The 136,452-nt window shown below is 42.9% G+C and overlaps 11 protein-coding genes and 1 long non-coding RNA gene across 22 annotated transcripts in view; all 12 read left to right on the top strand.

The window, feature by feature from the left end:
• LOC114061553 (solute carrier family 2, facilitated glucose transporter member 11-like) overlaps positions 1-7,021 on the top strand; it is an 8,529-nt gene extending 1,508 nt beyond the window's left edge. Inside the window, exons 4-12 of the mRNA XM_027892137.1 lie at positions 431-555; positions 1,445-1,574; positions 2,516-2,664; positions 3,362-3,549; positions 3,855-3,965; positions 4,265-4,366; positions 4,722-4,797; positions 5,132-5,259; positions 5,392-7,021. Coding sequence (XP_027747938.1) covers positions 431-555; positions 1,445-1,574; positions 2,516-2,664; positions 3,362-3,549; positions 3,855-3,965; positions 4,265-4,366; positions 4,722-4,797; positions 5,132-5,259; positions 5,392-5,598 — 1,216 coding nt within the window. The 3' untranslated portion in view covers positions 5,599-7,021. The remainder of the gene's footprint in view (positions 1-430; positions 556-1,444; positions 1,575-2,515; positions 2,665-3,361; positions 3,550-3,854; positions 3,966-4,264; positions 4,367-4,721; positions 4,798-5,131; positions 5,260-5,391) is intronic.
• A 1,334-nt stretch (positions 7,022-8,355) lies between these two features.
• Positions 8,356-16,589, top strand: LOC114061551 (solute carrier family 2, facilitated glucose transporter member 11-like). Its single transcript, XM_027892129.1, has 12 exons — positions 8,356-8,488; positions 9,522-9,620; positions 10,193-10,353; positions 11,073-11,197; positions 11,552-11,681; positions 12,268-12,416; positions 12,793-12,980; positions 13,513-13,623; positions 13,863-13,964; positions 14,290-14,365; positions 15,033-15,160; positions 15,505-16,589. The coding sequence occupies exons 1-12, from the start codon at positions 8,465-8,467 to the stop codon at positions 15,709-15,711; spliced, it is 1,500 nt and encodes a 499-aa protein (XP_027747930.1). The 5' UTR covers positions 8,356-8,464; the 3' UTR covers positions 15,712-16,589.
• Positions 16,590-16,683: 94 nt separating this feature from the next.
• Positions 16,684-19,024, top strand: LOC114061554. Its single transcript, XR_003572146.1, has 4 exons — positions 16,684-16,819; positions 16,877-17,474; positions 18,315-18,391; positions 18,724-19,024. It is a non-coding gene; the product is annotated as an uncharacterized LOC114061554 (long non-coding RNA).
• A 3,315-nt stretch (positions 19,025-22,339) lies between these two features.
• On the top strand, positions 22,340-32,652 carry LOC114061550 (solute carrier family 2, facilitated glucose transporter member 11-like). The gene is made up of 12 exons (XM_027892128.1): positions 22,340-22,571; positions 23,167-23,265; positions 24,137-24,297; positions 24,901-25,025; positions 26,447-26,576; positions 26,713-26,861; positions 27,471-27,658; positions 28,729-28,839; positions 28,915-29,016; positions 30,033-30,108; positions 31,017-31,144; positions 31,360-32,652. Exons 1-12 carry the CDS (start codon positions 22,548-22,550, stop codon positions 31,564-31,566), a joined length of 1,500 nt encoding a protein of 499 aa, XP_027747929.1. The 5' UTR covers positions 22,340-22,547; the 3' UTR covers positions 31,567-32,652.
• Positions 32,653-34,892: 2,240 nt separating this feature from the next.
• On the top strand, positions 34,893-43,503 carry LOC114061549 (solute carrier family 2, facilitated glucose transporter member 11-like). Of its 2 annotated transcripts, XM_027892126.1 has the most exons (12): positions 34,893-35,391; positions 36,950-37,048; positions 37,482-37,642; positions 39,108-39,232; positions 39,483-39,612; positions 40,172-40,320; positions 40,877-41,064; positions 41,212-41,322; positions 41,831-41,932; positions 42,097-42,172; positions 42,753-42,880; positions 43,205-43,503. In XM_027892126.1, exons 1-12 carry the CDS (start codon positions 35,368-35,370, stop codon positions 43,409-43,411), a joined length of 1,500 nt encoding a protein of 499 aa, XP_027747927.1. In that variant the 5' UTR covers positions 34,893-35,367; the 3' UTR covers positions 43,412-43,503. The 2 variants fall into 2 exon arrangements, with proteins under 2 accessions (XP_027747927.1, XP_027747926.1); XM_027892125.1 differs by lacking the exon at positions 34,893-35,391 and having other exon boundaries at positions 36,923-37,048.
• Positions 43,504-46,120: 2,617 nt separating this feature from the next.
• On the top strand, positions 46,121-49,104 carry LOC114061538 (macrophage migration inhibitory factor-like). Its single transcript, XM_027892103.1, has 3 exons — positions 46,121-46,228; positions 48,116-48,288; positions 48,927-49,104. The coding sequence occupies exons 1-3, from the start codon at positions 46,121-46,123 to the stop codon at positions 48,991-48,993; spliced, it is 348 nt and encodes a 115-aa protein (XP_027747904.1). The 3' UTR covers positions 48,994-49,104.
• A 3,104-nt stretch (positions 49,105-52,208) lies between these two features.
• Positions 52,209-54,542, top strand: LOC114061539 (macrophage migration inhibitory factor). Its single transcript, XM_027892104.1, has 3 exons — positions 52,209-52,427; positions 53,339-53,511; positions 54,281-54,542. The coding sequence occupies exons 1-3, from the start codon at positions 52,320-52,322 to the stop codon at positions 54,345-54,347; spliced, it is 348 nt and encodes a 115-aa protein (XP_027747905.1). The 5' UTR covers positions 52,209-52,319; the 3' UTR covers positions 54,348-54,542.
• Positions 54,543-55,751: 1,209 nt separating this feature from the next.
• On the top strand, positions 55,752-64,118 carry DDX51 (DEAD-box helicase 51). Its single transcript, XM_027892099.1, has 16 exons — positions 55,752-55,847; positions 56,016-56,401; positions 56,775-57,019; positions 57,125-57,275; positions 57,836-57,981; positions 58,313-58,384; positions 58,564-58,670; positions 59,216-59,324; positions 59,704-59,849; positions 60,500-60,698; positions 61,321-61,436; positions 61,524-61,640; positions 62,421-62,522; positions 62,789-62,852; positions 63,067-63,201; positions 63,899-64,118. Exons 1-16 carry the CDS (start codon positions 55,825-55,827, stop codon positions 63,923-63,925), a joined length of 2,145 nt encoding a protein of 714 aa, XP_027747900.1. The 5' UTR covers positions 55,752-55,824; the 3' UTR covers positions 63,926-64,118.
• A 1,296-nt stretch (positions 64,119-65,414) lies between these two features.
• Positions 65,415-72,856, top strand: LOC114061509 (glutathione S-transferase theta-1-like). 3 transcript variants are annotated; one of them, XR_003572142.1, is made up of 7 exons: positions 65,415-65,575; positions 68,293-68,380; positions 69,068-69,218; positions 69,776-69,952; positions 70,496-70,687; positions 70,939-71,057; positions 71,161-71,294. XR_003572142.1 is itself a non-coding variant. In XM_027892047.1 (6 exons), exons 1-6 carry the CDS (start codon positions 65,464-65,466, stop codon positions 72,772-72,774), a joined length of 747 nt encoding a protein of 248 aa, XP_027747848.1. In that variant the 5' UTR covers positions 65,415-65,463; the 3' UTR covers positions 72,775-72,856. The 3 variants fall into 3 exon arrangements, 2 of the variants coding, with proteins under 2 accessions (XP_027747848.1, XP_027747847.1); XM_027892047.1 differs by lacking the exons at positions 70,939-71,057; positions 71,161-71,294 and adding an exon at positions 72,748-72,856; XM_027892046.1 differs by lacking the exon at positions 71,161-71,294 and having other exon boundaries at positions 70,939-71,075.
• Positions 72,752-83,630, top strand: LOC114061508 (glutathione S-transferase theta-1). Of its 3 annotated transcripts, XM_027892043.1 has the most exons (6): positions 75,700-75,840; positions 75,930-75,986; positions 78,907-78,994; positions 80,102-80,252; positions 82,431-82,607; positions 83,413-83,630. In XM_027892043.1, the coding sequence occupies exons 1-6, from the start codon at positions 75,729-75,731 to the stop codon at positions 83,611-83,613; spliced, it is 786 nt and encodes a 261-aa protein (XP_027747844.1). In that variant the 5' UTR covers positions 75,700-75,728; the 3' UTR covers positions 83,614-83,630. The 3 variants fall into 3 exon arrangements, with proteins under 3 accessions (XP_027747843.1, XP_027747844.1, XP_027747846.1); XM_027892042.1 differs by lacking the exons at positions 75,700-75,840; positions 75,930-75,986 and adding an exon at positions 72,752-72,964; XM_027892045.1 differs by lacking the exon at positions 75,930-75,986 and having other exon boundaries at positions 75,703-75,840.
• A 3,379-nt stretch (positions 83,631-87,009) lies between these two features.
• Positions 87,010-89,629, top strand: LOC114061510 (D-dopachrome decarboxylase). Its single transcript, XM_027892048.1, has 3 exons — positions 87,010-87,170; positions 87,265-87,440; positions 88,246-89,629. The coding sequence occupies exons 1-3, from the start codon at positions 87,063-87,065 to the stop codon at positions 88,316-88,318; spliced, it is 357 nt and encodes a 118-aa protein (XP_027747849.1). The 5' UTR covers positions 87,010-87,062; the 3' UTR covers positions 88,319-89,629.
• A 2,681-nt stretch (positions 89,630-92,310) lies between these two features.
• CABIN1 (calcineurin binding protein 1) overlaps positions 92,311-136,452 on the top strand; it is a 109,815-nt gene continuing 65,673 nt past the window's right edge. Inside the window, exons 1-28 of one of the 6 annotated variants that reach the window (XM_027892032.1) lie at positions 92,311-92,326; positions 95,041-95,105; positions 95,533-95,625; positions 95,910-96,023; positions 96,194-96,328; positions 96,591-96,771; positions 97,688-97,817; positions 98,604-98,753; positions 99,767-100,059; positions 101,073-101,241; positions 101,672-101,808; positions 102,195-102,412; positions 103,735-103,813; positions 104,048-104,235; positions 105,515-105,664; positions 106,988-107,182; positions 108,303-108,539; positions 109,596-109,749; positions 109,988-110,103; positions 114,367-114,528; positions 115,955-116,161; positions 116,534-116,679; positions 118,213-118,474; positions 120,100-120,360; positions 120,975-121,126; positions 121,845-122,023; positions 132,142-132,324; positions 134,386-134,723. In XM_027892032.1, coding sequence (XP_027747833.1) covers positions 95,103-95,105; positions 95,533-95,625; positions 95,910-96,023; positions 96,194-96,328; positions 96,591-96,771; positions 97,688-97,817; positions 98,604-98,753; positions 99,767-100,059; positions 101,073-101,241; positions 101,672-101,808; positions 102,195-102,412; positions 103,735-103,813; positions 104,048-104,235; positions 105,515-105,664; positions 106,988-107,182; positions 108,303-108,539; positions 109,596-109,749; positions 109,988-110,103; positions 114,367-114,528; positions 115,955-116,161; positions 116,534-116,679; positions 118,213-118,474; positions 120,100-120,360; positions 120,975-121,126; positions 121,845-122,023; positions 132,142-132,324; positions 134,386-134,723 — 4,632 coding nt within the window. In that variant the 5' untranslated portion in view covers positions 92,311-92,326; positions 95,041-95,102. Of the gene's footprint in view, positions 92,327-95,009; positions 95,106-95,532; positions 95,626-95,909; positions 96,024-96,193; positions 96,329-96,590; positions 96,772-97,687; positions 97,818-98,603; positions 98,754-99,766; positions 100,060-100,412; positions 100,552-101,072; positions 101,242-101,671; positions 101,809-102,194; positions 102,413-103,734; positions 103,814-104,047; positions 104,236-105,514; positions 105,665-106,987; positions 107,183-108,302; positions 108,540-109,595; positions 109,750-109,987; positions 110,104-114,366; positions 114,529-115,954; positions 116,162-116,533; positions 116,680-118,212; positions 118,475-120,099; positions 120,361-120,974; positions 121,127-121,844; positions 122,024-132,141; positions 132,325-134,385; positions 134,724-136,452 lie in introns of those variants that run through there. The other 5 variants (XM_027892036.1, XM_027892034.1, XM_027892035.1 and 2 more) reach the window with 5 other exon arrangements.

Genomic DNA, 136,452 nt, shown 5'->3' with positions numbered 1-136,452 from the left:
GGAGAAACACCGCTTGTAAAGTGGCACTGTGAGCAGCCCAGAGCTGCTTCCAATGAAGAGTCAGTGTAACATCTGCCAACGATCACAAAGAAAATCATACCCTCTTCCTTACAAAGTCCAAAGTGAATCCAGTCCAAGGAAATCACACAAAGAGGGAATGTATTTTACAATGAATTTCACAGACAATCACTCACAAAGCTTGTTCTTCAGTGTTAATATTGGCTCCACTAGAGGTGTCAAAAGCTTGAACTAACTTATCAGTCTGTGACAATTTTCCCTTTCCCATTCCCATTTCCCATTTACTTCACTGCAGCTGATCTCAGAGGCTGGCACAGAGTCTAGAAGCATGGTACAATTCGTGTCACTTCTGTCAGGCTGTGAATGACACATGGACAATATTTATGCTCGCGTTAATTTAAGTGAATTCCAGGAAAAAGGCCATGCTGTTTGCCAACATCCCTGCTCTGCTGAGCGCAGCTCTGATGGGACTCAGCCGGTTGTGTGGGTCTTTTGAGATGATCATCGCTGGAAGGTTGTCTTCTGGAGTGTGTGGAGGTAAATTAGCATTCCTACCTATGGTATTAAATAGCTGGAAGAGCAGTGAATCAGGGTCACAAGGATTTATCAGTACACAGACCACAGATTTTTACTAAACCCTACAGAGGACATGATTGCTGAATGTATTTTTAATTAAATAAGAAACCACAAACATAATTAAATTAGTATTGCCTGACATCTCCATTTCTCTTTCTTCTGTCTTTACATCCAATCCACACAGAAAGTGCTACCTTTTGAAAAAGCCAAAACATGCAATGTTTCAGGTGAACGTATTCACTTAGTAGAGAGATGACCTCTGTTGTTCCCATTACTTCTCACTGTGGCTGATGCTGCCCTACACACTACAGACAAGGGAATGATTTCCAAACTGGGAAATTCTAATTTCCAAATGGTTACATTCTCCCAGTGTTTTTGATCCCTGAGAAGTTGCACAAAGATAACATTAACCAGCAAAAAAAAAAAAAAAAAAAATTGAGAGAGGAGAAATATTAATTAATTTATTCACTGAAATGCAAATTGAATGTATAGAATTAGTTAACTACTTGGTTTCAAGCAAAGGCACATATCATCCTGAATAGACACTGAAATATATCATCTGAAACTAAAGGGAGTAACTACAGTCCTGTATATGCGGCTGTAGGAAATAATATAAGAGAAGGGCAGCCTACCAGCCTTCCCAGGAGCAGGCACTTGCCTAGTGAAAGATTGAGCAAAGCCCCAAGGCCACAGTACGGGGCACATGCTTCACATCAGGCAGACACGTACTCAGTACAGCTAAAAAGGTATCTCAAAGCCAACCCCTACAGGCTTTGTCCATAATGGACCCCTCCAAAACACCACATCCTTGGTGGTTTGCATTGCCCTAAACACTTCTTTGTCACTGCAGGTTTAGCTCTGAATATCCATATCATGTATGCTGGGGAATGTGCCCCTCGGAAGCTCCGTGGGCTGATCGCCATAACAGCTTCTACTGCCATTGCCTTTGGGAAATTTGTAGGATTTGTTCTGGGTCTCAGGTAAGAGGGTCTGAAACAGACCCAACTTATTCTGTACTTAAAATATATGCATATATCAATGCAACTGTGGATAGGCAACCTAGCAACTGTTTTCAGATGTTTCCAGGGTAGTCAGACTGAAGTAGCCCAAATTCCTGATTTTAGTGAATGGGAAACAGAAATCATACAAAATATTTAATCCTGAAGAATAAAGTTTCTTCCTAGCAGAGACAGATCAAAATATAGGTAATAAAAACCTTTAACAGATTTCAGTGGGTGTGAAAGAAATCAATCTTTTCATGAGCTGACCTTTACTTTCTATTTTTTTCAGAAGGAGTGGGGAATACCAGATCAATCCAAACACACTTGAAAATGCACACAAACTGGCATACCCACTCATCACACACACACACAAAACCAGACCCCTATGGTGGATTCATCCCCCCAGCACAGCCTCTTCCTGCCTGTCCTGTGCCAAAGGTGCTCTGTCCCATTTCCAGGGCACATGTCGCTCTGGCCACAGAGTTCTGAAAGCTGCAGGAAACCCAGCAGTTGTTATTTGGGGCAGTCAGTACCAGGCTGACAACCCGTAGGTCTTTCCCTGATTGTAACGTGGGCCTCTTTGGATCAGAAGCAGAGGGATCAGCCCCTGCAAGTTCTTCCTTCAACACTTGTGCTGGGACACTGTTGGGCCCTCAGCAGCTGCAGGTGGCCTTGCTGCACTCGCCCCTGAGCAACAGGAGTCAACACTGGGTAACTCATGGGCTGTAGGACATGGGCCTCTGCTCTGCCCTTCCACCCTCTGTTGAGATTTTCATTTTTCTGGGCTGAGAAGTGCTGGAGACCCTTGGGAGGAGTTGCTGTGATGCATACAGCAGGGCTGAGGGATAACCCTGTGTCTGTGTGTGCTCACACGGCCAGCACACGATTCCTCAGCCTCTCTCACTCTGGTTTTGTTTCAGAGAAGTTCTGGGCAAAGAGGCTCTCTGGCCTCTCCTCATGGCAGCCAGTGCAGTTCCCGCCCTCATTCAGCTTCTCACCCTCCCCTTCTTCCCAGACTCTCCCCGCTACCTCCTCATCGACAAAAAGGACAAGGAGGGTTGCATCAAAGGTAAGGAAATGGGCCACAGAGCACTCATTTCGGAAAAAAGTGGAAAACACAATAAAGCCCCATAAGAAAAAACCTTCAGCTTTAATGAAGATTAGCCTCTTCTGTTTGGATATTAGTGCTCTCTTGGCACCACTGTTTCCCTTACTCTCTGCCAGAGTCCTCTGAGGGATGTGATCAGACAGGGCTTGTATTTCCAACAATACAGATTCTGCCCTGAGCAGTCACAGCGTGGACACAGTACCTTCTTGCTCTGTGTAAGAAAGGAAGACTCTGTATTGCCATGCCATATCCATAAGCATTCCAGTTTTTCAGTAACCCTAATAGGAACTACTGACAGAAACAGAGAAACAACCATTCTGGGGTTTTAACTATCAAAAGAGAGAACTCTTAGGGTGTAGCAGCACCTCTAGTAGGAGGGTATTTGGGGAAGGATTGGTAAGAATTTAGGTATGGTTTACACAGAAAGGCTATAGGCAGCTATTGGCCAAAGGTGAGGTCATGATTGAGATGCGTGGGTAAAAATAGATAGCAATGATCTAGATCTGTGTCTAATCTGAACCCAGATCTCTAGGAATTTCACACAAGAAAAGAGCCTGAATTTCAGATAAGACACTCTGCAAAGCAGGAAATAATCCTCAGAATTCATGTCTGTGCTGGTGGGCTTGGACCAGGAGTCACCTCCCTCTTCTCCTTCCAGCTGTGAAGCAGCTCTGGGGAGACGGAGACCACATGGCCGAAATAGATGACATGATGTCAGAGCAAGAGACCATCCGTGGGGAGAAGGCCAAGGGTGTTTGTGACCTGCTCCGTGACAAAGCCGTGCGCTGGCAGCTCATCACTCTGTTCCTTGTGATCTCGTGCACGCAGCTCAACGGGGCCAACGTGGTACGTGTCTGCTCTGCTCTGCTCTCTGCTCTGCTCACAGGCTCTTGCAAAAGTGAGCTCTGCAATGGGTTGTGAAATGCTGACTGAAACAGTGGCTGTAAGGAGGGATCTGATGTTACTGTTCATTACAATCTTTTCCCATGGAAGTTTGGCACCTGAGATAAGTAGATAACTGTGTTTTAACAAGTGTCATCTGAAGGCATCTCTATGGATTACCCTGTTATGATAAGAGAATGCAACTTACTTCCTGTCCAAAACCCCCAGACATCAGTGTAAACACAAGCAAAAATTTCTATTCTTTCCAGGTTTACTTTTATGCATACAGTATCTTTACAAAAGCTGGAATCCTCCCTTCTCAAACCCACTATGTCTCACTGGGGCTTGGGATCACCGAGATCCTCTCCACAGTTCTGTGTGTAAGTGGCTTCTCTGTTGAATTCTGTTCTGCTGTTATGCATGGTTCATTTTAATCTTTAGAAATACTGTAAGCAGAGCTTCAGGAATAAAATTTTTGCAACAAATCAACTGCAAAACCAATCACAAAAAATCATCTCCACACACCCTGCAAACATGGGCATTTATATTCAATTTCTGCAAAGAGAAGAGAGTGCCTCTCTCAAAATCACAACCCAGGGATGGCAGCTACTGGAGCAGCTCACCAGTGCCTGCCTTAGGCCTGTCCTTTGGAGCTGGCAGCATGTCCTCCTGGTTGCAGGGCATCCTCATTGAGCGTGCAGGGAGGAAGACACTGCTGTGCAAAAACTCTGCTGTGATGGCCTTGGCTTTAGGGCTCCTCACAGTCACGCTCTTCCTACAGGTAAGACCCCACTGATGCATTAAAACTGTGTCCTGTCTTCATGTTTTATTGTATGGCAGATATCGTTACTATTTCCCTTCCCCCAAACCACTTTTTAGTCCAAGTAGAAGCATTTTTGGGGCTAACCATCATATTAACAGAGGTCTGTTCCCAGCTATGTGCATACAGGTTAAAGACAATAGACTTATACAACCAAGATCTCTGCCAAGACTATCTCCTCATAAAATTTCTGGAAGTAAAGTAAATAAATTTATATTTAACACTGCTGTACCTAGCAGTGATTAATATTTCTAATGGAGCTAGATACACAAAATCTTAATTTGTGATTTTGTTTGCTTTTCATTTCCTATCACAGGATTCCTTTTTCTGGGTGCCATACTGCTCTGTTGCACTCGTCTTTATTTTCATCATGAGCTTTGGTGCTGGGCCAGGTTGGTATTTTCTACTGGAATGGTTTCAGGGCCTCATTCCTTCCTCACTGCAGCCTTTAGGAGAGGTACCAGGCATAGCTGTTCCACAGTTAGCATGAACCCCATTCCTACTCCCGATTCACTGTAGCTGCAGATGTTTCCCTCCATACTACAGTAGGAGGTAAAACTTCTTCCTATTGCATTCCTACATCCTTCCTCCTGAAGAGCCAGGCAGCACCTCAAACGCTTCCAGGTCAGTTAAAGCCATGAACCTATGCAGAAATATGAAGTGTGAAGTACAGAAACATCTTGCACCATTTCTAAGTTTCCCTCTTTTCTTCAACATTTTTTTCAGCTGGCGTGATATGTCCCTTGATCACGGAAATTTTTATTCAGTCATACCGACCAGCTGCTTATGTCTTTAATGGTATTATAAACTGGATCCAACTCTTCATCCTTGGACTTGTCTTCCCTTTCATTGTGGTAAGCAAAGTAGGGTGTTTTTGTCCCTGACCAAGTTTTATAGTAAATACAAAACCAGAAACTCTATATCATAAGAGAAAGAAATCATGATCATTTTTTATGAACACAGTTTGCCTCTTTCTTTTCCTGTAGGAAGGCCTTGGTAATTTCTGTTTCATCATTTTCCTGACATACTGCCTGTCCTTGGCTATCTTTGTCCACCTGGTGCTGCCAGAAACCAAAGGAAAGACCATGCTGCAGGTCATGGAGGAGTTCAACCGCCTGAACTACCGTGGAAAGAAGAGACAGACAGCCCTTCAGCAGAGTAACCGCTCAGTGATGACTGTTACTCGACTTTAACAACAAACCCTCCACTTCATGTTTTGCTCCTTTGTTATTGTAGTGTCCAGAAGCCTCATTAAGCAAGAGAGAATCCACTGCTCCACAAACATCACAAGTGTGTATTTTAAAAATAATCAGCAGCAGTGCAGGGTGCAGGATGAACTTGGTGGTTCTCTCCAACTCCTGAAACATGAGCTGAATTAATTCCTCTCCAGAAAAAAAATTGAACACAGCATATAAAGAAATTTTGTCAGTCCCTCCAAGTTAGCAGTTTGTAAACTGAAAACACAGGATACGCTATTTTTCTTGGCAAAAACCAGGACTCCACAGCCGGAGAACATGAGTCTGGAGGGTCCAGAGGTACAGCAGGTTTGCAAAAGTGAGAGCAAAAGAAGACAGAGCTTTGGTGTTGAAATTATCTGCTGTTAACAAGTCAGTGTTGTTGAGCTTTCCCAGAGAAGAAGCTTCAGTCCGGAGGAAAAGAACTGTTTAGCTCTTTAATCCAGTGGAAGAAGAGCACCTTGCCTATCAGTAGACAGAAACAATATGCAATGTTTCCACCTCTTCAGCTGGAAAAAAAACCCCAGGGATATGTCAGCACTGAAAGAAGCACAAGTGAAGAATGCAGAGCTGCAGGGAATCATGAGTGGGCAAAACCACAGTGAGCAGGTTCTTCTTCAATAGCAATGATTGTGCAGCGTATCTGCAGCCTGGAGAACACTGGGTTTCAATGGGATTGAGCTCCTGAGAGTAACTGGTACCAATGAGACAAAAGAAATCAGTACCTCTCCTGGGGAACCCAATCGGTGTGTCTGAGTGTTTGCTTCTCTCTCCAGGTCTCTGAATACTCCACATTTTTGTTATAAAACATGGTTAAAAGGGCTTCACTTTTTGTAGTCATTGCTATATGACATGACACATTTTTGCTCTTCTTCATGCTTTGCAGTTTACTGATAAGGAAACAAAAACCAGTGATGAGGAAAACACATCCTGATGATCATGCCTGGATTTGGTTTTCACTGCACAAAGAGCCAGGGACAGAGGAGAGCCCATTTTCTGGGACTGTGTTATTGGAGTCAAGGAACACAGTGTCTGTCTTGTTCTGGAAATGAGATCTTGGTTACTGACTGCTGCAGGTACTACACAATAAAATTTGCAAAAGGACTTGACTATTGAGCATCAGTTTCTTTCACAACCCTAAGGCTTCTGCTATTTTATCTTCACACCATCCTCTAACAGTATTTGTAGCAGTGCCAAAAGCTAATACCAGGAGCAGAGGACTTCCCCAGTACAGCTATCCTTCCTATGACAATCATCATAGTACCAAGAAAGCTAGATAAAGTCTATAGTTTCATATAGTTTCGAGGCTTTAGGTTATGGATTGCACAGGACCACAGTAAGAACCAACACACATTCCTTCTTCTGGTCAAAAATACAAGGGGGGAGGGGAAAGAAGAGAAGAAACATTTAAAATATTTTGAAAAGAATTAGGTAAGACCTTGATTATTTTAAAAGTCTTTATTTGGCCTGGTCTTTCTCAACCTTACTGGTTCCCAGGGAAGAAGTTTTTACTGTCTTACGAGCCATTAGAAACTCGTTTCCTTCTACTTGTCTTTCCACAGGGTGATCTTGTCCAGTGTGCCTTTCTTCCTCCCTTCTACTAGTAAATACTGTCCACAAGAGGGAAAGTGTGGTAAATCATTAACACTGCCATAAACTAGCATGGATTGGGAATAAAGGTTAAAGAAGGTCTTGTGAATGTGCCATGTAGGGTCCAGGATCACACAAGTGCTACACAGGGCATCTTGGAGACAAAATTCCCTCCAAGTCAAGGGTCTTGGGTGAACTCCAGACTGGGTCTGGAACACATTTCTTGTAATGTTCAAATCCTAGGTGAAAAGATTTGTCCTGTCCTCTTCTTCAGGAATATAAATAAGAATGATGCTAAGCATTTAAGGCTTTCTTTTTCCACAGTACAGAACTGAACAAAAGTGTGAGGCCAGACAAAAATGGGAGAGCAGTGTGAGTACTCTAGGAGAGAACAGACAGCAGGAGGAAGAGGAAAAGGGCTCTGCAGGGACTGTTTGATCAACCAGATCTTAAAATCCTGCCACAGTGTTTAAAAAGGGGTTTACTCTGAGTCTGGCAGAAAACCTTTGGGATGGAAAAATAAAAATAAAAACAGACTTCAAGGGGCAGCACAGCATGAAGAGGTCTGGAAAATGAGATATGGCATCGTACTCTGGCCCCAAGTGGGTCAATTCCACTGCTACAGAGAGGCAAGAGCGAGATTTTGGAGTGGTTCTGTGAGGAGTGTGACCCTCTGGGTATTAGCAAGGACCCAATATACCAATATTCCAATACTTCATTTCCTGCAACTGGGAAATTGTTCAGATCACTTCAAGCAGTTGAAAAATCGTGTAGAAGGCAAGAAGAGGCATTACAGCTCAGCTACAATTCTAAGGGTGTTATCTTCATGGTTAGAGTGGAGAGGAGGAAGAATTCCCTGCCTAAGATGCTTTTCAGAGAGGTGGAGAGGGACTCTGCTACCCTGAAGGGAGGATGGTAGCACTGTCTGATTCCTCCCACAACAGAAACATGCCAGTGTTTCAACAGTGTGAGTAAGGGGCAGCACTCCCAACTCAAGGACAAACATTTACCAGTGTTGTAATCAGCTTGTCATATCTGGGTCTTAGAATAATTAAACCAGCAAGAAGAGGCCCTGACCAGTGTCAGAGGAGGACACAATTTGCTAAAAGCCACATAGTTAGAATTTAACTTCTGTGCTATGATCCCAAACTCTTAAAGTTTCAGTGTGGAAACCATCTCTCTCATCTGACAGACTTGACAGGAGCTCTCAGAGAGGGCAGGGTTTCAAGGGGAAATGTCTGGATTCCTTTCAGACCTGGTGAGTATCCAACTTCTTGTATTCTAGCCCTAGTCATCAACAGCAGCATGGTCTTAAAGATTACAGCAAAGGGAATCAAACAGTCCTTGTAATAAAATGAACAACAGAGCATGTATTTGGTTCAGCAAGACGGCTTCTGGCATCTCCAGAAAATACATTAGAACTACTAAAGAGGGAGAGGTCTAAAGGAGGACTTGGGAAACCAGGAAAGGATAGGCATTTTGAGGAAGATAAAGAATATAGTAGCAGTGAAAAAGACAGAGAAAAAAACCTCCCACTCCACTCTACTGCCCTGCACTCTCAAGGGTATTTGAGGATACTTGTCTGTTTGAAGTGTGACCTGACTAAATAGCTGAAAACATATGTGCTTGTGAGGGGTGCTCTAAAATCCAGTGTACGTCATGGAAACACAGCATTTCAAATAGGAGTCAGTCAGGTAAGGACTCTAAAAATGGCATTCCCTGTGGGGATAATAAAGGTGAAATTAAAAAAAAAAAAAAAAAAAAAAAAAAAAAAAAAAAAAAAAAAAAAAAAAAAAAAAAAAAAAAAAAAAAAAAAAAAAAAAAAAAAAAACCAACAAAAATACAAACAAACAAAAAAGAACGTTTTAAGAGGACAGACTTGACTAATCTCTGGAAAGTGGTGAACGATGTCTTTGAAGAGGTAAAGTTGAAAGTAAAAAAGGGATTCAAGAAAGTTGTAGCACCTTTTTGGCCCAAGAGTAAACACAAACTACCTGAAAAAGGTTTTTATGAATTTTTTTTTCCCCCATGGTTATCAGAACTAACAGAATTAGAGACTGCATCTTTTCAGGTTCCTAATGACTAGGACAAGAACATAATGGAATGGGCAGATTTACATTTTAAAAATTTCTCATTAATTTTATTTGATTACTGAAAAATTAAAAATGGGTATTTGCATTTTAAAGGTTCCTTAATAATAGAAATGTGGAGATATAGGACCCCATAAATTATCTGGTCTGAAAGCCACGGTGGCATCAGGAACTTAGGATGTGTTTCACTGTCTTTGGCAGGTCCAATACCGGAAGCTGTTGCTAATGACTGTGGTGCTGGGAATTGGTGGAACTCACCTCTCTGGTTTTCAGATGTCTGTGATCAATTATACTTCTCCGGTAAGCAAAACCTTCATAAAATCACACCTGTAAGTGTTCCTCGTGGGACCAGGCCTTATGCTTTAAAAATGCTCTGCAAAACTCTTAGGTGTTGCTATGCCAGTTTATTCCCAGCTCTTTCCATGATTGCTAGAGGCTTGTGCTCCAAAAACAACTCCACAAAGAATTGTGCGGAAACAACATATTGAAATACCTTCCTTAAAGTTTATGTCATGGAGATAAAAGATTAAGAACTAGCTGATGGAGACTCAACCTTCAGTTCAGCCCCTTTCTCTTTATATCTGCTACCTACAACAAGAACATTTACATTTCGCTATAATGAAAAAAAGGCCCCTATATTTAGTGTAGGAGAGCAAGGATTCAACACACTGAGATTATAGTTAATTTTTGAAAGGTTCTATTACACTGTTGGGCTGTATGAGAGGAAATATCAATCCCAATTTTCAAACAGGTGTCCTTCAGCCATGCTTTCTGTAGTGACTATTCATTTAACTTTTTCAAAGCTGTAAACATCATGAAGAACTATTGTGATCAGTGCCTCAGTGAAATGAAAATCTCTTTTTCTGTCCCAGTACATTCAGAAGTTTATCAATGAAACGTGGCTGGAGCGATACGGTTCTGTGCTGCACCAGGAGACCCTCACCTTGCTGTGGTCCGTCATTGTGTCCCTGTACTGCGTGGGTGGGATGATGGGGTGTCTGTGCAGTGGCTACCTGACTGCAAAATTTGGAAAGTAAGTATATCTCCCAGCAGCTCCCTACTCAGGGCTGCAGCAGGGGGAGGAATTAATTAGTCACCCAATAGAAGGGATATCAGAATCTCACTGCCCCCTGCTGTCGCAGAATTTGCTCAGCACATAAAACTACACGTGGGTACATGGGAGAGACTATTTCTGATTCCCTTGTGACAGCTTTTGTTGCCATACAATACCTGTATATTTGCTGGCATTTCAGTAAAAAATAAATCTCTGAAGTTTCTAGGTTGGGCAGTAATGCCTAGGAAGCCCAACAACGCTGCAGCAGTGCAGAAGGAGTTGCATATTCTATAGGGAAAAGCTTTTTAAAACTTATTTATTTAACTGATCACAGGGTTTAAAAAAAAAAAAAAGTGCAGGTTCATTCCTCTGTAAGAATAATCAGAGTTTCAGCAAAGATAAGTGGAAGTCCCTCAGGCCACATTTAGAAGTGAAAAAGACTGTTCCTTATCAGTATTTATCCTGCAGGAATTTCCTTCATCTGGTTTGTTCACACAGTGTTAGCATGGGTAAGAGGAATGTAGCTTCTCCCTGGGGAGACATTACACCTTTTCAGAATCAGGTTTGGTTGCCCTGTAAGGAATGGATTTAAACACGACCATAGGCTGTGTCTGTAAATCCGAGGGAGGACAGGCACACATCAGTCAGGATAAGAAAGTAAAACCTGTCTCATACCCAGGTGTTGTTTGCTGTTGCAGGAAGAAAAGTCTGTTGCTCAACGATGTGATCCTAATAATAGCCACGCTGCACACGGGCCTCAGCAGGACAGCCAAGTCCTTTGAGATGATCCTGGTTGGGCGCTTCCTTGAGGGCATCGGTGCCGGTAGGACTCCCCACTACTCCTTGTCAATGTGACTTCTTTGGGGTGGATACAGAAATCTCCCCACTGGGAGTGCCCAGGCATGCCCAGTATCCCAGTGGAACAAGGAACAGACTGGGAAAAGGTAAGATGAGCTGTCCTTTGCCTTCAAGAGGTCTGGTAGAGAGAGAAAGCTGATGGATTAGCTAAACATCTTGCTTAGAGTCAAAGGTACATTTTCAGCCAATTATTGTAGAGGATTTATGGGAAACAGCTCAGAAGAGAGAGGACAGAGCAACCTCTATCTGAAATGGAAGTGAAAAGGGACCTTCTCTCTTTCTTTCTACACTTTTAGCACTCTCCTCTTTCTCCCTTTAGGAATACATCTAAATACCCATGTTCAGTATGCTGGAGAGATCTCACCCAAGAAGCTGCGTGGATTTATAAATGTGACCTCCTCGGTGTTTTTTGCACTGGGAAAAACTGTAGCAAGAATTCTTGGATTACGGTACTTGTGCTACTCCTTCTCATCCAATTTTCTACCTTTTTTTTTTTATTGATGGCAGGGAAGTGTTGTTCTACAAGTCCTAGAAAGAGACATGCACTAAGGGTAGGGTTTTACTTTGCTTAAGTACCGGTCACTAAGGTTTCTGTGTCAGTCACTGGGGAGAAAAATGCCCTTCTCTTGAGAAAGGATCCATCTCTGGAGGTGCAGTCTCTCTGCTGAAGTTCATAAGAAAAGATTGTATGTAAATACTCTTAGAAAATTTCTGAGATCCGAAATATCTGCTATTTTCTTGATAACCTCATGCAGACTTACAGTATTGGTTCAGGGGACTGTTGTGGTAATACTGAAACTCCATTGATTTCTAGAAATTATTCAGATTATAATGAAAAATCTCAGTCTTGCAGAATAAATAAAGTAGTAGTCTATATTCCTTTCCCTAACATAAGTATCTTCTATTTCAATTTAATTTTTCAAGGACTGTATGTATTCTGTATCTCTTTAGTTAGTCTAGGACTTAGAAAATATCAAATTAGCCATAAACTATAATTTTACTGGACTATAAATAGACCCTAACATGCTTTCATAGAGATCTTTTAGGAACTGAAGACACATGGAATGTGCTATTGTCCTTCTCTGGGTTGGTGGCATTGATTCAACTGCTCTTTTTACCATTCTTTCCTGAGTCCCCTCCCTATCTCTTGCTGCAGAAAGGAGACAAAGCAGGATGCTTGAAAGGTAAAATAAAACTTTAGATCCTTAGTTTGTTAAACCATAACTCTTGGGAAAGTGAAGCTAACAGAGGGAATCGGCTTTTCTATTAGCCAGCTACAGATTTCTTGATAATTACATGATTAAAGTTCTCCAGATGACGCAGAGTCATCAGAAATATTTAAGATCTACCCCTAAATACTAAAAAAAGCTGAAAACCATTTTCCAGGAAAGTCTCATCATATTCCAGCAAGGAATGTTCCTTCCAGTCCTTTGCTCAGTAACTGATGAATCAAAGCATGGACTGAATTGCAAATGTTTAGTGTCAATAAAAGTTAAAAAGCACAGAACTCTGAGTGGATCAGGTGATGGAGGAGTACACTTCATTCTGTCTCTTCTGTAGCCATGAAGCAACTCTGGGGAGAAGGGAGCTATCACACAGAATTTGAGGACTTGATGAAGGAAAAGGCTATAACAAAAGGCACCAAAATCATGAATGTGCTAGAGGTGCTGAGAGAACCATCCGTGTACCCGCAGCTGATTACCATGCTCCTCCTTCTACTGAGTCTACAGCTCTGTGGCCTGAGTGCAGTTGAGTATGCCCCATTTTCATCTTTAAATCTGCTGCTAAGTAACCAAAGTGCCACGGTGCAACTTGTCCCTTTCCTCTGGGTCTACATCATTCCTCCTCACGCAGAGCCCACTGCCTGAGATCTGTGGTATCATCACCAGTATTCTTCATAGCATTAAGGAAACTTCTCAGCTGGGAACACAAGAGATCCAACTCAGCCTAAGTTCCTGCAAGGACACTGTTGCCTTCACTCTCCCTGTCTTGTCCCTTTCCTTCTCCTTTTTGCCAAAAAACCCACCTTTTCCCCATGTCTTACAGGCAATATGCTCCTTTCAACTACTTTTTTTCTTTTTTTCTTTTTTTTTCCTGGACTTTCAAATGCCTTTTCTTTATCTCCATAAACCTTTTCATTTTTCACATTTCGAGCAGGGATGTCAGCTCCACTAAACCCCAAAACCCTACTGCTCTAGTTCTAGTTCTAAGCGATGCTGGATAGGCACATATCATACCTACTAACTATGCTTAACTTTTAATATTTTTCCTATTTCCCAGATCACCTTTTACACCTCAGAGATTTTTCAGACTGCCAACCTGCAGGAAAGCATAATCCCATATGTATCTCTAGGAGTTTCGATCTCTGAACTCATCTCTGTCATATTCTGTGTAAGTGAGAGCTTTCTGAAGCTTTAAGAATTAGAGTACATGTGAGTTGAGTCTATTCTTCCTTAAAACAAATTCATTTTCTCCTTAAGAACCAAAGTATTTTCTGTACTGCTGCATAAATCTGTACAGCGGATGTTACCTCCCGCTCCAAATTTCGTCCCAGCTTTTATGTCTTTCTTCATTTTTCCTAATTTCTTATAAGAATCCCTTTCAAAATGCACTTTTTTTCTACTCCTCAGAGCTCCATAATAGACCGGTTTGGACGCCGAATGCTCCTGTGTGGTGGTTATTTGCTGATGGCACTGATACTGGTGTTGCTTGAAACAAGCCTCCTGCTGAGTGTAAGCAAACATCTCTCTAGGAGTGGACCTGCATCTGAATTCTTTGTGCAGGACAGGAGATAGTCAGCCTGAGCTTTCATGTCCTAAACAGCAGGTCAGGATGTCTTCTGAACACAAGCTCACCTCTGTAGGTGTGACACTGCAGGCTGCTTTTGGCCTTCCACTGTGATCAGTACAGAAAGATGAGCAGTTCTAGGGAGCATCTGTTACAGAGCTCATTGTTATGGGCTTTTTCATAAAATATTGCTGCTCCTATGCCTGGACCAGCTGTGCTACAGCTATAAAATTAATTCTCATTCTCTTCCCTCCTTTTGCCTTTGTCCAGGATCAGTTCCTCTGGATGCGTTACTGCAGTGTTGTTCTCATCTTTTTATTCATCATTGCTTATGGAATAGGACCAGGTGAGTACAGCAATAAAAGCAATAGGAAAACTTGGACCAGGTGGATAAATACAGGCCATGGATGTATAGAAGTAGAACTAGAGGGTGTGAATATATCTTTGAAAATGAACAGCTTAGTTTGGACTGAGATTGAGGGAGTCCCAATTTTTGATGAATTAATTACCCAAGAAGCAATTTCTTTAAGTTATTTTAAATCATTCACACCCCGGTGAATCAGGAGCCTGTTTTCTTTCACTGAATTACAGATTCAAGCCAAATAAATTCTTATTAATCAATTCACTGACTTGTTTTGGAGGGTATGAATGCCATTCAGTGCACACAGGCTCAGCTGTCTTTGCTTAAGGGCAGAGGAAGGCTCTTCTAAAATGCCAGTGTTTTCTCAGCTTACCTGTAAAATACATTGGTGACACCAGACCCAAACTTACTTTCAGAATCTCACTCACCTAAGACCAATATTTACTCCAGAAGTTCCCTGACTAAACAATACTTGTAGTTACCACACTCTCCAAATTCAAAGGGCAGCCTCTACTATTTTAAGAGTTGTATAAGAGGACCGTGAACGTCTGAAAAATATAACAGAATTCCCACAGTAGCAGAACTCAGGTGTCATCTATGGGAACTGGACAACTACAACAAGTGTTGCTTTTTTATGTTGTTTTTCCCTCAGCTGGAGCCGCCTCATCTGTTAATAATGAAATCTTCACCCTCTCAACAAGAGCCTCCGCTTTTGTCATTGGTGGAATGGTCATCTGGCTGGGCCTCACTTTCACTGGAATGATTTTCCCCTTTGCTGTAGTATGTAATTTGATTCAAACCTTCTCTTTGACTCTATCAGTTTTTAAGTGATCAATTTTTTCTAGACTGGTCTGGACAGGGAGTAGGATGAAGGGACTTGTAGATGATTAAAACCGGGAATCCCCTATTGCAGTTGGCATATGGAGGCCATTTATGCAAAACACTTCCCAATACCTCAGAAAATCATATGGTGCCTCAAGAACAGATTGAAAAGATAAATAAATACCACTGCTGTAAAATCATCTTAATCCTCATTTCACAGGAACAAATCAACTACTTTCAAGAATCTATAGAGGCAAATATTGCCAGGAAAATCACTCATCTTATTCCATTTTTATCTCTAGATGCTTCTTGGTCCTTTTTGCTTCCTCATCTTCATCGCTGTCCTGATCATTTCAGCGGTTCTTATCTACATATTCCTCCCAGAAACAAAGGGAAAGTCAATCTCTGAAATCACAGAAGAATTCAAAACACGCCAGTTTAAGAAGAAACGTCATCAGGCTGTGGAGGTGAATGCTACTGAAGAAAAGTCATTCTGCACCAAGCTCTGATAAGCTACCATCAGTAACTTCCACTGACAAAAAGTCTTGTCTCAAAATCGAACTGAAAACTGAACATTAAGATGGACTTTTCTCAATGAAATGCAACCCAAAAAGCAATCCAGAGATAACTTGTCATGAATCAAAGTAGTCCTGGTTTATATTCATCTTTGCTTTTCATGGTGAGAGTCAATGGCTCATTCCTAGAGCGACTGCAACAGGAAAACAATCGCAATGACAGACATTTCTAAGAACTGCCGCATGGAGAACACTTTCAGGCATAACAACACAACAGTTGTATTTCAAATCTTTCTGCATTGCTGTCATTTTCAAGCAGCAAGACTTATCTTTATGTTTGTTACTTTATAAGAAAATTCTGCTCAAGATTAAGAGCAGGATGAAGAAAGGATTAAACACAGACATAGTTCTTGCAAACAATGTTCATGTCATCTCATGTCACTATGATATCACACTGTTAAGGACCTAGTATTGATTGTGAACACTGCACATGAACAAATACCAAGTAGGACAAAGGGAGCTTGTATTTCCTTGAGCTGACATCAAGTAACTGTATGTCCTGATTGTCTCTATAATGACTGTCAGGGATCAGCCTCAAACCCTGGGCAATTGGTGCAGAAAACTCTCACTTGCCTTCTCTGGAGCAAACTGGCTGCACTCTCTGTGCATATCAGTGGCAACAAAATCAGGAGGAAGTTTTTGTAATGTATTCTGGTGCCTCATGGATGGCACAAGCGTTAATAAACATACAGGCAGTGCTGAGAGAGCTGGAGGACCAGAGTCCTGGAAAGAGGGAGTAAGAGCCTTTGAGAGAGTACTGAGAAAGTAGAGACTTTGAAAAATCAGCCCATTTTATACATGATTAACTGATTTAAAAAAAAAAAAAAAAAAAAAAAAAAAAAAAAAAAAAAAAAAAAAAAAAAAAAAAAAAAAAAAAAAAAAAAAAACCAGCAAAAAACCAAACAAAACAGAAGCTGTGCTGGCCAATATCTGCTGTGTACTGGCTTAGGACACATTGTACTTTGCTGCTGCACATCAGCTCACAATCCTACACTTCACTGCAGTTCTGCACAGCACCCCTGCCCTGAGCTATTCAAGTGCTGTTAATCCAGCTGACCACTGCATCATCCAGTCACTTCCCCCTGCCAAACTTACAGAGGATAATCAATCATTTTTCTTCTTTCTGTCACAATCACAAATGGTATTCTAAGCCTCTTGCTCAGCAGGACCGTAAGTCCTTTTGCTTTGCAGTTTAACCATTCATATTGGTTATCTCTATGCTGGAGCACTAAATTAATGCTAAATTTTAGGGATTTTTCTATTTGAAAATTTCAAATAAGGCACTTGCTACTTCTAAAGGAATAACCATAGGAGAAGCTCTGATATTAGAGGGCTGGTGTGTGTTCCAGCAACTGAAACATGGGTTAGATTTTATATTCAATCTGGTATCACTTCCTCTATCAAAATAGGGAGGACTCATGCTACAAAATGTTCCCATTCAGAGGGCCCTCTCCTGTTGAGGCATTGAAATATTTAATCCATCCATTCTAAGTGCTGTCCAGTTGCTAAAAAAAAAACATAAATCAACAGAAATCATACGAAGTAAACATTAACCTCATCCTCAGAGTCAGGTGGTTACTTAAGCAGAAGGTGCAGAAGAGGCATGAGGGAAAACACTTCCACAGTCTGACAGAGTTCTGTCTACCTGGGATCAGCCACCCTTCCAATATGAGGTGGACAAGCTCTTTCTAGAAGTGGTGAGTACCGGAGCTGGCAGCACCAGCTGTCAGAATTAGGCTTTCAGAAGAACTGTGAGGTTGTCTGTTGCAATCATCATTCCTAAAGAAAATACGATACGTATTTACCAAACTATTTTCAAAATAATAGGGTGGGCAGGGGATAATCCTTCTAATTTTGTTGCTTCAAAAATTAGAGGTAACATTTAAAATAAAAAAGAAAGTCAAAAGGCACAGAATTAACTTTCTAGACTAAATCATCATGGATACTTCGAAGTAAGTTCCAGATGGGTAGAAAAACAGATGAAAAGAAAAAGTTTAAAATTCCTCTAGTTCTTAAATGGTGAGGTATTTCTGTGCCATTTTCACCTCTTGTTTCCATGTCCAGATGTGATCCTAGTAAGCTCTCCGAGCTGGTAGCCTGATAGAGATCTGAAACGGTGCATTTGAAAATGAAGCTTTTGTGGACTGGTTAGTTACTTAATATGAAGAAGAGTAGCAAAACTGAAAATCCAGAACCTTTGTCTGGCTGAACTTTTTGTGCAATGAAACTTTGCAGGTTCTGCTGAGATTATTTAAGCATCCTCAAACAAGCTGATATTTTAGAAATGCAGGGACTATGACATCACCAGCTTCTTTTGTGGTGAGCTTGTACAATTCCTTGCAGGGTCAATACCAGTGGTTGGTTGTAATGCTCTACGTATTGGGAAGTGATGGATCCCTCACTTTCAAATCTTTATGAACAACAATTCAACTATGGTAAGAAGGGCATCTTCAGATGTCACTGATAGTGGGGGCAAAACATAAAGGATTCTTCCCAAAACAAATTGCAAATTGTTTCCCCTCTCTTTTCATTCCCAGCCCTTTCCACCCACCCTGCTTTGCAGAAGAAAAGAATAAGAGCTTGGAAGTACCTGCCTTTGAGTGGGCATGCCCAGGTAACAAACACATCAGTCTCTCCACTTAATGCAGGTTAACATGGGCAGTCAACATTTTCAAAAGATATCAGGTAAGATAATGTTAAATGGGATAATTTGTGTACCAAACCACCTAACTGAAACAGCAGACAGCCTACTGGGAGCTATCTTATCTCGTCAGAAAACTGCATAAAATTTCTTTCCAACAAATCTGTCCAGACACAGCAAGTTCTTGTAATTCTACATGCGAAAACACACATGAACTGAAATACAAAGCCCTTTAATGAATCAGTGTTCTACATTATTGGTGCAAAGAGCTGTCAGTCATTACATATCATATTTTCTCTGCTCAGGTTCTAGAAAGGTACTTCCAAGGTGCTGCAGCAAGAGCCATGTGATGAGACAGGGAACGAGAGAGGTCAGAGGCTACGCTGATGTTTTTACAACCATACAGTGTTAGTTAAGGTTTATACACCAACAACTGTGAGACAGGATCTTATGTCTGCAAGACTGTGAACACAGGATATAAATGTATGTCTGTTGTGTTCTCATACCATGGCTGGTAATGTCATGAAACCTTAGGGGAATAACTAATTAATAATCTGAAAGATCTGCATGTACAAATATTATGCTGCATGAATAGTACAGTGGTATCAAACCTTCCTCTTTGTTCTGTGCAACTGTGAAGGGACTGTGTGGGGAGGAAAAGCACCAAGCAGAAATGGACCATCTGCTAAAACAAAAAGCAGCGATGGAGGAAAACAGCAAAATCCCGAGTGTGCTGGAAGTCATGGAAGACCAAACTCTGCACCAGAACCTGCACATTTTGGTTACTGTGATCATAACTGCGATTCTCTGGCATTAATGCAGTTGGTTATCTGCCCATCTCCACACAAAACAACTCTTAGGTCTGCATAAGAAAATTCTTCAGTTTAAGCTTGCAGACACTGTAGAACATTGTATCTGGATGGGAGTCATGAGATTTACTTCTGACCATCAACTGGCTGCTGATTTGGTTTTGGATATTTTCACCCATCCGCCTGCCAGTCTCTTTTGGAAAACTGGCATTCAACATCTACTGACCTAACAGATCGTCACTGACCGAGCAAAGTGCTGCATAAATGCATCATGTCATTTAAGAAGAAAAGCTCTGGATTATGGGCATTTATTTTGCAATTAGGCTGGGGACAGACTGGCTTGCATATGTTAACCTGCCCACAACAGTTCCTGTGTCCTCACACCGCATTGATTCCAACAAGGTGCTGCCTGCATCCAGGATGAAATCTTATGCTTCTTTTTGCCACCATGCTCTCCTCCTCCACTCCTTCTGTGGCAGTGCAGCTTGCAGCTTCCCTAGCAATGTTGTAAAGGGGAATTACTAACACCTGAGTGTCCTGTTCGAAAATGTGGGCAGCATGAGGCCAAACGGAACATTTATCTTCCCCGCTGTTCTTCCCAGCTTGTACAGGTTTCACAAACAGGTGTAACTGCAGGTGCTAGCACTTCTGAACTGTGCTGAACAGATATTAAAACCATGGAGTCACTAACTCAACAGATGGATGGAAAAATAGACATTAGGATCAGTGTTCACTGTTGGCACTGCACCAGATCAAGAGTGTGTTCTGCTGTGGTAACTTCCACTTTCACTTCTCAGTTCCTTCTCTCTGATTTGACTCTCCTTTTTCTCTTTTTCATAGCTTCTTTTCAAGATTCCCAACCTCTCCAAACACAGAGAAGAGAGAATTTTATCTTGTAAACTTGGTCCGTGTCACTCTGTCTTTACTGGTCCTTTTGGAGGAATTGACCTCAGCAGCAGCACAGCTGGAACACAGCAGAGGGACTGTTCATCCCTGTCACACAGCACCATGTCTGGTTTAAAACAGGAGCCTTGGATCCCTCTGTCCCTCTCTATGAAGCCCAACTGTGCTGACTCTGATAGAGCTCCACTGTCTCCTGCAAGAAGTCAACACCTTGCTGGGCACCTCCTCTACTTCCTGGCGTAATGAACTTTTCCATCTCAAGCATTTATCCTCCCAAACTGCACTAATCCAACGTGCCAGACCTCAGGAGGCCTGTTCTCCAGATTCTCACTATTGCTGCATCTCTTGCAGTTACTGATAAACCAGACAGTATATGATTAACCTGCCAATATTAATGTTTGTGAGTTGTTTTAATCCCATGCCAAGGCCTCTCTTTCATACTTCTGTAAGCAACATCTCAAATTATTTTGACTACTCACCCTGCCTATTTTGCCTTCAGGAAATAAGGAAATTTTAACTATTTTATTCCTGTTGTTGTTTCACACCTAAAGACTGGCGTGTTTCGTGTCACAGCAACCAAACAAACTGGGTTCAGACAGCTACAAAGAAAAACTTTGCCATCATTGTCATAACTTTGTCATCATGTTCTAAGTTTTACAAAAAGAGAAGCAAAAGAATAAAATAAAAATATTTTTCTCTTATTTATTTCCAGGAAAACCTTATCTCTTTCTGCTTCCTTATCTTTGCTGGGATCCTCATGAGCTCGACATTGGCTTGACAAAAAAACAAGTGGTAAACACTTGAAATTAAATTCTCCTAGAATTGCTAATGGGGTGAAACGGTCACATACAGCTTAGAATCACCAGAAATCCCTCAGAATGTAAGAAAAATTTCGCTGTGAGATAGTAGAATTTGCTGCTGTTTGAGATCCTAAGTAATTATTTTCAAGGAGTGTAAGAGTGCTTATGGTATAGCCACCCTACACCTTGATAAAATTTGAGAAAAAACGTGTAATAGAAAGGAAACATGAACATTTTGAAACAATAAATAGTCCATAGCTATGCAACTAGTTACAATGCTGGTGTTCAAGAGAAAATACTTACAGAAAATGCCAAATCATTCTAAATGCCATTGCAAGCCAGGATAAACAGCATTTGCTATGCAGTTATATAGGCAATAGTTGGAATTGCACAAGTAACCAAGGTTTTATTATTAACGTGCATTTTTTTTCTCATTTCTTTAGACTCACAGTATTTGCAGTGAACCCCTCTGTAAATAATTGCATTCTGTGTTTTTTGAACTGAAAGTACAATCCCAAGGGTGAGCTTGAGCATTTACTGAGGGCTTCAGTATGGCCCCTTTGCCCCACTTGCCCCCACGCCTTGGAGGCAGGGGACAGTCCCCTGACCTGAGTGGGAGTGAGCAGAAGACTTTGAAGGCAGGAACAGCACAGGGCACCAACCACACAAGAAAGCCCCAGACAGACCAAGCTCTCTCTTCCAAGTGCTGGCTCGCGCGGAGGCCACACAGAACTACAGTTTGGGCTTCACCTCACAAGAGAGGAGCCTCTGGGAACCAAAGATGACTTTTTCATGCCTGCAGCACTGATTTTGGAGCTGTTCTGTGACAAACCTGAGGGAGTCAGATCCTAGTTATCCCCTCATAACTCATTAGGGAATATTTACCTCCTTTGATTACTCTCATGAGAAAGTGGGTCTTGGTTACTGGCTCCTTCAAGCAGAGCCTTCAGGACCAGATGCTCCATCCTGAAAGTCTCTCCCAGGGCACACCATCTCTTACTGCTTTTTCAGCACACCTGGCTGACAAACATCCCCATAAACAACAAATCCTCAGTACAGTCTAACTGATACCTAAGGCCAGAACAGCAGAATTAGGCTTTGAAACTTGTTTATTTTTCTTTTAATTACAGTATTTACTATACCAATGAATCTGAAACAGAACACCACATACTCTACTTGTTTATAAATAACAGTACCTAAACCTTGTACCAGCTGCCTTTGCTTTCTGCAGATTATGGCAGACATACCCTCTGGTCTGTACCACAGGAGTAAAGTATTTTACTGTTTCTGGAAACTGTTTGGATTTTTTGCCCAAATTCTTTTCCTTTCTTTTTCCAAAGCCCTCACTCTAGTCCCCAGATGCAAACTTCCTCTGCTTTGAAACTTTCCCCCTGGAGACTGCACTAGATGCAATTATTTCCTGAAATATTTAATCTGGCAGTGTTAACTTTGGCCAGTCGAAGTAAATATGAGTGAGTGAAGACGAAATAGTAAAAATTTAACTCTGATCCCCAAAGCCAAATGCCCACTGCCATTCCAGCAGGCAGGAGACGCAGACACAGAAGCCTGTGATGACAAAGACACATCACACGTTGGACAACCAGCCCCCAGCCAGAGATGACCGGCTTCCTATCAGACCTGGTAAGTCTTCTGTGGGGAATTTGCATCTGGGGCCTTTTTGTGTGCTACTGCTGTTTCAAAGAACACCAAGTCAATATGTCAGTAAAAACAATGAGACTCCTACTTGCTAAAAGCGTCTTCGAAGTGGCCCTGCCCACCATTTTTAGGTATTACAGATGTTTGCACTTCATATGCTCTGTCATCCATCTTTGCCAATATGTTATCGTTTCTTAAATGTTTCCAGTTACTTGAAAATATTTGCTTACCTTCAAACATAATTTGCTTTGCTTATCTGCTGAAAAAAAGAGCTTAGTGAAATATATCACTAATTATTTAGTGCAAGAAGTGGAAGACAGAGGTTTTGAAAGGCAGGGAACAGGACTGGATGTAGGCAGCTGTGACACCTTGACAAGGATGTTTTTGGGAGCTGTATTTCCTTCAGCTGGATGTAGGGAAATCGCAGGAGGATGTATTCCCCACACCGGGGCAAGCAGAGAGAACATTCCTATCTGCAAATCCCTTGAACAAATGAGATGCTGCTGGAGAATGAAAGACACGTTGCAAGAAGAGCCTGATGTGGCTACAAGTCTAAGAAGATTTTGTTCTGTGCCTGCAGGTACAGTACCAGGGGCTCTTTCGAATGATTGCTGTCCTGGGGATCGGTGGAACATTCCAAATTGGCTTTCAGATTTCTTCCCTCACCTACATGTCTCAGGTAGGCGAAGATGCACATGGCACACTGGTTAATGAGGGCGCTGAGTCTACACTGCTGCTTGGGGATGTTCCCCTCTGGCAGTCAGAAAGGGCTTAATCACAGTATTCTCCTCTCATTTCCTAATTGCTGCGTTACGCTATCATGAAAAGCAGAACATGTCAAAGTGTTGAAAACAGAAAAAAAGAGAGATCTGCAAGTTGTTATTTATAGAACTGTTCCTCAGAAGATGTACACTGATGAGGGTGACATCTGTCTCCCCTAAAAACCTTCAGCTCATTCACCTGCATCAGTGGCTTCAGTTGATATTTTTATAGTTACCCATCCTCACAGACAAACAGTAAGTCAGCTGAGCCAGGCTCTAGGAGAGTGTCTGCTTTTCTTCACTGATCATGTGCAAAACTTCCATGAAAGATACTGAGGTCTAGGTGGAAGGCACCATTATTTTGTAATGATCACCTTATGGGAGAAGTGTTATTTTCTGGCTTTAGGGTGCTAAATTCTGAGTGAAAATGTACTTAGGAACTGCACTGAGGATGGGCTGTGTAACCTGGTATTCTTGGCAGGTATGTGAGGGAAAACCCATAACTCATTTGCAGAACTTTGCAGGGGTGTTTACACTATTCTTTAGTATCAGTCCATGCCTCAGTTCCTCCGATTTCAAGGATAAAAACCCCAAAGATTGAACTCCCTTTAATGAAAAAACATACATAGCATACTCTATTACACTATGTCTGTTAGCTTAAATACACACTCCTAAAGTCTGTATGAAATAGTAACTTCAGCTGAAGCAGCAAAATTATGTTGTAAGCATAATAAAATGCATGCATTGCTGTCACAGGTATTGTTAATGAAAATTCTTTTTCTGTTTCAGCATGTAAAGGCTTTCATTAATGAGACTTGGCTGGAGAGATATGGCTACCCCATCCAACAGGACAACCTCCTGTTCCTGTGGTCTATCACCGTGTCCATCTTTGGCATAGGAGGTCTCTTGGGTTCTTCAGGAAGCAGATACCTCACTGTCAAATATGGCAAGTATGTATGTTCAAAGATAATTTATCAAGTGAATCTTAGCTCAAGGAAATTACGGTTGAGGTTTTAAATGTGAGACAGAGTTTTAGGCTTACTCATGGCTGTAACACAGCCAGGTTAGCTGTGGGGTCAGCTGGTTGTCGTGATTCCTGCCCTTGTCCTGTGGCATGGACTAATCAGCTGTGCTGCCAGCCTGTCACACCAGGCACAGATTGGGTTAGTCTCAGCAAAGAGGAAAGGCAGCCTGGCTGAAGGCAGAATGGCTTCTTGAAAGTGCTACTCAAAATAGAGAAGCACTGAGGTCCTTCTGGGTGCTACAACAACGTGTTCCACAGAGGATATTCAAGTGCCGAAAAGTTTTAAGACTTTCCTCTGCTACACGACCCAGAAGTGTTCCCAAACTCCCAGGTCTAACCACGTGCCGAAGTACACCATGAGTCCAGAGTATCCACTGCCAACAGCATGGAAAGGCTAACTTTATCCTGGACCACATATGTGTCATTTCACAAAACTAGCAAGACAATTCCAACCAAGAATTCCCACGTGTCAGGAGCTTAAGGGCCGTTTGCCTTCTGATTTACAAAAAATCTTTTCACTTCCTTGCAGAAAGAAATGTCTCTTGTGCAACAACCTGCTCATGATAGTGGCAGCATCTATCATGGGCTTCAGTAAAACAGCCCAGTCCTTTGAGATGATTCTAATTGGGCGCTTCATGTGTGGAATAAGTGCAGGTGAGTGATTTCTCCCACGGGCCAGCAGGTTCTTGCAAGATTTTACATCTTTATTCAAAGTAAATAATAACCCTCCACTAAGGAAATAAAATATTATAGTCAGTGACCTTTTGTCAGAAGATTTTCTACAAGACCCAGCAATAAAGAGCAAAATTATCACTAATTTCTCCTGTATCAAATGAAATTCAGCTTTGCCAAGTGTATAAATATTCAGAGCTGTCAGGAGTGTTTTGATACGATATGAAAAAAGGTTTTTCCTAAAGGAAAAATATGTATAATACTATCTTAATTTTGGTTGGCAGTACTGAAAATTATATGGTTTAAAGCTAGTATTTTGATAAAGGGGAGTCTTCCAAGCCATAAGTTCTTTGGCTTAGTACAAAGATCCAGTAATAATCAAGCAAAAGCACTCCTAGCAAGCAGACCACCTCCTGTGCTGGCATCAGAATTCCTTGTATTTTTCCCCTGCACAAAACTTGCTTTTCCATTGTTTGGATATCCACAGAGATGCCTATTTTAACTTATTAAAGAGTTAACTTAGAAGTTAATGCTTATTTTTCAAATACCTAGATTTTGTACATTGCTTCTCTGACATACAGTTGTGTAAAATAACTGCAGTTGTACTTTAATAACTACTCACTCACAGAGGTCCTGCTCTGGGCTAGAACGTGCATTGTGCCTCATGCAAAGACCTCATTTTTCCTAAAGAGACTGCAATTAAAAGAGATTGTTTTCCCATCACAGAAAACCAAGAGAAGAACACGTTGCTTTCAAAACAGACAAAGGAGCTGTGACCACCATATCAGGAAAAAGCTCTTGTTCCCAGATTAATATGCAGCATGTCTGAGTTATTAAGTACTTCACATACAGCTGGGAACATCAACTCTGCCTGAGATCATAAAAATTATTGCTGACAACAGGAAAGAAATACTTTTGCCTCACTCTAAATCATGTACAAATCAACACTATAGGAATGTATGTGTTAATCTGTCATGGATCTACCATTCAGCTCTTCAATAACATTATGTCAGAAAAGGTTGAGATTATGTGGATTAACTACAAGCATTTTAAATATTACTACAAGGTGTTTAGTTATTCAGCACTTGCATACTCTGTGTCCTTTAAAATATGCTAAGGCTCACAGGAGATTTAGTGATGAAGCTACACTCACACTTTAAAGGGAAAACTGTACAATTGTTAAGATCAGGAAACTGCACTACTCAAAGAAGCTCAAATGGTTTGGTAGAAAGAGCTAGAAAATCTAGTAATGAAAAATCTCATATGTGGGTTGAGGTATGAGAAACAACTCGGTGCTTGAGGCAGCTATATTCTGTAATGTTGAATTATTTACATCCAGTTTTGTTTCCAATGGTTATGAATATCTTCTTACTTCTTTCCCATAATTCTCTCCTTACCTCAAGGCCTTTGTGTTCCTCTACATCATCAGTATGTTGGAGAAATTCCCCCTAAGAAGCTACGCGGATTTGCAAACTCTACTTCCTCTTTCTTTTGGTCATTGGGAAAAGCCGTAGGGCAAATTTCAGGACAAAGGTATAATGTGATTGATTACCCACACAATCCATTTCTGGATCCCTTTTGCTCGTTCCTCTGCTTTTCCATCCATTCCTTTCTCTCCTCAAAACCAATGCAATGAACTCTTATTCCATACATGTTTTATCCCTGCCAGGGAGCTGCTGGGCAGCCAGTCCCTGTGGCCCATGCTGATGGCTTCCTGTGGAATTCCAGCACTGGTCCAGCTGGTCACTCTTCCCTTCTTCCCTGAGTCCCCACCATATCTCCTCATGCACAAAGGAGACCAGGAAGGCTGCAGAAAAGGTAACTGAGGGCTCCAGGTTCCTGTTCCTCTTGATTTACAATTGGCTTATGATTCTTGCTTTCCCCATATGGAAAAAAACAATCAGGACAAAGTTTCTCCCTGTGCATTTCCAACATGGCTCTGTGAATACCTATATTTTTGTTGTAGTCTCCATATAGAACACAAAACTATTTCTCTCTCCAGTTCTGCATTACAAAACCTTTCCCATTCAGCTGACATCACCTGCACTGTCAGTCCTATGATTACCAATAAATGATAAATGAAAATGGTTGTTTGCACTGCAGAGCTCTGCAGGGCACCCCTCAGCTCTGGTTGTTGGCTGTGTACCCTGCTCACACCCCAAGAGAAGGAGGAAGGGACAAAAGTGGCCCCATGGGCAGGGAGGGATTCACTGTGCACCCCTCTAAGGCCCCTCTGTCACAACAGATCCCTCTGTGCAGGAGGGGACCAGGGCTCTGGAAGACCCTGTAGGACATCTCTGCCTCAGCACAGCCCCAGCCCGCACACACAGGGCTGCCAGACACTTCAATCACCTACTCAACAAACTTCTTAGGGAACAAACAGAGACGAATTAACATGGTAGGTCTCGCTCTCCTTCTCCTCCACAGCCATAAGGCAGCTTTGGGGTGAAGGCCATCACCAAGCAGAGATTGATGACATCATGAAAGAGAAGGCAACAATGAAAAACACCAAGATCTTGAGTGTCCTGGAACTAGTGAAAGAACCAGCTTTCCGTTGGCAGCTGTACATGATAGTTATTCTGACCGCCACAATTCAGCTATGTGGCATCAATGCAGTTGAGTGTATTTCTCCCTTAAATTCTCAAAATACTTATTGACAATCTTAAGGGAGACATCATGGTTCACAGGAGCTCCCTCCATTTTCCTAGGCTTCTCAGGCCACACCTTGCTGTCTGCCAGCCCTTCTACAGGGCAGCATCAGCCTGCAAAGCTTGGCTGGGCTCTCCGTGTGACATCCCTCTGCCCAGCTCTGGTCCCTGCTGGAGCTGCCTCCCTCTGCAGTCAGGCTCATTGAACAGCCACCTCTGGGAGCTGCTACCAGGCTCCAGAACCCACTTCTACAAACGAGCCCATCCTCTACTGGCAAAATCTGCAGTGTAGTTTTTATGTGACTGCTGGGCTGCAGCTGCAGCTGTTTGCCCCTGGCTCTTGGCACCTGGAGATGTTGGGATGGCACTCTGCTCACTCTGCCCTCAAAGTTAACAACAAACACGCTCACTGTTCTGCAGCTCCTGCACTTCTCCTGCTCTTCCTCACAGCAGTGCTTTTCTGGGATCCTCTTGAAGCCACAGCTTTGCAGTTGTCTGCATAACCCTTCTACCTCTAACATCACGCTGCAGCAACATCTGTAAAGGAAATACACAGTTGAGTCCAACACAGCTTAAGCTGGAATCTTTATCATCTCAGCATGTCTCCAAACACTCACAAAGATATTTGAAAATACGTTTGTTTTGCCCCATCATGACTCTGTAACCCATGCTCTTCTTTCTTGAGAACACCCTTCAATAATATTTCTGGGTGGGCTCTGAAGACACCATATACCTGGCTGCTTCTGAAATCACCTAAATCAGAATTCTGCAAACCTAATTACATTGTAGCAGCTGGAGGTCCGATTATCCCAGCGTTCTATCTTTTATGAAATAATTAATGAATTAATTAAACGTTACAATACTTTTGCCTGCTGATAAAGTGAACAGTACCGAAGAGAGGGAAGAATTCTAGATCAATCCAAAGCTGAGCTGCATGCTCCCTGATTAACAGCTCTTCTCTAGGGCAGTAGCACACAGGTACAGGTAAGAAATCAATTCTTTTCTTCTCTTACTGTTTTATGGGTTTTTTTTTCCAGATTTATTTTTATACTTCTGAAGTCCTCCAGGCAGCTGGCTTTGATGAAAGGATGGTCTCCTATATGACGCTCTCTATTGGACTCTCTGAACTCGTAGCTGCTGTAGTCTGTGTAAGTCACATTACCAGGGGAGTGGGTCACAACGTGCTCTCTGGCCCTGATACCAGTGTGATTTCTGCCCTTCAGAGCTCCATCATCGAGCGACTGGGCAGGAAAACGCTCCTAAGAGGAGGATATTGGATCATGGGTTCCCTGCTTGCTTGTATCACTGTGACTCTCTCCCTGCAGGTAAGGAAGTCCTTCTCACAGCAGATTTCTCTGCCTGTTCTATTTCTAACTTCTGCTCATGGGCAGGACCACGCTAATGAGAAAGGAAAGTGAGGCTTAGATCAAGCTTGTCTATACACAGGATTAAACTCCCTCTGAGCCAGTACTCTCTTGTACTCCTGTCTTCCTTTCAATGTGATCCCATGACCTTAGCAAGGAGCACATAAAACACTGGCACACTGGCACTGGCTGCTCGTTTCATCGGATTCCAAGCACCAAACACTGGTCAGCACAGATCAAAAGACAGTCCAAGGAAAACGAACCTTTCTATTCTAACAAGTGACAACAGAACCCCAGACTTCTTGCATCAGTTAATCTGAAATCTAACTTTGCTGCAGAAGGTGCTGGGAAGGCACTATCTGTTCACAGACAGACCAGTTCACCTCTGTAACAGTGACATGTCTGTGTCATTGCTGTGGCTTCTTCAGAAGCAAATCACCTGGGTTACCAGTGCTCATCCGGAGCTACTCTACAGACACACTGTAAAATTAGCCTTGAAGCAAGGTGGCAGCAGACTTCCATTTTTGTTTTATTCATGAAGTGTCTCAAACACAGCAGAGAGAAATCTTTTTTCCTAAAGCATCGAGTCTCATTTCTTCTTGACTAAGATCAAGGAAAGCTCCTTTTCAGTACCAGTTATTGAATCTATTTCTTTATAAAAGCGAAGAAAAATATGATTTGGCCTTCCCATATCTCTAAGGATTGGAGGAAGCACAATTAGGTCAAGCAGAAAGGAGGACAGGATGCAATAGTACTAGTTGGACTTCCTCTAACAGAAACCTTCCAAGCAAACCTGCTTCCCTGCTCACCTAACAAACACCTCACTGCTCCATCACCAGGAAAAGCACTCACATCTCTCTGTCAGTTCCCACACACTGAATATTTCCTTCTTGAGGTGACAGTCTTGGAAAAGGAACATTTCTCTCCTACAGTTATTAACAGTTTTCACCCAGAAGTTTGTTATTTTTTTCCCCCAGGACTGGTATTTCTGGATGCCATACTGCAGCCTTTGCCTCATTATCCTGTTTGTAGTTGTTTTTGCAGTTGGGCCAGGTAAGTACTCAGTCAAAGGAAATAAAGAGATCAGGTCATGTGAGCTTATTAATATGGATAGGAAAATACTGCATTATACTGCATAAGTAAATTCATTTGACATAATCTTGTACTTATTTAAATATAGTGGGGCCAATCATTGGCCATAAACTTCAATGCCATCAGGTTTGGGTTTTGCTATCAAGAGGAAAGGAACACACTGGAAAAATACAGCAAAAATTGAGCAAAAACAGATGGGTAAAAGATTTCAAAAAAAAAATACTAGGGAAAAAAAAGGAAAAACGAAAGCAAGAGTTCTTTTAAATTCAGTGTTGTATAATGTTACATCTTATCCCACATAGACAGCAGTGCAGAAGACCTACTTTGGACTAATTCTTTTCCTAGCAATTATCGCCTGCTACTTTTTTAATTTTATATTTTAAAGGCTATTTAGTTTTAAAATATTTGCCTTCCCATATGTCAGAGTTGAATTATTTTCCTAACTCAAAACTGTGACTTCAAAACATAACCAAAATACCCAGGAAGTGAATCTGAGAAGATCACTCATTGGTGATCCAGCAGAATCATGCTGGGAATTCTCATGAGCAATAATAATTGTCATTCCATCCTGACACAACTTCTTTCAGGAGAAAATTTCAGGCTTTCTCAAGTGCAAACTACTTAATTCTTGGATTTCCCCAAAAATCTATTTGAATATTTTACCACTTTAATAAACTGATGTCTCTCTAGTGGCTTATAAGATGCCACCAACATTTCCATTTGTAAAAAAGAGCTACACACTCCAGTGTTCTGAATGCCAGTCCATGACAGCAGCATCTATTTGCTGACTGTGTAACAGTAACACTCTATCCAAATCTTGACACCAAACACGTCCACAAGTAATAATTCTGATTCCTCTTTCCCTTCAGGTGGTGCCACCATTTCCACCAGGGTTGAAATCTTCAAGCTGTCCTGCAGACCACCTGCCTTTGTGATCAGCTCCGTTCTCAACTGGCTGGGCATGTTTGTGATCGGGACAACCTTCCCATTCATCGTGGTGAGTGGCGCTGCCAGGGAGGCTCCCAAGGGCACCAAGCTCCAGTGGGCCATTTGCCCAAGATACTGAAATATTTGTCAAAGGTCAAAATGAAAAGATTTCCTTATCAAAATCAAAGTACTTTGGGACCCAAATACAAAAACTGTGCCAAGAAAGTGACTAAAGGAAAGATGTGCTCATCTTGCTCACTTTCTCCCTTTGCTCTTTCCCCGCAGGAAGGACTCAAGCACTTCTGCTTCCTCATCTCTATGGGGGTAGTTTTCACTTCAGGGATCATTGTCCACCTGTTCCTTCCAGAAACAAAAGGGAAGTCAATCATAGAAATCACAGAAGAATTCAATAAGCTAAACTTTAAAAATAAGCATGTTCCAACAGCTCCAAATCACGTCACAGAGGATTACACCTTCTGCACCAGACTTTGAGTGGACATAGGGGGGAATCAGGCTTTCTTAAAAAGAAAGGGAAAAAAAGACATTTGTCATTTTCTGACTAGCAAGTCAATCCAAATGGACTGTCAGCTTTCCTATCGGTCATTTACAAGGTTCCCATTTTGCCAAACCAGCTCCTTTCTCAAACACTCCACTCTGGGCAGCTCTGAAAAGGGATGAGGGCTGATACTACAGTGTAGACTCATGTGAATCATGAGCATTTTGGCTTAATTTGCTGATGTGCAAATCTTAACAGAGCAACTAATACACACTGAAACTACATGTAGAATTTATAAACACTCTGCTGACCACAGAGAAAGGAAAGACCTGTAATTCCCTCTCTCTCTATGATTTCTGAATATGTTTTTACAGCCCTGAAATGGGAACAGTGAAGTTCTTGGCTTGCTGTCTCTGGCTAGGGTTCAATCCATAACAGATTAAAGAAAAAATTTAGTGGAATAGGAGATAAATTCTTTGTTTCTCTAGACTGAACTGAATAACCAAACCTTGCCAGGTTCCCATGCACAGTGCCACATTGCCCTTGTGTAGTATCTAGTTTGACAGACTTCAACCATTCAGCAGCAGGAGAACTAAAGGATTGATGGGTGGAATCCAGGCACCATAAACCCAAGCACCTACGGTCATTTTAGATACTCTATGCTATCCTGTCCACTGCTTTTGTCATCTCCAGTCCGTAGCTCCTCTTCCAGGAGCAGAGTTCCCACACATCCCTCGTGGGCTGTGAATCCCACAGCAACTGAGCTGCTACTTTCCTTGTGTAACTTTTGGCCACCTGGACCAAATTTAGCCCAGAAGAACCAACTCAGCATGGAACTGATTTCCCCAGAAAACCTTTTTTGAAATATGCAGATTCATGGGATTTTTATTTTCCTTTGAAAATGTCTAATATTCTGCATATTTCTGTCTCTGAATGAGAGGCTCACACAGTCCTAGTAGCAAAGCAATACTACAAGGTAGAACATGAACAAAACTAAGGCTTACAGTGGAGCAGGCACACTGTATAATCTGAAGTTCAAACTCTAGACTTGCACAGTAAAATAACTGGGTTTACCTCTGCTCCTGCTTTGATTGTCATATTTCCTTCAACTCAAATAGGGTTATTCAATATGAGAATTCAATTTTTCACCTTAACTGCTGCTTATTTTTAATTGCAAATGTTAAACATAATAAAAATGGCAGATTGCCTTGTAATAAAACCTCTGGCCTCTACTAATATTTTTTTCTCCACACCGTGATCTCCTTTAGGAACAGCTGGCTAGCAAAAGATGTTGGCATGCATGCTATTCCATGACTGGGGTTTTTCATTATTCCTGTCTTTGTTATTGAGGGACACTTAAGACTACTGACTAAAATATAACTACATAACTATATCTATATATCTACAAAACATGAAGTGTCCTTAGAGTCAGAAAACTCAGTGATTTTGTAGTGTTCCATATACACATAATATGATTAAAAACTCCCAGTCTTTTGGAGACAGCTACCAATACAGGAGGGAAATCTCAGCTTTTTGCAAAGCAGATTCTCTTTTTCCAATCAGTCACTCCGGAAACATCCTTCATTCCATTCCAGCAATCCCTGAAGTCTTTGGAAACGAGAGCAGAGTGGCACTGTGGTGAGCCACTTCTCTGATCCCAGTTATTCATTAGGTGTTATTGGGAAAGCCTTCCCCATAAGATCCTCAGCAGGAAGCGAGTGGGTGCCCTGTGGAACATTAATGTGACAACGAAGCGGAACAGCTCTTTGGAGCACAGGTCAACCTTTGCCTGTGCTCAGCAGAGCATGAGCTGTATTGTGGGGACACTCTGGTCAAGGGATGAAACAGCAAAAAGATCTGGTTCAAATATACATGCGAGGTGACAGGGACAAAGAGGATAGTCATCCAGAAGTTTCAGGAACATGCACTACATTTTCTTCCAGACACACCTGCTGATGGGTAAGATATGTCTCAAATACCAACTGAGGAACATATAAACACTTAAAAACTGGATCAGTGAACTGCTGTCAGCTGGACACAAAAAATAGGGATCTGGTCTTGCTGGCCTGGGTTAAAGAAGGCTTAGCACAGCTTTGCATTTATGTGTCTGTGAAATTGCAAGATCAATGACTAAATGACTAAATGACCTGACGATGTGATATTTACTGTCCTGAGCGCAAATGTCACTAAAAGATATCTATAAGATACCTGCTAATTACTTTGTTAGCACTAATAAACAGACTGCACATCTACTAAAGGGGGCCTCAGTGTAAGCAATAACAGCACAGAAGCGGTACATTCACTAATCACCATAAATGCAAAAGACATTACACGTCATGGGAGTCATGAGAGGAAGACTCCTAACCTACTCAAAGTAGGAATCCCAAATTAATGTCCAAGAGCAAAGACTGTAAATTTACAATATGTGTAAATACATACAGAAGAGGGTGAGGTAGAACATAAGAAAATATGTGCAATAGACTGCATTTGAGAAGGAATGCCCCATGACAAAAGCTACATGTTATTGCCTGCTTGTGGCTTCCCCCAATGTCATCTGAGCAAGACAGATACCAGCAGCCAACATGGCATTCCTTCCCTCTGTCAGATGCACACCATGTTGTTTCAACTTTGTATAACTTTACGGAAAAGGAAATTAATTCTTAGCATCAAAGGGACAGTCTTGTTTGTGCTCTAACAAGAGATTATCTGCTGGAGAACCTAAACTGGAAACAAATCCCCCCATGAAGTCTCAGCACACATCAACAGCAAAGTCAAGACCATGATGAGGATGCACAGTAATGGGAGAAAAGGTTGGGTGGTGCCACACGTTACATTTCAGACATTAGCTGGAGAATCTCTAAATATGCTTTGCATGTGATGTATTTTCTAGTAAATATGACTGTTTGCATCCAATAAGCCCTTTATGATTTCTTCTTCCTCTTCTTTACTGAAGTGTAAATGGAAAGTGATAACTAAGTCATTTACCAACTTAATACATACAACCCCCTCTTAACTGTGAAATAAAGGAAGTTAAAGCTTAAGAACTTTCCCTCAGAAAAACAGAGACATCAATCCAGCTGCGGAGGTTACAAAACAGTCCCCAAACAACCTTTTTTTCCTCACAGCCACAGAAATAAGTATACTGACTAATGGAAATGCCAGACAAAAATGTGCAGAATGAATTTTTTTCTCTACTAGCAAAGGAAAACCAGCTACTATTAAATACTGAGCTCGCCAAGCCTGGTGTGCTACTGTAGAATCACAAAGCTTGCACCACATTTGAAAACCATTGTGCAGTTCAGCTCCTTTCAGTAATGATTAAGTTACAATGTACTCCAGTTACTGTCACATGAAGAGGATAGATCTTTCCTACTGTATGTCAAAGTCCTATAGTTCATTGTCCAAGCCCCACCTAAGATTCCCAACAGATAATTTTACCACTACGTTTCTCATTTTATACTGAAAACTGAGCAAAGTTATGATTATGGGAATCCTGTTTACAACTGTTTTCTCAGTTCTCTGTCTCCTCATCACAAGACTGTGCTCATGAAGTGAACAGGTTCCCTGCAAGGGAGACCATCTCGGTTACTTGGACATAACCATTGGTTGAAATATTTAATCCAACAATCCTAAACTTTGTACGACCACTGAAACAGGTACAATTAACTCAAAAGCCTCTGAAGTAAAGTTTAACTTCGATGACATGGGACCAGTTCCCTGACACTGCTGTTGTATAATGTGAGCTCTTGGTTCCTTCGGCAGGTACCTGCCAGTGAGCAACAGGCTCTTCCATCGAGATGGCTGCCTTCTTCTCCAACCTGGTGAGTATCCGGCCACTTCTTCTCAGGGCTATGGCTTAGAAAAGACAAAGCTAACAAAATACTTGAGATTCAGATTCTTTAAAGATTTTAAGTCCCTTTGGTACAGAGATCGTCTTTCCTTTCTGTGTTTAAACATCACCAAGAACAATGGGGCCATGAAGATCGTGCTGCATGGTCTTTTCTATGAAACTAGATGAAACGAAATGAAATTAAATTAAATTAAAAGAAAAACTAACAATAGTTCTGAAATTCCACCACTGACAATGCTACTTTACTTTTGTCTTCTGAATTACTGAAACAATACTAATTATTAACCACTCTGATTACTTCCCAATATAATGAATATTTTAACCTTACTGCAAAAGGCTAAGAAACCATGACATAACATTTAAAATTAATTACTGTCTTCATTTCATCAAGAGACAATCAATATAATCCATTGAGAGTTTCCATAGTCTTACACAGGGAAGAAGTGATATGTATTGGTTGCTCTGTTTCTCTTATTTAAAAAAAAAAAAAAAGAGTGAGAGGGTGAGTTTTTAATTTGTTTGAATGGTCTTGCCAATTAGCAAATCCATTGAATTTGAGAGAAGATTTTTAAGGAAATTTAGAGTCTTCTTTCTGGTCCATAGCTTCCTGGTTCTTGTCATGTGATAACTTGGGAAATCCAGGTGTGGACTAATTAAATAACAAGCTGTTGAAAGATGGACCTAAAGTCTAAGTAGTTACATGTTATGTTTTCTCCTTATTTACAGTTGGAATTATTTAGCTCATCAAAAAGTATATTTCAGTCCCTAGTCCTTGAGCAAGGAAGTTCTAGACAGACAGTATCTCCCCAGCCTGGAAGATGCCAAGCCCTTCAATATGCAAGCACATTATTTCATGGCTAAATAAATAGAAAAAACAAAATATTGAGAAAGGAGAAATTAAATCCCAAATCAAATTCAGGAAGATTTTTATTTTAATGCAATTACAGGGGCTATCCCTGTAATTATAACTATATTTATATTGTGTTGTATTTATATTATATACTTATAGTCCACGCCTTCCTGAAAAAGCTGAATGTCAAAAGGATCTTTCCTTAATTGTGCTTAAAGATATGATGCAGTCAGAAATGAAAGCAGAGAGTATAATAAAATACTGATTTTTAATGCTGTATTTCTGAGACACAGCATTTTGGTTTGGTGTACATCAGTTATTGTTGACTACAGACAAGGAAACTGAGTCCCTCTTCCCTGCACCCAGGACTGATTCCTTTATCCAACCAGCCTGTCAGATATTGCAGGCATAGAGTGCAAGCTGCACTCTTGGGAACATCTTTTTTAACTCCTTTTCCTTCTTGCAAGCAGAGCAATGGATTATCACCCTCACAGTGGTGTGTAGTTTGCTATGGCACTGTGGATGATGAGTGTTTCAGCAGTATATTAGAGAGATTTTGAAAAATGTTTATATTCAAGAGGATTTGAAGCAGACAAAGAGAAAGGGCCAGTGTGGCTTTGGGCCTGCACAGATCCAGACTAATGAGAAGCTGATGGAATGTTTTATGTTTGCTTTGCAGGTTCAGTTCCGGGGACTATATCAGATGATCTTAGTGCTGGGAATTGGTGGTAGTTTCCCATATGGATTCCACATTTCTGTCATCAACTATCCTTCTGTGGTAAGGAGCCATCTCCCTGAGGCTGGTAACACAAATGGAGAGCCTGAGCTCTCTGTTCTCCCATAAATCTCAGATTTACTGAGCATTCACAGTCTCTGCCTTTTCTTTGGCTAACAGTAACATCACATGTGTAGAGAACTTTTTCTTCTTTAAAGAACAGGACAGCATTTTCTGTTTTAAGTAAGTTTTACCACATAGCATACAAGTCCCCATAGGAAAGCAAAAAACGGGCTCTTAGCATGCTTGCCAGGAAGCTTCCTGAGTGATATGAACTTGTAGATTTTTCAGTGTGATCTCAGTGAACTTGTTTTACTAAGAAAGACTCAAACTAAACCTAATATTAGAACCACAGGCTCAATCTGGAGTACAACAGCCAAATAATATAAAGGGATCTTATACCCCTTATCCAGTCAAATCTCATTCTATTTTTCAGCACATCAGGAAGTTTATTAATGAAACATGGATAGAGCGACACGGGTCCCCCCTCCACCCCGAGACAATCATGCTGCTCTGGTCCTTCATCGTGTCTGTTTATGGGATAGGAGGGCTCCTGGGGTGCCTCTTCTGCACCTACGTGACTACAAAATATAGAAAGTAAGTGCTTCTTGTAGCAGGTCCACAGTCACAAAGTGCAGGGAAATACCAAGGGGAACAAATGAAGCTCTTCTTTTTGGTTGAAGCAGTGTAGTTGAAGGCTGCAGTCATCATCACACCACCGGATCAGTGTCTCTGGGAATAGTGGTATAGGGTCACATTCTCTTCAATGTCCCCTATGGCTCTCATAAAGGTCTCCCAGGCTTTACAAACCCCAATAAAAGCGCTCTGTGTCTTGTGCTGTAACACATTATATGACTTACTCAAACATCTGGAAGATATTCTTGAGTGACAAAGAAGAATCAGATATCTATTTAAATACACTCATTTTGGGATACAGACGTCATATTAAATATTAAGATCCAGCCTAATGAAAATATGAACAAAAGAGAAAAAATAAATTGCCTGTAACTACACTGCAAAGATACAACCAGCACCAAAACAAACGTTCAAGAGACATCTCTGTTCTTGGGAATCCATTTTACTGAAAGTCAGTTCCCAAGCTACCTTTCCCACTGGATGGAGGAAGGATTCCTCACCAGTTTGGTCCATTCTCAGTGCCTTGTGTGTAACACCACTGATTTCATTTGCAGAGAAATTGGCAAACATATCCCCTTGGTGTGACCACTTAAAGATCTGCTCCACAACGCACTGACCCAGAGGCCCCTCACATGGGTCTCATCAAACCACCTTAACCTGCCTGCAATTGTGTTCTTTCCTATCAGGTAAGTGCCCCCAAGAAATTTCTTGTGGGACACTGCCTCCTCCCACACACAGAGGGTCTCCCAAGACTGGAAACAAGATCATGCACTTCTCCCATGGGTTATTTAACACATGGAAACCTAATTGCTGAATCCCAGACTAAACACAAGGGTGTCTGTGAATCCTTAGTGTGTGCAAGAGGACTCTTGTCTAACAAGCATCACAGCAAAACATCTGAGTGCAAAAGCCTTTGAAACTTTGATTTGAGCCTGAGACATCAGGGCTGTGAACACAGCAGGCCACAACTCATACAGAGGGACTTTTGAAATGATATATGCCTCTAAAAACTCTTTCTGCCATCTCAGATCACCCCCATTTAACCAAGAGTGTCTTTAACATGAGCCATCCTAGAATGGGACCTGTGGACTCAGACTGTTTCTGGGAGACAACCTGACATTGTAAGAGGAGTTCTAGCCATTTAAAAATCTTAGTGATAAAACAGGCCAGTTCTCTGATGTCTTTCCCCATTTGTACTGTGGAAATGCTGACGAAGGGTTCCAACTGTTTAAATACTGAGCTAAAAATACTGAGTAATCCTAAAATTTTAAAGAATCATTTCAGCCATTCCTCAAAACAGTAGGAATGGCTGTACCATGCTTACTGTCAAAGCAAGAGTAGTCAAAACAGTACAAAAAGTTCACATTTTGCACTAAATTCTTGAGGGCTTTTGGGACTTCTTTGTTTGTTTGTTTGTTTTCTTTAGAAAAAAGTGCCAAATATTCACCAACTTGATCATGCTGGCAGCTGCACTTTTCATGGCCTTCAGTAAAACAGCCAAATCCTTTGAGATGATTCTGGTCGGCCGCCTTCTCTACGGCATTGGCTCAGGTATGTGCTCGTGCCAGCGGGGACTGCGGGAGTCCCTGTTGTTCTGGGGTTGCCTCTACAGCCATTTATGGAGAATGATTTTTAAAACAAATATACTGGGCACTTAATAAAAGTGAAAGCCATCACCCCTTTAGCAAGAAATTGTAATCTAAATATCAGAGCGAATGGAAACAACGTAAGAGAGGATGGAGTCAGAAAGTTAAGCTTTTCTAAATATTTTAACAGTCATTTATCCCCCTCTGTGTTCAAGGTTTTTCTATGAATATACATCCTCAGTATGTAGGAGAGATTTCACCCAAGAAGCTGCGTGGATTTGCCAACTCCACTGTTGCTGTTTTTCTGACCCTGGGAAAACTCACAGGACAGGTTATTGGACTACGGTAAATTCTGCAATCTTTCTGTCGGGTTATGCTAAAAGTACAAATCCTATAACCTTACCCTTCCACCTAGGTAGCGACTGAGAAACACTCCTACCCTCCCTAGGAGGATCCTCACATCCACATCCACCTTAGTTTTAAGGCAGACATTTGATTTGGAATATAGAACGCAGAAAATTAATTACTAATAATCTGATTTCTTCGTATTTCCACACCTTTCCTACTGGGGGACTCCCCCTTCAAAATTTACCATACTTACATAAAAAGTCTTAGTTTTGGTCCTGTGGCAAAAAGTGGTCAAATGAGTCTCATCAGCTCTTTAGACATTATACTGGGTCCCAATGATATTTAGAAAGTTTTTCAAAATACCAAATAATTCCTTTAAAATAAAATTATGAGGAATAAAAATAGCAAAATTTGTGAAATTTGCTACATGTTGAATTCAGGGTTTTGCTCCACTGCACCCTTGAATAGGATCTGAGCAATCTTCATCACTCGGAAAAACTTCCTGAACATTCATTCCACTATTTCAGCATAATTTTGTTTCACATACACTTTCCAGGGAGATTTTAGGAAGCGAAGCTTTGTGGCCATGGTTGTTAGCATCTAGTGGACTTTCAGCATTGGTTCAACTGGTTACCCTCCCATTTTTCCCTGATTCACCATCCTACCTCCTGATACAGAAGGGTAATGAGGAAGCCTGCAGGAAAGGTAGAGTGTCTGCTTTCCTCACCTACTTCACTTCCTTTGCTGTGTCAGGGTGACAGCCCGTGCAGGAGACAAGCAGGGCAGAGCTGTACAGCACAGTGCAGTGCCACGGAGCAGAGGCAGCTTCAAACACAGCAGCTGAGATCCCAATGACAATATGGCTGTACTCACACGGGCTTTACTCAGTCTCATTTAATTGGTTAAGACAAGAAACACAGTTATATATCAGCATGTCCAACATTTCCCACTTCGGTGGGCAACACTTCGCTTCTTTAAAGGAAATGGTTTAGGCAGCTCTTTTTTCAAATGCAATAAAATATACTTAAATGTTGAGTTTCTTTACAATTAGGTCAACTCCACATTAGAAAGCTATACTATACTGACAACCCGTGAGTCAAAATCCTTCCGAGTGCCCACTGCCCCAGCCCCAACCACACGGCAGAAGCAGCACCAGCACCACCATCTCACCAGTGGATGAGCAGACTAAAGGGTTTAATGTAACCACTGCTGATCGAGCTGTACAGGTAGAACAATCCACCTCCCTCTTTCTCTCCAACAGCCATCAGGAAGCTGTGGGGGGAAGGAGACCATCAAGCAGAAATTGATGACATTATGAAGGAGAAGGGTGCAATGGCAAGCACGAAAACCTTGCGTGTCCTCGAAGTGATCAAAGAGCGCTCTCTGCGCTGGCAGCTTTACTTTATGATGACTGTTATGACCACCCTGCAGCTCTGTGGAATCAACGCAGTTGAGTGCCCTCTTTATCCCCAGCACAAGGGACAACATTAGGCAGCTTTACAAACCCCTCTATGTCAGTGTTAGTATACCAGCTTAGAATTGCACCTCAGCTGCAACACCTTTTTCACCGGTGCATTTCCTCTCTGCATTTTTCAGATATACTTCTACTCTTTTGAAGTATTCCACACAGCCAAGTTCGAAGAATACCTGATCCCATACGTGTCCCTGGGAATTGGGTTGTGTGAATGCTTATCCTCTATACTGTGTGTAAGTCTTTTCAGACTTGAGTTTGAAGGGAAAATTTAATGTGGTCAACAACTGTACTTTTCCTTTCTTATGACTGGGCTCGGGGGAGATTTGCATAACCTAAGACACATCTTCCTGCTTCTGCAAAACCACATGCAGGATGAAAGGCAGTTCTTGTCCCAGATTACTTGCATGAGTGTTTGCCCTTAGACTAATTTTTATCCTGTAAAATAATTTTCTGATGTTCTGGATTAGATATGGGTATGTATGTGCACACAATTTGACAAATGACAGCAAGCAAGAAAGGGAACTGTCTGAAAACAGCCCAAGGTTGACTAATAAACACAGCTTAGTTAATTATAAATTAACTTGAAGAAGTTAATCAAATTCATTAGGAATTAAGAGACTCTGAAATTACATTGATTTATGGATATTATTCAGATAAGTCTTCTGCAAAGAATACATGGAAAGGGGAGGAATTATTTAATTTGAGAACTGGGATTTATGACCCATGTTTTCTGCTTTTCAGAGCACCCTCATAGACCGGTTTGGGAGGAAGGTGCTGCTTTGGGGAGGATACACACTGATGTGTTCAGTGCTAGCACTGCTTACCATGACCCTGTCCCTGCAGGTAAGGAGGCAGCAACCTTCTGGCCCCTGACTCAGCTCCAGCCCACTTTTCTGATCTTAACTCACAGGATATGTGCAAAAACCTGAGCCAGCAGCAGAAAATACAGAGCTCTGCTATTCTGTCGTGTGTCTAACCATTTGATATCACTGGTTTCTCACCCTTAGCATCGCTTTTTCTGGATGCATTACTTCAGTGTTATCCTGATCTTCCTATTCGTTGTCTTCTATGGAAGTGGACCATGTGAGTACAAGTACAAGTGGGAGACAGGAAAAGGATACAGACACCTTGGATTTTATTGCTGATCACAGGTTCTAAATAATTTAAAACACAGTATCATCTCCAGAGGGTTTGAGACAGAAATTTCAGAATGATTTTTAAAATACTCAGCTAAAAACAGGAATCTAGGCATTTTGATGTATGTTATAGTAGTCATCTTGCCTACAGGTTACAGTAATCATCTTCATAAACTTAGCAAGTTAAGCTGATGCCTACCAAAATGCTTCAGGTGGAACTGACCCCAGGAGCCAAAAGGGGAGCAGGTTTTATAAATCACTGCACCACCAGTGGCTACCAGTGCAATGTGGAACTGCGCAGACCCACTGGCACTAGAAAAACAATTCCAGTACATATGAGAGAAACCTAAATTAACAGTTGCAGTCCCTGTCTGGAATCAAAGTCTTTCACCCTCATAGCAGTGGCCACCTACCAACAGGCCACTTATTCTGCCTGTCTGTCATCTTCTGCCACTGCCATTGTGAGGAACCGCAGCAGGAGCAAGGAAACAAATATTCCTGGGTTGTGTTTGGCTTTTCTTTTTCAGCTGGAGCCACTATAGCTGTCATGGTTGAAATCTTCAGCCAGTCATACAGACCATCAGCCTTTCTGATTGTTGGCTGTATCAACTGGATGGGACTGTTCATACTTGGGATGATTTTTCCACTGCTTGTTGTAAGTGACTCTAAGTGAATCCCTCCTTCCAGGAGAATCCATTTCTGAATGCTGACAGGGAACAAACTAACAGCAAAAAATTGCAATGGCATGCAAAGCTTAGAGCTCTGTCCAAATACCAACCCTGCAAGCCTGTCAGAGAAGCAGCAACAGGACTCAGGTCGAACATGGCCAGCGGAAACTCCTGGTTTGATACCTGTCCTGGATTGTGTACTGAGCACACTTTTGAATTTTAACTTCAAAGACACAGGCTTGCATTAAAGGGCAGGGAAATAGAAATGAGATTCTTATTTTCCTTACAGTGTCTCTCATTTCTGCTTGCAGGATAACCTTGGACCCTTCTGCTTCCTCATCTTTCTGGCAATTCTTGCTTTATCAGCAATTTTCATCTACCTGTATCTTCCTGAGACCAAGGGAAAGTCAATCATGGAAATAAAAGCAGAGTTCAACAAACTAAACTTCGGGAAAAAAGAAACCTCCTTCACTGAAAATAACTTTCCTAAGGAACAGTTGGCTTGCACGAAGCTCTGAGCGTTCAGAGGAGAAATTTGCATCTCTTAAAAAAGACAGGAAACAATGTTGCAATAGAACTAAAAAGGAAACATTAAAACCAGACTGCAAGATCTTCTGTCTCATTTATTTTTTCTTTTCCCTTTTCCTTTTCTTTCCTTTTTTTTTTTTTTTCTTTTAATATAGCTATGAAACTCATTACGGTAGAGTTCTATTTCTGGATGATATCTAAACATTTTCCTGGGAAATTTCACCACTCAGTTTCAAGATATAAAGCTGGGGGGGTTTTCACATTAAAAACCATTTTATTCCTGCTAGAAGGACATACACACAGGCTCTGCTCAAAGTCCTGGACCCACAGCCTCAGATGGTGCCCCCTGTTCCCGTAGTCCTGTCCAATGCCACTGGTACCTGAGCAGCCTGTTATTGGCCTTTCCTAAAGGAAACCTCACTAGCACTAAGTACCTCATAACCAGGAACCTGCTGGAAAACAGCTCAGAGAAGAGTAGCAGAAATATGAAAGACCAAGTAAAATAATTTAAAGGATAAACCAAGAGAAAGAAGGATAAAGAAGGCTAAATGACCACCAGTCATGAGGCTGGGGAAACACAGAAGTCTGAGATACTTGGCTAGCAGATAGACAGAGGAAAAGCTAGATATGGTGTTTCGAGTTACCTGAGCAGATCTGGACTAAAAACTTAGCACAGCAAATGAGGAAAAAAGGTTCCAGCAGGACAACAGAAACAAATATTGAAAGTGAAATTGTACTGTGCAACAAATCTTCTGGGGATGTAATGGAAAGCTCCATGGAGAACATCCCACTAACTCCAGGCAGGGAGAAGGACCTGCCACACCGACATATTATTGTACACAAAAGAAGCAAAATGGCTGCTATAAAGTAAAGGACAGTCCCAAGAGCATCTGTGGTGTCTAAGGAACTGGTTTCCAACCTGGTACATCAGCTTCTGGGAATTACATCAGATGTTTTCAGAGAAGAAAGAGTTTGTTTTGGAAATGTTTTTCTTGTTATGTAAGCAAGCTGCAAATAACGAGTGATTATTGTACCCAGCAGTAAAAAATAGGCTGTGAATTTCATTGGAAATAGCCTAAGTTTTTCCAGGTGACCACTAACAAGTATATTTGTGACAAGATTCGTGACTAAATGCTTTGGGTCATGCCACCTGCTTTCCACTAACCACTGAAGAAAAAAAATCAGTATTACAAACTACAGCTCCTTTCCTTACAGATGAAGGTGTCATTTGAGTTTGTTTTTAATGTGCTGACTTAGGAAATGTGCTTTGAAAAGGCCCTTTGTATAAACAGATTTTATTTCTGATGTTTTTCAGAGTTTTCATTATTTTCAGAATGCTTTGCATACAGGAGACACAGTCTGCTAACATGGGCTGTAGATGAACACTGACATATAGTGATTCATCTCCTGACTTTTTATTTACTGACTTTTTACAGCAAGGGAGCTACAGTGAAGAAACTGACTTAAAACCAACATATACCACACAATCACAGAATCACAGAATCACAGAATCCCAGAATCCCAGAATCCCAGAATCCCAGAATCCCAGAATCACAGAATCCCAGAATGGCTTGGGTTGGAAGGGACTTTAAAGATCATCCAGTTCCAACTCCTCAGCCACAGGCTGGGATGTCACCCACTACATTGGGTTGCTCAGGGCCCAGTCCTGACCTTGAACAAAATCAACTTAAGCATGTTCTTACAGAGCTTTCACCACTTTAAAAGCACTGGCTTAAATTACACCATTACAGTACAAATGTTCAGTCCAAGCTACGGAAAGCTCTTCCTCTTTTCCACAGTCTGGGGAATCAAGTGAGTAGAAAAGCCCTTACCTCAGAAACTACTGGGCATAAAGACACTCATCGCCTTTAACATGGGGAGATTAACAAACCACTTATTTTACTCCCATCAGCATTTTCAACCTGCTCTTCCCACACATCTCACTGCTAACACCCCCTACCCAGTGCCATATGACCTTTCTAAATCACTTCTCTCATGTAAGGCTCAGCTAGGCAGCAGTGAGAACTGATCCCAGCTCTGCCACATACTCACTCTGGATAAAAGCCTCTCGTGTCAGAATGCCTGTGGATTTCCTATCTCTCGAGAGTTATGACTGCTATGGGACTATTTGCACAACAAAGGAGCAAGTTGAAAACAAGCCTTCTCCAAGCATGTAGAAACCAGTGCTCACCACAGTGGAAAATCAAGACCCTGCTTTTAAGGCATCTTTGTCATGACTTAGTCATGGTTCAGGAAAGGTCTGCACAACATGTGCTACTGGGGTTTTTCTGTTATGGTCTATTCCACAGAAACAGTTCCAGACCTCACAACTGAGTCATCCATCTCATTTTTTTAAAAATAATTGTGACTTGCATAAAGAGGTACATTATAACTCTCTGTAACACTTGCTTTTTCACTGGTTTCAAGGTCAGGCTGTATCCAAATATGAAGTGTCATCTTGGACGCTTTGGTTTCCACAGTGCAAAAGCCAGGTTGCCTCCCAGGGCTGTGTGTGTGAGCAGCCTGCAGATGGCACATGCAGCCTCTCACGAGGCACTCCCACCCCTCCGGGTGCACCTGTGGAAAGTGTCACTGACTATTTAAAGGCTCCCGAGGTGCTCACTGGCACAGTGGGGGGAGCCAGCTCGCAGGTGAGTTAGAAACAAAGCTGTGAAAGAAAACCTGCTTGTGATCCAAAGATGCCTAAATTCATTGTTAACACAAATATAAGCAAGGATAAGATTCCAGAATCTTTTACAGAGGAGCTCACGCAACAGTTGTCAAAAGCATTGGACAAACCAGCACAGGTAAGTCCAGATGCTCGAATGTTTTCCTTCTTTGGCCAGTTGTGCCTATGCAATGAGCCATTTCTCAGTGACTGCCTTGATAAACTAATACACCTAATGACTCACCAGTATTTGCAGTCCTCTCTCTGTGAAAATATCAAATACTTGTTTGCTGTAACTTGAGGTCTCAAATCACTGAAGTATCTAAACACACCTTGTGTGGGATGATATTTCATATAGGTCTCTGTGCAGGTGAAGCCACAGGATGTGTGTGGGTGTGTGTGCACAGGTATCTCTGTGAATACCTCTCAAGAATCTGGCTGATTGAAAGTGAAAGTCACCCTCAACTTTCTCACTGAGACCTGCTGAATACGTGCTTATTGTCTGCCACCAACTTGCCTGTAGCCTAGTGGTTACAGCTGAATTAAAACATCAGTCATTCGGCTTGCTTGGACATCTAGCAAAAAAACTAGTATTCTTACGTAAAACTGATGTGTTCTACCCATCTTTAAAAAAGCCAAGGTTTTTTATCAGTCTAGCAAACAAGCATTAGCTGATGGGGGTGTGTCAGCTGGTGCTCCTTGCATAACAGCTCCTGAATATAAAGCTAGAGGCCAGGGCTGGGATGCAGCTGGAACAGGTTTGTGCAGCTGTGTGGAAGGGATATGTAATGGGACTTAGAAATATAGAGGGAATAACAAAGAGATTTTTCTGAAGAGAACATACAAGCTTTTCGTGACAAAGGAGGCAATAGAAAAGGGAGAGTCTCTTAGTTATAACACAGAAAGAAGGAAAGGATTAGGCTGGGCTGGAATGCAGAGCTTTCCTCTCACAGGAAACTGTAACTGATTTTTAATCAAATAGGGTTTTTTCCTACTGGATGAACTGTCTCAAATATTTCAAACTGCTCCAAGAAGAAAATAATGCCAATTAATGTTTTACTTTGATTTATTTTTTTTCTAAATAATAATAACCTGCTTCCAGGGTAGATGTTGAAGACCTACATGTACCTACATTTGGCATAAAGTTGAGACCGCACAGTGTCCAGCCAGGGCAGAACAGGGCCAAGCAAGTGGTACCTCAGCATGATCTCCTTGGCTTATCCTGTACTGCTGTGGTCTGCTGCACCTTGCACCCAAACAAGCTGTAAATCATGGCCAAGACTAATTACCCAGACAACTCCTGGTACTCAGGCTGGCTTGTTTTACCAAGAGGGTTAATTGCTGCTGAGTTCCAACGATGCGCTGCTAATAAACGTGGGTAAGAACAGAACAGAAGCTAGATGGATGCCAAAGGAACTGATCCCCAGATTCCCCAGTGTGTGGATCTGACACTGTGTATTAGCAGCAGGGAAAATCGCAGGCTGGTCATTAATATTAACATAGATACTTTCTTCTATTTTTCCTGATATCAAGAACAAAAGTAGGATTAGGCTGTATTTTGTTTAATGAGGGGGATGTTGATTTAGACCTCTGCTGTGTCAGTTCACATTTACCTCAGCAGGGAAGACTGCAGCAGGAGGCAGTGAGGTGCAAAATCTCTCAGGAACGCAGTGCGGCAGCAATGCAATTGCACCCCCCCCCCCGAATCTCTGACCTTCCCACACGGGTAGGGAGGGCCCAGTGGCTCAGAAGAGGTTCTGGAGATACTGCAGGTCACTGAGCTCCTGGAACACCTGGACTAGGAACCAAAACTCCCAAGCCCAGATAATATGCTGTCTTTGTACCAGCCCTTGACACAGTAGTGACTGTCTTGGCGTAGAATGTAAATCTAGACAGTAAGATGTCAACACATCAAAAGCATGCACCTATTTTCACTGCAGTTCAGGTACATAAATACCTTCCTGGATTTTCAAAAATTTTCTTATTATGGCAAAGGAAAATAATATTCCTTTTCTTCTTCCAACAGTATCTAGCAATACAGATCGCTCCCGATCAGTCGATGTCCTTCGGTGGCTCCACAGACCCTTGTGCTATGTGCTTTCTCTACAGTGTTGGCAAGGTAGGGGAGCAGGAGAACAAGGGCTACTCCAAATTGCTTTGTGATCTGCTGAACAAAGAGCTGAAAATACCATCTGACAGGTGAGCCCACACAGCAACTCCTCTGACATGACTTTCCCCAGATTGTTAAAACTATTCATCCCAAACTTTTCTTCTGGTGTTCTTTGTTAATGTGCTATTTGAAGAGGCTAAATGCCAAGTCAATTGGAACGACTCTCCAACTAAAAAGAAGAAAGGAGCAATTCCACGAGCCGCAATGTTGATGTCCAGAAAATGTAAAATTTCTTAGTTAAAATTATGTGTGTTCAGGCACTGCGTGTACCCACAGATCTCATGTGCAAAAGCCCAGGTACACACACAATAACTTTGTTATTATAATGATAACTTGAGGGACATGTACCAACACTTCCCTGCTGCCTTTGGGGTACATGTGGAGGTCAACTGCAAGAGCTTCCACTTGTATAAAAGCCTTTCTAGTGCTTTTCCTCAAGGTATGCTCCAGAAATGACTGTGAATAAAACACAGTATCCTGAGAGCTCCTTAAAACAAGAAGTAGAAAACCACTAAGAACTCCAGAATGCACAGAAAGCATTAAAAGGGAGGGAGGGAGTGCAAGGCCTGAGAAGTGTAAAGCCCTGTGGGACAGTCTGCAGCATGGCTGTGTGTCCTGTTGCAGCACTCTGCTCTCAGCAGCTAATGGTATTTGTCTTCCCTTTCAGAATCTATGTCAGCTTCTTCAACATCAGTGCTGGTAACGTGGGCTGGAACAACACCACCTTTGCTTGAGGTGCCCTTGAGCGGTAAAAGTTTATTCCTGACCTCTTACCCTGGTTTAAGTACTGCAGTGCATCATGTTACCGCTACCTGACAAATGCAAAAGGCAATGGTACCATAGTTGCTGCTACCCACTGCTGTTTAACATCTTGTCTGCCACTTAAATAAAAGTAAAAATCCAGCAGAAACCTTATGACTGAGACCATCTTGTTACTCTGGAAAGACCTGTGATTGAGACGGAAGGTGCCTTCTCAAAATACTACTAACAGAAGCTTTTCTTTTAAAAGCAGTTTGGTCATGGATGATGATGAACACTCCATTTGGATACCTCTTTGCTCTGTTCATGCTCATAAGCCTGGCCAAATTTAAATCTTGATCTGATTTCAAGACACATTTAAGTCAATAGGTGTGGCTATAAATGTGGCATATGGACCTTCCTTCCAAAGGAGGAAAGAAATTATTGCCTCTTACTTAAAAGGGATGGATTGCAGTCTGGGTCCTCCATCTAACACTACATGGACATCTAGCTGATTAGCAGAAAAACTTGTGCTGTGAGTCTCCCAGGGCTCAGCATAGGCAGTAGGAGTGAGTGGAAAAAACCACTGTTCGCTGTTCTGCCCTCCCCTTTTCATCCACTGAACAATCTGTAGTGACAGCAAAGATTAGAGCATGGCTCAGAATGAGGCAGAGGCACAGCAAGCCATTCCCAGTGGCTGAAGTGGTGAATTAATTATGAAAGGAAGATTTGCATATAAATATTTATTATTCAAGCCCTTGGTCAGATAAGATCATTTGCTTCCAAAGTAAAATAAAAGACTGAGTAGAGATAAATTTCCTGAAAATCTGCAGTTAGGTGTATTGTGACTTTTTTCTGGAAGAGCAAGCTCTATCACACCCCTGTTCTGAGCTCTATTGTGAACACCCCATTTTGTCCCTATCACAGCTTTGCTTTGCAGACACAGGCTTTAAATACAAGCCTGCATCTCAACCTGCAAAAATGCTTTGTTGGGATAACAAATGAAAGCTGCTTTGGTGAATCAAAGCAGCACAGCCAGTAAAACAATGTGCTACTTGGCATCTAAATACAGTGTATCTTTTTAAATACTGTTCATGCCACTTTAAGCCATATGGAGCTGCCTGTTGAGGAAAGAAGACATGACATGAGGTATGTATTCTTTGGGCAGAATGGCCCCTAAACACGGCAGGACCTTCCACAGGGAGGCAGTTTCCTTCTCCAGAAATCAATCTGCCTTCTTCATAGAGCCACTCGCTCAAAGAATGCTGCCTCTGCTGCTGTTGGAGCCAAGGCACCAGCATTCTCTGAGGTTCTCCTGGCTCCTCCTCCCTGGTCCGGTTGCCCTGTGCTCAGGTTTTGGCTGTGGTGCAGTTGGGTGTGTACAACTGCAACCCGTGGATGCCCCCGCAGTCAGTCTCCAGGAGAGGCTTCAGCCTGCCCCACATATCTCCTGAGGCCTTTCTGTGGTGGATGCTTTCAGAGTTATACTCAGAGCATCCAGACCCTGGAATGTGTGTTCCTAAGGCACTTCATGGCACAAGTACAAATGAGACCACCTTTGCTTGCTAACAGTCCTTATACTCTCCAATAGGGAATGTAGAAGCCGCCTTTGCCTCTGTCTCTGGCACATCATCAGAATGCTCTGGCGTATTTCTATATAACATTTTATCTTTCAATTTGTTGCTCTTAGACACATTTCTTTGCTGTTCTTATTTTAATCATGGGCAATTGTTTTTAAAAACGAGTGCTGGGCATCCAGAAATTGCATTATGAAGGTAGGAATGCCAAGCAATCACTTGAGGGACCAGTACACTGGCATTTGGTAAACTGCTAACAATGCATCTCTAGAAGCTATGCAAATGTATGCACTGCTTCTTCCTTGGTCAGGGAGGCAAAGGAGAACAACATTGCAGATGTCTCTCCATTATGTGGCAGCATGGCCAGGGTTGCCACTCAGCCTGGCAGGCCACAGAGCAAGCACATCATATGGTGACGTTGCTCTCAAGTTTTTCTCCCTGCACGGATGGAATTCCCACCCCACCTCCATGCAACAAATCTGGGAGGCAGGAGGATGGGAGGAATAAGTGTGCAGTGGCAGGGAGCTGAGGTGAGGATATCCAAGGAAGAAAACTTAGTTCTTAATCGCTGTTTTTAATCACTGTTAATCGCTACAAAAAGAAGTGCTCCGGTTCTCAACATTACAGTCTGTGTCACTCCTAAGTATTCCTATGAACATCATCCCTTATTCCTCATTCAGGGCTATGTGTGCTCACGGGTTGACATGTACATATGGTCAAGCTCTGTAGCAGCAGCAGTGGCTGGGACTTTGTTAAAACAATCAGCACGTGCTTGATCCCTGTGTGCAAAATGTCTGGGTGGAGAGGCCCTGGGCCTGATCCTCTTTAGCCTTCCTGTGAGTCATTTGGCCCAGCAGAGCAGCGCTGCCGCCGTCGGGGCAGGGAAGAGGCAGCGCGGGGAGCTGTGCCCTGGCAGCCTACGTGCACCGCATCACACAGCCCAGCATACGGCTCGGCTCTGCTGCCCCTCACCTCCGAACAGACACGCACCGCTTCATTCCTAAGCAAACGAAAAAATCACCCCTGCCTTTTTCCAGAAGAAAAAAGTACGTGAAAAGGAGGGTGCTGAGGAGTAATAGATAACTTTTGACTGAAAAACGTTATAGAGAAAAATTAATATCCCAGCAAGGCAAACGTTTCTGCTTACATCGAGTTAAAGCTATGCACACATTTAAAGCAAAAATTGTACAAATGTGCCTTTACTTTGAAAAAATAAAGATACCTTCCGAAGGAAGGACTAATATCCCTTTTTTTTGCAACTGCCAGGCTAGGGCCTACATCCCTCGTCGGCCCTAATCCTGCAGAAGGCAGTGGGCGTACTACAGCGGTGGTACCACATGTGTGCTGATACCAGGTTATGTATGAGCTGCCCAGCGCGCCTGGACTCCGTTCCAGGAAGGAGCCTGCGACAAACCTTCCAATAATATCCAGTGCTAGCAACAAATCAAACGAATAACTGCGGAGCGGGGGGAGAGCTGTAGCGGGGAGGCTGCCGCGGGATGGCTCGGCACGTCGCACTCCGCAGCGAGTGCGGCCGGGCGGGGAGGCGGGATGTGTGCGTGCCCCCCCGCGCCCCGCTCCCTCCCTCCCTTCCCCTCCCCTCCCCGCCCCGCCGGGCGGGGCTGCTCTTCCTCCGGCGCGGCCCCGCGCACTAAAAGCAGCGCCGCGACCGCCTCCTCGCTCCAGTGCGCTGCTCCCGCCGCTCCGCTCTCGCCGTCGGCCCCGTCGCCCCCGCTGCCGCCACCATGCCCATGTTCGCTATCTACACCAATGTCTGCAAGGACGCCGTGCCCGACAGCCTGTTGGGCGACCTCACCCAGCAGCTGGCCAAGGCCACCGGCAAGCCCGCGCAGGTGAGGGCGGGCGGCGGGGCCGCCCAGGCCGGGAGCGGGGCGAGCACGTGCGCGCCGGGGGGGCGGCGGGCCCGGCGTGGGGATGCGCCGGCGGGGCGGCCGCGGGGCAGCGCCCGCTCTCTGGGCCCCCGGGGCGGGAGGGCCGCGGCTGCCGCCCCGCTGCTGCGGGGGAAGGGGCTTGTGCCCGTGCCCTCCCCCTTCCTCGCTGCTCCGTGGAAGGGGCTTGTGCCCGCTCCATCCCGCCGTGCCGGGCCTCCCGCAGCCCGGCCCCTGCCCGTGCGGAGGCCGCCAGCCCGGGGCGGCAGCGCGGCCTGCAGGAGCTCGGCGCTCACGTAGCCGGGGATGTGCTGCGCCTGTGCCGGCCGTCGGGATTTGAGCGGTGGAGCTGCGCGGCGGCACGGAGCCGCCCGGGCAGGGGCTCATACAGATACCGAGCGCTCCTGCGGGCTGTGCCTCCCTCCGGGCAGCTCCCGGCGGCCCCGCCATCCGACACGGCCCCCTGGGGCCGGGCCGGCGGAGCCCGATAAGGCCGATTCGCTGCCAGGCTCTGGGGCAGGCCCGGTGGCTCAGACCGTGATTTGGGGATGTGAGCTCTGGCACGCACAGGTTTGGGGCCTTTATCTCCCCGTGCCGCGATGCTGTGGCGGGCAGGAGTGCCCATGATGCCGGCGGCTTTTCTCACACAGCCTCGTGCCTAAAGCTGCGAGCCGGGCTGAGGGTTCCCGCAGCCCCCACGGCCGTACCCCCCTGAGCTGCTGATGCCTCCCCTGGGTCTGGGAAGGGCGCAGAGGGCAGCGCTGATGAGCAGCCTGACACCAATACAACTGCACTGTTTAAAGTTGGTCCCTAAAGCAAGTTTGTGTCAGGGGAGGGCGGGTCAGACGGGCTGTAACTGTGTTTTCCTCCCGCAGTACATAGCTGTGCACATCATACCTGATCAGATGATGTCCTTCGGGGGCTCCACCGATCCTTGCGCGCTCTGCAGCCTCTACAGCATCGGCAAAATAGGAGGGCAGCAGAACAAGACTTACACCAAGATGCTGTGTGATCTCATCTCAAAGCACTTGCATGTATCTGCAGACAGGTAAGGCTGGGACGTGGGTTAACCTTATATATCTGGCTTCCTGAAACTGATTTCAAAAGTTGGTTTAAAAATACAAAAAGCCAGAAATAAGTCCATGTGCTTGGGAAAACATGAAGTGATCGCTTGCATCATTTTCTTGTCCAATTAAGGGTTTGATGCTTCCGTCTTTCCCAGGAGAGTTCTCTGTTCAATGGCTTCCTCCTCTCAGGGCAGGGAAAAACACCACAGCACTGACAAGTTGCACAGTGTCTTTTGCCTCTGAGGTGTGATGCCTTGTCCTCTGTGAAGGGAGGCTGAAAGCACATGGGAGGAGCAGTAACAGGCTGGAGCTGAAAGACAAAGTAGAGGCCAGCAGGCTGTGAGCAGCTCCTTCACAGGCTGGGGAGCCTTAGGAAAGTGTCTGTGAAGGATGGGGAGAACCTGCTGCTGTGGGAGCTGAAAGGGAGACATGCAAAGCCAGCCCTGAGGGCCTGCCTGGCTCTCCTGGGCTGCCTGTCTGTCTGACACATGTGAGGAACTGCAGTGCTTGGAAACAAAAGGGTTTGATCTCTGGAAGTTCTTGACAGGTTGCTAACCAAGAGCTGTCTGGTGTCTGGGCAGCCCCTGACTGCAAGAAGAGTTTGCATTTTAGAAAAGGAAAAAAAGTACAATTCCAGGGGCTCTGAGAAATATTGACTGTTTGGAGGTTCCACCAGACAAGTTTGATAGATTTGAGTAAAAAAATGAGTTAATAAGATCATTGTTGTGTCCTCTCGTGCCTCTTCTGCAGGGTCTACATCAACTACTTCGACATGAATGCTGCCAACGTGGGCTGGAACGGCTCCACCTTTGCGTAGAGCTCTCCTGTCTGCCTGAAGAGGCTGGACCTCCCCTCACCCTGCCCCGTAGCAGAGACCACGGCACAAATGGCCCCGTGTTGCATTTTGTGCACTCTCACAGATTGATGGCTCCCTTCTAGTGTGTTTAAATATTGCTGCTTCAACATTCCTCTGTTTTCTCTGTGTAGAAAACAAATAAAGATTTAGAAGTAAGCCATGTGCGGTGTAGGCTTTGGCAAGTTGGGGATGGAGTTGGGCAATTGCTAACATGTCTGTGCCACTGATCCTAAAGCAAACAAGAGGAATGCTTTGGCTTTGCCTGTTTTTCTCAGGCACAGTATTTCACAGTACAGTGGTGGTGCCTGTGGCTGTTTCCTGACAGCACTCCAGGGTGATTTTTGCCTTGCCTTGTCCCAGCAGCTATAGGTGCCTTTGGGGCTCCTTGTCACTCTGAGGTTTGGTTTTGGCCTGTGTCTGCCATTGCCACAGTGGAAGCAGTCCTTGGGCCAGCCCTGTGCCTGCTCCTTCAGGGCAGCTTTCTTCTGGGAACATGCCAGCTCCGTGGGGCCGAACAAGCAAGGAGGGAGTGCATTTGCTCACTGAGGTGGAATGGTGTCATCCACATTGCTTACACTGCCTGCTGCAGGCAGTGGGAGAGGTCCTTGGTGCTGTGGGATTTGTGCTGGAGCCTGCAGTGCTGTGGGAAGCTTTGGTGTTCTGTGCCAGTGTGTCCTGCACTGATGCTGTGCCAGCCTGTCCCACACGGGTTTTGTGCTCCCTCCTACCCTGTCCCACACGGATTTTGTGCACCCTCCTACTCTGTCCCACACAGATTTTGTGCTCCCTCCTACCCTGTCCCACACAGCTCTCTGAGCATCCCACACGGATGCTGAGCTCTTCCAGCCTGTCCCACAGGGTTGTTCTGCTCTCTCCCGACATGTCCCACACGGATGCTGTGCTGAGTGTCCCGCAGGGATGCCGTGCTCTCTGAGTGTCCCACACGGATGCTGTGCTCTCTGAGTGTCCCACACGGATGCTGTGCTCTCCCGGCCCGTCCCACAGGGATGCTGTGCTCTCCCAGCCCGTCCCACAGGGATGCTGTGCTCTCCCAGCCTGTCCCGCACGAATGCTCTGCTCTCCCGGCCTGTCCCGCACGAATGCTGTGCTCTCTGAGTGTCCCACACGGATGCTGTGCTCTCCCGGCCTGTCCCACACGGATGCTGTGCTCTCCCAGCCCGTCCCACAGGGATGCTGTGCTCTCCCAGCCTGTCCCGCACGAATGCTGTGCTCTCTGAGTGTCCCACACGGATGCCGTGCTGTCTCCCAGCCCGTCCCGCCCCGACGCTCCCTGTGAGGGCGTTCCCTCCCCTCAGGGTCACCTCAGGGCACCGCCCCCTCCCCAGCAGGGGGCGCCTCCCCTCGCCTTCTGGAGCCTTCCGCCGGGGCCTCGTTGTGGTGACGTCATCTCAGTGCGCGGGGGCGGCGTGGCGCGGTCATGGCGCTGTTCTGCATCAACAGGTATGGCCGGCCCAGCCCCTGTCCCGATCCCTGTCCCTGTCCCCATCCCTATCCCGGCCCCTGTCCCGATCCCTGTCCCTGTCTCGCCTCCTTCCCCTGCCCCAGGCGCTGCCTCGACCCCGGCTGCGGGCGGCTGTGCCTGAGGGGGCTGTGTCTGTGCCGTTTCAGGTACGGCGGGGAGGAGGAGGAGGAGCAGCAGGAGGAGGGCGCTGAGGCGGAGGAGCGGGCGCGGGTCCTGCTGGAGCGGCTGCGGCAGCAAGCGAGGGCCCGGCAGCTGAAGAAGCAGCGGGAGGCGCAGCCCCAGGGAGGGGAGGAAGGCCCGGGGGGTGCAGGGCAGAGCCCCGGCGGTGAGCCCGGGGAAGGAAAAGGGAAGAGGAAGAGGGAGGGTGAAGAGCAGCCCGGTGCGCAAGGGCAGAAGAAGCTAAAGGCAAAGCAGCCCCGCAGCCCTGCTGAAGGAAGAGCGGGTACTGAGCAGGCAGCAGATGGCAGTAGCCCCGCGAAGAAGAAAGAAAAAAGAAGAAAGTCGAAAGTGCAGCGGGAGAGGACTGAAGCAGGTAACAGGCAGTAGGATTTCAGTTCATTGTGGTCGACAGTTCTCCACAGAAAAGTGGACACAAGTTGCTCTTGAGTACCTTGCCCAGTTTACCTGATTTTGTTTTCCTTTACTTAACAAAGTAGTTTTTTTTTTTTTTAGTGGAAAGCCCCATATTGCAGACTTTAAACATTAATTTAGCATAAGGAGAAGAGGGAAGTATGTCACCTCAGTCTTGTTGCCTCCATACCAACAAGGAAATGTTTGACTTTTGCACTTGGATTTAGGAAAATAGAGGAGCTTGCAAGTTGTTGCTGATTGTAAAATGTTGCCTCCATGCTTTTTTGTAACACATTCTGAACTGTGGCTTTGCATTCCTGGTATCCACATTCCAGATTCTGAAGAAGACATTGAACAACAGGAAAATAGGAGCAGTGTCAAAAGTAAGCCTTCTAAAAGGAAGAAGACGGATGAGGAAACAGAAGGAGATGAAACAGAGAAGAAAGAGAAGAGTGAAAGAACTAAAGAAAATCAAAGCACAAAGGAGGAACTGCCCTTAGCAGCCTCTGGGGAAGAGGCAAATTATCCACCCTCCAGTTTGACAATTCTCGGAGACTACGACAGAAGGCCGGTGCAGAAGGTACATTGAGCTTGACTGGACTGTGGTGATGGTCAGGAGGGAACATGCATTTTACAGGTTTGTTTTATGTATGGCATTGCCATATTCTCCTTTCTGTCACCTCAGGTTCAGCCTTTCTTGCCACAGTGGCTTGCTCAACCCAAACGAGTGCAGAAACGTATCAAAGACAATCTGTGTCCAATCGGAGATGTCCCAGGAATCCATCCCCGCCTGCTGAAAAAGCTGCAAATGAATGGGATAGAGTCCTTTTTCCCAGGTACCTTGACAGTGCTTATGTTTGTTTCTGAACTGATTTGCAGAATTCCTGGACTCTGGTGCTGAGTATTTTGTGTCGTCAGTGATGTAAAACATAGGACAGAGCCAAGTTTGATGCATGCAAGAGATTGCATCTGCTTTAACCCTTCATTTTCATTTACTAGGCTGAGTAAAAGTCTGTCATCTACTCATAAACACAGCTTAAAGTAATGGCTCACAGCTGCCCACAGAGGGAAGTCTTACTTGTGTCCTCACATTTTCCCTCCTTATGCCAAGCATTTTCTGTTATTTTACTGGTTTTGCAAACAAGTACAATAACTGCCAACTCTTAAATAAGTAGAAAGCACAGCTGGAAACGAGGATAAGGGTAGGAGGGTGACTTTCAGTCAACTGCTTGGTCCAGCTGAGCCTGGAGGCTTAGGCTGTGTCAGAGGCCCATAATGGTTTTGTTGGGAAGCCAGCATGTGTTTCCTCACTTAAAGAATGCTTTCCTGTAACATTTTAAGGGTATAAGTGAGTTCATTAACGGTGTATTTTGTGTTTGTCTCTGGTTTTGCTCAGTTCAAGCAGAGGTGATTCCTGCCATTCTCCAGAGTGCCTCCAATGGGTACCTGGTGGGGCGAGGGGGATACCGCCCCAAGGACATCTGTGTCTCGGCCCCCACGGGCAGCGGGAAAACCCTGGCGTTCGTCATACCCATTGTCCAGGTGAGTTCACCCCAGGGAAGCATCTGCAGGGAAAATGCTGGGCTTGCTTTTGTTCAAGCGAAACTGCAGCTCAGAAGTATGTTAAAAAGCCAAGGAATTTGTGGACATAAGACAGTAGGATTTTTAGCTAAGAGCTGTCCGAGGAAGCCACATGTCAGCATTCCACTCCTTTCCTCAGACAGCAGGTACAGCTTGAGGAGGTGGAGGGAGAAAAAGGGAAACATAGAACTCTGAGGATGTGTCAAGCCCATATTTTCTAACTAGGTTAAGTACAAGAACCCCATTCTCTCCCTGCTGCTTTCAGGCACCCATTTGGCCTTTATTTTGGCAGGTTCTGTTAGATCGAGTGGTTTGCCACGTGCGGGCTCTGGTTGTTCTGCCCACCAAAGAACTGGCACAACAGGTATGTGGCTCTTTACTGTCTCTCTGAGCAGAACTGGGCCGAGGGACAGGCTGATGCAGCCAGTTCTTTGGCTGTTCTTTGAAGCCTGTGGAAGAGCCATCAGTGGGTTGATGTTACTCTAGTGGAAAGTATTGCTGTAAGTGTTTCTGTGGCAGCTGACAAAGCTCATCTCTTTGCAGGTGAGTAAAGTGTTCAACGTTTACACTGATGGGACGGGTCTGAAGGTCGTTTTGATTACTGGCCAGAGATCTTTTGCAAAGGAGCAGGAGATGCTTGTTCAGAAAAAGTAGGTTAAAAGGTATTTGGATAAGGTTTATAGAGACTGTAAACTAATTAATCTCATGGAGCAGGGGTCAAAACACAGGCTGTTGCAGCACACCATCGTGCTGTCGTGGTTTTGGATAGTGGGTTTATATACTGGACACTGGTGGTTCTGTTGTTGTCATAGAGCCTGCTACTACCCCTTTTTTGTGATTGTAATGTTTTACTAGTTTTTTGGGGTTCTTTACCAGCTCAGTAAAATGCAGATGTTTACCTTATGCCCACAGGTACAAGTGACTGTGTGGGATTTTACTGCAATTAAGCTTTTTTAAAGAGCAATGGAAAATGACACTTCCTGTTTAAAATGAGGCAGTATAGTGCAGACTGGGGTCTGGTGTCCAGCACTGCCTCCACGTGCTCTCCAAACTCAAGTGCATATTTGAATGTTATTGTTTATCAGTTATTGTTTATTGAGTGGTAGGAAAACCGTAAGGTCTGCTGATCCAGGATCTCTGCTGCGTGCTTTATGGTGAAGAGAGAGACTTACTCATGGGCTGCTTGTCCTTTCAGAGTGACAGGCTACTGCAGCCTGGCTGACATTGTTGTGGCCACGCCAGGGCGGCTCACAGATCACATCAGGCAGACCCCGGGCTTCAGCCTGACGCAGCTTCGCTTCCTGGTGAGTTGGCTCCACGGGTCTCCCAGTTGAGGGCATTGCCTGTGACAGCTGTAATGCCTGCTTTTTTCTTGCATGGAACATAACTACATCTCTGTTGGAACTGTTGTGTGGGCCTGTCTACGCTCCAGATTCCGAAGGCAGCAGTCACAAGATGAGATGTTTTGTTCCAACTCGTGACACCCAAGCATCCACCCACTTCCCCTTCTCTCTTGGCCTTTTGCAAACTCGGAGTAAGGATGGGCAAAGAAAGCAGTTCTGTTGACTAGAAGCATCCCTTATCTTACATTCTGGCTCACTTGTTACAGATTAAAAAAAAAAAAAGGAAAATAAAAAGCTGCCAGTATTTAAGAAGGGGTGTTTTTCATCCCTGTGAATTCAGATCATAGATGAAGCGGATCGTATGATTGATGACATGCACCAGGACTGTCTGAACCAAATTGTGAAAGCTGCATTCCAAGTAGAAGATGACTCTGGCTCCAACATGCTTTTTCAGAGGACTAAACCAGGGCCTATAACAGCAGCCAGGTGAGTTGCAGAATGCATTTCTTTGAGCTGATAGCATGGACACCGGCACTGGGTGTCACTGTCCTGCTCCACAGTACCTCCCACAGGGACTCTCAAAGAGAAATGTCTACCAAAGTAAGTCAGTGAACAGCTGATGCTAGAGAATGCCCTTTAGACTAAGTATTGTATTCTCCAAGCTTTCCTTATTTAGACTAAAGGAGCATCAAAAGGATGCACAAATATTGCAAATCTGTGATTCATTTGTACAGTAACTGTAGTAATGCCCTCCACCAGAGCTGAGTAATGGATTTGAAGGAAAACTCTTGCAATCAACTATCTGCAGCTGCTGTTTTACTACAGCAGTGGTAGAGATGTGTCAGAAACTGAGATCAGTGGCCAAGGAAGGACATGACTAGAATGAGCACACGGGTAACCAGGGTGCAGGGATGTGTGCAGGAGTAACAGATTCCTGCAGATTGAGGGCACTGATCAGTTCTGTCTGTGAACTCCACCATAAAACAAGGGTGGAAAAGAGCCTATAGGAAAGGCCCAGGGCAAGAAAAGATCAGCAGAGTTAATTGCTTCCCTTTATATCATCATCTGAAGGCACTTGTGGTGGAGCTCCTTTGCTCCATCCTCAAAGCCCGGTTTTCATGTGCTGTTTCTTTCAGCTCCTGCTCTCCTCAGATACCCTTACAGAAACTGCTGTTTTCAGCCACGCTGACCCAGGACCCAGAGAAACTGCAGCAGCTGGACTTATTCCAGCCTCGACTCTTCACATCTGTCTATTCCGAGAAAAAAACACTGGAAGATGGAACAGAAACTGAACAAGATGCTCATAATAAATACACACTCCCTGAAGGGCTGTCGGTAGGGTGTTCATTCTCTTGAATAAGTTACTCTTGAAGATTTATTTAGTTCTGGAGTATCTGGTTATGGTTTTAATGTAAAATGTCTGTGTTTCCTTGCATTACAGAGGTGCTGGGCAAAAGTGGCTTTGGGAGTATTTACAACCCAGAGAGCTCTATCTTTGTTTGTTTTCTCATTACTTAATGTTCATTTGTTTAAGACTGGATTTTTTTTTTTTAATTAATCTCTCTTCATGTGGAATTAAATTTTACCAGCGACAAGGAGTTGAAATGTGAAATAATAATAACATAGTAGCACTTATCAATTGTCCATATTTATAATGTGCATTTCAAGGCATGCAGATACAGTCAACCTGTAGACAGGAAGGCAGTGCATGTTGTTACTTGCTGTGGAGAAGTAAGAACAACTCAGGTCTCCTGTCTGCACTTGTTTTGTATCCGGCCAGCCTGTAACTGTGACTTTTTCTAAAGGGGGGTGGCACTGTGGGGTCTGTTTTTGCTGCTGTTAGTCAGTTTTAAAACATCCTAGCCTGTGTAAGTCATGGACAGGTAGTGGGTTTCAAGGAAAATAGTCTTGGCAAGAAGTAATTTTTCTCTCTGAACTTCTTCCCTGTGGGCTGCAGCAATGTTACGTGCCTTGTGATCTGAATTCCAAGCCTTTGCTCCTCTTGTATTTCATGCTGACAATGAAATTCACCCGCGTGTTGTGCTTCACCAACTCCAGGGAAGCTTCTCACAGGTGAGCAGATAATGAGATCACTAACGTAGGTATCTATCAAGTGTTGTTACAGAGGGAAGTGACTGTTTCTATCCCCTTTCCCTGCAGGTTGTTCCTGCTGGTTCAAGCCTTTGGTGGAGTCACAGTGGCTGAGTTTTCTTCTCGGTTGCCTCCAAGTGAGAGACAGAGAACCATAAAGGAGTTTGAACAAGGAAAAATACAACTGTGAGCATCTTAAATGACTTTTCTGCATGTCTTCCAACATAAGCTGTTTCCAGTGAGAAAAACTAGGCAGAACCAAGCACACAGCTACACAGGGTCCTCTAAAAGAGTGTGCAGGAGTCTGTGGCAGAATGGGTGTGAGACTTGGACTTGTGACTTTGAATTGTTTATCCTGCATGTAATGTGGCCTGTTCTAATCTAACTGCAATCTGAATGTCTGTGTGTTATTTCATGGCAAGCAGTAAATGCAGCTGTGTGTTCAGAGTTGCCCAAAACACACAGGTTTGCAAATCTGATGTTTAATGTGTGTGCTGGGCATCTGGTCTTGTAGGAAGGAGATGGATGTTGGTGCTTGAACTATGCACGGTGTTAGTGCTTCCTACCGAAACAATCCCTGCTCAGACAGGCATGCAGCTTTACTTCCATCCGTGTGTTTGATTTACATTGTGGTTTTGGTAGCTGTATGAGATTGTATCTGTGGAATGTCTCTGAGAAGAAGGTAAATACTGATTTTTCTGGATTTCCTTTTTATCCAAATCTCGACTGCTGAAATTTCTCACCTTGCTCTCTGCACTCAGTACCTTTATGGAATGTTCAGATACCTGAGAGGTTTGTGCTGGGAGCTGTCTGGCTTAGTGTTCCATGCTTGGAGAACCTGGAAACAGAGACAGAGGCTGGCTGTCCAGTTTGAACAGAGATCAGCAAGAATTGTGCTGTGTTTCACTTGTGTGTGTGGTGCCAGAGATGTTGCCTGAAAATAACTGTACATACATTTACAACCAGGTTGATCAGCACAGATGCCACTGCACGAGGGATTGACGTTAAAGGAGTGAATTATGTAATAAACTACGATGCGCCACAGTTCATCAGGACGTACATTCACCGGTAAGGCAGCCAGGCACAACAAGGACATGTCCTGAGCTTGGTTTGCTTTGAAATGTTTAGCAAAGGTGACATGCATTTTAAAGGACTTTTAGTTTTTTCTTTTTACTTTAATATGCAAATAACTTTTGAATAAAAAATAAACCCATAGCATTACTTGGAATCAGACTTGCTTAAATGTGAAGAGTTTCAGAATCGGACTCTTGGAGCTGATAATGGCAGTGACCATGGGGCTCAAACTGACTTGAAGCTACTTTTTCTGTTTCCAGGGTTGGAAGAACAGCTCGTGCAGGAAAAGCAGGTGTTGCCTTCAGCTTGGTCCTTAGAATTCAGGTATGTTTTTGGTGTGGGGTTCTTTTGATAAGGATGCATGCAGGGGCAAAAAGAAGATAAAGTTCATACTATTTCCCACCTTTTCCAGTCAGCTGAGCTTTGTGCACAGAAACTTCAAGTATTTCCTGACTAGGCAACACATTCCAAAATGTGCTCGTTTTCTAGCTGATAGGCAGTGGGGTGTCTCATCTCCCGTGTCTGTGTTGTGATGCAGGAACGCCGGTTTCTGCGGATGCTGAGGGATGCCGGCATCCGAGACATAACGAAACACCCCGTGAAGGGCAGATCGTTAAAGCCTTTGGTGCAGCAATATGAGGGAGCTCTGTGTAAACTTGAGAAGACAGTCAAGGTAATTGAGGCGGGCAATAAAATAAACCAAACTACAACTTGTGCAGTTTACTGCAATTCATGTTTAGCATAAGTATTAGTGTCTAGGATCCTTTCCTTTAACTAAAAGAATTCCATCTCAGTGTGAAGGCAGCATTTGTGCGTGCATCATTATGGAATGCTCAGAAAGGGTGGGGAGGGGAGGAAGAAGTTTTCTGTTAAAGGTGGGCAGCATCCCTGGAGGGATTAAAAAGACATGGAGTCTTAGGGACGTGGTTTAGTGGTGGGTTTGGCAGTGCTGGGTTAATGGTTGGACTCAATTGTCTTTAGGGTCTTTTCCAACCAAAACAATTCTATGATTTGTGGTGGGTTTTTTTCTACTCTGCCTTTCTCTTTACCTCTGGAGCTGGGATTTTGGTAGCTACCCAGTGTACTCTAAATAAAAAGCAGAGATTCTACCTTTTGTCATTACAGAGTTTAGGACTGTAATGTACAGCTGTGCTTACTAGAGTTGGGTATCCCAAACCAGGAAAGCGTTATCTGCAGGCTCTTCTTTATACACCGGTGGAAAGGTTGAGATTTAGAGTTCTAGACTAGGAATGTGTGAGAGCTGGGGCAGAATAGATTATTAAATTGTCCTGTTGCTCCCTGAAGTCCCTTCTGTGTGACCCTGAGCCAGGGACATCTTCAGTCACCTTCCCAACTTTAATTTTGAACAGAACGAGCGAGCACAGAAACGAGCCTGAACGGATGGAAGCTGAGCTGGTCGTGTTTCATGGAACTGAAGCCCCTGCGTGGGACAGGACATGGACTGGTCCCCAGCACAGCAACGCGGAGTCGTGGTCCCTGAATGGGCCTCAGTGGTTGGCTCCTCAACCTTATCAGAGCTGAAGCTGTTACAGGCCATGTTACTCTTTCAAGGACACTGCAAGCAGAGTTCAGTTACTGGTTGAAAAAAAAAAAAGATAAATTTTGAGATACAGGTGTCTGGAAGAGGACTTTGCATCATATCCTGCTGGCATATGTAGAACTACCACCAGCTGTTGAGCATGGGCCTGATGGAACTGCTGTCCTCCAACCATGAGGGCTGGGCCATTCTGCATTGGAACAACTAATGGGTCTGTCTTATTGCACAAGCAGCTGTGTCTGCAAATGCATAAACACCTGTACAATGCCTGTAGCAGAAGTGTGTTTCAAGAGCTGCTCTAGGCTGAGGTGACCGTAACTTTTAAATAAATACTATATATTTTTTTCAAACAGTGTCTAATAAAAAATTCCAGGGCTCAGGAGTTGGACTTGATGATCCCTGTGGGTCCCTTCCAACCCGGGATATTTTATGATTAGGGATGAAGATATTTTTGAAGCGATTTTTCACTGTTACAGTCTTGTGCCTTATCCTTTTCTTGCCTGTGTTGTTTTATTCCAATGTTCTGTACCAGTGGTAACAGCAGGTATTATTAAGTGTTAGGCTGATGTTAATGCAGACTGAAATGTCTGATGTCTAACATTAATGTCCTGGAGCCAGCTAGTGTCACTGCAAGCCATAAGTCTGTAATTTGACACATGCCACTGATATTTTTAGCTGTCCCGGCAGAGGGCTTAGAGCTGCCACATAGCTGCCACCTGCAACTACCCTCCGTGGGTTGCTCTTCCTTCAGGAGGAAAGGCTCCAGCTTATTGTTTTGTAAGGCAAAATGTATGTACACCAGCATTACCAATACATTCTTGAAGCAAAATGAAGGGCTGGGAATCTTGAAGGGATGGGTGTTGGGAAGAGTGGTCGAATCTTGTGAAGATAGGACCAACGTGGGGTTGTTTGATAGCAGTGAATCAGTGTATGTTTTCCTGTTGTGTGACTGCTTGCTCTCCAGTTGTTTTTCCATAGCACGAGTGTCTGGGCTGGTGATGGAATGGCAGGAATGGAAAGTCCTCTTGTGCAAGAACTGCAAGAGCCCCTGTGGGGTAAAACCGGGATCTGCGTCTTGAGCACCCACACCCCCTCAGCCTTGCAGTTTCCTTATCATTAAAGGATTAAGGGCAGTTATTAGGACAAGCCAGAGATCAGATGTGAGGTGGCAGAGCCCGGTTGAAACTTTGCTCCAAAAAGTGCAATCAGCGCTGTCCTGTGAGCGCTCGGGCACGGCCCTGCCCCGAGCGGCCGGAGCGGGAGCTGCGCTCCGCCCCGGGGAGGGCCCGGCGCTGCCGGCACCGGGCGGGACGGGACGGCACCGCTCGCTACAACACGGGAGGAGGCGGCGGCGGCGGCATCAGCGGCGGCGGCAGGATGGGGCTGGAGCTGTACCTGGATCTGCTCTCGCAGCCCTGCCGGGCGCTCTACATCTTCGCCCGGAGCAACAACATCCCCTTCGAGTTCAAGCGGGTGCAGCTGATGAAGGGTGAGCGGGGCTGGAGGGGGGCGGCGAGGGGGTCCCCTGTCCTCCCGGTGTCTCCGGCCCCAGGGTTAACGGGTGCCCAGCTGCTCCACCCGGGGGAGCTGCTGGATTCCAGCCAGCGGGTGGAAGCGGGTTACTCACCGTCCCTCTAAGTGCGAGATGCTGCGAGAAGGCGAGGTGGCCCTCCCGCTGCAGAGGGTTCCCGGTGCCTACACAAAACCGGGACCTAATTCTCCAGTGCACCCCTGTTTTTTAAGTAGTCAGCTCAGTACCTCTGCTCCTCTGCAACACACAGGACTCTGCAAAGGCGTGCAGTATCTTTGAAATCGGCTCCACCCCAGCAGAAAGTGGGTCTCTGATAAAAGAGGCTTTTCTGAGAAGCGCTCAGGATGTGCCAGGTCTGAGGGCCTTCCCCGGTTAATGGAAAACAAAAATTCACAGAGGTGGGACATTCACGTATGGGCGAGGACAGCCGAGCTGTGCAGCTCTTGTTCCCCAATTAAACTTCTTTAAAACACTTTGTGCTCCGGTAAGCAGCAGCAGTTACTGCAGAGCGGGTCTTCTCCTCTTGGCAGGGGTTAACAGCCCTGTGGGAGGGTCCTCACGTGTGAGGGTCCTCACTGCCGGTGTGTCCCCATGTGCAGGCAGGGCAGGGCAGTTGGCTGCTCCTCTGGGGGTTCCTCTGGGTCAAGCAGTTTGTAGCCATTTTGAGAGGGTTGAGGGCAGACTTGTGAAGGCTGTGGAGCGAGACAATGCAGCTGCCAGTGATCTGAACACTGATAAATGAAGAAAGGAAGGTGGTTTATTTGGGCTGAAACCAACTGATAACTGATAGGAGCCTGTCCAAGGGGTATTGTGTGTTTTCACCAAATGATCCCCAAAGATTTGCATCTTATTTCTTTGTAACTGAAGCTGGTAAAAGCTGTCTTTCAACCTTTCCAGAGCTCTGCTGGATTTGAAATTAAGGTAATGTGTTGGGCATAACAATGCCTCAGAAAGTAACGCTTAAAAACAGTGAAAGATGAGAAGGCTTCTGGGGCTGAAATTGGTAAAGGAACAAAAGAGGCTCCAAGTTGTGACTCAGGGGTGATGTGGTTTAGTCTCTGGGTGTTCCCCTGCACATCTTAGCTGTGCATTGGTTGTACCTTGCTGTGGCTTTCCTCCCACCTGTTTCATAGTAAGAATTTTTGCAATTGTTTGTAACTGGGGGCAGGCTCATCTCCTGTCCTTCCCCTTCTTTCCCAATACATAAGCTGCTGTGGTGAGACTGGTGCAAAGGAGATGGCAGGTGAGCAATGAGAGCATGAGCGAGAATGGAACATCTGAAATACAGGTATTGGGGAACTGAGAGGAAGGAAAGTGAATTAAAGTCACAATTTCCCAGAGCTCTGTGCCCCATGGCATCAGTGCCTGCTTTTGGCCAGTGGATTTAAGACAGGTGATTTGGGCTATGGTGCATCCTAAAGGTGCATCTCATCCCATTCCTAGAGTGGGAAGTGCTCCAGGTACCTGCAGCTGGATTAGCCACTCTGGGACAGTGTGGGAGGCCTCGCTGCACTAGTGCCCATCAGTGCACAGCATGTGAGGACCAGGTGAGGGAACTGATACTCAAAACTGAGCTGGTGCACTGAACGTGTCCCTTCAGAAAAGCTCTTGGGCCCCCAGTAGGGCAGGTCTCAAGGAAAGGGGTAGAAAGAGTGAGAATGGATAGAAATCATGTGACATTCAAAGGACACCTGAGAGGACCTGGAATCTGCACACTTCATCTTTTTAAAAGGGGGTGGAGGAGATGGGCTTCGAGCCAAGTGACAGGGGAATAATCACAAATCAGGTTTGCCAGGTACTGGGAAAGCTAAAATCACTTCCAGAGCATCTCCTCTGGCACAGAGATTCTCAGGTGACTCACACAGCAGGACATGGCATAAGGTTAGTTACACATTAGAGAGGCTTGAATACACAGGTACACACATGTGACTGAAGCCAGTGGCTGGAAAAGGCTGGCACAAACCAGCCACATAAAACAAGGCATCTGAGACTGGGTTCAGACACAGTGGAGCACACTGAGACCTCAAATGAACAAAGCACCTTTTCCCTTCAGGTTCACGCTCCTTCCTTTCAGGGGGAACCTACAAGATAGCTTAAAAGCAACAAATCCATATTTCCTCTGACAAAAGATATGACTGAATGCACAGGAGCTGACTGACAGATCTGTAATGAAGTACCATCTTTATATGGAATCATAGAAATTTATTTTCATCCAAGGGCTAAAAAGAGAGTTGAGTATAAATTACATTATCATCCAGGAAAAAAAAAAAATCTGCTTTCTCACTGTCCATGTTGGTCATGTTTCTGATAGTGAGATCCCTTTTCTCTAAGGCACTCAGTGCTCACTCTGGGTTTGTACAGGACAGGTACCTCCAGGCACAAACTTGGAGCTGATAGAGCCCTGAGTAGACAAGCACTGTTGGTATGAAAGGACTCCTAGCCATTCTGCCCGTGGTCGAGAGGTGGGTCTGGTATGCAGACAATAAGCAAGTAAGGTGATACCATAGGGCAACCCCCCTATTGACCCTGCAGCACTTATTGATTGCTTATAAGCTTGATATAAGACTATATTTGTACAATCAAAACCAGGAACTTGAGGCCAAATGGTCCCCACGAGTGTTGAAGATAAGTCCTGACTATTCCTGCCAAGTAAAACTTCTCATTTCCCTCCTCAGGGCAGCACAAGACGGAGGAGTTCCGGAAAGTGAATGTCCTGATGAAGGTGCCTGCACTAAAGGATGGTTCTTTCACTTTAGCAGAGAGGTGAGGCTCAAAGAAGCTCAACTCCCTACCTGCAGTATTGTTTATCCCAGAGCTTGGATTCTGCCAGTGCACTGCTGGGACTCCAGGCCAGGCAGGTTTTTTTCTTCCTTCCTGTCGGTTCCACTTGTACACAACAAACCTACGTTTCAAGAGAATCTCCGTTATGTAAGCAACTCAAACAGCATTGATAGTGCAAAAATCTGTGGGCTGCTGCTCAGAGCTACCTTGCATGTAGGCAGTGTTTCTGAGCTTAAATACCTGTCCACGTGACCTCCTGCTCTCTGCCTGCAGCTGGAGGCTGTAGGTCAGCACAGGAAATCTGACACAGGGCACCTGCTGCTGAATGGCCAGGCACTGTGAAGGTCAGATTTGGTACAAACTCATTCTGCAGCTCCTATTTGCTCAACAAATGTGTTGATGGGGTAACTTTGCCAGCAAGCCACATCTGTCTCGCTGGGGGGATGTATCAGATAATTGCTGCCCACAAGCAATTGTGCTGGTTGAGCCAGCACAAACTCTCTCCCTCTGCTGCGCCTTGCTGGCAGTTACACGTCCTGCACTTCTACCTGACTCGGATCAGGTTTGTGGTGTTGCTTGTCCAGCAGTGCAAAATTTTCAGGGGAAGAAAGGATGAGGTGCTTTAATCTCAGATGATCAACTCACAGGTCTGTCTCGCTCTTTGGGCAGCATTGCAATCCTCCTGTACCTCACCCAGAAATTCAAGACTCCTGATCACTGGTACCCATCTGACCTGCAGAAGAGGGCGAGGGTTGATGAGTACCTGTCGTGGCAGCATGCCAACATCCGTGCGAAGGGGAGCAAGCTGTTCTTAATGAAGGTGAGACCATTATACACCAAAAATTAAATGCTAAGAGCTGTGAGTGCAACAGCCCAGCTGTGTGCAGGGCCTTCCCGAGCAAATGTACAAGTCAGATGACAGATCAGGAAAAAACTAGATCTGGAATTGAACTTGGCTGCTCAGCTGAGCCTAACTGAAGTGGCCTGAATCTTTCATGGTGCAGCTACTGCTCTGTGAGACCCAGAGCAAACTCATCCTGGGTGAGCAGCTCTCACCAGACACAGCTCAGCGCCTGCTGCTCAGCTTCATGGAAAGAACCAGCCTCCTGCTGGAAAACAAAATGCAGCTGCTGGCAGATGATGCAGTCTTCCCTTGAGAAGAGATTCTTGTGGTTGAAATTTCAGATTTCTAGGGAGGAGACAAGGAGAGGCAGGAAGTGGTGACTAACATTAATGTTGACCTGGCAAGAGAGATCAGCAGTTCAAGTTGTTCTCTTGCATGGCTGGTGAGGGATCCTCAGAGGGTGGCAAAGAGAGGGTGATGACTAGGTTTGGAAGGAATCACCTAAAGAGCAACTTGTTTCTTCTCCCTGCCAGGTGCTGCTGCCTGTCCTCACAGGCCAGCCACTTTCTGCAGAGAAATTGGAATTCCTTATTGAGGACCTCAGTGTTGTCCTAAAGCAGTTTGAAGAGAAGTTCTTGCAGGACAAGCCCTTCATCGCAGGCAGCGAGATCTCCCTGGCGGACCTCGTAGCACTGGTGGAGCTCATGCAGGTGAGCATCGATCCCAGCACTGCTGGATACGTGGGTTGGGCTGTGGGCACCCCACACCAAGGCGTGGCTGCTGCACCTGTAATGGCAGAGCTCCCTGCAGTTAACCCTTCCATGGGGTTAAGTCTTGTTCCTTTTTGACTCTGACCCTAATTAAGTTTGCCAGGGAACACCTACTCTGATGATGATGAGGAGGAGACAGTTCTTTCTATAGAAAAATGGTCAAAATTCCTCAGGAAAAAAAAAGATAAATTATAAAATAGGCAGAGAAAGTAAAGATGTGTTGGTGTGCATGAACCTCCGTGTTCTGTGTTAGACAGTTCTGGGGTTAGCCATGGCAGAGCTGTTTGCTGCATGTCCCAGGGGACAGCAGCTGCTGAGGATGTCACCCCTTGCTTCCTATGAGCTAAGAACCAGAGATGAGCTCCACCCAATGTGATGACTGACTGCTGCCTTGAGCCAAAAGCCTAGCGGTCCTTCCTTTGGTCCCATCCCTGGCAAATGCCTTGTTTGGCTCACTCCCAGGTGCTCTCTCTCTCCCTGCAGCCTGTAGGTGCTGGCTACAACCTCTTTGAGGAGAGGCCCAAGCTGGCGGAGTGGCGCAGGCGGGTGGAAGAGGCTGTGGGGAAGGAGCTCTTCCAGGAAGCCCACGAAGGGATCATGAACATTAAGAACTTGACTGCTGATCAGTTTGCACCTGAAATGCTGGAGGGTTTCAAGCAACAGCTCCTGAAGCAGGTCAGCCAGAATTAGAGGGTTATGCTCTAATAAAATAGATTATTTTATGAAGGCTTATTGCAGTCTTTCAGCATTTCTTCTAAAAAAAATACAGAAACACCATTCCACAAAATCCACTTTCCTTTACTCACAGCCTTTCTGCAACTTAGAAAGGAAGAAAAATATATTTTAAACTGCTGTGAGCTGCTTTCTCCTCTTGTGCACTGCAGCATGGGAGCTGTAGCCCTGAAGGCTTTTCTTTCATGCTCCAGCACCACTGGATCTGCTTGAGGACTGAGTGATTCAGCCTGTGTGGAAACAAGGGCCAGTCAGAGCTGCCTTCTCCGTCTCTGTTCAAAGTTTTCCAGGCAAGAGCAAAGGTTTCCTGAGGGTATGGTGGAACAGGTGTATCTGAAACAAGGAAAAGTAATTGTAGCAGATGGTTTTCACTCTGCAAAGTGAAAACGCTCTGCTGGAAGATTTTTGCTCTTTAGGAAAGAGGCAGAACAGGACTCAGCCCCTGCTGGGGACACTGCCAGGGCTCTTAGAACACCTGGCCACTAGATGCTGCTGCATCATCTGCAGGAGCAAAGGGACACAGTGCCCAGCAGCAAGAAGATGTGTGGGTACCCAAGGGAGGCTTCCAGCTTCTGGGAAGGATGGGGTTAGTCCTGTCAATAAAATTCCATGACCATAGACTCATATCACACTCTACAAAGAATACCCTGCACAGTGGTGAAAAGCTGCTTTTCTTGGTCAAGCTGCTGCCAACCACACGGTCCCCACTGTAAACCACACAAGTGCTCGCTCTATTTTCCCACAGTGGCTTTGTCAGCTCGAGAGAAGCCACTTGGGCCAGGCTGTGTGCACTGACGGGGGCTGCGGTGGCCGGGCCAGCACTGAGGGCAGCAGGAGCTGTGCTGGCCAGCCCTGGGTGAGCAGAACACTCAGTACAAGAGCTGAGTAATGCTCCAAATACAGTTAATATTCCACTACTCTTTTGTCTCTTCAGATCCTCCAGTAAGGTTAATGGTTACATTTACCAGGTGTGGTAGCTCTGTTTGGATTTGTAAACAGGATTTGGAAGGAAGCGGACATGGAGTCATCCTGCACACCTGTGCAGCACCCTTTACAACCTCTTGCCTGTGTCCCTTTGTGCCCCTCCTGCCTTCCTGTCCTCCTGTCCTGTGACCTCCCATTTCCAGGTACGGGCTTCCGCAAGGAGGGTTCCAGTTTGCAGAATTGTTTTTTCCCCGCCTCCTTGTTAAGCTCTGGTTGTATCTGGGAGTCTGTCTGTGCTGGTTGGTTACACCATCCACAGAGGTGGCCATGCAGAATGCCGGGGGTGAGATGTCAGCCATCTGAGTGCAAGCCATGACAGTGCTCAGAAAAGGTCCGAGTAGCTGCTCGAACAGTCTCACGCATGTTTTCGGTTGGACCTGCTGTTTTTGGGGAATGAGCCAGCTCCCTCTTCTGTGTTTGCCTCCTGAGTAAACCTGCCCTTTAGTTCAAAAGGGCACGTGAACTACAGTTTGCAACACACATGCCTGTAGGCTGAGCTGTAGCAGCCAAGCAGGCTGGGCCCTTAACCTTCCGTTCCTCTGGCCTACGGGAAATCCTAAATGTGAGTGGTGAAAAGGCAGCTTTTCCCCAAACTTTTGCAGTTTTAGTGCTGACACATGCAGGGATATTTGTCTTCTGATCTGATTTTTTATGGGTAAATTTGTTCAGAAGAGCCTGTTGCGTGCCAGTGAGTGAAGTCAATGACAGCAGCTCTCTTCTGGCCCCAGGGGTGCCTGAGCAGCAACCCCTGACGATGCTGCCCCAGTGCTCAAATTGCCAGCAGTGCTGAGCCTCAAGAGAACAGCCTGTTTACGTTGTACCACCAACCGCTTCCTTCCCTCTGTAACCTGCAGAGGGTTTACCACAGTCACCAGCTACGCTGCTGTGCACCCTGCAGTTAAAGAGATGCCTTTGCTGCCTCACCAAGGCTGCCCAGCCTTGCTGCGCTCTGCTGTTGGCACCTTTGTACTCACCCTAACTTCAAGATTCCTGACTTCCAGCTTTTCCCTTTCTTGTAGAGAGCAAACTTCCTACCAGCACAATAAATGTCTCCCACAGCTTCTGCTCAAGTAGAACCAAAGCAGAAGAGTAATCAAAACCAAGAGTCTATTCTGCAGAGTGCTAACCCTGACAAACCTCAGACTGGGCTTGGGAGCAGAGCTTTTCCTGACACACATCTCCCTGCAGAATCTCCAGAAAGGGCTGCTCTGCACGCAAACCACTGCATGAGCCAAGGTAAATACACTGTCATTTTTTTCATTTTCTAATTTACGATACTTGTAGCACAAGAGCTCCATGTAAGAGTCTCGAGCCAATTTTGTGCTTGTCGGAATAAGGCACAAGTTCCTTAAATGTCACCCATTGTGTGCTCCTGCAAGGACAGCTGCCTTCAAAACCAAGCTGGAACTATGTTCTTAGCTGGCCCTCTGGTGCTCCTCCACTGCTGTGTCACAAAGGGTAAGCACACTCGCCTCACTCCAGCCTGGTCAGGGTGACAGGAAGAGATTTTAAATTGTTTTTCCCGTGGTCTCTGGTCTGTTGTATGTTCATGGTGCAGTGACCAGTGGCATTTTGGGCCCTTCTATGCACATAAGTGAAAGCACCTCCCTAAAGCACTCCTTGGATGGTCACAGAGTTGTACAACAGATTCCTTGATTTTTGCTCTAAATTGTGGAGATAAGGCAGCTCATCCTTGTACTTTGCCTTTTGCTATCCCTACACCTCCACATTTTGTGTCATTTGATCTTGTCAGGTTCCAGTTCCTAGACTGAAAGCCCTGAAAGCTGCCTGCCAAAACCCAACAGGTTGTGCAAGAGTTTTGCCTGCCAATGTCTGTTGTTGAGAGTCCACTCGCCTTTCACCCTGAAAAGGGAGAGGGTCACACCTCCAGTGTTAGTTTAACATGCTGTTGGATTCAGTTTTCTCCATTCCTGCCAGGGGCTATTTGGAAATAGGTGAAAGCCTGTGACTTTTAGAATAAAATGAAGCTGGGATACACAAAATGGGAGGAATAGTTAAAAAGCAGATACACATCCTGAGACCTTTCCTAAATTATTAAGAAATAAATTGCGGAACTTAATGCATTGTTTCTGTCTTGTTCCTGTTCTCATAAAGCTGACAGAGAGGCACAAAAAATGGCCTTTGAGGTGAAGGAAAATGCAGTGCTAGAAGCTTAAGCCTGGAACCAGGAATAATCAGTCAAATGGCCTATAACAACCAGATAAAAATACCTCTTGGGTTGTGTGGGCTGTGCAGTGCAGTCAGCAAAGTGGAGAAAAACTTAAGGAAGGAATATTTCCAGGAGGCACATGAAAAGATCTTTGAAGTCCAGATAGGACTAATAGATCAACTGAACCATAAATAAAGGAGCAAAGCGAACCCACGCTGCTAAGGTTGCTGCACACCACTGAGATCAACAAACTCTTCTCAGGGATATCTCAGAGCAGGGACATGCAACCACTCTGAAACACAAAGACTCCTCAGACTATTACCTGTGCAGAGCCACTTTCACGCTCCTTTTCCCCACTCCCTTAACATTTAAGATTCCTTTGTACTGAAGCAGTTCGAACTCAAGCACCTACCACAACACTCTACAAGCCTTGATCTCCAGCATATTGGTGCTGGGTGCAGGTGCTCTAGAGGGTAAACTGTGCTTGCAGAGGAACTGGAGGGTGTGCACAGCCCCTTTCCCCGTTCTGGCTGAGAAACTGAAAAACTCTTACAGTGTGGTTCTAAATCTGAAAGTTCTAAAATCCTGGAAGTGTTCCAGTTTGTAATTTACCCAGACCTCCCAGCTCACTAGCTGAGCCTTCTCATCACCCTTTGTGAAAAAAAGAATAAAAGCAACTGATCCTCCAGTTCCCTCTCCCTGAAGTTCACATGGCTCCTTCCAAAAATTTGTGCAACACACAGGCTCTCTGGCACAACACTGATAAAAAGGTGTCAGCTGAGCCGAGCTGGGTTTGACTGGAGGTGACTTTGCTCTAAGTGGTTCAGCTGCTCTATCTCCCAGAGTCCCAGAAGCCCCATTACTCAGCCAGCACGTCACCTTCCCTGAATCACATAGCTGTGAAATGCTGCAGGCCCAGTACAAGGGCTTGAATTGAGTCTAAGCTTCTTTAGTTCTCCTCCACTTGTGTGGAAATCTGAAGTGACAAGTACCAGGGAGAGCAGAAAGTCACTCTGAGTAAGTATGCAGATGTAATGCCTGCAGATAAGTCCTCCACAGTTCACTGCCATTCAGGTGTCACCTTGCAGGACTGGGCAGAGACTACATGACCAAAGAATTATGTTCTGAACTGAAAACCATCCTGAGATGTGGCAGTGTGAGATTAATGCTGGCTTAGCAGACGTTGTGCAAAGGCCTTGTCTGCAGAGTGGCACATCCCTGCAGAGCTGTGTTACCAGAACAAGCATTTACCTTTTAAGAGCCATGGTGGGATGTTGAGGGTGAGAGCAGCTCCCGAGCCACTGTGGTGCCAGCCAAGGCTGCAGAGGGAAATAACAACCCCTGTTCTCTCAGTGCTTAGTGCCAGCCTCTCACTTGAGGCTGGCAATTGACCCTTACTCGCAGTTTATCTCCCGTGTTACCTTCCTTTTCTGAAGGAAAATGAATAGGCACGGTGCCAGCCCCAACGGGCCAGGGTCTCTTGACGGTGGGATAGGGAACTCTTGTGCCCTCTGTCCAAACTCCAGCCGTGCTTCCCCACCCCTGCCCCAGCCGGGGGGGCTCTCCTGGGCTTCTCTGGCATTCTCCAGACCGCGCCCCGCAGGAGGCTGGCACCCCGCGGTCCCCCCACGCCTCACACTCCACTCCCCCCGGCTCCGTGCCCCGCACAGCCACCGCCCCCTGCCCGGCACGGCCCGGGAAAAGGAGAAGGGGAGGGACTGAGGGCACCTCCCGCCCGGCGCGGCTCGGCCCCCGCCGGCCCATGCGGGGCGGCTCCGGACGGCGGGCGGCAGAGCCGCGGCAGCTCCGCGCAAGACGGGCCGGGTCGGGATGGGGCTGGAGCTGTACCTGGACCTGCTCTCGCAGCCCTGCCGCTCCATCTACATCTTCGCCCGGAGCAACAACATCCCCTTCGAGTTCAAGCACGTGGAGCTATTCAAAGGTGGGACGGGTGCCCCGGGACGGAGCGGGGCCGGGGCGGGCGCAGCCCGGCGGGGCTGCGGGCTCAGCCCCTCTCTTGGCTCTTGGCAGACTCGGTGCTGGGGAAGAGGCCGGCGGCGGGGAGCGGCACGGAGCAGCCCCGCGCAGGTGAGAGCAGGGCAGGGGACGGGAGGGTCCCCGCGGCGGGCACCGAGCCTGTCCCCGGGCGGGGAGGGGCCGGACGGGCCGCGCTCAGGGGCGCTGGAACGCGATCCCCCGGCGGGGGCCGGGTTGAGCCCGCCGCTGCGGGCCCGGACCTGCGGAGGGTTTGCCCTCCTGGCCCCCGGGGGAGCCCCTCCACCTCCCGGCAGAAGAGCAACAGCACGTCCTTCGTCCTGGTGGGAGGGAAGGACGTGCTCCCGAGGTCACCGAGTGATGCTGAATCTGTGCGCTGCCCAGGGGCATTGAACGCAGTGGTTTGACCGTGCGACTCCTGTTCCCGGAGCGGTCTCGTAGCTCCGCTGCATCTATTTTTGTGGATCACCGAGGAAAGTTCTTCCAGCCATCTCTAGCAAATTAGTCACAGTGACAGCCGAGGAGTGCTCTGGGAACGCTGTACTTTGCAGAAACACTCAGCTGTTCGGGCTCCCCCCAGCTGTATAACTATTGCCCAGTTACATGTTGCATTTTCCTAGTAAATTGTTGCTTTTGTGCCTAAGGCAAAGCATATACTTGGAAGTCCTTAGCTGAGGACATGATTAGGCAGCGACACGATTGGCAAATAGACTGGAGTTTTTCCCTTTCTATTTCTGTAAAATCTTGTCCACTGCTCTTTTTATTCAGCAGTAAGTCTCCTTCCTTCTGTTATGACTTGCACTTAAGAATTTCTTGTGTGTGCAGCCTGCCTTGCTTTTTTTACAGTGTATGCTTTCCTTGTTAAAGTTACTCCTCAAAGCCCAACAATACACACAGTGTATATATCTATATATTCTTGAGTGACATCAAGATCTAATTACACCAGACACAGCTGATGTTAAACAGAACCATAAGTCAAGTCAACATCACAGGAGTGATAAAGATAGGCCACCTAATACCAGTAAACAAAAAGGCTGGCTCTGCTGGCTGAAGAGAGGCGGAAGCTTAAATTTTGTTCTGTGTGCAAAGACTTTGTACAAACCAGAGCACATGAAGTGCCATCTCTGGGCTGAGGTGCAGGCTGTGTTACAGACACCGACCTACTGTCCAGCCTGATGTAATGACATGTTAGTCCCATCAGGGAACAAATATGCTCAGTATTCCTGCTAGGACTGCTGTGTGATGAAAGCTGACTGAAATCTGGTTCAGGCTGCCCTCATCCTCTGCTTACTTCTCGTGTCCTTGTTTCTTAGTTTCCTGCTACCTTGGATAATAAACACAGACAGCAGGACAACAGCTGAGTCTGACATGGGACTGCTCGTTAGCTGGAAGTTTTACTGAATGGAAACTTTCTGCTGCTTTTTTCCAAGGACCCCCTGACTACTCACCAGATCTCACCAGAGCTGGGTGTGTGATGACCACTGGCCTTTGGAGCCCTTCCAAAAGCACAGGACCGAGCATCTTTCTAAAGCAACTCCTTGCATGACAATAGATTACAAAAATTTGCCTTGCTGTTTCTGTGATACAAATCATGTGTGTGAGGCACCTTGTACTTGGCCTGCTGGCTTGATTTTGGGGCATTTTTATTTTTATATTCAATTTTCTCAATTATTAGGCTTAACTTGCACTTTCTGTCTGGCTCTTATTCTTAAGAAGCTCTGTCTTCCCACCTCTCCTGACAGTGCTGCGTGGTTCTGCACATGGAGCCTCTTACCCAGCTAAGCTCGAGGCCACTATCACAGCAGGTAGCCAGAGACTTTTCCCACTGAGATGGAACACATGGGTTTGAATCCCTTCAGATGGATGTGAAGCTTGGTCTCTGATGAAGCTACTTACACTGGAATTTAGGAAAGTACTTCTTAAAGAAGAAAAAAGGTAGAGGCTAGTCAGCTAGAAAGGAAAACAGAGTGGTAACGTCTGCTCTGCTTGATTTGCCTCATTCTGTGAAATCTATGTAGGGATAGGAGTCTGTAATTGTAATGCAGCTATTTGCCTTCTCCTGCCCCTTCCCAAACCATATGCAAACAAATTTGATAGTCCAGAGGGTGGGTTTATTTCCTGGAGACTTATTTCCTGCTGCACATTTGTCCAGTAAAGCAGACACTGTCACTGCCTCCTGAATGAGGGCAAATAGATCTTGGGGATGGAGATCACTGTTAGTTAAGAGTCCTTCCTTCCCCCCCACCTCCCCTTCCTCCTAAGGAGCACTTAAAACAAGCAAAGCACACAAATTCCTCAGAGCTTTTCTACTCAGGTGTTCCTGGACTGTTGTACAATTCCCTGGCATTTAACTGCTGACTGGCAAGTGCAGTGCCAGCAGCAGGAAACTGAAAGCCTTCATGGTCAGCTGTTAATGCCTCCAGGGGACTGTGAAGTTTAAATTCTTATGGGATGGTGTCTTCCTCCTGCATTTTCCTATCAGAGGTAGGCTGACATGCAGATTCAGGAGTAACACAGAGTCAGGAGTAATGAAAGGTCGAGGCATCTGAGCTTCCTTGCCCCTGGTTGTCTTCATCCTAACTTCTGTCTTTTTTCCCTCTGTCTCTAAAGCCGCAGGACACACTGTTCTCAAGACAAGTCAGCTGCTCCTTGTTATGTGCAATGGTGTTTTCAATACCAGCACCTTCATTGTGTGCTCTCAGTGCCTCCCAGGGAGTGATTTTTGTCCGTAAGTTTTGCCAGAATCCTGGTCCCTGAGTCAAGCAATAGAAACCCTGTCATCCTGTACAGAAATGTGAACTGCTCCACACTGTGGGCCCAGCCTGAGCTGACTGCCCTCTACAGACAGCTCTTACACTGACTCCTCCATTTCATTACCTTTTAATTTTGAAATATGGCCATATCAGGAAAACCTAACACAGGTCACTGATTGTCCGGTTGGCTGCAGGTATCTCATTTATCAGTCACTGACAGATACACTTCTAACCCCAGCCTTGTCTGTTCGTGTTCTCAGGGCCATCAAATAGCGAAGGCACTGGCAAAGTCAACCTCTTAAAGAAAGTACCAGCACTGAAGGACGGAGACTTCACCCTTGCAGAATGGTAAGAACTCAGTCCTTAGACTTCCTTGGGTACCAGAAATCTGTGCTGCATTTAGAAGATGTCATTCCCATGGAATGATTAAGGATCACAGAATATATGAACATGTTGGTTATTTTTAATAGTATAACCTCATTTGATCTCATTTCCATTTTCTGTTTGAAGTATCTTTCAGAATGTAAACAATTCAGCTGACTTAGCTTCTTGATCTCACCCTGAATGCACTTACCTCAAAATGGGATTATAAACATTTCTGGGAAATGTTTAAAGCTTATAAAAATTCCTTTCACCCTAGGAAAAGAAAAACCCTTTTACTCTAGGAAAGAATTCTGTTTATCTGAATTAGTCATAAAGACTGAGTGAACACCTACAGAGATAAAATTTAGGCTTTACATTAAAAGACTAATATGGAGACTGGTTAATGATGTCAAATGCTGAAATATTTGAACTATGGTAGTACCAGCATAGTAGAGGGGTCTGCATTTTCTTCCATTTTGTCAGCACATTTTCTCTGGCATTTTTATTTGTAGTAACAGCCTAAGTATTGTTGCATATGACTAAGATATTTTTCCATCTGACTTCTCCTGCCAGTTAGTGGAAGTATAAACATCTGGACAAACACAAAAAGATTCTGTAGGGTTTCCTTGCTGGGCCTTCCACAGACTTCAGTGGAAGCTGCAGGCTGGAGACAGGCCTGGTGAAAAGGCAGCATAACCCATTAGAGAGTTTTGTACACAAGCACGTAAACATGCAGGTCTCGGAGAGATGAGTTAGAACAGTCAAGGAGCAAGTAGAGTTACCATTGTTGTAGATGATAATGGAGATTTATTGTTTGTTTACCCCAATACTGTCCAGCAGCACCACAGAACAGTGCTGTGATTTTCCAGCAGGTTAAAGTTCTCATGGGAACTAAGGTGATTAAGGGCCATCTTTGATGTCAACACAAATTAGATGCCTTTATATGATCCCTAGACTCCACTGGAAATCCTGATCTGAATGCTTTCTAGTGGAAGCAGAGAATTCAGAAGGAGCAGGGGAGGGAGCTTAGGCGAGAGCATTCTGCATCACAACTGGCTAACCCCTTTCTTGTCTCCTTTGATGCGTGAGCAGCACTGCCATTCTGCTGTACCTGAGTCGAAAGTACAACACTCCCGACCACTGGTACCCATCAGACATACAAAAACGGGCCCGGGTAGATGAATACCTCTCCTGGCATCATGCCAACATCCGGGCTAACGCTCCTAAGACCATGTGGATCAAGGTAAGGAGACTGACTATTCAAGTGTGAGTGAAGTGATGTTTGCCTGCGAGAATACTGAGCATTTGAAGAGCCCCAATCTGGAGGGGGTTTGTTGTGCCGAAACAACAGACCTGGGCCATTCCCAGCTGAGAGGAGCTGTCGGAGAGGGTGCTGTTCTGAACTGATCAACGTCAGGATTTGGCAAAAGCAGCTTTTGCCACTTTTTTTTTTTTCCTTAAAGTACATCTGGTGCAGAAGGTCTCAAACCCAACAGAGCTCCATTGCCTGGATTTGTGAGTGAATATATAACTGATTGAGTATTGCCTCCAGGGGCCTCCCCCTCACTGCACAGCTGTGCAGAACGTGCACATCGGCAGAAGTCTGGCTTTGGTGAGCATGTACTTTGTTGCTGGAAGCAGAGAGACCTGCTGTCTTCATACAAGTCCCTACAGCCCCATCAGGGTAGAAATCCAGAAGGAGCTTTCTGCTTCCAGTACACTTAGGTACTGGGCTCAGAGACAGAGAGACTCAGAAATGCAGATTTTCCTTATTCAGTGTAGTCAGGTCAATTTACATTTAGGCAAAATTAAAAGAATTACTCTGAGGCAGAAAGTCATTTAGTATCAGATAATTTTGCTGGACACCTATTTCCAGCCAACTCACAGTTAAAGCAGCTATCCTCAGAGAGACACAGGTGCAAATATAGCCCTGCAAGTACAGCTGTAGTATGGAATTTCAGATGAAATCATGATTGCTAGTGAACAGGTAAGAAGTTCACTCCTCCCTTGTAAAGTTTGCCCTTGTTTGTCCCTAGCAAAGCATATCGGGACTCATTTAGCTTCTTGATTTATTGGCATTTGATTTCTTTTTTGGCTATAGAGTACAGAGAAACAAGTCAAATATGAGTCAGATTCATAAAAGAAGCAGTTTCTTCCAGCCTCTGCAGGCTGTTACTTCAGTGTCTAAGGAAAGAAATCCAGCTAATTGCTGCAGAGGATTAAATAACCCACGTGCAGAAAAGGTCCTCAGAATAACTGAAAATAGGGAAACATATAAAGCCACCATGTAACAGAAGCATATTAGCTAGAAATGGGAGAAGATAGACTGCCCTGAGATAAAGAAAAGAAGAAGCTGTTTAAAGTGATTTTATCCAGAGATCCCGTCATGCATAACTGGAATCACTGAGGAAGAGAACTGGCCATGGATTTTCTGATGAAATAGATTCCACATGTATTTGGCCAAAATCATGGCTTGGATTAAGCAATCTCATCTTGAATTGTTGAATATACTTGCAGTAAGCAGAAATTCAGTCACCTCACACTGATTGAAATTTGTATCTTTAATTTTCATTCTATAAATAAACTGTATTTCTTTAGCTGTGGAAGATGGAGGCAGCCTACTCGTGAAACACTGTGGGCTCTAGTGGTGCCTATACCCCCGTGAGCAGCTAATAATGTCTTGGAAAGGCAACTACCCTCTGTGCCAGCAAGTCTGTGGAGACACAAGGACTGCAGTTATGTGATTGCTCCAGAAAAATTTTCAGTGGTTTAAAAAGCGGTGCTTGGGAGGCCCCAGAAAGGCTGGTGTAAAAATGGTGTTGCCCCACTCCCAGCCTCACTGGCTGCTGTCACACAGAGCAAGCCATTTCTGCCTTTCCAGCCAGTCCCTCCAGCATTCTAGTCCTGCCCCACACTTCTGCCACTGCCATCACCATTCCCTCCTCTCCATCATCCTGTGGGACAGGCAGCTGCCTCCAGCACCCAGTTCCATGGCTGGGGTGGCTGGTGGGCAGGCAGCTGCTGACCTGCCTTGGCTGCCTGGTGAAACAGAGGATGCAACAGGGGTGAATGTGGCAGGGATTTGTCTTCCCCTGCAGCTGTTGCCCGCTTTTCTTTTGTAACCCAGCAGGGTGGAGTGGAGGCACAGCTGCCAGGGACAAAATGAGATGATTGATTTAGTTCTGCACATTTCTGCTGATCAGCTGGAGTTCAGGTCAGCCCCTTTGGCCTGCACGTGTGCTCTCTGTCCATGAGCTACTTGGAGCTGAAGCAGTCTATGAAGCTCTAGCATCATCCCCTGCTGTGGCTTTGCTGCAGGATCACTGATGATCAGGAGTAGTTCATGGGATTAATTGACATTACTGCGATTGGATCCATGAGAAGATGGCCAACTGTACTTTGAAGTCCCTTCTTTCCTCAGGTGCTCATTCCCCTCTTCACAGGGCAGCCACTGCCCTCTGAGAAGCTCCAGGAGGTTATGGATGGGCTGTCCACTTCCCTGAAACAATTTGAGGAGAGGTTTCTGCAGGACAAGGCTTTTATCATCGGGAGTGAGATCTCCCTGGCGGATCTTGTGGCCATTGTGGAACTGATGCAAGTGAGTGGTGGAGTTTGGTAAGGAAGCATCAGCACAAGGGAAAACAGATGCTGCTGGGCAGGGAGGGTGCAGCATGTGGTAACACTTCAGTAGAAAGAGGAGCGAGGGCATATCTCAACAGAACTGGCCTAAAACAATGGGGAGAATATGGGAGTGGGTTTAGAACACACAAAAAAAGCTGGCTGCAACAGATCTCTTTTGTTTCTCTTCTCTTCTCTAACAATACCTCTTCTTCAGTCTTTATCATGACTTTATTTTTAACCTCCAGAGAAAGAGGTGATAACTTTAAGTGAGAAGTAATAGCAGACAGGTCTGATGAAATCAGAAAACAATATAGGAATATTTTTATCATTCAAAAATATGGTACTTGCCCATGCCATGTCTGGAAGATGCAAGAATTAGTCTCAGACAGAGGCAATCAAGTTAAATCTGTTACAAATTTGTTGTTCTTTGTCAGAGCTGTCCTGCAAACTGTGCAGTGGTCCCTGGAACTGCCAGCCCACCACGTCTTCAATGCTGTGGCTGAAAATCACTCACAGTACATGGCAGTCACCTCTGCTGCTCATAACAGCTCTTCCAGCTCTCAGGACTTGACTAGTGGATGCCTTTTAAAATACAGTTTAGCTTCTGTGTCCCCTAAATAGGTACACCCCACCAGAGGAGATTTCCCTCCTCCTGCTGCTCCTCTATGAACTCTTCATTTTTTTTCCTTTATCAGTACCTCAGGGTACACTTTTGGTGCCTGTTGTCTCCGTGAAGAAGTGACTGCCCAAAGCCTCACTGTTGCTCTCTCCCCTTTCTGCAGCCCGTTGGAGTTGGTTGTGACATCTTTGAGGACAGGCCCAGGCTGATGGAGTGGCGCAGGCGGGTGGAGGATGCTGTGGGGAAAGAGCTTTTCTTCCAAGCCCACGAGATGATCCTCAATATCAAAGAACTGAGCAACATTCAAATTGATCCACAGCTGAAAGAGCAGCTGGCACCTGTGTTGATGAAGATGTTGAAATGAATTAACCTATCTTACAATTTTTCCTGCCTTTTTTTTTTCCTTTTTTTTTTTTAACTTCTTCTCTGACCTCCAGTTCTACATGTAACTGGAAAGAGCACTGTAATTCTAACACAGAAATTCCAGAGTGTTTCCCCCCCGGCCAGGCCTTTCTTGTATCTTTAGGGGTGGAAGCTGGGGAAGGTTTAAGAACTGAAACATTAAATTTATACTGGAGCCTGAGGCCCTACAGGTCGCTTAATGTGCATCTGGATTTTATTTAGGTGTCAGTCTTTTCAGCGATGGTAGAGACAAGAACGGTATTTCCTGACAGAATCTGAGCCAGCCTATAAACTGGGAACATTAGAGAACTGAATAGCATGAGGATTGTTGTTTTCACGAGTTTTTAACATTTACACTGCAAAGTGTGCCTAATCCTCATCTTCCAGCACATGTCTGCACAGATAATTACAGCACAAAACTACTTCACAAAAGTGAAAAAAACTTGATTTTTTTTTTTGAGTTTCTTATTTCTGAGGCATCTTGCTTGGCTGTCCATGTACATTCCACAGTTCCAGCTGCCTTTAGGTTCCTGTGACAAATTTCTTTGTATTCGTCTATAACTGTGAATCTTTATAATTCTTCAGTTTAACCACTGCTTTTGATTTCTGCAAGCCTGGGTTCCCTTGGTGCTCAGTCTGTGGCAGGGGCTGTTCTTGGAGATCTGTGCAGGAAAGACCAAGTCACTTCAACAAGCTGGTGGTGGCCACAGCCTTGGAATCGCTGCCTACCTGAAATACCATGTTGATATGGTAGAGGGAGTGCTCTGAAAGAATGCATTCACGGTGATTTCTTGAAAGAATATATAACAGTAAACAAATGATTTTTTTTTCTGCGGTAATACTGTAACAGCAATCCACATTTCTCCTAGGAAATGGATAGGGGGAATAAAGGCAGGCATGCTCTTCTGTTTTGGATGGAAGTTCACCAAGTGACCCTGTACAGCTGAAGTAATAAGAGAGACTTTGTGGCATTGAGCAATATATGCCTCACAATGAAAGGGCAGAGAGTTGTTTTGCAGCTTTTGGGCTCTTTTCCTTGGCTGTTTGTTTCTGGTTAGTTGTAGCTCAAAAACAAAATCCTTTTGTACTGCAGCACAATTTATGAGGTAAAACTGAGTGAATCCAACTATTTCTAGTTTCTTCAGTTGAAAATAACAAATTGTAAAAGATGCAGAAATGGGTGCAATATACAGCTGTGTATTTCCCTTCATAAGTAGTTATTGCCCTTGAACCTTACCCTGAAATCCTTGCCCAAGAACTCTTCCTGTAAAGACTAAGACAAAATGAGTAATTAATTCAGGAATTGCTTCTCTGTTTGTTTTTGGTTTTTTTTCCCCCAGTAGTACCATGTCTTGGCTGGTGTCACTTTTTCTGGCAAATTCTATAAAACCTGATGTGTTTTCATGATGTCTTTCATTAAGGTTTCAGTTCTAGATACTGTCTAATCTAGAGCCCAGAGAGATCTTTAAATTCCCTGTCTGGAAAGGGAACTCATTTATATACTTCAGCTTGCATTAGCAGGAAATTTTGTTTTGTAATTAAGTTCTCCATGAAGTCAAGAGATCTGACTGAAGACCCCCTCTGGAGGGAGATCTATTTCCCTACTGGAAATAGGCACATGTTTATTCCCACCCTTCCCTTCTTCCCAAACATGAGATGAATAATATGTTTTTATTGATGTTTTATTCACATAATATTGCCCACGACTGACTTAAATTTTAAATGGGAAGTGGATGATATTTTTTTTATAATATTGAGAGTGGAATCATGAAGTGGATGATGAGACTGCAAATGTCTACAGGAGAGAAAAATCTCATCATTTTCAAAAGGCTGAGGGTGTTTGAGACTATGTGATGTCCTGCCTTGGTTGTTTGTCCCCCTACAAGCATTTTAACTGTCTAATCTGAGACAGAAACAATAAAACAAATGTCTTTAGTTTAATGAAATCTCTGTGAGGCCATGAACAATCTGCCATTCACACGGTGAACCATCAAGAGCAAAGGACAATGCGTATCTTTAAAGATGTTTGTTACAGTCCCCTGTCCAGTTGTAATTAGTGACATCTGATATGTGAATCTTCTTTCCCTTTAGAGGCCTTCTGATATACTGGTTTCTTGTCATGGGGAGGTTTTTTAGCCATGAAATTGGAAGAGATTTTTGGTATTTGAAGGAACGTGAGAAAAATAGAAAAATGGATCCTAAAAGGCATCTTCCCTGGAGTCGCTGACTCAGCAAACAGGCAGGGTGGGGTTGCACCCAGGATTTGCAAGGTGGCTGAGTACCCCCACTGCCTTTGTTTGGTGACAAATTCAGGACTATCTATTTACAAGATTATACATTTCTATAAATTTGCCCTGTAATCTAACTTTTTTGGGGTTATTTCTTCTGCTGATTTCCTGGATTTAAAGGGAACATTTGTATTATTGCTTATTGCTGCAAGCAGCCACCTCCTGCCAGCCTGCAGAACCCCCTGCCCTCTCCCTTTGGGTCTCTCGCTTCACAATCTCTCTCCTAGAAATGTTTTCCCAGACTTATTCCTGGCTGGTTTATACACATGGCTCCTTGTGCCACTATTGTCTTCATTAGCAGCAGTGAAGGCCAAGCAATTCCCTCAGCAAAAAGAAAATGAGCAGTTCCATCAGTTTTCATTAGCATGGTCTAGGACTGTAGAAACTCAAGAAGTCACGTTACACGGGGCCAATTTTCACAACAGTTCTGTGCCTTAAACAAGACAACCTTTCAGTCAAGCTAGTTCATAACCCTTTGCTGTAAATGAGCACATGGAACCTCACTGGACAGTAGCTCAGCTTCTGAGAAACCTCTGACCTCTAGTTAAGACACCTCTGATCTGTAGATTAGGCTGTCCCAGTGAGCCAGCCTGCCGGGGTCACTTTTATCAACTCGGGAGCTCAAAGTCCTGATTGCTCAAAGTCCTGGTAATTAATACGAAGTGGATAAAGGAGTAAAGCTCTCTGCTTGCCTTTTAATTTCTAGTAGTTGTTCCGAGATATCACTGCGCTTCCATTCTAAACCTTCCCTGCACAGACAGGCGCAGAGGTGCCTATTGCAGCGACCTGAAAAGTCACAGAAGGACTGTCACAAAACTCATTTTACCCAGCGAGATGTGTGAGGCGTCACAGCCCCTAATGCATATCCCAGCACGGCACATGGTAAACCCCAAAGGCCCGGCAGCCAGCTGGTGCAGCTGCGGTGGAGCAGAGAAAGCCCCGAGCCCTGCCTGGCGCTGGCACAGGGCGAGGGGCAGTGCCAGGGCGGGTCGTGCCCCGCGGTGCTGCGGCGGTCCCGGGGCTGAGCCCGCCCCCGCCGGGGCACCGTTCCCAGGGGCGGGGCAGGGACCGGGCCGGGCCGGGCCGGGCGGGGGCACTTTGGGGCCGCGGTGGGAGCAGCGCGATGCCGTTCGTGGAGCTGGAGACCAACCTGCCGGCCGAGCGGCTGCCCTCGGGGCTGGCACAGACCCTGTGCGCCGCCACCGCCGACATCCTGGGTAAACCGGCCGAGGTGAGCGCGGGGCCGGGGTGGCGGGGCCAGGAGCGGCGGGGCCGGGAGCGGCGGGGCCAGGAGTGGCGGGGCCTAACGGTGGCTGTGCCGGCAGCGGGTGAACGTGACGGTGCGGAGCGGGCTGCCCATGGTGGTGTCGGGCTCGGCCGAGCCCTGCGCGCAGCTGATCGTCTCCACCATCGGCGTGGTGGGCACGGCGGAGCAGAACCAGCGACACAGCGCCCGCTTCTTCGACTTCCTGACGGCGCAGCTGGGCCTCGGCACCGAGCGGTGAGAGCGGCCCGGCCGGGCGGGAGGGCAAGGACACCGGGATAACCCCTGAGGCAGGGGGAGGGAGATCGTCCCTTCTGTCAGCTCCACAGATCTGTGTGGTCCGTGGATATATGGAGCACGGCAAACCAAAGTACAGGGAGATGTTAAAGGGTAGTGAGAACGGAGCAGTTCCCATGTCCTTCAGGACGTTAAGGTGTAATAGAGACCCAAGACCAGATCGCAAACCTTAACTGCTCTTGGATGCTGAACCCCAGATATGTGGTTTGGGGCCAGATAAAACTGTGTACTAGTTTGCACTTGTTGAACAGTCTGGGCTCTAGCTGTTCTTTGAAGATCAGTAGTTCAGTTGGTGAAATTGGTGCAAAACCCCACAAGAGCTAGTAGAGCTTCACAGTGGCATCACCATGCCAAATGTGGGAACAGGGCTGTTCCTGAAGGTCAGCCATGTCCCTCTGTGCCCCTCTCCCCAAAGGAGAGTGATAATAGTATTTTCCAGCCTCTTGGATGCTGCTGGGGTAAACCCGTGCCACGGGTTTGCTTGGGCCCTTCTGAATGGACAAGTATCTCATAGGCAGTGTTGAAATTCAGTTGGCTTTTATTTGTGTGGGGGAAGTCTGGCACCTACTTGTACCCTGCCCGTACACAGCTTATGTTTGCCTCTGTTAAATTAATATCATGAAGTGTAAGACATGAGACCTTAGTGCAGATTTTCTACCATGTTGCAAACTGGGCAAGGGTAATATTTAATTGTAAAATAATGTTTCCTGTCCACTGTTCACATTTATGCTTTTATACCCAAAAGGATTGTCATCCGCTTTTACCCAGTGGAGCCCTGGCAAATTGGCAAGAACAGGACAGTCATGACGTTCCTGTGATCCCCTGAGCAGCCGGTTGGAACAAAGCAATGGTGAAGACAACCCAGAGATGACCAGCTCCATCTATCTACCTGTTTCCTCTTATGATCAAATCTGTTTAGCTCTACACCTTCACCTGAATGATTCACTTTTGTCTTTGCATCCCGTGCACACAAAGCTGAAGAGTGGGGCAATCACCTGTACTGATTTTACTGAGATAGTTCAAGGTCGGTGTCTCCAGCCTGTCACGTAGCACGAAGGCTCTCATGGTGCCTAAGCCCAGCTGAGCCCTTGCACTCTGGTGATGGCCGTGCATATGTCTAGACAAAGCTGTCTTGTAGAAGTAAAAGTTTAATCCCAGAATAGTTGGCCTTATTGAGGACCAGAGTGGTTCTGAGGTTTATCCAGATTTTCTCATACTTTGCAAGGCAGAAAAATCCTTCTTTCTCTGTGGCAGCAAAAGGGTCCCAGGCTGGAAAAGATGACCTAGAAGTCAAATTTTTCTCTTTTTCAGGCTTTCCTGAAAGCCCTCTCAGGAAAGAGAGGTGATTATTAGGAGAGAAGTTTAGACATTGAAGTCTCATGTCAGACCTTAGGTTCTGTGCTCTGTCACTGCCACATCCAGTGACTGCTCCTACAAATTGTTATTTGTCCACAAGATTCTCAGGGCTGAATGTCTGTGTGCTGATGGCAATGTCTAGAGGAGGGAGCCATTTCTGAAGACCTGCATTGTGCCACAGGAAAATATTTTAAAAGTTCTGCTCCGACCAGTTTTATTTCTGTTATTTACTCAGTTCAAAGTACTTTTCCTCATCCTGCTGTGATGGATCACAGCATCTCACTGTGATCTGTGGCTGATGTTCCCAGCAGAGAAGTATTTTGGGCTTTTAGGACCCATATGCTCCCTCACTTTATAACTGGAATTCACATGTTATTTTATTAAAACAAAAGCAGGGTACTTTTTATGTGTAGTGTTATCTCTGCCTTCCACTGATAGTGAAAACATTTTTCAGTTTCCTTTGCACTTTGTGACTTGGTCAGGTTGAGGTCAGGGAGCTCAGCAGAGCTGAGAGCACGTCCTTGAGACTTGGGGGTCCACAGGAATGCAAGGCAGAAGGGGCCTTTGTCGTTCTGATGGGAGTTTTGTTTATAACTTCAGGTCTCAAGACGGTTGAAAATATTCCTTCTAATTACAATTTGAAGTTGGTTATTCCCTATGCAGCAGAAATAACTTCTATGTTTGCCAAATCTGTCAGGAATATAATACCAAACACAAATTTGTGTATCAGGCTGGAGGTCTACACCTTATCTGGTTAATAAACTGTAGCAAAGGTACTCTTGATAAGTGTCAGTTTATTGGTTTACAGCACTGGGGGTTTGTAGGTTCTTAGAGCCTGGAGACAGACATCGTGGCTGCCCAGGTCTCTCCACTTTCACAGGAGGTCTCTTCAACCAAAGGTTTTTGAAACTCAGGTAATGAACAGGTAGGTGAACTGAGTCTGAGACACAGTGTAGCTCAGGAGTACTGTGGTGCAGGGAAAGGGGTGGACAGCCCTGGCTTTGCAAAGGGCTTGACCAGCTAGAGCTGAATATGCTGAAATGCAGAAAATAACCTCACTTTAATTCTTACCTGCATTTCCTGGAGGTCCTACATCATGAAGGAACAAACACAAACTCTTGCCAAAGCCTTTGCTTCCTTCAGAGAAACCTTGCAATGCCATGTGTCCCAGCTCTCCTTTTTTGGGCCGTGTTGACCCTCATCCCCTCACCCTTGGCTGCTCCCCATGTGGGATCGTGCCTGGGAACAACTTCCCCAGCATTGCAGAGTTGAGCAGGAAGAGGTAAGGAAGGAGAGGGAAAGCTTAGAAAGGATTATGTTGTACAAAGATACCTGAATAAAATGGGTCCTCAGTGTGACTTTCCCACCCATTTTCATGCTGTGTCTGCATGCTGGCATTATCTGCCAAAACATCCTAAAGTAATGCAAAATCATGGAAAAAGTGCTGGGCAAAGACCATCTTGAGAATTTCATGGTCCATGGAGTTTATTTTATAAGAGCAGTTAAAATATTAATGGAAGCATTGGTCATTTGGTTATGAAGACCTTGGTCTGAGCCACTTGATACCTTTTGGGTGCTGAGGATTGTCAGCAGAATAAGATTCTGTGAGTTTGCAGCTGGGTGTTTTTCCTCCTAAGCTGCTGGTGCTGAATGTACATTTTATTTCATGTCGACCTGAAGAGATGGCCTGTTTTTCCTTCACTGAGCTAATGTTAGTTTTGACAGTATTGTAGGACTCAAGGATATCCTACAAAAAGCTGATGCCCTGTTTTGAACACTGAGTAACCATTTCCTAGCCTCAAACCTTTGAACTGTGGACAACCTTTTTGTGTGTTTACACTGGAGAGGAGCAGTGAGGCCCTGAGCACACAGCAGGGCACTACTGACAAAAAAGTATTACAGAATTACCATAGCTTTGCAAGTTACTCTTCAACCACGTGAGTGTGGTGCTGCTGCTCATGGAAACCCTGTTCTTGGTTTGCCATGATGGAAAGGAAGGCATTAACACAAATGGGACTCTGGAGATCAAACATTTGCGATGAAGAGGACTCTTACCATGCTAAATGGTGATTCAGTGCAACGAATGCTCAATCAGTGAGGGTTGAGCACATGCTTACCTTCATCAGTGTGATGTGTTGTAGCAAGAGGAGGCTTTAAATGTGTGGTTCTGTCCCACAGGTGGGGCCTGACAAGTCTGTCTGTGCTCAGGCTATCCTGACATGGAGGGCTCTGTAGGGCTTTAAATGGCTCACCTGCTCTTTAGAACTCGCTGTTGCATGACCACCTTACACTTAAATAAAACTACTTCCACAGGAAGCTGTCACAGCAGTGTTTGACTTCACTCACTGCCTCCATTGTTGTCCTCAAAATAGGTTCTTTCACCCAGGGTGCAAGAGGCCAATCCCCATACAGAGTGGAAGTACATTATTTATTTACAGTTCTTTGCAGAAAGAGGGGCTGGGTGGCAAATCCACAAAGCCAGCATGACTGCTACCAAAACCTTTTACTATTTATACATTCTAGCAAACAAGCATTAATGTTCATTGGCTACAAGTTACGCAGTTCTCTTATTAATCATTATTCCATCTTCTATTGGTTAATGATTCTCTCACTTCTCACGCTAATTAGTGCACAGGCTCAGTCTTTCTCTTCTTTTGGGTAGGTGGGTTTCTTAAGCTGATGGTCTGTGAGTCCGAGGGGGTTTGTGATCCGCCCCTGCCAGAATTACCTTTTACCCAATCAAAGCTGATCGTGTACAGTTTCTGAGTTGTCATTATTAGTTTCTTCCTTATTCTGGACGTTCTACCAAAAGTCCCTGTGGCCCGTAAATTCTGCCTTCACTGAGTTCACCGTACAACCCTCCTCCCCAAGCTTTGTTCAACTCCCTCTGAGATCATGGAAGCACGGCAAGCCTTAAACCTTAACGAGGCAATCTATCGCCAGGTGACTCGTGTTACTAACACCCGGACATCACTTAGAGCTCGTTAGCTGCCGTTTCACGGATGGAATCTATTTTCTTGTTGAACAGGCTTGAAAGCGCGCAAAGATCAAACTTCATGAACGTCCTTCCTCAAGGAAATTTTCACACATCCCACATTTTGCAACGACGCCGCCGCGCTGAAGCACCTCCCAGGGGCACTTTGCTTGTTTCCCACCTTCCCCCGGGGAGCTTTAGTGACACGAGCCGTGACCTTGGGCTGGTTTCGCACCCGCTCGGGATTCCCCTCACCCCCCTCAGCGCCCGCTCCCGCCGCCCCGCGCTCCCATTGGCTGCCCGGGGAGCGGCGGCTCGGCCAACGAGGCGCGCCGTTGTTGGCGCCGCGGCTCCGGGGGCGGTTGCGGTGGAAACGGGCGGAGCGGCGGGTCCCGGGGGAGCGGCGGGAGCGGGAGGGACCCGGCGGGATCCGCGCCGGGAGAACCCCCGGGAACCCCCGCGAGCAGCGCCGGCAGCCCGGGGGCGGCCCCGCCAGGTGAGTGTCCCGGTCCGCCCGGCCCCGCGGAGCGGCCCGAGGGGCAGCCGGTGCCTGGGCCCTGCCCGGCCCGGCCCGGCCCGGCCCGGGCGGCCTCTGCCGTCGCAGGGGGGAGGCGAGCGTGGGCTCCCACCTCCTCCCGGCCCCGTGTGCCGCCCCGCAGTGTGCCGGCGTGAGCAGCGTCCCTGCCCCTCCGTGCGGAAAGTGACCGTGTTTCGGCAAAACCGGCTTGTGCTGAGATGCGGCCGGCTCTTTGCAGTATTAAAGCAAACAAACAAACAAACAAACAAAAATTCCCAAACAAAGATTTAGTGGTGTTTGTTGTGTTTTGTTTTTGTTTGTTTTTTTTTTTTATTATTTTATTTTTAAACATATTTATATTTGCAATGTGTGGATCCCGAGTGTAGCAGCCACAATAAAAGCCAGGAAAGCCCGAGTCGCTCCCTTTGTTTCTTACTTTGAAGTTGACAACACAAGCTCTGGGAGCAAGAGTTGACATTTGGAATTTTTACCTAAGTGTTAAACTACTAAGGCAAAAGGCTTGTTTCCTTTCAGGATGTGCACACCTGTCATAGCCACAGCTTTATAGCTGAGACACTCTTAAAACTGAAAAAAAATCAAGCTGCTTTGTAGCAGTTTATAGTAAAGAGTATTTCCCTTTTATTGTACTTACCTGCTGTAGCTGTGCTCCTCTGGAGGCGCTGGTTGTGGCATACTCATTTCCTAGATGTTGGGACCCTGCTGTAACTCAGTTCACTGTTAGTTTTGCAGCCATGTACAATGCCTGTTTAAAGCAAAATGAAATAATCCCTCTAGTGCCTGACACACCAATACAAGGCTGGGCGGAGGAAACACCCTCACCCTGTTTTTCAGGAGCATTACACAGTTCTGTTTGGTTATGCACTTTCAATTTGTAAACACCAGAGAGGAAAGGTGCTAAATATTTGTTACTGAGCTCCTGTATGGTACAAAGTTCTGGTATAAATAAGTACAGTTAGAATTGTTTTCCCATGTTTTCTCTAGTTGTAGTTTCCCTGGCAGTCTGACCTTGGAAGTGAACTCTTGACTGCAGTCACTGCTGGTGACTTCCTCTGCCACCTTGAGCAAGATAGGGCATATTTCTGAATAGGCATATTTGTAAGTGGACTTAAAACCACTCAGCTTAAATATGTGATTGATTTGGGATCACACAGACTTACTTATTTAAATGTCATGAGCAACTGCACTTTCTGTCAAAATGTGGGGTGTTTGATACATCTGAAAGAGGGAACCATTAATTTCTGAGCATGTGTTTCCTCCATAGTAGACAAGGAGTCTTTGTCCTGAAAGAAATCTGAAATTTTATTGTTTATTTAGTGACTTGAAGAGAAAAAATGCTTTATTGCTGTGCAGTTGTCAGTCTGATTTATCTGCAAGCGAGGAAAGCAAGTGGTGCATGGGCAAGCAAATGATCATTGCTGAATGAATGAAATTCCTGTCAAAGCATTATTTTGTCTACACACAGAACTAATCATGATGATGTGTGAGTTAATTCAGCTTATAGTTCAAAACTCCCACTGCTTCCTGCTGTGGTTAATTCTGGACTTACTGTTCTATTAATGTAGTCTCCCGTATAAAAGACTGTTTTTAGCCTGTCTTGCATGTGTCATCTTTTTGTTTGAGTTGATGGGAAGGTTTTATCACGTAGCAGTGAAGCTTTTCTAAAAGAGCAGCACAGAACTCTTTTCAATTTTTTTTGTTGCCTTTACTAACATGATGTTTCAAGCAGTTAATTGAATCTAAATTATGGGCTTAGTTATGAGGAAAAATTGCTTACAGATTACAAACATGTATTTACCTCTTTAAAATTTTTATCATTGGTAAAAAGATGGGAATATTGGTATTCTTCATTCAGAATGAAGAAGTACCAGTTAGTAAAAGCTCAGTTTCTTTTGTTTGCATAAATCGAATATACCTAAGTGTGTGTGCAGTAAGCTCTAACTTGCTTTTGCACTAGAGATCGTCTGTTGAGGTTGGTCCTTATATTCAGAAAGAACAAATCTATTATAAACACTGGTTCTGTTCTAGCAGGGATGTCAATAATGAAAGCTGCTTTAATCAGAGGAATTTCTAGGTGCGGATGGTGCTTTGAGCAATGGGTTCACCAGCCTCTATGGCCTGCTGCCAAGTCAGTCTGACACAGATAACCCTGCATTTTTTAACCTTCCTGTTCTGTAGATATTTGTTAGGGCTGTGGCTTGTGCTGTGGATAAGATCGGGAAAACTTCCCTTTTTTGTTTGTTTGTTTGTTTGGGTTTTTTGTTTGTTTTCTTTTGAAGCACCTGAAGATAAACTCCTAAGTTAAAACAATTCATGCATAAAGTGTCAAAGTATTCAAGAAGTGTTTTTGGGTTTAGCTTTTGTCTTTGAAGAGATTTATCTTGTATGTTGTTAGTATCTTGTAGGTTCACTGAATATTACGTAGTAACTGAAAGTCTTGAAAGCCATCCTGCTGTAATTAATGTGTTTAACTTTGTATTTTATTTTCTGTCTCTAGTTAAAATTCACTTTAATGTTACTGTTCCTCAGTGGCTGGGTTGTTTATCTCTTGGCATGGGGTGGTGGTGAAATAGAACAGTTAATTGGCTATTGACTAAAGTATTCCCAGCTTGTCTTTATTTCTGAGTGTTTTCTTTACAAATAGAGTAAATATTGGAATCCTGTTTGCTTTCCAGGCCTGGTTTTCTTAGGCCCTTCCTCTTAATCCTGGAGAAAGACAGTGTGAAAAGCTGAGAACATGGTAAGGGCTTATTGAGATGGCTTTTGAGATGTTTTGGTAAAAATAAAATTGAGAATTTTCTCTTTCCTTGGGACTAAGAATAAATGGCCATAAATGAGACCATTGTTTTTGAAATGATAGTAGTTATTGGTAAATTGAAGAATTTGAAAAAACCCCAACACTGTAATGCACATCTATTCTAGAGGAGCTGTTGCTGTAAAGCACTTGAAATTTTCTTTTTTTCAGCCAATTTCATGTGGGAAATTGTTTTGATATTACTTGATCATTACAACTCTTGTAACTTTATGTAGAGATCTCACTTTATTGTACCTGTAACATTTAAGTAAAAAAAAAAAAAAAAGAGAGAGAGAAAAAAATCCAGTTTGCAAAGGAAACTGGGGCATGTGTAGATGTCACATTCCTTGCTGCCTCCCACCTGCCATTGCAGATTCGAATCGCAGCGCTGAACGCGAGCTCCACAGTGGAGGATGACTATGAGGGGACCTTCAAAAGTCACAAGACACAGACAAAGGAAGCTCAGGTGAGTAAACCTACTATTTTCTTAGTGAAGTTTTGTCTGGATGGGTGTTTCATCCTCTCGTTGCAGGGATTGTTCAACATAATGTCTTGTTTTTAGAAAGCTGTGTTACTATCTTATCTCTTGGACTCTCCTTTAGTGAACAAACTTCACTCAAATGAGTTATTTTAGGTCAGTAAAGTAATTAAAGTGTGAAACCACTGATATAAGTAGTAGATGTAAGTACATTATAATAGCCATTTAATAAAGCTGCCTTACCAAATAGGTTCTAATTTTTTTAATCCCAGGAAGCAGAAGCTTTTGCTTTGTACCACAAGGCTTTGGACCTTCAGAAACATGACCGATTTGAAGAATCTGCTAAAGCTTATCATGAGCTCCTGGAGATTCGTCTTCTGCGAGAGGTCAGTCACCTTTGGAGAATGAAACTTTAGAAACTGCTTTTACTATATCTTGTCTTCATTTCTAATTGGCTAACTAGAAATGTCAGTGTTGTCAATTGGCAAGTTGTTTGCTGTCCTTTTTACTTGTCTGATTCCTAATGCCCACACTGCATTTACTTTATCATTTCTAGGCAGTTCTTTCTGGTGATGAGAAAGAAGGGCTGAAACACCCGGGTCTGATGTTAAAATATTCCACCTATAAAAACCTAGCACAACTGGCAGCACAACGGGATGACTTAGAGACAGCCATGGAGTTTTATCTGGAGGTACAGTGCAGCTGAAATAAAACAGTGGAGCCTTAATATTTGTTAAAACTTACCAAAATATAGACATACACCTTGACATACCTCATGTGAATGTATGGTTGAATAGTGTGTACTTTCTGACACGATGTGGGATATAACTGGTCCACCTTTCAGTCCCCAAAGCAGTTGTGATCCTGCTGAAAACTGAAGCAGTGCCAGTCCCTGCAGACAAGTGGATCTGTGTGTCTGAAATGGGGATGATGTTGTTTGTTATGCTTTCTAGGCTGTAATGCTGGACTCTACTGATGTCAACCTCTGGTATAAAATCGGTCGTGTGGCAATAAAACTAATCCGCCTTCCTTTGGCTCGTCACGCGTTTGAAGAAGGTCTCAGGTGCAATCCTGATCACTGGCCTTGTTTAGATAACCTTATCACAATCTTGTATACACTCAGTGACTACACAAGTGAGTACAGTGTGTGAAAAAAATCTCAATATATTTGTAATTTTACATACCAATTAAAAAATTGTAATGATGCGTTGTGTAGGTTAAAGTGTATTTGGCATAAGCAGTACATTAGGGTATGATAGAGACTTCTGTTTCCTGATAGAGATTTTTTAATTTCGTGGTAAAGTATGGTGGTTTGCATCAGTTCTGGTTACTCTAAAAATAAGTGCCTGGGGTCTCTTAAATCAGAGCCTCTGCAGGAAGTTTTCCTGTAGACTGTTCTTTTCCCTTTCAATGTATTTTGGGTTTGCCTTTCTACTGATTTGCAGCTGCATAGTTTTGGGTATAAACCTACATAGCCTAGTAAGATTAATTGTAGTTACAGCAGTGATATAACTGACCTTAAGATTTTACATTTGAATAATATCCTGTGCATGAACTGATTAAAAGGAAGTTTGGGAGAGAAATTGCAAGATGGCAGAATTGTTGAATCTAATCCCTTAGGTTTGTCCTACTGGAACGGTTCTAATTCTCTTCACGTCATTACCCACGTGAGCAAAGCCCTGGTGGGATACACTGTTTGTTTCACTAATGGAATCTGCAGTTAAGGCATTTGATAATATAAAAATGGTAAATAATTGTGATTCCAATCTCTTCTGTGCCCAAATGAAGTCTTGAAAGTAAGTCAAAGAGGTACTGCAAACTGTTTAAACAAAATTAATCATATTCTTTTTCTGGATATAATACCTGGAAAGACATAATAGGCTATTTGAACTGTATGGAGGTAATTATTTGACAAGTTACGAAGCTGTTGGACTAATTAGTGCAAATGTCACATTTGGGTGCAATTCAGTGGTGTATGTGAGGCCCAGAACTGGGGGCTTTGAATGAACCGGAGCAGCCACTGACCATTCAATTTCTATTTCTCTGTCAGCATGTTTGTATTTTATCTGCAAAGCTTTGGAAAAAGACTGCCTGTACAGCAAAGGACTGGTTCTGAAGGAGAAGATCTTTGAGGAGCAGCCTTGCCTCCGGAAAGATTCCTTGAGGATGTTCCTCAAATGGTGAATGTTGTCTTACAGAAAATGCTGCCCTTGGGAGTGTAAATTTTGGGTTTGGGGTTGTTCTAAAAAGCTGATGAGATCTTACGCTTTAAGTGATAGTGATATCTTGCTAACCTGCCTTCTGAATAATAATGTTACATGTTGGTGCTGCTGACAGAATGTTCTTCAGCAATAACTTTTGGAGAGAGGTAGAAAGAGGCAAAGAATCCATTTGTTGCTGCTCACTTATTTTCACATCCAGATTTCTCCTTTGTTTTACTTATTAGTAGCTGATCTCTGCAGCACTCACTTTAGTTTTCATTAATACCCAAGATGCTGAAATTTTTACTTTATTAAGGTTTCAGACCACTGCAACTCTGAAGGTATACTGCAACATTATGGTTAAGATTTCTTTGTTATTGCGGTATGTAATGTAAAACTTTTGGTAGAAGTTTGGTGTTGTGTAGTTCTGCAAAGTAGACTGTCTCTTTCTGTGTGGATTTTGTATTATGGGTGGGTAAGAGGAAAGTGGGAAAAGAAAATAGAGGCCCATAAAATTTACAGGACCTGTCTAAGTTAACTGCTTATTCAGAACACAGATTTTTGATGGTGAACACTTCTGTATGCATGCCATCAAGTTCATAAAATAATGTTATTTGAATGCTTGTTTTAAAACTATTTTTGTTATATTGTATGGAGATTTGAAATTAACCCCCCGCCAGGCTTTAAGATAAAAACAACAAACCAAAACAACCACCAACTAACAAACAAAAGCATTAACTTGTCTCCATTCTCGTTATTTCTTAGTGACATGTCCATCCATAATGTAAATGTGAGTGCAGCTGAAACAGGAAGAATCATAAGTGAAGCACTGGAGCTACGTAAGAAGAGACAAGCTTTGCTGGTGCGTGACAGGGAGCCAGACCTCAGACTGGTGCAGCCAATTCCCTTTTTCACGTATGTCTTTGTGTTTTCTCTTTTTAAAAGCTTCCTCTGAAGCCACTTGTGGTCACAACTGTGGTGTGCTTCAGATTTCTTCAGGACACTCTTCTTTTTCCTTGTAAAAACAAACCAACCTCCCAGTGTTTTGGTTTGTTTGGTGTATTTACTATTTTAGCATAAACCAAATAGCTGTCAGTTTTCAATTTTTGATTTAAAACCAGTGATGGAAAAAAAAAAGGTAACTAAGAGTGATTTGGCAGCTATTCAAAGTGTATTACTGGATTATTCATACGTGACTAGTTTATATATGAATTTCAAAACAAGTTTAGCTTTTAAAAAATTCTTTTTGCTGTTGGGATAGTGGAAACAAAAAAATTGCAAGAATTTATTTGCAGCAAGATAGAAGGATACTAATAAGTTTTTGTGTGTGTCATTATTATAAAGGATTGGGTTTTGATTTGGTTTTTTTATTGCACATATTTTTCTGGAATATTAATGGACTTTGCATGTAAGTCCTATTGCAGATAAGTTGCTCCTAGTTGTGGATAGGGGTGAGTTCTTTTATTATTGCTGATTGAATCCAGAACCTAAAAATTGTTTATTTGACACTAAATTTTTTACTGTTTTTAGGGTTTGGTGTAGAGTAATTTCCTCAGCAACTACTGCATAAACATTCTTTGAGATTAGGCACATTAGTGACTCCCGTTTCTCTCTTACTGCAACCAATATACCAGTTTCTTCTGAAAACTTTTGCTTGCTGAGCGGTGAAGGAAAGCTCCTGAGGACCTCTGATCCAGGCCTGAAATTGTCAGAGTCCATATGACAGGAAATATAGAAAGATCTTCTCCAGCTTTTCTAGTCACAGGGCAGATCTTTGACATTCAAATGTGTATTGCTCTCCCACTGAAAGGCTACTCTTGCTGTCTCTAAGCTATTGGAGAAAAATAATGTTGAATGCTGTAAATATAATTCAGAAAATAACGTGCCAGGAATTAATGACGTGATGCTGTTGTGTCCCCCCCTTGCAGGTGGAAGTGTTTAGGAGAAGCTTTACTTGCCATGTATCAGCACCTCACAACTTGCGATCCTCCTCGGCCCAGTCTGGGAAAGAGAATCGATCTCTCAGAATACAGAGACCCAGTCCAACATCTGATCCTTTCTCCCACCTCTACTCCTGTCAGTGTTATTCAACCAACTCCTGTCAGCACCAACCCAGTGATGACAATGCCAGACCCTGTATTACCTTACACTACAACGACAACCAACTTTCCAAGTCACAGTCAGAGTTCGTTGGAACCAGGAGCTACTGTAGGTGAGCAAGGTACTTCAGTCTGAGATTCAAGATCTCTTTCCTACTTATCTGGGTGTTGAAAGCACTTCAGAATGCTGTGGGGCATGCTGTCTTTAAACTGCATGTTGTGGATTCAGAACCTCTTCAGCATATCTATAACATCTGGTTAGAAAAAGGGAAGCTGAGCTCTAGAGAGTTAAGATCTGTTAACCCTTCACATTAGAAAAGAAAAGCCACCTAAGCTGTCTGAAAACCATTGTTTCCTGACTAAGACACAGGACCAGTGTTCAGGACAGTGGACTTACTTTGCTATGTAATGAAATGAAGAGTCAAGTTGATTTGTTTTTCTTGATTGTTCCTCCAGTGCAGGAGTATCTGACCTCCCCTGTTTTTGTGCTGTTGACTCACACTTCAGTTTTTCAGTCTTTAAGGAGAAAAGAATTGTGATTCCATCCCAGCAGTGATTTTAATGTTGGGAAGGGCCTTGAGTTCCTTACAATGAATGAGCTGTCTTTCAAAAAGGTGACTGGATTTTCTTCTGCTCATCTGTCACTCTCAGAACTTGAGAGAACCGAGCTGTCAGTTACATTTATTTGAATTCTGTAGCAAGAGGTTTGAATATTTTATACTGTAGATGTATATGTATTTATGTATCTAAAACTATCAAGGGGTTACCGGTATTTTGTTGATATTCACAGGAATTTACAGACGTTTCTGGAGTTAAAGGCAGGCTTCTCTGGTTCCCATCTTAGAAACTTCTTGAAGACTGAAATAATGAATTCTAATTAATACTGAATCCCAGCATTTTTATTATGTTTGCTTCTTCCCTAAGACCAGCATTTTTATACAAAATGCCATAGCCAGTTAATAATTAGTGATTTTAAAAAAAATTTCTTTTGACACTGCCTCCAGAAAGAAACCAATGAACCTCAAGAGTTGCTGTATAATTACTTTTTTTAAAAATAAGAAATATTATCCACTTTTTATTTGCCAATTTAACCTGTCAGGTTTTCTGTTTGTTTTTTTTTTAATTATGTTTCTAGGTGACATGTCTGCAGGTGATAAATCTAAGAAAGGAGTGAAGCGAAGGAGAATTACAGAAGATAGTGGTGAAACAGCAAAAAGGAGATCTGCCAGAGTTCGGAACACCAAGTGTAAAAAAGAGGAGAAGGTTGACTTTCAAGAGCTGTTGGTGAAGTTCCTTCCTTCCAGGTACTCTACAGCAACAACTGTCATTATGAGAGTATCACAGAGAGGAAGCTGTTTGGGATTGTGTTTGATTGATATGCCCCAACCTTAAAACCACCAGACCTGTGTTATTTTTTGAAGCAGATGTGATGCGTTGTCTTCTCATAGATTCAATAAAATTGCTCTTAGTGAAAATTACTGAATAAAAATTGAAAAATAAGATTTTCTTAGTGTGAAGGTGAATTAGAGGACAATGAAGATGTCAAAATGGATAAGGTAAAGTAATCTTGATTTGGGCAAAATTTGGGAACTTGATGTAAATCTCTGAATTTGCTTCAGTTAATGTACTTTCACTGTTAAAATTTGCACAACTTTCCATGTTTAGTTTCACTTAGTTACAAAAGAAAGAATGAGGGCTTTGTTGATGTTGTGGTTTTTGTCCCCTCTCACACAGATTAAGGAAATTAGATCCTGAGGAGGAAGAGGACCCTTTCAATAACTATGAGGTGCAATCAGAGATCAAAGAGGAGAATTTCCAGCATGTTGGACCGCATAGAATGTCATTTGATTCTACAACATTTATGGAATCTGGTAGGGATTTCTACTGGAACGCCCCACTCTTTCTCTGCTGTTTCTTCCATATTGTATGCTTTATTTTCTGTATTTTCCTATAATTTCTAGAAGATACAGAAGTATATGCTATTTTAAAAGGTATAATTTTAGGGCATAGAAATATCTCTCTTGGTAACAGGTGTGATTTTTTTAAGTCTAGGGGACTGCTTAGTCACTGTGTCCAAGAGCTCCAATGTGTGGAGTTTCCCATTTAAACAAATTGAAATACAGTAATTGAGTTCTGCACATGTGCAGCACAGGAGAACTGCTGCAAGATCAGTGCATAAAACACTGCTGAAACTTGCTTGGTTCATGGTCTGCCTCAGCCTTAAACATGTATGGCTTTGTGTTTATCTGCTTTCTAGAAAAACAGGACGTTCATGAATTCCTGCTGGATAACCTCAACAATGGTGGGATCTTGGAGCTGATGATGAGATATCTAAAAGTCATCAGCCAAAAGTTTCTGGTGAAGTGGCCTCCTGGCTTGTGTGAGGTGGTCCTTAGTATCTATAACAGCTGGAGAAAGCACAGCAGCAGCCTTCCCAATCCACTACTGAGGGATTCAAGCAATCAGCATATCAAGGTAAAGCAACACTTTTCCTTATCGCCATATTTGCTGCTGTGTTCTCTGTGTGTCAGGAGTACCCAGCTGAAATCCAGCAATCAGACACAGGTTTGGCTTAGCTCTGCCTGGGGAGCTGCTTGTCCCAGCTGTTCTATCTGTCATGAACTGGTGGACTGCAGCTCATGGAGCTGTTGCTGAGCTCCTGGACAGATCTGGGTGATGCTACATGCAAGTGTACCCTATACCTCATATAGAGATATAGTAACTACTATACATACAGATATGTTTTACCACTTTACTCTGTTGTTGCTCTTTCTTTTTTTTTCCCTTCCCTTTGCTGCTGATCTGACACAAAGTTTTGTTTTGTCATCAGGTGAGTAGAGAGGCTGCTCTGCTCTCACTGGCTGATTAAGGGCCAGCATTGCTGCTTTAAATAGAGTAAATATAGTATAGTTTTAAGATAACCTGAAATTTACAGTAAAAAAACCCCAACCAAACAAAACAAACCCACCCTCCCAGCATCACTATTTTATTTGTATGAAATACGAATTCTGAAAACTGCTGTGTTCAGTTGACTTTGTTTACAAAATAAACAAATGTGTCTCTGTGTAGCAGGTGTTAAATTTTTATACATCCTGTGTCTTATTTCCATGTATTTTCCACTTATACGTGCCCTTTTTTTATACAATTGGAAATGTATTCCCTTGGTTCTTATTATTACTTGTAATGTATATGGACTTTTGAACCTTTTCACAGTCACCTGGTTTTTACAGCTGGAACTGTATTCCTGTGAATTTAAGCAGAAAACAATACATTCTTCACTATTACTTGGCAGAGATCTGCCATGATGTGAATTTAATATGCTCCTGAACTTTATCCTGCAAGTGTTAATAAGCTGATAAGACTGAAGTACATACTCAGTCTCATGCAGATAAATACTGAAAAAATTATAGAACATAAACATATTTTTCAAATATCACCACTTTTGCTATATTATGGAAATATACTTTTGCTGTGATTTAGCAATTTAATATAGTTTTATTTCAGCCAGATACAAAAATATGGATGATTTCTTTTAATATCAGGCAATGCTGATCTGACCTTCTTTCATGAACTGAGATTTTTATCTTTTTAAATGCTTCTTCTAAGTCTTGGGTTTTTTCATACCTGTTGATTTGCAAATGCTTTTATACAGCTTTTTGAGAGAGGAAGAAGTACTTACAGCTTGGGAATAGAAATCCCAAGAGGACAAGATGAAGGTTTTCTTTGAAGTAAATTGCAGATTTAGTGATTTTGGGGTTGTTCTGTTTTATTTTGATATCTCCTTACTTTTTCTGAAGGATATGATGTTGATGAGCCTTTCTTGCATGGAACTGCAATTAGATCAGTGGCTACTGACAAAAGGGAAGAGCTCTACAGGTGAGAACTGGACGTTACTTTCTTTAGACTCTGAAAACACTCAAGGTATATGAAAAATGCTTCGAGGAATTCATTGGATTTTGGAGCTATTATTATTTAACTAATATCTCCCAAATCTGTATTTGATTGGTTTATCAATGCTTGCCTTCAAGTGCATCAGTACCTTTGAGATACGAGACTCTTTCCATGTTATGTTCGTAACTTGATGGTCATGTGTAATTAATTGCTTTGCAGTTTCTCCACGGAATTGTCCTGCTGCCTCTGTGAATGGAAAGTTTGGTCCTGACTTCCCAGGAACTCATTTTTTGGGAGACCTGTTGCAGTTGTCATTTGCATCTTCACAAAGAGATTTGTTTGAGGATGGCTGGATGGAGTTTGTGACTCGGGTGTACTGGCTGAAAGCTCGCTTTCTAGCACTGCAGGTGTGTTTTACTTTTGATTTAACGAATAAAACTTCTCCCAAATTAAAATCAATGCTGTTCAGAGGCAACTGATTTGTGAATCTCAGCTCTTTCAAGCATATGGCTAAAATCAGCTCAAAACACAGTGATTTCATTTTGCTCTTACGTATAATTAACTGTCCCTAAGGGTTGAGGTGGAAAAGTAGGAGATCTCCTGTGCTAAGCAAATATTCAGATATGTTTAATATATGAGTCTTTGTTTAAATTAGCTCATGTTCAGCTTTTAAAAAATTATTTTCCCCAAAGTCGTTTGGAATTGTATTATGTAGCTGCAGAACATAGATTTTTGGGGACCTGGACTTGTGGATACCATCAAAGTCCCAGGCAGTCCAAACCACAGATTTTAACTGAAGCAGACTCTGTTTTATTACTCTCCCCTCTGCTTTTTCAAGGTAGCATGATTCTTCTTTTGAAGATGTTAAATTTAATATGCAGATTTTGAAGCAGAGGGTTTCAAACACACCACTGAGGGAATAATTTGAAATGTTATTTGATCCCAGTCTTTTTTTCCCTTTAAGTGTTACTTCCTCAGGACATCAAAGAGGGTTTTTTATGCATTAATTATTTTTAAATCAATTGTCAACTAGTTATGTGAGTCAGTTTCATAGCTGTGAACTAACTTGTTCCTTCCATTTCTTTTTTCTTTTTTCTTTTTTCTTTTTTTTTTTTTTTGCCTAAGGATTCCTCTCTAATAAAATTACTTGAGGAAAAGTGAGAGTTCCTGCACACCTACTGGCATTTTTTCTTGTGATATGCAGAGCTGTATTTTGCCTGTGCAGCTTGCATTCCTCTCCTGTCCTCTCAGCTGCAGTAACTACTTCAGTTGCACAGAGCGAGTAGAATGCATTCACTTTGCAGAATATAAGGATGCTTCTTGATTCATTGTTTTTATTGCCACAAATGGAAGAGTTATTTCTGCTGGTTTAGTCTTCCATGTTTTTAAAGGAAAGGGATTTTAGCAATCCAGACAAATCTTGCAAATTTATGCAAGCTGAATTCTGTTTTTCTAATTTGTTTTACCTGTTTTTAAGCTAATTGCTAACATATATTGCATTTTTAAATATTTTTGCTTTCATTTGAGAATGTCAGTGCATTTGTTTTTTTATTTGGGAGGACATGCCCTAATCACACTGCCAGTGCCTGCATTGAATTTGAAACTTTTCTAACATGCTTTGGAAACCCTTTCAGTAGTCAGATGGGATTTAGTGGTTGATTGCTTTCTTTTCTACTGTTTCTTTAGGGAGACATGGAACAGGCACTTGAAAACTATGATATCTGCACTGAAATGCTACAGAACTCCACTACAGCGCAAGCCAAAGCTGGCAATGAGTGTAGCATCGTCATACGGTTACCTAATCTACACGTTGATTCTGTTGTTTCTTTAGAAGAGGTAAGAATTAATTTGCAGGTGTATGTTCCCCGTTCCAACCCTCCCACTGCATCTCTCCCAGTTTCAAATGTCATTTATGAATTAGCTCTTTCATGATGGAAGTTCACTATATCTCAGAGTGAAAGGAGAGGTTTGAAGGGGATGTCAAGACCATCCTCTCCTTTTCAAAAATTACAGTTTTGGATCTGTTGGTCCTGTATAACTTTAGATTGCATTTATGCGAAACAAAAATACTAAAGCCAGCTGCATGAACCACAGTAGATTATTGAATCAGTGTTTTATTTTCTGTTCTTAAGCATTAATTTCACCTTCGCTTAACTGAGCTTTCTACTTCAGGAGTTTGTTTTTCATGTAACAAGCTGGGTGCACTTCGAAGCAGAATCTCCTGTGATGAAGTCCCCCTGATGGATGTGTTCTTGCAGCGTAGAAATGTTTGATTTTGGACTTTAATAAAGTTTAAAATCTTTATAGCACATGGCTGGGGCGTGTTGAGCTTCTCATCCACCCGCACCCCCAAGTCTTTCTCCCCAGGGCTGGTCTCGATCCATTCTCCACCCAGCCTGTATTTGTGCTTGGGATTGCCCCAGCCCAGGTGCAGGACTTTGCACTAGGCCTTCTTGAACTTCTTGAGGTTCACACAGGTTGTCAATCCTGTTCAGATCCCTCTGGATGGCATCCCTTCCCTCCAGTGTGTCCACCACACAGCACAGTTTGGTGGTGTTGGTACACTTGCTGAGAGTGCCCTCAACCCCACTGTCCATGTTGCCAACAAAGACTTCAAACAGTGCTGATCCCAGTCCTGAGCCCTGAGGAACACCACTCATCCCTGCTTTCCATTTGCACATCGAGCCATTGACCACAGTTCATGGAGTTGTGAATAGCCAGCCAATTCCATATCCACCAAGTCGTCCATCCATCAAATTCAAGTCTCTCTAGAGACAAGGATGTTGCCTGGGACAGTGTCAAGTGCTTTGCACAAGTCCAGGTTGATGATATCAGTCAGTCTTCCCTCATCCACCGGTGCTGTAACCCCATCGTACAATGCCACCAAATTTGTAAGGCTTGATTTGCCCTTAGTGAAGCCATGTTGATTGTCACAAATCACCTCCTCATTTTCCATGTGCCTTAGTCATACACTGTATACTCATGAAAAATCTGTTTAATGGGTGAAGTGTTAAATGGTAGGTGTTTTCTTTCTGGGTTATGTTCCTGGAGGTTGCTGGAGAGTTCATGCAGCTTTATAGGTAAACTGCTGGGAGAAGTGTCAGTAGTCAAATATATGTGAAAACAAAAGTTGGATTATATCATCTGTGATGTTTGCAGATTGAAAAGAACCTGAAATCTCTGGAGAGGTGCCAGTCTTTGGAAGAGATCCAGCGACTGTATGAGGCAGGAGATTACAATGCAGTGGTGCACCTACTTCGTCCAACATTGTGCTTTAATGGTTATGGCAGAGCAAAGCATCTGGAGTTCGTAACATCCATACCAGAGAGACCAGCACAGCTGCTTCTCCTACAGGTCTGGTTTGTTTCTTTAAAAATCTGTTTTAGGAAGGGATTAAGAGTTATTCCTAAAAACAGGATGAAAGGATTTCTAGAGTTGAGTGTTGATGGTTAGCGAGTCTTATTTAGAAAGCAAAACATGGAACCAAATCTGTAAATGCTCTGAACACCACAGCTTTATCAACATAATTAGCAATGTGCTAGCTTGTGCTGACTGAGAATGTAGCTAAAGATATAAGATGCTGAGGCCTACATGAAATGAACAGAAAAACTGTAAGTTCAAATAAAACTTAAATCTTTTGCTGAGATATTTTATAGATGAGTTAATTCTGTCTGCACCTGCTGTGAATACTTCCTGCTTTTGCTGCTGTTTACTGTATGGTGACTTACAACCATTCTGAAACTTAGCTGTCTAGCATATGAGTGATTTTTGTGATGTAATGTCTCTCCTGCATGAATGAGACACTGTTGATAGATACATCCAGTATCATTGCTGTAGAATTAGTCTATTTGACACTATGAAAATCAGTGTATTATAAATGAGCTCAGCTATGGGAACAATTTGATCATATCAGGTTATCTGGTGGAAAAAAGTTTGCACAGAAGACTGATGCTCTTTTAACTGGACTGAACTAAATCCTGCAGCCTTCATGGCATTTCATGACCCTACCTTTGCAGTGTAGAAAGAAGCAGGACAATGTTGTTTTAACACTAGCCTCATGGTTGCTGTTTTGTTAGTTATGAAGTAATAAAATGGTAGCACAAGATCATAAAGATCCAAACCCTATTTCTGTAGGAGCTCTATGCAGCTGCAGATCATTAGAGTTATAGACCTACAGCCAGCCCTTTCCTGACTCTTTTCTTTCCCTGCATCTCTTATTAAAGCAAAAAGATTTTGTGATGATTTTTTTAAAATTTAGATCCTGCTTGTGTATTTGTCATCCTGGGTCCATTCAGGACCTTTTGTCTTTTTGTCCTATTGTCCTTTTTAATATTATGTTTAAAGGTGTTCTGTTATATTTCATTAAAGTAACAACATTAAATGTGTATAGTTTTGCTTTGCCCTGCTGTGCATTCATGTTTAAAATAAACTCCTCATTGTTATAATACATTTTTTTCATATTTACATTCCCTAGGACTCCCTGCTCAAACTGAAAGATTACAAGCAGTGCTTTGAATGCTCAGACGTTGCCTTGAATGAAGCAATTCAGCAGATGATTAATATGACAGCAGCCTCTGCTAAAGAGGAGTGGGTTGCTACGGTAACACAGCTGCTCACAGGAATAGACACTTCATTATCATCAGTTAACAGCATCTTGAAAGACTCTTCTGTAACACCGAGCCTCGTTCGATTAACAAACAACCTGATTCAGGTAACCTGTTCCCCTGCGCTAGGAAAGGGGGATTGTGTGCTACAGCCCTGCAGACGTGATACAGCTGCCGTCTGAATTCCCACCCGCTGGCACCGAGGGGTTTGGTTACATCTTTGTTTGGGGGAAGTTGAGCATTTCCATGTTATGTGAGTGTTACCACAGGCTTCATTTCAGTATGTTAATGATGCACCGAGTGCACCAGTGCCAGCAGGTACCTTCAGTCAGCAAGCTGCCTAAAATAACCAAAAAAGGGTGGTAAGATCACCCAAGGCACAGCACTGTTTTGTTAGGCTGCCTGAAATGGTGATGATACGATTGAGCTGCTCGGGTGTAGCTTGTGAGTTATGGCACTGATCTTGACTTTTACAGAAGGTACTTTCAAGCCTGAAAACTACTGAATGAACATTTTTTCAGTCCAGGTAACAAATGGCAGTCTCTCAGTTCTGTTAAGAAGCTGGTCTAGTTTATGTCAAAATCCAGTTGGTCTAGTTTATGTCAAATTTTCATATACTTCAGTAAAAGCCAAGGACCTTCACTACTCAAAGAATCATACTCCCATTGTGTAAAGTGCTATCTATTATGGAATGTAATGCAGTCTGGAGAACAGAGTATTCAGGTACATAATTTATATAGTATCTATTAAAGATGTCACTTGGTCTTTAACAGTTGTTGTAAAACCTGGTAGAGAATTCTGGGGTTTTTTTTAAATTCCACTTCCATGCTGGGTTGTAGGTAAGTTTCTTGTAAAATAATGAGGCCTACTAGCACTAAGAATTCATGCTTACTGTGAATTGTTTGTACATGGTATTAACAGAGAAAGATGTATATGGAAAATGAGGATGCAAGAGGAATGTCAGGGTAGGGGAAAAAATCTTTTATCCTTCCCCTACCAGCTGCTCCTATTTGCAGCATTTTTATAGCCATTCACTATGAGAAGCTGAGACTCAACTTCAGATTATTTCCTTAGGATAAAATGCATTGTGAGCTTTGGAAAGGATTTACACTTGACCTTTGTTTTGCATCACTTTGTTTGTATAATATCTGCTTGTTTATTAGATCATAGACTGCAGCATGGCAGTCCAGGAGGAACCAAAAGAGCCATATGTCTCCTCGGTGCTTCCATGGATTATCCTGCACAGGATCATCCAGCATGAGGAAGATGCTTTTCGATCCCTTTGCTGCCAGCAGCAGCAGAACCAGGGAGAAGAAGGTGGGGTTTTTATTCACTGTTAACATATTGGAGTTGATCTCCATACTATAAAAATTTGGATTGTAAATAACAACTCCTTGATTGTCATCTTACCTTGCTAGCAGGCTGAAGGGAGTAGGGAGCTATGCAAGCATCACTTTTGTACCACAGAGGAAACTTCTTTTTGCCAATTGAAGCACTGACTCAGATTTAACTCAAATCTGTGCTACTTTAACCTTTACCAACTTCTTTCTTCCAGGGAGTCCTGATACCCCTATGTTGCCTTCTTCACTTATGCTGCTGAACACAGCTCATGAGTATTTGGGAAGAAGATCCTGGTGTTGCAATTCCGATGGTGCTCTGCTCAAGTTCTATGTAAGTGTTGGCATCATGGAGTAACTGAAATTGGAAAGGATTTCTGAAAGTCATTTGGCCAACCCACATCTCAAAGCAGGAATAACTTTAAAGTTATATTAGATTGATTGTTTATTGCCTTGCCTTCATGTTAAAAATACACCTTTGAATCCACTTCCTTCTTCTCCCAGACAAATGCATGAGAGTTTCAGTCATTTTAATCTGAATAGCGAAGGCTTGTTATTCCAGACCCTTTCCTATTGGTCTCCTTCTGTCATACTTCCCATTGTTCTCTGGACTTACCTCACTGAGAAGAATAATTGTTTTCTTCTGATTTTTGTCCTCTGTTTTGCTTCTTGCACTAGTATTTTATTTGGTTTATGGGATTTGAAGGGGAAGTAGGAATCACCAAGCAGTCTGATAGTACTATACATCATTCACAAGCTGACAAAAACTGTAGTATTATGTCTTTAAAATTGCTGCTAAAATAACACAGTGGGATTCCATATTCATCTTGTCTCAGTGATTCCAAATAAGTTGCTCATTTCACAGAACTGAATTTGTCAAGTGTTACGTAAAGTTTGCACATTTTCAGTGTACTTAAGTACTGTTTATCATGTAAAAAAGGGAATATTTAACTGTCAACCAGGAAAATTCAGTTTTGAATTTTGCAGTTAAACTTGGTTATCTGTTACTTCCAAATCACAAGAGTGAAGATCTGCAGCCCATTGTCTGTCCTCAGGTACACGACTGGAATGGTACTGATTGCTAACACATCCTCTCATGTTACCTGGATTGGGTCCTGAAGCTCTGATGCGTTCAGTTGTTCTGCAGTTGATAAATTTGTCTTGTTTGATAATACCTACCTTGATTTTATACCACAGACTGAAAAAAATAGTAATTCTATTGTTTTCATATTATTGACTAAGTGTAACTTAAAATATACAGACAGAGTTCATCTGTTGAGGAAAAATTAGGAGAATGAAGAATTACTTCAGCCCTTCACTTCCCTTTGTCTGAAGGCTGCTCTTTGCTCTGTTGTTCAGATGGGTCTGTTAGATCTAATACTCTCCAGAAATGGTGTCTGGGCAGTAATGCTGTATCCCATTATCAGATAAAGGGACCTACCCATTCATTGTTGACCTTTTTAAGGTTATTCCTTGAGGTCTCATGGCTAACACCAAAAAAGAAATTTCCCATGGCTGAAGGAGAATATTTCTGTACGCATTGCTGTTCTCTCACTTTATCCTTATCTTAGAAACCCAAGTGCAGCTGAGGGGAGCTCTGGCAGTCTGGGATAGCCTGGCTGCTGGCAAAGCCCAGGTAATGAACAGGGTGCTGTGGCATTCCTTGGGCTGTGCTCTAGGGGGACATTTCAGTGGCAGTTTGCAGATTCAGCTTGACTTCACTGAGGTTTATTATCTTCAACCAAGAGAAAATCGTGATTAGTTCTGCATAGAGCCACTCAGGAATCTCCTAATTTCCCTTCTCAGCGCTCCCTGGAGCTTATTAAGCACAGCTCAGTGCCAGACCCCATCTACCTCTGCATTTGAGCAGTGGCGTGTCTAGGACAGTAATTTAGACAGCTGGGAAGGATGGCTGGGAGAGCCTGAGGGGTTCTGCAGGAGTTGGCTCACCCTGGTAGGGCTGGAACAAATGAACAGGGTTTGAATTGAGGCTGATTGAGGTAGAACTATTAGATGATCTCTGTGTCCTGCTCTCCTCAGCTCACTGGTATTAGGAGCATAATGCTGATATACCTGAGCTGCCCCAGCAGGGATCCAAAGGGTTTTATTAGCTCAGACATGAGCTTCATGAAAATAGACAGACTGTTTCCACTCCTGAGCTTGCCCTTGGATGCCATGCTCCTGAGTGATGAATCTGAATTGTGTCTGGATAGTGTGCCTGTATCCACAGCCAGAGGAGTCAGAGAGTGTGTTCTGTGAACCTGGGTAAAGTACAGGTAACTGAGAGCGGGGAATGTATTTACAGGCAGATCTTTGCAAATGTCATCGGGTACTTTAAACAAAATGTTCACTTTTCACTGACAGCATTGCCCACTTCTTAAACTATCATATAATATAGTAGCATTAAACACAAGTTTTCAGAGACAAGAGGGTGTTGGAAGCATAAGGAAAGGCAAAGATAAAATGGGATGAATTACTTGAGAAAGGCAGCTTCAAGAATGTTAAGTGTGTTTTACAGACTAGTCTTAAATGATCGCCTTCTGTGGGTGAACTGTCTGCTTGATGGATGAGGGTGATGTGCAAGAGAAGATGTTAATATGTAGTTAAGTCCTTCAGAAATAATCTGAATTGTTAAGAACAATTCTGTGTTTCTGCCAAGAACTTAAAAGCTGAATAAGAGCACAGGAGATTGTTTTGAACATTGTTCAAGTGAGAATTCTGTTGCTGCTGTTAGATGTGGTTTTGTTTGTAGCAGTAGGGATATCTTGCTTTTGTTACAGTATCCTCTGATCTCACATTTTCCACCAACTTATTTAGCTGCACTTTTTGTAAACTTCAAATGTTGTTCACAAATCCATACAGGGAAAGTGGTGGCAATAAGGGTATCTGCTGTGACTCAAAATGTCATTGAAATACTTTCTAAGAATTTCTTTACCCTTATTTTTCAGGGGTTTGGCTCTTAAAACACGGTACTTTGATGTTAACACATATCTTTTAATCAGAAGAGAATCAGTATTCTATACTAATCCCATCACTTAAAAAAAAGCTTCTTACATGTAAAATGACAGGCTTTTGCCTTGTGGTGGTGTGCAGTGTTTGTATTGTCAGGAAAGCCCATCACGATGAGAAGCTTCTTGTATCATGTGCCATGGATAATTAATTGAGTTTGCAATCCTAAACGCTGAAAAATTATAAATGGTGATAAATTAACAGATTAAGTACCGTGAAAGTAACATGATGAGGTTTTTTTTATGAATTGCAGGTAAGTGAATGTTTTGCATTTTCAACCTTTGACTGCAAAATCTCAGCTGGGGAAGCTCCTAAAATGACCAGTGTGTTGAGGAATGAATGTGGCTGGTTTGGACAAGTCAGACCTTGGTAAAAGAAATAAATAAAAGTTGATGCTTTTTATCAAAGGAAAAATATTAAAGGAAACTACTTATCAGTTAACAGGACTTTCCTGGTGGTATACAGCTTCCCAAAACTTTAGAGGCAAATCATAATGGAGTACTTCGTGTTTTTCTGTACCCTTTGTTCTCCCAGATGACAAGCATTTTTCTTCTACCACCTCAAATGAGTTTTCTTTAAGGATAATTGGTGCACTCTGATACTGAGGAAACACACACTGGTAGATGTATGAGATGTTAATAATGTAATTTCTACTTGCATGCTTTTTTTTTAATTGAAATTTCATAGTGGAATACATTGGGATTGAGTCTTAAACCTCAGTGGTTAATTGTGTGGATTTTGTTTTCGTTTTGAAATAAAGATCCAAAATCCCACTACGCAGATAATCCTTGGTGAAAATGTTTTTACTGACTTTGAAATGTCTTCCTGGGATGAGTTCCTTTTTAGTTTGCTTTTTAAAGAAGCTTAGTGAAGATTTTCGAAGAATTACCTTTTGTCTTTTGGCATTCAGTTGCAGGTTTTTTAATGAATGGCTTAGTGTATTGGCATCTTCCAAAATATGCTACTGATGGGTACTTGTAATGTTGAAGGTAAAGATGGCAACTCGCTACGGTGTTCAGTCATTTAGGATCAGTCCAGCTGCTTTCCTTGGTGTGTAGCCATCTGTGTTATACTATTCATGCTGTGCAATTCTATAGTCCTTTTACCCAGATTTTCATTAACTCTCCCTTCTTCTGCAAAGTCTTCTCCATCCCACTTTTTCCATGCAGAGGAAATTGGTCTTTGTGAATTAGGGCAGAAATTTTTCTCTGTCTTTTCCTTATTCACAGTGTTGAGGAACTGTAGTGTTTATGTTCACAGAAGCAACTCGGTGTGGGGGGGGGGGAGAAACTTTGAATGATCTTAAATCTGAAACACGAAGCTGATGTTCAGTCTCATTAGTTAAAGATACGAGTTCGTGAAATAACATAGGAACAAAAATAAAAGCACTTCAGTGCAGCTGCAGTGCCATCGAAATGACTTGTGTGAGAACCAGTTTACACAAATAGGGGTGTAATACTTGGTTGTCATTGGAGAAAAATACATGTAGTTCCTTACTGTTGTTTTCATCCTCTGCCTTCGGCCAACTGGGTCACTTGCTGTGATCGTCAGCTTGCACGTGACCTTCTCGTCGGTGTTTGCCTTGTAGGTTCAGGTGCTACAAAAAGAACTGGCAGCATCCACTTCTGAAGATACTCATCCCTACAAAGAAGAGCTGGAAACAGCCTTGGAGCAGTGTTTTTATTGTTTGTATGGGTTCCCAAGTAAAAAAAGCAAAGCAAGGTACCTAGAAGAACATTCAGTACAGCAGGTAAAGTTACCTGTTATTTAATGTCTGAAGAATATCCTGAAGTAATGAAAGATACCCACTTGTTTGGTTTTAATGCACCTTAATATATTTTGGAGAAAGATTACTTTTATTTCCTCGTAAAATGTATATATTTCACACATTGTAGAAAATAAACTAAAGGCTTCCATATTTTTTTTAAAATGTAAATATTACAAGTCAGATATTTTAAATTAAGTGTTGGTATAGTCCTATTGACAGTAGTCTACCATCTTGAAAATGTTGAGAAATTGATTTTATTAAGCTATCACTTTCCTGTTTCCAGCTGAGAAGAAGTTCGAGGTTGAGGAAAATTAGAGAGGAAAGGTCAGCTTGAGAGAAGAAAACTTTAGCAACCAGCCTTGCAGTTTATGAAAGTGAAAAATGTCAGTGTTAAAAATTTGACACTTATTTTGACATCTCTGATGGTAAATATCTGGTAGCTGTTTACGAGAAATGTGAAATTCAGTTGAATTTGGGAGAAGAGCAACTACAGAGTGCCTTGGGAAGAGAATTGTAGTATTAAGGAAGGCAGAGAAAAAACAGGTCAGCGATACAATGTCCTGCCTTGAAACATCATTAATTTTATTCAAATGCAAGTGATCATGGAATTATCAATCAACAGCATTTTCATGCAGGCAAAACAATTGTCTAGCTCTATTAAACAGATCTTTTTAAATACACAAATGCTGTTAAGTTATTGCTCGTTAAATATTTGGGAATTGTGTATCTTAAACTACATGGTAGAAATCAAAGATTATGACAAAAAGGGTATAACTAAGAAAAAGGGAAGTATAAAATTATTATCTGCGACTTCCCTGTTTTCAATACAGAGCAAAATTTACTGTGTGGGGTAAGGTGAACAATAAAAGGAGAAAAAGTTTGTCTAGCAGAAGAGAACTGTAAATTTTGGGTGGCCTTTTTTTATTGCTTTCAAGAAAGAAAAGTGAAGAGAAAATGAGGAATAAATTCTGGAAGTAACTTCCTGTAGAGAGTTTCAACATTTTTGAGTCTCTGAATTTTGCCTGATTCCCATTTCATTTATTCTTCTTATTTGATCTGAAGGTGTAGAATTCTCTGTATCTTACCCATGATCTCAGTGTCACTCTGGATGTTTAGAGTTGATTCTTGCTTAGAAACAACTTTTCTGAGTGGCTCTTCTAAGCAAGTAGAATGACTTTATTTTTCAGTGGCATATACTAAGTTACAGCCTGATACCTCAGCCTGTTAAATCAGTGAGCAGTGTGCTGATTTGTGACCTTTAGCTCTATTCTTGGGAGGTTTCATTTGGTTCCTGCTAGAGTGAAATGTATGTTCTTACAAACTAGAAAGGCCGTAGAAATTCATTAGTAGACTTGAATTTTGGAATTGGAAATAATTTTTTTGCTCTCTCATCCACCTCCCTCTTCAGGTTGATCTGACATGGGAAGATGCTTTGTTCATGTTTGAATATTTTAAGCCTAAAACTCTTCCAGAATTTGACAGTTACAAAACCAGTACCGTGTCTGCTGATTTGGCCAACCTTTTGAAGAAAACTGCTACAATTGTTCCTCGAACAGACAAGCCTATGCTCAGCCTGGAGACTGTATCTGCTTATATTGAAGGAACATGCAGCAAGGTATAATGAATTGTTTTTTTAAGAAGTTGAAAGGAGTAAAAATTATTTTTGCTATTTTTCATTGACTTTGAGATTATTAGTGGAATGATTTACTCCATGATGTTGGATTTCCTCAGGTGATTGTATTTAAATAAAATAAGAATGGCACCGCCAAAGCAAGATGTAATATTGTTTAATATTGAGTCAGTATGAGGTGTTCATTAATGTTTATAAGTGCTCTGTATATCAGTGAAATGCTTTCACTGTCTTCATATTCAATACCTTCATATTCTGTGATGAAAAGGCTACTTCAAGGAAGAAACAAGTGTGCAGCTCATTTAATATGAAGTTTTTATTTAAAATGAACCTTTGTTTGTTTTTTTTTATTTTCAGGCACCATCTCTCCCAGAGGGTGCAGACTATTCTCCACCAGTGGTGACTGAGTTGTATTATCTCCTGGCTGACTATCATTTCAAGAATAAAGAACAGTCTAAGGCCATTAAATTTTATATGCACGACATTTGTATTTGTCCAAACAGGTCAGTATTGTTGAATCCTCCTGCACATCGTTCATTTTTCTCACTTCTTGCAGTACTGAAAAACAGACAACTGGGTTCAGGAGTGAAAAAAACCAAACAAACGAGCAAAACCCCCACCAACAATCCATTATCACAATAATATAATTAAGGGCATCTCTAAAGCATCCCAACAAACACAACAAAGCCCAAAACCTGGTGTTAAATATTTGATTGTTTTGAAATTAAAAGCAAAAGAAGGGGGTGAGGGGAAGCTAAATTAAAACAAATAATAACAGTGAAGAATGAACTGTTTGCACCTTTTATTCTTTGCTTTGGCATGTTCATGCATGGCAATGACTGAAAAATGTTACAGTTTAATAGCGTAGCTGTGGCACAAATAACATTCTTTGCTGGATTAACTGTCTAGGCTGACCTCTTTCTGAAAGTGTTGATTTTGCTGCTAGAGAACTACTACAAGAACACAAATCGAGTAAACTATTTAAGTGATGTTGAAACAAAACCACCCCTTTCCTTGATGATTTACAACTCACTGAAATACCACCAAGATTAAGCTCTCTCATCTTAAAAATAAAACATGTTTTGAATAACAGATCTCCTGAAATTAAATAATCTTTAAATTTACTGATTAAATATAGAGCTTGCATATTAGGTGTTAGTTGTAATTTTAAATCTCCTTGAAGTTGATAGATGAGGGTCAGTGACAAACCCCCTAATTTGATAGATTTGAGACAAGAAAATTGTTTCTAAATCCAGTCACACAACAGAGACAAAAGGGAAGGTGAAGGCACAGAACAATTTTAGATGTGAAGTCTACAGAGGAAATAGCTGTCATTTAATGTTATTGCATCTTCTAGACTGGGACTTGTGGCTAACAAATGGCTAAAACTTTTGTTTGAAGCTTGATAAAGAAATTAGCAATACTACCTTCTCTCAATTTTTCTGTAGTTTTGATATTTTAAAACCTAAATTCATAAATAAATGACCTGAATGCATTTTTACTTTGATGTGTGACAGTTTGGTGCTCAAAAGTTACTATATGTGGTACCATAGTATTTTTACCCCAGTCAAATGAGATGTTAGTATTTTGAATGTCTGTACTGCAGTTCCCCTTCCATTGCCCTCAGGATTCTGACTGTTGAGGTCACTTGACCCAGAAATGGGTTTTCAGGTGGAATCAGAAGAAACTACAAGCAAAAGTATGAGAGCATTGTGGTCATTCCTTTGGTGTCAGAATCATGATAAAATTAAAGAACTCCAGAGCAGTTGACCCCAGGTGTTAATGTGAGATTATGGCATATGGAAACTCCCCTGCAGTCTGTGTTGCCAGGGCTGGACCCTGAACAGTCCTGCAGTCAGAAATTATAGCTCTACATCTTCTGTTTCACTCTGAGGGGCGGAGGAGACCCAGAAATCTGTTTTGAGGGAGCGTATGATGAAAGGAAGAGAAAGTTGCAGATATAAAGATGAATCTTGTCCATGCCTTCAGTGTAACTTTTAGGAGTTGGCTCATGTGTTGTGCTCTTGCTTGCATAGGTTTGACTCCTGGGCTGGAATGGCCCTGGCCCGAGCAAGTCGTATTCAGGACAAGTTGAACTCTAATGAACTGAAAAGTGATGGCCCGATCTGGAAACACTCCACCCCTGTCCTGAACTGCTTCAAACGAGCCCTGGAGATCGACAGCTCCAACCTGTCCCTGTGGATCGAATACGGCACCATTTCCTATGCCCTGCATTCCTTTGCATCCCGACAGCTTAAGCAGTGGAAGTCGGAACTTCCTCCTGAAGTCGTGCAGCAGGTGGGATCTGAGAGAAATGTGAAGTTTTAAATATTTTAAATTGTATTTTCTAACATAGTAAATTTTTTAATTAAGTGTTTACATTCTATATTCCACGATTGAGACTGTATGGTTACTTAGTAATATTGGCAGTTCTAATATTCATGTAACCTGATGGTGTCAAGCAGCATTTAAAAATGTTTTTTTTTTTCTTTTTCCTTTGTAAAATCAGTTTGGACCTGATCTTTCAATTATCTTTTGAAGGTGACACAAAATTATTGTAACCTTCTGGAAAGGGGAATTATATTTACCTTACCTTTCTGTAAATGTCATACAATGTTTCCACTAAAAGATGACACATATACATATTTAAATAGTGAAAAGACCAGGAATTACTCTGATATCTGTGTCCACATGCCATCTCTTGTATCTAAAGACATCCTCCCCTTTTTCTGTGCTTTTGGGCCATTTACTTAAAGATCAGAATGAGAAGATTGGTAGAATTTTCGCTGAAAATGTTATAAATTCATTAACTCTTTCTGCATATGGACGATGAAAAAGTTGAGTTGTAGAGAAGTTCATCGCTAAGCCAAAACAAGCAATTCTAAGTACACACTGACAGTGATAAAAGTTGCCTGGGAAAATGGTTTATCTGTCTTTTTGGACCAGTGAACTCTATTTCTGATTTAGCTATTCTGACTTCCAAATATGATGTAGTCCACAACTGGAAGCATTATCAGATAAAAGGAACAATACAGAGCAGCCATCTGAAGTCGAGAATTAAATGAGAACTGTCTATTTAGGACTACTTAAGTCTTCATCTTCTTCAAGCAAATATGTTAAAATGTATAATTTACTAAGAAAAAGTCTATTATAATAAGAGATAAATTTGAAAAGTATCGTCTCATTTCCAGAGATATATCTCTTCAGGAATGTGTTCCTCCTGCATAAAAGCTGTACTGTTCTCCTTACAAAATATTTAGGAAATGAAAGGTTATGATATATTTCTTGGTTATAACCACATAATGCGAATGTATAAACTACTTTTTCAAAGAGAGAAAATTACATTAATGCATCTTTTGACCTAGTTTTTTACATTACTTTATTGGCATTTAATTTATGCTGCTTGGTTTATTTTTTTTTTCACAGGGTGGGGTGGGGAGAATATCCTTACCTTATTCAGCTCCAAATTAGATTGCAAGAAAGATGAAATACATTTCTTCACAAGTGAGAGTGGTCCATAGTGGCTCTAGGAGACTTCAGTTGCAGAACAAAGCAAATAATTTTTCTCTTTGAAGAATTAAGATAATTACAGCTGTAAAAAAGTGGTAGAATTTTTGTAGACATGTGTGTTGGTTTGTTAGTTTTCAGATTTATATGCTTGTACTCACGTTTCTGTCTTACTGTTTTGTTCTGGTTGTTTGTGTCAGCAGTTACTGGAACGAACAAAAACCTCTCCATGAACACCTTTTGTAGATTGCTGGGGTGTGTTTGATCACTTGGTTACATTCCATATCTTGTAGGTTAAAAGTGTTAAATGATGTACCTTGTTTGTGCACTCCTATACGTGCACAGTGGTGTATTTTTGGACCTTTTCCTCTGAGCTGCAGTGAATTCACGTGTTCCCAACGCTTGGTTCGGTGCAGATGGAAGAGCGCCGGGACAGCATGTTGGAGACGGCCAAAGTGTGCTTTACGTCAGCGTCTCGCTGCGAGGGGGACGGCGATGAGGAGGAGTGGCTTATCCACTACATGCTGGGGAAGATTGCAGAGAAGCAGAAACAGCCTCCTGTCGTCTACCTGCTTCACTACAAGCAAGCAGGGCATTACTTGCACGAGGAGGCCGCTCGATATCCCAAAAAGATTCACTACCATAATCCACCAGAGCTTGCCATGGAAGCGTTGGAGGTAAAAGAAAGTCAAATGCATAGGCTCGAAACCTTTTCTACAGATCATGGAATACCAGTTACTATTAGTTCTGATTGTCAGGCACATGTTCATGGTGCTCTGCATCTGGGAACATTTACAGGACAGACTTGGGGGAGTAAAATGGAGCCTTTTATTCAGGCTGATTTTGTTTTAAAGGCAGTTTAGACGGGTGGGTAGCAATTCCACTTCTGAGTTGTGCTGCACACAGTTCATTACTCAGTTTTTATAAAAATTAAATGTGGATAGGATTCATAAGCATCTTGTACCTGTGGAAGTGTAAGTGGAACCTTTGCTTTCACTGTGTTGTCTGGTAAAAACAGTGGATCTGGAACATACTCAGTGTTGCTTGCAAGGAGACCAGCTCTGCTTTATTTGTTGTATTCCATAGATGGCAGCTGTAAAATTTGTACAGTGTTCAGATCTTCTAACTTAGAAGCAGCTTTCAAAGGCAGGAAAAGTCCTGTTTAGGTAAGTTTAGGTCACAGTTCACTGTCTTTACGAACTCCTGCAGTTTCTACAGAGAAAAGACCATTTGTAATAGATCGCAGAGCTACAAGTTCTTTACTGACCAAATGGATTTTGATGTTTTTTAGGTATACTTTCGACTTCATGCTTCTATTTTGAAACTTGTGGGGAAACCAGACTCTGGAGTAGATGCAGAGATATTAGTTAGTTTCATGAAAGAAGCTTCTGAGGGACCATTTGCCAGGGGCGAGGAGAAGAACACCCCAAAAGTTACAGAAAAGTGAGTGCTCGTTTCCAGGAGTATCCTCTGAATGTATACTTATAGACTACTGTATAGTAGACTATTGAAATGAAAGTGAACAAAATATAAACAAAACAAAGTGATTAGAATTCATCCCAATGTTTGAAGTTTTGGGGTGTCTTTAGTATGTTTATATGCCACACTGAGTTCTCAGTAATTGGCACAGAGGAGATGGGAAGGGAAGAAAACAGAAATATTTTGATGTTTTGATCCTTTTAAAAGCCACTGCTTTTGTTTATTAATAAAATTGATTTCTTAAATCAACTGTTAGCAAATCCAAAACCTTTATTTATAGGACAAGAGAGTTTAGTCCACAACATTTATCTCATTAACAACCACAAAACAAAGAATGGTTTGCTGTTGACAAATAGCACAAGGGAAGAATATAACTTGTACTAAACCCTGAGATTAGCTCAGTGACCCTGAGATCAGCTTAGTTGGTCAGAGCATGGTGCTAATAACGCCAGGGTTGTGAGTTTGATCCCCATATGGGTCATTCACTTAAGAGATCAACTCGGTGATCCTTGTGGATCCCTTCCAACTCAGAATAATCTGTGATTAAAAATGCATCATTTAGAATGTGTTAGTAAGATTTAACTCCTATATTGGAAATGCCATGAGAACACGCAATCTCATTTTGTTGTCTGAATATGTCCCCAGTATATAAACACTTCATGTTTTTTTGTTGTCCTCCCAGAGAAAAAGCTTGCATGATTGATGAAGACTCTCACTCCTCAGCTGGAACAGTGCCAGGCCCTGGGACTTCCCTCCCCTCCTCCTCCGGTCCAGGTCTGACATCCCCACCTTACACAGCCACTCCAGTTGACCACGATTACGTCAAATGTAAAAAACCCCGTCAGCAGGCAACGCCGGACGGTACAGTCCCTGTTCTCAATACTGGCAGCACAGGAGGTGCTCTAATCATGGGGGGTTTGAGCAGGAATGGTCAAACTGCTCGTTTCGAGGAGGGTGATGGGTCTGTGGTAACACGGGCAATATTGAAGCTCATTATCTTTATAAATTTGGTTCTTGAAATAGAATCAATGTACAGTCAGAGCTTTAAATACAAAACTCAGAGTTGTCACCTGCCACCATGACATCTGTCACTTAGTCAAAACAGCAGTGTTGGTAGGAGGAGTATGAGCTGACTGATTTTTTCAGTGATTTTTTTTTTTTTTCTCTAGAGCTCATTAGGAAAGTGTGGGTTCAGTCTTTAGAAGACTGGACTCTGTTTCAGCCTATGTGAAATGACCAGGTGAAAATTTGAACTGCGTTTGAAACAAGACAAATTAGTAAAAAGACAACACAAAACAGTATTATCATTTTCTGAAGGAGGCAGGTGGCAACTATTTTGAATATATTGTGATTGAGCATGAAGTGATTTGCATGACAATCCAGTAGATTTCATCTTTTAATTTTTCTTTATCATTTACAATGACTGGTCAGCAGCTCATCTTTATAGAATATAAAGTGATGTAATATATAATTGGCTTATAAATGCAGAAGGTGGGGTGGTATCATAGTGTTATTGAAGATTTTGCAATTACATATATAGTAGAAATTAAGTTGCAGTTTAAGTAACCTGATATTATTATTTGACTAGGAATTTTATTCCGATTTTACTTTTCTGGCCGTTTTTTTATCCATCTGGATCTACGAGTATCAGTACTCAAGGAGTAAAATATCTCCATTATATATCTTAGCATTGGTAGAATATGCCAGACCCTACAGAAATGCTCTGCTTGATACAAATTTATTTCTGGAGGGTGGGCTGCTTCCTATTGTCATCTTCTGAAGAATGATAATTTGTAAATAGCTTTGTTGACAGAGTTTTGAAACAAGTGTTCACATGCCTGAAATTTTTGCAGGGCAAATTTATTCCTTTTCCCCAACAAATAATTCTTGGTGAAACTGGTAGAAGCTCCTTCATCTCTTTCACTAAATTGACCAGAGAAATATTCATTTTATTATTACTTGCATTTCACTTGGGAGTAATTCATTAGACTGTTTTGAGGTCATACATGGTGGGGAGGTATCAATGGATTGTGTAGTGATTAGGCTCTTCTATGAGCTTTTTGATGCCTTTTGACACAAAAAATGTAGAAGGGAGGAAATAGTTAAATATTTCCTAAATCATAATCCCCGTGAGAAGCAGTTCTGCCTGAGACTACATCTGCTTAGGTCCTGAAGACTGTCTAAATGTTCCCAGGAGAGGCTCAAGTTAGATAAATACTCCAGTGGGTGTGTTAGTACCTTCACTCCAAGTGAGACCTTCTGGGCAGTGGCAGCGAAGGTGGCTGCTTAGCAAAGCCTGAAGGTGCAAGCACAGGAACCTGTGCCTGTGCCAGGGCTGAGGGAGCAGTGCTTGGGTCTGCCAGCTGAGCCCGGCTGGGACTGAGCTTTGTGCTGTCAAAGCAATTCCAAACGTCAGCTGCTGCAGGAAGCAGAGTTAGGGTGATCTTCAGGAGGGCTGTGTGTAACCATGACAGAATTGCAGAGTACTGCATCATTCACAATGTTTTGTAAGCTGCTGGCACAACTGATCTCTGGATACAGCATATTGAAGAGCCCCAGGAAACTGAAATATTTGCCTTGGGGCTGTTACAGATGGAAGGAGAGCTAACAGGCTGAGCAATGCTCAGAAGTCTTCCACTTATATATTATTGCATATACTGTGCTCTTTTGCATGCATTTGCATTTTACTGGTATTAAAATACAGACTTTTGAAGTAAAATGCTCTTGACATGTTACACATAATCACATCACTGAAGAAAGCTGGTGCCTGCATTTCCATTGTACCATTCCTAAAAATAGCTAGAAAATACCCATCATTTGACTTTAGATTTATTTTTTTTTAGCCATTCTGACAGAAATGAAACCTTCTATGATGTTGTTGGACCAAAAAAGTTGGCCTAAATTCAGCATAGGTATTTATGCTTTCTGAGGCCTGACAGCACTCTTATTTACTCCTGTATTGATCATCATTTATGACATAAACAAAGTAAGAGTATGTACAGTCTTACCTAGTAAGTTCTTTTCATGTGTTACCAGAAGCAAGGTGTTATTTGGGATCCTGGTGAGGATCCTATGAGACCTTTTTGACCATTTTTGTGTTCTATGCATCAAGAAAACATGACCTGTGAGGAAAGGAGAAGGAATTGGGAGGAGAAGACTCAGGGAAGATATGACAGCAGAATAACTTAAACAGTGTTGAAAGCTGTACAAAGAGCGAGAGGCAAAACCTTAGGATTTCCATGTGCATGGAAGGCCAAACAGATGATATTAGACTTAAATTGCATTTTCAATCTGAACATTAGAAAACAGTCTTAGGAAGTACTGTTTTAGTGTAACCCTGCAACAGTTTAGCACTGGAAGTCTTTAAAAAATGGCAATACAGCTGTCTGCCAGGTATGATGGTAATATAATTATCCAGGTAGAAAAAGGAATGGACTAGATGAGCTCTTGTGGTTCTTTCTGAACCCTACTTTTTCTATTAATTTCTGGTTGGTCGTGAGTTTTGGTTTTGGTGGGATTGTTAGTTTGGGGTTTTTTTAACAAGATATCCAACAATGTGCCTTCTAGAGCAACAATAATATCTCATTACAAACAGGAAAGAATTACTGTACAGCCAGACATCTTTTCTTGAAAATATTGGGACTGTGATCTTCAAGACTTAGTTTGGATAGATTTTAAGTGTGTCATTACTGTTCTGTAGCTCTCTAGCACATTTTGCTGGTGAAAGCATATGCAGAAACCACTATTAAAGTTGAGAGCATTGAAAGGCTTTATATCCAGAGAATGCTGGTAGTACCAGTTTAAAGTCATATATTTAATGAAAATGGGAGAAAGGAAACAGTAAATACAGCTTGTAAAGTAACTAAACTTCTTTTTCCTCATGGCAACTGCTAGCATATATCTCCTTCAGGGAGACAGAAGTATTGCTGAGTGGCAGCTGTTATTTGCTGGCTGACTGGCTGCTGTCATGTGTGGAAAATGGGCGGCTTCCTTTCTCTTTTCTTGTCCTACCATTCAGCAACATCTTTTCCTTCCTTCTGTTAATCCTGTCTTTCCTGTCATCACCCTTGCCTGTTGCTGTTTTATAACTCTCCAAAGTGAAAACTTGCATTTGGTAGTAGAAGCCTTGAGATTCAGATTCTTATTTTCCAAAGGTGAAGTAGGAAACAAGAAAAACCAGGAGCTCACCAGGCACCCAGACTGGATGTTACTGTATTTCCACAGCTAAGTGACCAGTGTTATGTACCAGAACAGACGTGTTCTCTGTCTTCCTTTGTACAGGCTGGATGTAAATGGGCAGTAAAGACCAACTGCAACACAGACTTGAAGCAGTTTAGATTTACCTAAATGTAGAGCTAAGCATTACAGTTAGGATATAAATCAGGAAAAGTATTAAAATAAAATTTAAAAAAATCTGAATGAGATATGTTTCCCAAAAAAGTGTACTGGGAGACTGCTGGGAGGTCTTTTTTTTGCTGTAATATGCCTTTGTTGTGTTGATACTCAATTCCATATTACTGTGGTGGTATGCAGATGATGTATCCATTGCTTATTGCAGTGTTAAAATGTCTTATTGTTTAAGTCTTCATCCATGTCATGTAGTTTGTCGTGTGTAGTTAGACTTAATTGTCCTTTTTTGTGTTTGTCTTTGCCCGATTGCTTTTGCAACCAATATTGCCCGTGCTGCCTCTAACCTTTACACAAATCTCTGTTCCCCAGGCATTCTCTTCCTGCTTTTACCTGTCACGGCTTGCTTTTAATAATTGGCAGAACCTGCATGATAAACTCACTGGGAAAGGCTACTTGCTTCGTGCTGTGGGAGAAGTCTCACTCCATAGTTTGTCGGTCTGTAATTCTGCAAATGTTATGAAGATGCACAGTGTTTTGTAAACGGGGGTTCTCAGCATCCTGATGAGACAAAGGTGATCTCTGAGAAACTTCTTGCACCAGGTTGTCACTCATGCTAAACGAAATAAGTTTCTAAGATGGAGTGGATGTTTCTCCAGTGCGTTAAAAGAATGTCCACGTTGCGTTTTGGAACACTGAAATCTTACCCTTCAAAATTCCCTCTCTTCAGCAGTTTAAAAAGAAATCCTTGGGTCTGCAATACCTACCCTGTTCTGGCATGTGGTGATGAATGTTCATGTGCGCTGCATACTGGACTACCTGAATAATGAACCAGACCCAGTTCATTGCAGTATGCCCCACTTTTACCTTTCCCCAATTTAACCTCTCTCTGATTAGTGCAAGAGTCCCACTGAGATGTAGGGTGAGATTATGTAAAAAATATTTGTCCAAATAAACGGGACATTGGTGAGATACTCTGTTGCTCTGCTCTTGAAGACAGAACAGCAATATAGGACTGCAAGTTATGGAAACACATTGGGTGTTCACTGCAGCCAGACAAAACATAGGCTGTCATCTTTGACTCATGTTAAAAGAGAACTCCCTATAAATATTCAGAGGACTTGCTGTCCTCAAGAAATTAACCTGCTCCGTGCAAATCTCTGCAATTCTTTTGTTTTTAATAATGTGCAAGTGCCTTTTGACATAGAGCTGAATGTTGTCTTCTGTTATGGGTGGAATCTGTTTGCAGAATGAGAATTCTGTGATACATCATGTTTCTGACTGCAGACCAGTAAAGAAAAATGCTGATACAAGGAACTGAAGAGGCAGATATGGTGCCAGACAGCACAAAGAGAGTCTGTACCTCCACAGCCTGTGAACAACCCACCTTTATTGCATGAGACAAGATTTTTTTTTGTTCTATATAGTTGATTATTCATAAGCTCTGAACTGTGCAGCAGAATTTTTTTTACTGTAAATTGAGTTAGCATATATATAGAGGTCTTTAGAAAAGCTTCCTAGGACACTTTTTTTGGATTTTTTTTTTACTTGTAACTGGTTGTTTATCATCATTCAGGTACCTTCTTGTAATAACCGGGCTTACATTTTCCTTCAGATATTTAAGACAGAAAAAGATACTATTCAGAAGTGAGTTGTACCTTCTTGGCTTTCTGTGGCTTTCTTTTACCTACTCCCACATGCAGATGTTTCAGAGGTCTCTAGTCCCTCCTCACTGAGCTGCGTAGAAATGAATTGACAAAGGCAGGACACCTCACTCACACTGGCACCACGATGCTGTGCTTCAGCTCCCCTGAGAATAAATTATGTAAGCTTGTACCACGAGAGCTGGTACCCGGTCAGCATCGTTAGCAGTGAGAGCTCTGCCATTAGGATTGTCTGTCTGCTAATTCAGGTCACTGAGACTGTGACACATCACCCTCTCTCCTCGTCCTTTTTCGGTGCTGAGTGGATACAGTTTAGGTAACCAGGTTTATGGATGGTTCACGGGGCTCCTGGTGCGTAGGGGAGGGTGCTGGCACAGGGTGATGCCAGTGCAGAACCGAGCCCTTGTTTTCCTGTTGCATTTTAAAGTTAAATAATCATTTAGGTTCTCCAGAGTTTAACACAACTTTTCCCTGTTGATTGGTAGGCATGGAGGTGTATGGAGCAGTGACAGTGACAAGCCAATGGCTTTTTCTGGTATGGAGGAATGGTGTGGAAGAGGGATTTTTGAGTCCACCCAGTAAACCTGTTTCATTCAGGAGAAGATTAATTTAAAATACTGTTAAGCATCAAATTATTTCTAATGGACTACAGATATTTTTTCTAACATCTACAATAGATGTGCTTCAGTAATGAGAGTTCAGGATCTCACTGATACAATAAAGATCTTGGCAGTACACATGAAGTTTTTCTTCCCAATACCATCTTTCCAATAATAACTAGTATTTTTTTACTAATATCTTGGAAGGTTAACAAGATTCTTCCTATTACTCTTTTCACATCTTCTCTCCAGAGCTACTCTTTTTCGCCCATTGACAGAGTAGGTGATATAATCTATCACAGAAATCTCTGAAATGTCACAAGTTGGGCACATTATGAGGAATGAGGTAAAAAAAGAAAAAAAACTGCTATGAAGTGCCATTTCCTGAATCTTTAGAAATAAACATGAAATACTTAATTTTACATGAAATAGAGATTTCAGCTCATCAGGTTCTCTGAATTCTTCCTAAAACTTAGGAACGATGCAATGAAGTAATGAAACAAAATATAATAATACCACGGAGAGACATCTGCTATCAGATCATATTTTTAACAGGAATATTGTTGCAGTTACTTATGCACAATTTAGTAGAACTTTTTCCCTAGACTCTTCATTTCCGCTGCAGATAATAATTTTGGGACATTAATACCCAGTTGTATTTTTATCTTAGCTTTTGAGATAATAGGAAACTTTACAGGAAGGAACCTCAAAAGAATATTTAGTCCTTGATTTACCATTTTCCCACAGCATGGGATTGCTTTAGCTTTTTGGAAAAGCTTGCCTTGTTGCTATTGCTGGGGCGGGGGCAACTAGGAATATAGGGAAACAAAATATTAAACCCAGGAATTTTTTAACTCTTAAATTGCACTGAGTTGCATTGAACTGCCTTTAATTAGAGCAGAAATTATTAAAAAGCACTGATGTTCTCCTTGGATTTGCATCTTTCAAGAGGACAGGTGCTGATAGCAGTTGGGAGTTCGGAATTCATTCTCATGTCTCACAGACTGCAGTCTTTGGCATGTAGGTTGAGTAACACCAGTGACTGTCTAAACTACAGCACAAAAAATGTAAAAATATGTGCTGTGTGTCCGTCTCGCATATATATGAGCTATATCTGTGAGTTAGGCTAGAAAAGAATAGGACTTCCTTGTATAAAAATATGTCATCTTTTTATCTTTCCAGAAGAGCAGAGTTAGGATGTAACTTGGTGCAGTTGCCAGGAGTTCTGTATTACGTACTGCAGCGTTTAGGTAATGACAGAGTTTTTTTATGATGTTAAGGAACATCTTGGGTAACCTAACAAATAAGAGCTGTTCATCTTCATGTCCTTGAAAGCCTCTAGTGATTCTATAGGTTCACGATGCTATTTTTTAACTATATGTAACAGTTAACCTGGAGATGAGGGGGAAAAAAAAGTCAGTGTTGTTGCTGCAATTAAAACCTATTGCCTTTTGCACTGTACTTAGTGAATCTGAACAGTAATTATTGTGTTTTTATTTTAGTTAATTGTATGTATTTGGAAATTCTTCCTCATCTTTTTGAAGATAAATAAGTCCAATTCTCCTAACAGTTTTCATATATGTCATCTCATTAATCTCTCATCATTTTTTTATCCTCTCCTCTGAATTCATTTTACTTAATTCAGTGTATTTTTTTAAACGTGAGTCCCAAATACAGGCACCATAATTAAGTTTAATTTTCATTAGTGCTCAGTCAGAAGACTCTGACATATCTTTTTTCTGTGAAGTTACTGATTATAATTCAAGTGTGCTGGTTTGCTGAATTGCTTTTGGAGTAGCTGGACGTTTTGGCTGCTTTTTGTTTGAGAATCATGAATTCTTCCAGGCACACGTGGATATCTGTGCTGGGACACACTCACACCTTTTCTACTACTGATCATGTTATCTTTTAGGTGCTTCTAGCAGGATTGATTTATTTATGCTCAAATAACTCTGTGCTAGATGAAGGCTGGCTGGCTAACAGCTTTGACCTTTCATTCTTTGTGAAGATAGGTACTACACTCTGGTTTACATTCCCTGGGACTTTACCCATCCTCTGTGATTTCTGAGAAATTACTACTAATAACTGGTGGCTGCTGCTAATTTCTGAAATACTCCTGTGTTTTCCATCTGGCTCACTTAGTTTGAAAGCATCTGCTGCATTTGAGAAATATCCAATATAATAGGAAGTTGTCTGAGTAGTCATTTTCCACTGGTTTTCAGTGATTAAGGAGCCCAATGTTAATACAATAATTTTTCTAAATATATTTAATGTACTGAGAGAAAAGAAGAATGAACATACATCCCTAGATCTACACTCATTTCAGTAGAAATTTCAAATCAAAATAGCTAGCTAATTGTAAGGAGGTATTTACATTTGTTCCCCATAGGGAAAAGCACCCATGTCATGCATACATTTGAAATGTAGTGTGTTGAGTCACTGTCTATCTTTGCATGAAAAATTAGTGTAATTTCCTCCTGATCTGATCTCTCCCTCGCATATTGGTCTAGCAGTTCTTGATTTACATTCTAATGCTTCATCTGTCATAACCCACACATCAGAAGTGACCTCCAGGCTTGTGGCAGCATTTGGAAACTTGCAACTTCTTTTTTCTTCCCTAGATGAGTAATTCAGCCTCTTTGCCACAAATGCAGAAACTTCCTTTAAAAAAAAAAAAATCAAGGGAGCCACTGTAAATGTTTTTCCTGATGACAACTGGGAGTTCAGCGGTATCGATTTGTACCACAGAAGGTTATTAAAGCTTTGTAAATGAGTCATTTAAAGCTTGACTGACCTCTCTTCAGAATCCTTCTCTTCCCATTTTTTATAATTATATTCTTTCAGTATAAAACCTGTCATCATTAACCAACTGTATAGCTTCCAATTAGGACACAAATACTGTTCTCCCATTCTTTTTCAAGATACAGTTTTATTAAGATCTGTTCACTGAAAAGGGAAGGTTTTCTTTGTGTGGTAGTGAAAAGCCAACGGAGTGTATCAAATTTGGTTTAAATTCATTGGAATCCTAATAAGCAGAACCTGATCTGCAAGCTGAAGGTTTGCAAAGGGATTTATCTTGATGAAATAAATTCATAGGAGGCCCTTAGCTCTCTCCTGAACAAGTGCAATTCAGATGGAACAGAAGAAATTTAATTAAATTATCCACTCATCTCAAAACAGGGACTTTTCCTTTGTTAATTTTCTTTCTTGATCTTACCAATAAAATTAATGAAGCAGAATGCAGCAGAACTACCTAGACAATGCATGCAACATGCCTCCTGGTTATGCCATTCCTGTATAGAATCATAGAAATGGTTTGGGTTTCAAGGGACCTTTAAAGATCATCTAGTCCAACCCTGCTGCACTGAGCAGGGACATCTTGAACTAGATCACAGAATCAGCTATCAGTATCTTAAGAAGAAATTGGAAAATAATCTTTTGGGCTGCAGATTTTAAAAGAGTTGCCTGCGTTGGAATTGAGCACTGAACTATGCTGGCACAGCATTAGGGATAAATGCCAGTTTCCCTTCTCAGGGGAGTAAAAGTGTTCTTCAGTCATGCAGGGTTGCCTCTGATAACCCCTGATGTAGAAGAACGTGGGTTATATCAGACAGGTTTCAGACATGGGTGGAAGGTTTTCATTTGCCTCTTTGTTCTGAGGTTTGTGTTTTATCCCCCATTTTATCTCCGGTTCCTGTAACCTCTCTCAGCAGAGTAACAACTTAGTTGTGACTGTAATGTAGTCAGCAGCCACTGCTCCACTTGTCAAGAAAGTCACTTCTCCTGTTGTCTGTCGAATGCCTTGAAGTCCAGGAATTTTCCTGTCTTAGGCCTAGTTCTTTGATGGATTGTTTATTTGCCATATCAAATCACCTTTCAGAACATTTGTTGAACAGCATCTTGCACCTGCAGGATAGATGGCATCAGAGATCACTCCTGTAAGTCTTTGCCCTTTAATGGTTACTGATTTTTCTGTCCTTTATGAGTAATTTTTACCAGTATTGTTGTTCATGGTTTTCTCTTGTCAATTGACCTTTGCTTGTGTCAGACTCAAACTTATACTGGGTGCTTTTCAACGCAAATGGTACAGGAAACCTGGGAAATCTTAGGGGCCCTACTAGCTGAAATACTGTGTCCCCAGCCTAACTGCTTTTCAAAGTTGAGCATTATTGCTTTTGAATCAAATGTCAGGGTTATTTTCTAGGAAGAAATGTGTGGAGAAGTAAATACCTTTCATTAGTGGTTAAGGATCCTGTACTGCACTTGTGAGAGGTTTGCAGAGTGGCTACAGTTTTATGTTGCTGTTACAGAGGCAAGTAACAGCTTGAAGGGTATGAAGTGGTGCATTCCTTCTTTATCTCTTTTGCAGAGAGGAGTCAGGATAGCACTGGAGCAGTGCTGTCTGACTCCAGTTCCACACAGGATATGTTTAATGAGCCTGCCAGTTCTCAAGACAGCCTGAGGAAAACTTACACAGAGAAGAGGATTTCTACTACCTGTGCTGATACACTGCTGAACAGCAAAGAGACCCTGGGGTCTACAGAGGAGAAGGGTATGCCTGATTTAATAGATAATGTCAGTTGGAATATATCATTAAAATATTTCTTCTGGCTTGCAGAAGCACTGAAATGTTCTGCACTGTGACTGAGAATTTTAACTGGTTGATATTGCTGTGTATGTGTAACTTAAATTTGGAACTGTTCTTTGCTTATGTGGGCGCCAATCCAATCTTACAAAGAAAAGAATAATGATGATAAACTGCTCTCTGTGGTGGCCCTTTGACTGACTTGCCTTCTTTTAGGTTATTTAGTTTTTCTTCAGTTTTAAATCTCTAAATAATTTAAGGAGTAGTTATTTGAAGATAATCTCAAACAAGACATTTTTACTTTTCCCAAGTATAGATGTGTTTTTGTTCTGGTCCAGCAGCAGCAGATATTCAGTTCATAGAAGAGAACAAGTAGTGGAATTAGATGTTTTATTCCACTGGATACTTTATTTCAGTGGAGAACTCGAATTGCTCTCTACCAGATTTTTCCATATATAATAGTACTAAATGTTCTGTATTCTACTGGAAAAATTGTTTTAAAATCCATTAGCTGGAGTTTCCCTTTGTCTGAAGTTTGGACAGTTGGATATGGCAGTAGATAGACAGGCTGGACTTCAACAGGGAAAGACAAATACAACCAATGTCTAAATTTTTCCCACCTTTCCAGGTTGTGGCTCTTTGTGGGATGTTAAGTCTTTTTTGCCAGTTTATACTTAAGTGTTTTCCAATTTCATAGATCCAGAAACCGTGGTGTGGGGATAGTCCTGGTTTACTTCCCTGGTCTCACCAGGAACAGCCTCCAAGCAATCATCTTTTTGTTTGTAGAGTCAGATTACCTTGGTTTCTTGTTTTTAAAAATATTTTACTTCAGTCTTACCTAAGCTAGGGAAGCCTCTGGTGATGTTTGCATCAATATGCCGTAATAGATGCAATTCCTACTTTTGTTAAAATAGTATTTCCATAGTCACTAAATCCATTAGCCTTTTGGGTACTAGACTAAAACCATGGCTCTTTTTCAGACTTGCAGTGAGTTGTGTCATTCTCATCAGCCGTCTGTCAGAAAAACTGTCAAAAGCATTCTTACATTACTGATGTTTATTAAAATAGATTTTTTTTCCTTAAAGGTACCTATATTATAAAATTATGATGGATACAGACATTGTGCAAGCAAATTTTGAAAAAAGTGAGTTCTGGAAAATGTGTTTGACTCTAAAGTTCAGCCTTAGCAGAGAAGAAGTTATGGAGCAGCTTTGGAAGTGCACTTTAGTGTATCTCTACACTATCTGCTAGGAGATAAGATCTAATCTAAGAGGCTCTTAATCCTAGCAAAGACAAAGACATGGTAAACTTCCATGACTAAAAATCAAAGTTAAAGAAATTAATCTTCATGTAGCATGCATGATTTCAGCAATAATGATTAGTTAACAGGAAATGTGGGAGCTCCCATTGTCACACATGTTTTCTGAAGTAAGATTTGATATCCTTCAAGAAAAGATGGGTCAGTTGAACTATAAGTTACCAAGTTAATCACAAAAATGTTTAGGTAGAACTGTAGGTCCTACACTATGCAGAAGACCAATTAAGCTGCTGCTGATCATTCTGTCCAAGGTTATATTGTATTCTGAATTATGTTCTTCTAGTCAGATGTTAAGAATTTCTCTTGGCAGAGTGGCTTTAATTTTCTGTTCCTTCCTTTCTCTGCAATAGAATTTTACTGAATTTACTCTTTTATTTTGTTATTTTCCCTCCTCCTCCCCCATCTTCCAAGAGTATATAAAGTCCTGCATTGTGTAAGGTGTGCTGAATTCATACTATTGATGAGGGGAAAAGTCAAATGAAGACAATGGAGAGATCAGTGTGTGGCTCTGCTAGTGAGTTGAAGATTCCTATTCAGTGAATAGCAGGAATAGTAGTGGGGTTTTTTTTCAGGAACCCGTCAATATTGCTGTCTATGCTTTAATGAAGGAAAGGTTTACCTTTTGTCATATTTAATTTTTGTCCTTTTGTGTATTTCATTTGCCATTTGGTAATGGCAGTTTCATTATCACCTCTCTCTTAACGTTCCAGCTGCAGGAAAGCCAGAAGAACTGCTGGAGAGCTCAGAATCCTACAATCCTGCTGAGCCTGCTGGCCATAAACTTGTGGTGGATCCTCAGCCTGCTTCTGGCAATCCCATCAAAGCTGCAATCCCCCCACCCTCGCAGTGGGACTGCAAAAAGAAAGCTGAGCCAGGTGGAGATGCATCCGAGTTCCCTCACGGTCTCCCCGCGGACCTGGAGGAGCAGCGGAAGTTCCTGACGGAGCAGTGCATCGCCTCCTTCTGCCTCTGCCTCAGCCGCTTCCCCCAGCACTACAAGAGCCTCTACAGGCTGGCCTACCTGTACACCTACAGCAAAACACACAAGGTGAGCAGAGCACTGGCAGAATAGCTGTGTTTGCTGCCCACTTAACAAACTGTGTTGTCATTTGGATTAATTCAGTGTTTAAATACGGTTCAGATTGGAAGACTTTAGGAAGTCTTCAGCTCCTAGGTTGTCTGACTTATGTGTGAGGTCAGTTGAGTAGAAAATTTCCTTTTTCATTACTGAACTAAGTAATTTTTTGTCATTCGTCAGAGAATCACATTTTAGATACATCACATAAATTAAGATGTTCTCATAAAAATGGCAGGAATTATTTATTTTACTGAATAAATGGGCTGAAAAGTGACTCGGAAGCAAAAATTCATCAGTATTGGTGTAAACATATCATGTGACAGAGATGAACTTTCTGAGTACTTTGGGTCTTTGTTGGTAAAATGTGTAGGAATAGTACATTGAAATGATCAGAAAATTATCAGCTATTTTACTAATTGTCATAATCAAGGTTTGAATTCACAGATTTTGTATTTGGAAGTCTTTTGTTAGGTCATATGCTGTTCTGCATGGCTTCCTGAATTCTCTTCCCCACAAGTACTGAAGCTTGTGTGAGTAATAGGGAAGGGAAACAAATCATACCCCTGGCCTCAGAGTAGAAAACATGTCACCAGCACTGAGCACGAGCATGTCTTATCAACCTCCTGGAAGGTGATGAACGTTCCACTTGGCTGTACAGTGATTATCCAGAAAAATATTACCCTTTTTTAGAGGGACCTTGTTTTGAAAACATTCTTATGCTGTTTGTATGTAACAGTTGTTAATTTTCCGTGGAGCTGATCATTAATAGGAGCCTTAGATTCCTGCAATCTGTCATTACTTTTGCTGACATGACTTTGTATCAACATTCAACAGAAAAAGCTGCCTGTTTTCAATTTATTCGTTCAAATAGCATGTCCTTGCCTGAGGAACTACTTGCAAAATATTTTCTTCTATTATTTTTCCCTTATGAAGCCTTTTCTTTTGCTTTTTATATCTCTCTCCCTTTATAAATATCAATTTAATGATGGTTTTCTATATGAAATACACATTGTTGTCTAAATCTGTTTCCTCTTGGATCTCAGAAAAATTGAATCCTGCCTGTTTGAGTCTCGTAGTTACCAGGCTGCCTTCAATGGGCCTTTTTGGGGTTTACTGTCCTTTTTTTTTATTGCTTCTCTGCATAACAAAAACAACCACTTGACTCTTCCTTTTGATATATGTCTAGTACATATTTTCATGGGATTTAATTTTCTTCATTCAGGTTTAGTGTCAAATCCCTGTGTTTTCATGGCACATTAGTGTGTCTTTAGTGGGATTTAGACTCCTGAATGAACTTAAAGCACAAAATGGATCAAAACATCAAAACTCCAAGGTATCATATTTTTAGCAGTAAGTGGAGTAAGAAGAAGGCTTACATATACTGATGGTAAACCTGATTTTAAAAATGAGATCAATTATATCAGGTTGAGTTGTTGCGGGGGGCAGAGTGGTAAATTTTAGAAAACTGTAATTAATTTTTAAATCCATATAGCCATCTTGGAAAATTCAGCATTTGCATACCAGCGCCAGGAATTTGCATGAAGAATTTAGACTGATGGCCAAAATTCATGGTTGGCTGGGAAAGGAGAGGATTGGCAGGTCTCCACAGTGCAGAGAAAAACAAGTTTTCCATATGCAATCTGTTTTCTCCTGTTTTATGGTATTCCTGGTTTTGCTGTTGGAAGATTAGTAAAAATAG

This window comes from Empidonax traillii, unplaced genomic scaffold (genome assembly GCF_003031625.1).
Source record: "Empidonax traillii isolate 1590-97213 ecotype Southwest subspecies unplaced genomic scaffold, ASM303162v1 scaffold338:size1951571, whole genome shotgun sequence".
NCBI classification, from domain to species: Eukaryota; Metazoa; Chordata; class Aves; order Passeriformes; family Tyrannidae; genus Empidonax; species Empidonax traillii.
This window is presented reverse-complemented; position numbering and strand designations above follow the sequence as displayed.

Bases quoted from the DNA above. Each gene is read 5' to 3' on its own strand.
- LOC114061551 (XM_027892129.1), top strand. From the start codon at position 8,465: ATGTCTGGATTCCTTTCAGACCTG. The intron at 11,198-11,551 runs GTAGGACTCCCC...TTCTCCCTTTAG, and splicing joins CCTTGAGGGCATCGGTGCCG to GAATACATCTAAATACCCAT. The intron at 13,965-14,289 runs GTAAGCAAACAT...GCCTTTGTCCAG, and splicing joins AAACAAGCCTCCTGCTGAGT to GATCAGTTCCTCTGGATGCG.
- LOC114061550 (XM_027892128.1), top strand. From the start codon at position 22,548: ATGACCGGCTTCCTATCAGACCTG. The intron at 26,862-27,470 runs GTAACTGAGGGC...TCTCCTCCACAG, and splicing joins CCAGGAAGGCTGCAGAAAAG to CCATAAGGCAGCTTTGGGGT. The intron at 30,109-31,016 runs GTAAGTACTCAG...CTTTCCCTTCAG, and splicing joins TGTTTTTGCAGTTGGGCCAG to GTGGTGCCACCATTTCCACC.
- LOC114061549 (XM_027892125.1), top strand. From the start codon at position 36,923: ATGGAATGTTTTATGTTTGCTTTGCAGGTTCAGTTCCGGGGACTATAT. The intron at 37,049-37,481 runs GTAAGGAGCCAT...TCTATTTTTCAG, and splicing joins TCATCAACTATCCTTCTGTG to CACATCAGGAAGTTTATTAA. The intron at 40,321-40,876 runs GTAGAGTGTCTG...TCTCTCCAACAG, and splicing joins TGAGGAAGCCTGCAGGAAAG to CCATCAGGAAGCTGTGGGGG.
- LOC114061538 (XM_027892103.1), top strand. From the start codon at position 46,121: ATGCCTAAATTCATTGTTAACACAAATATAAGCAAGGATAAGATTCCA. The intron at 46,229-48,115 runs GTAAGTCCAGAT...TTCTTCCAACAG, and splicing joins CATTGGACAAACCAGCACAG to TATCTAGCAATACAGATCGC. The intron at 48,289-48,926 runs GTGAGCCCACAC...CTTCCCTTTCAG, and splicing joins CTGAAAATACCATCTGACAG to AATCTATGTCAGCTTCTTCA.
- LOC114061539 (XM_027892104.1), top strand. From the start codon at position 52,320: ATGCCCATGTTCGCTATCTACACCAATGTCTGCAAGGACGCCGTGCCC. The intron at 52,428-53,338 runs GTGAGGGCGGGC...TTCCTCCCGCAG, and splicing joins CCACCGGCAAGCCCGCGCAG to TACATAGCTGTGCACATCAT. The intron at 53,512-54,280 runs GTAAGGCTGGGA...CCTCTTCTGCAG, and splicing joins TTGCATGTATCTGCAGACAG to GGTCTACATCAACTACTTCG.
- DDX51 (XM_027892099.1), top strand. From the start codon at position 55,825: ATGGCGCTGTTCTGCATCAACAG. The intron at 58,671-59,215 runs GTAGGTTAAAAG...TTGTCCTTTCAG, and splicing joins GAGATGCTTGTTCAGAAAAA to AGTGACAGGCTACTGCAGCC. The intron at 61,641-62,420 runs GTGAGCATCTTA...ATTTACAACCAG, and splicing joins GAACAAGGAAAAATACAACT to GTTGATCAGCACAGATGCCA.
- LOC114061509 (XM_027892046.1), top strand. From the start codon at position 65,464: ATGGGGCTGGAGCTGTACCTGGATCTGCTCTCGCAGCCCTGCCGGGCG. The intron at 65,576-68,292 runs GTGAGCGGGGCT...TTCCCTCCTCAG, and splicing joins GCGGGTGCAGCTGATGAAGG to GGCAGCACAAGACGGAGGAG. The intron at 69,219-69,775 runs GTGAGACCATTA...TCTCCCTGCCAG, and splicing joins GCAAGCTGTTCTTAATGAAG to GTGCTGCTGCCTGTCCTCAC.
- LOC114061508 (XM_027892042.1), top strand. From the start codon at position 72,775: ATGTCTCCCACAGCTTCTGCTCAAGTAGAACCAAAGCAGAAGAGTAAT. The intron at 80,253-82,430 runs GTAAGGAGACTG...TTCTTTCCTCAG, and splicing joins CTAAGACCATGTGGATCAAG to GTGCTCATTCCCCTCTTCAC. The intron at 82,608-83,412 runs GTGAGTGGTGGA...CCCTTTCTGCAG, and splicing joins CCATTGTGGAACTGATGCAA to CCCGTTGGAGTTGGTTGTGA.
- LOC114061510 (XM_027892048.1), top strand. From the start codon at position 87,063: ATGCCGTTCGTGGAGCTGGAGACCAACCTGCCGGCCGAGCGGCTGCCC. The intron at 87,171-87,264 runs GTGAGCGCGGGG...CTGTGCCGGCAG, and splicing joins TCCTGGGTAAACCGGCCGAG to CGGGTGAACGTGACGGTGCG. The intron at 87,441-88,245 runs GTGAGAGCGGCC...TATACCCAAAAG, and splicing joins CTGGGCCTCGGCACCGAGCG to GATTGTCATCCGCTTTTACC.